The 135,731-nt window shown below is 45.6% G+C and overlaps 2 protein-coding genes across 2 annotated transcripts; one reads left to right on the plus strand and one right to left on the minus strand.

Moving 5' to 3' along the window:
- Positions 1-2,838: 2,838 nt before the first annotated feature.
- Positions 2,839-11,783, minus strand: LOC119393358 (aldo-keto reductase family 1 member B1). The gene is made up of 10 exons (XM_037660334.2): positions 11,459-11,783; positions 9,515-9,682; positions 7,689-7,805; positions 7,498-7,575; positions 6,340-6,456; positions 4,611-4,717; positions 3,788-3,869; positions 3,572-3,655; positions 3,032-3,114; positions 2,839-2,943 (listed from the first exon to the last, which is right to left on the minus strand). The coding sequence occupies exons 1-10, from the start codon at positions 11,528-11,530 to the stop codon at positions 2,901-2,903; spliced, it is 951 nt and encodes a 316-aa protein (XP_037516262.1). The 5' UTR covers positions 11,531-11,783; the 3' UTR covers positions 2,839-2,900.
- A 37,958-nt stretch (positions 11,784-49,741) lies between these two features.
- Positions 49,742-115,980, plus strand: LOC119393360 (hemicentin-2). The gene is made up of 10 exons (XM_049415874.1): positions 49,742-50,259; positions 90,326-90,409; positions 98,150-98,274; positions 101,203-101,476; positions 105,524-105,859; positions 108,757-109,026; positions 112,653-112,928; positions 114,037-114,215; positions 114,970-115,269; positions 115,942-115,980. Exons 2-10 carry the CDS (start codon positions 90,403-90,405, stop codon positions 115,978-115,980), a joined length of 1,806 nt encoding a protein of 601 aa, XP_049271831.1. The 5' UTR covers positions 49,742-50,259; positions 90,326-90,402.
- The last annotated feature ends 19,751 nt before the right edge of the window (positions 115,981-135,731 follow it).

Genomic DNA, 135,731 nt, shown 5'->3' on the forward strand with positions numbered 1-135,731 from the left:
ACGGGAGGGGCATGACGGCGACGGCAAAAACCCGTCGAGACTGTCCATATAATTACTATCGCAATAAAATTAGATAGACAGCACTGCAACGACAATTGACGCTGCACCGACATTACGCCTGCATAGGCTCTTTTTCCAAAGCAGTTTCAAGACGTGGTGCGACTCTGTGGTAGAATACCTGATTGCCACGCAGGATGCTTGGGTTCGATTCCTGTTGGGATCCAGATTTTTATTCTTCGCCTTAGTCAGGTTCACGCTACCAATGTCGTTTTTTCTTAAGGCTCTCGCATTTAAATTATCAATGTCTGTTCTCGCCGTTCCTGGGCAGATATAAGCTGTCAGTCACCTACGGCGCATGCCCGCTTACCGAGGCCCGTGGTATACAGGTTTGTGCAAAACTTGTTTGGAGGAAAACGTTTGAAGACGTACGTGATAGGATTTTCACGTTATTCATGTCATGATCAGACAGACATATTCTTCAAACCCTCTTACCATCCCAGGCCAATTATGGTGTACACGAAGCTAAGAAGGCAATCACGAGAGCACCCAGACGTAGGCGGCTATATATATATATATATATATATATATATATATATATATATATATATATATATATGTGTGTGTGTGTGTGTGTGTGTGTGTGTGTGTGTGTGTATACGCAGATAGAAACGCTCAAACTGCATTATGGGTTCACTAACCATTTCGGCCCTGGCGTCGTCAATTGACGACACCGCACAAAAGTTCCCCTAGCACCTCGGAAATTAAACCAAAACTGCCCATTCTTGGGGAAATACTTCTTCAGTGATCCCCACTGTAATTGACACCAAAGTTGCGACATATTTGCCGAGCTGGAAGCCACAATTAAGAAGAACCGTGACCGAAGTCGTGGGTGACGCCGAGGCGGGTCAGGTGAGGCGGCTAAGCGCCGTTTTCGGTACGTCGTACAGAAGCTGTTTCAAGGAGTATCACAATGAAAAATGAGACGTGGTTCACATTTTGTGTACTCTAGTGAGTAGCAGAAATAAAGAACCCATTTTCCTAATTTCGCAACCATGGAGCCCTGGTGACCTAATTGGATTCCATGCTAATTAATTCATAAATACTTGCACTACTGGCTCAATTTTTCGTTTTTGGCCTTCTGAGGTCCTAACCATTGGGAAAACATGCAAAAAAATTGTCTCGGGCCAAAATAAAAAATCCAGGGCTGAAAGGGCTAAGAAATGCTTCGCATTTAATAGGAAGGACAAGAGAGCGGCGAGAGTGGGTCCCGCAGTAATAAAATCTCCAAGTGGGTGAATATTGCAGTTCGCCTAGCGCATTTCAAACTGAGGCGACCCTCCCGACCGCTGATACGCTTCTAGCGGCGGGATTTGGGAACGTACATCATACGCAACTCACGCTCTTACGTAAAACATCACTATCCCTGGATATATAAAAGATCTCAAGTTTTCAAGAGTACCAATCTCTTCGACATGAAAACGTTGCTAGGTGAATGCGCTTCGGTAGTACTAATAGCAAGCTTGTTACGCAAGTAAAGCTCCAGTACGCCAGCGCGAGCACCGCATTAAAGGGAAATGCAGTCGTCAAAAAATAATAATAAAGCGATGGTGAAAAGTTGGCTGCTGGTTCTAGCACAGAAGGAATCTTGTGTAAAAGATCCCTAAATGCAACACGATTTTTATTCGCTCCCGTTTAGCCTCTCTGCCGTCGCTGTCTTAAACGCGACCCTTCTTTCTTCCGTTTCTTTCCCTCCCTCTCTTCCCCCTCCACCCCGCCTGCCATGCAACACTCAAATGAGGGCAAATGTAGCACCTCGCGATAAATGAATAACGGGTAGCTCGCCGGAGTGAATGGCAATTTGCACGACGCAGCCACGTTCGTATGAGCCAATTACAGCTTAAAAGACTGTCGCGTATGCAGCATGAAAAAAGCTGTAGAAAGTGTGCATACGGTAGAATAGGATACGGTAAGCAGTCTTCACTTGTATTTGTGCATAGTGCGTTACACGTGCGCCACATGCCCCAGCTGTAAGAGCCGATAAACTCGGCACGAATTTCCGCGTGACACGTGCAGGTAGCTTGCCACTACTCGCAGCGCAATATCGATTGCACGCGTGTTTTGTAATAAACGTACGCTAAAAGCGTTGCGTGTCGTGTCGAATCCTCTTACGGCGAACTCGGAATGCGAAAGAAGTAACAATCTAATATTCGGGGCGCGTGCATTTTATGTGCAGATAACTCGATATTGCTGTTACGAAACGCTATACGACGTAATCAGCAATTTTGTTTTATACGCATAAAGGTCCAATGCTCGTGCATTGAGTGAGCTGGCAAGAATGTACTGCCATGACGCACGTTGCCTAGAGGGCCGCAAAAGTTTCCCAATATTCGCTTTGAAGCTTGTATAGAAGGCCTATGCGCTAGAAAACTGAGTTCATTAAAACTGGTGTCATCTGGCTTTTTATCTAGGGAGGCTTTGTGGGAGAAAGGCTAAGTCGACGTACTGAGCAAAAGAAAGCCGTAACCCCTCGTGCTAGGCATAATTATATTACGACACTACGCAAAAATATACACGCACGCACTAGCGAGCGAGCGCTGTACTTCTAATGCTTTGATGTTTGGAGGGGACGCCTCCGACGTGACATCCTTGAACATTCTGGCATTTGCCTTTGGCTGTATAATGTTTGCTGCGGTGTACTTGATATCAGTTGTCATGGAGAAGTTGTATAAAAAGTTACCGCTTCTTGCAGATATGAGCTAAGCATGTGATATCAATACATCATATGTATGTATTGGATAAGTCGGTGCCACGAGTGTAAAATGAAACGTAGTCCAGAAGTTCTGAAAGTTAAAAGCTTCAACCTTTAATATAACAACAACCAAGCCCTGCGACGCCTGGTCCTAGTAGGGGATGTTGAAGGGGTAGTACTTGCTGCTGACATCCCTGTCAGGAAAGGAAGAAATAAAAAAATATGGCTAAAGAACAAAGCACGCCGCACAAAAATGATGGAGAGTCACGTGCCACCACTTACGCGTCTAGCACGCACACCCTGAAGTTCTTGTCAAGGCCGTTCAAAGATTCGACATCAGCGGGGTCAAGTGAAAAGCTTAACACCTGGAAAAAGGAAAAAAAAGGTTCGCTATGCTATTAAAAATCAGTTTTTCATTTGTGCGTGTTTATTCACTTGCCTTGAATAACAAAAATTTAAGCCAGAAAGCACTCAGTATATAATAACTCAGTAATCATATGGCAAAGGCGCTAAATTATGGCAGCAGATACCAACTTACGACAAAGAATTATCACAACATGTATGTTTACTTCAAAAGGAAACACTTCAGATCTCGGGTACAGCGCCTATATCTCAAAGCAAACGTTGTTGTTGGGGCCCTTTCCTGACAATTTGCGATTCACAGCTTCATTTTTCTGTTTTGTTTTGTTTTCCTTGGAGAAAACAATGTAGTAACGACATCATTTTCATCACTCGTGGAGTATACGCTCGTCAGAGAAATATCAAACATGACGAGGCTTCAACGGCGGGATCCAACATATGTGCATATATAAACATACCAACCTTAAAGTTCTCTGCGATTCTTGCCTTGTTTGTACTCTTTGGGATGCTGATGAGACCCCGTTCAATCGGATAGCGGATAAGCACCTGCGAAAGTATTAGAAGTGCATTATGTTGCGAGCAGTCGCGGGATCGAATGACACTGCGCTTTTAAAAACAGGCGAACATCATGCGTTTTACGGTTTTCGTCAGTCCCAGTATTCTACTGTCTAGACAAACCTGAGCCGGTGTGACTCCATGCTTCTTAGCGATCGCCTTGACCGTCTCGTCTTCCATCAATGTCTTCTCTCCCTTTGGTGCCCTGTAAGAAAGCATCTTGTTATTTCGTCGTCAATGAATGCAAAAAGAAAGAATACAAACGCAAATGAAAACCGAAGCTAATTTTTCTCGAAAGAGGTCTGCGGTGTGTGCGAAGCATTAGTTGCTCATGTCACGCGCCAGCGGCACTAGTCAACATTGGCTAACAGTTATCTAACGTTAGCCAGGGCTGGTCAACCTTAACCACTGCTGGCATTACGCGAGTAAATACGGTAGGCTTCAGACAACCTATGCATTTCATCTTCCAAATTTAATTCACGCTCCAGTGTATATTTTGTATTATCATTTTATATGATAAATCCTTGTTCCCATTTACATCACCAGAGATCTTTTTCTCTCGAAGGTATAGCTCAGGAAATTATTTTCTTAATGCTCTGAAAGAACTGCTTCTGAAACTCGAATTTATTTGCAATAATACGCTACATATTTGGCTGGTAACTATATGCAAGAACAATCAACAGCGTGGGCATTGAACGAGTATTCATGCAACGCAGTATACACTAGGCTAGGTGTTTCATGCTTGTTCAACGACTCTGAGTCAGAGAGCCAAGGATAAATATGAACGTATACGAGCAGTGCCAGTTTGATGAGTCTTCAAAAACAGGAGCCTTTTTCTAATAAATGCACACCTTGTTGATGCTGAAAGAACACTAACGGACGCAAAAACAGTGGTTAAAAATGTGGCATCGAGTGAACAGAGGATAAACATTATATTAGCACGTACCACGGCCGGTCAGGTGAACCCAACGGGCTGTACGCAGTAGTTTTGATCTGAAAGTCTTCGCACAGGGCGATGAGTTTTTTCTGACACAGGTAAGGATGGCACTCGATCTGCACAACAAAAAAAAGCACGTGAAAAATTTGTCAAAGTGGTGCGATGGTAAAAACTAAGGAGGCGCTTCTAGGCCAGCACATCTATAGGTAAAGCTCACTGCGAAAATAAAGAGAGAAAATTCACGGCATTTTTTTTTAGTGTCAAGAGCAACAAATGACACTCTTGTTTCTTTTCCACACACTTCCGGTCGAGCACTTACTTCCAGTTTTACAAATATTCAGAAAACTTCTGAGCGCAGCTTCGTGTTTGGCCAACGCTAACTGTGTTTGAAGTTTTGGCTTTCCACAGTCGTAGCAACGTAACATCCGTTACATATTCCTACAGAAACTGCCAGCGCTCGAGTACTACCCGTTCGCTTTCTCTCGTACTCCTTTCTAGAGCTCGTAATAAACTCTCTCGGTGTAACTATTACAAGTACACATGCTAGGTATTCACTACGCTGTAAATCAATTTTTGTGAGGTAGGACAGCACCCACTACGCCGTTATTCGTCTTTCTGCGTATAAGCGAGGTACCCGCTACACATCTGTAAGGTATCATGTGCACTTTGTTGATGCTGCATGTGGTTGATGACGATGAACAATTATGCCTGATCACTTTGTAGTGGGTGAAAAGCATTAAACCACATACTCGTTGCACAATTAGCGTTTTCTGATGACTGGTTGTTATTTTACTCTTCTGCCAGGCTATATTACATAGGTCAACGCGATTCCTTGCCCGGCATGACGCCTGTATAGGGTCTTTTTGCAAATGAGTTTCAAGTATCAGCGTAGTTCTGTGTTAGAATACCCGACTGCCACGCAGAGGGCCCGGGTTTAAATCACATTCCATCATGGGTATTTTTGCTCATTTTATTCTTTCATGTCTATCGAATATGTAGCCGTTTCTATCGGTTACGCCACCGACGGCGACGGCGACGCCGCTCAACGCAGGAACAGGCGCCTAAGCGCTGGGCTCTAAAAATGAGACTGGTAAGGAATTTTTTCTTTGATGGCATTGGTTGAAGTTAAAAGCTATATTGGATACATATGATATCGAAGCACAAGTTTGCTTAAGATAAGGGCCGATTGAGTGTCAGGATAATTCAGAAAATTATTCGAAGGAGTTCCCTGAAAGAGCAGACGGTGTTCTTGTGAGCAGCTGGGATCGTTGCGGCGCCTGGCCGAGCGGATCTCAACCACGTGCATCTTTCTACGTGGCCTCTGAGATCCGCTTCGCCAACGCCCAAAAATTAACGGAAACATAACCCAGGAGATACCCTGCGGCACACAAACGCCGACGTGCGAGTGCCACTACCAGTATTAGGGTCCTCTTCAAATTTTTTTGTCACAGAATTGATACTGTCACTGATTCTGAGAAAGAACAAAACTTTACTAGAAAAGAACAACTAAAGTTATATTGATAACAAGAACGACACAAAATTAAAGGAGGAATATAGAATGTGTACGTCGTTTAGATTCTCCTACAGAACCACAGCTAAAGTTCATGCGGCGTCTTAGACAACGCCGTTCTGTATTGTGCAATTCTCTAACTGGAAGCCCTATTTGCTTCCTCTGTGCGCGGTGTTCTCTTAGTATTGTCGAGCGTTCTAATAGCACAAGAATTTTATGAGAACTTGCCTGGTTCATCACCGGCTTTATCTGGCACGACTTGACGAGTCGAGCGATTTGCTCCGAGTTGAAGTTGGAGACGCCAATGGAGCGCACCAGGCCTTTCCTCTTGCATTCTTCCATGCCCTGGGACAAAATGAGGGTGTTCACATGATGTGGCTCGACCACATTGAAACTCCCTTGAAAATTTTACAAATTCTTAAAAAGGGCCGTGTTTGCGGTCTGTGGCCAATTTCTCGCAAATGATTTGTATACAAAATGATTGGCTTGAAAGAAAGAAAGAAAGAAAGAAAGAAAGAAAGAAAGAAAGGAAGAAAGAACGAAAGAAGAAGAAGAAGAAAGCAACGAAAGAAAGAAAGAAGCAAGAAAGACAGAAAGAAAGAGAAAGAAGAAAGAAAGGACGAAAGAAAGAAAGAAAGAAAGAAAGAAAGAAAGAAAGAAAGAAAGCAAGAAAGAAAGAAAGAAAGAAAGAAGAAGAAAGAAAGAAAGAAAGAAAGAAAGAAAGAAAGAAAGAAAGAAAGAAAGAAAGAAAGAAAGAAAGAAAGAAATACAACTTGACCTTTGCGTATACCTTCTTGTGACGTTCACAACGCTTATAGTATGCGCGCCATCAATGACGCGCGTGCTATTGTGCGTTCAGATAACGTATTCGAACAATTTTATGCTAGTTGTCTTGAAGATTTTTCCGCACCTTAACGTACACGATCTTATAGGATATGTAGGATACCGCATACAAAGACTTTACGTGTTTTGCCGGCAACAAACATACTTCCAGTAAGACAGCCACAGCGCTGCAAGCTTAACGCAATTTTATTTTCTCCACAGGAGTAGCGATTAGTGAATAACGGCACAATATTTTCTAAGTGCAGCGAAAGCTTGAACAAGGAAACAAGGAATACACATCTTCGGATATCCGATGTCGGCCATAGTACTATTTCCTAAAATCATTAATGGCTGACTTAGACAAGCTTGTGCCAATTTTCATGCTGATCTTCACGATATCTTTATAATATATAGTGTACTAAACTATCTCATAAACTACCACTGTTACTCTTTAGCCATTTTCTGAACAATTATTTCCTGATATATACGTTTTCCTTGGAACCGCTAGGTCTAGCAATTGTGCGATGTACCTCGAGACGCAGATCACAAAACAATCAAGCGTACCTCCCAGGTCTCCAGGTAATCAATATCGGCCAGCTGAATGTCACCATTTTCGTCTTTTGGGAAAAGGTCGCCGCCTTCCTGCATAGTGCGAGGCGATATTAATAGACGCGAGATGTAGAAAATTAAAACCCTGCAAGAGATCCTTATGGTGAAGCACTGGCACTCAGGGCCGTATGATGTCGCTCGCTTACCTTGTAGGCCTGAGGCCAGTGAACCAAGTAAAGGTCGATGTAATCAAGTCCCAGCGCTCGTAGACTCCTGTTGCAGCACTCCAGAACTTTTTGTTTACTATGAAACGAGTTCCAGCACTGTAACAAAATATATGAAGCATTTTTTAACGTTGCGCCTTCTCATTGTTCTCACGTGTTAGAAGTGAGGCTGGAAAGTTATGTTAGCTGTTATACTGCAGAAACAAACGCCTTAGGATAACAACCAGCACAGTCAAGACGACCTGTATTCCACATACATTTTGACAGATGCACATCGATTGTACACCGTGTTCACGAGTCTACAGAGTATTATATTGTACAGTGTTGTCCTTTACCTTGTACAGTGCCGTCCTTTATAGTCGGCGACTTCTATATTGATGTTCATTGGAGGGAAACTTGTTGCAACAGCCCAGATAAAGACTTCTACAGTCTGCCATACTCACGACGACAAGAAAGAGCGACGTCAAGCAGCATAGTCAGAGTTGAGGTGCGATACTAACTGCAAGCCATTACCAACGTGGATCATTGAAAGCGATCATGTTGGATAGAATGAAACATTTTCGAACAAAAGTACTTATAAAGCTATATCAATAATGGTATGCATCTAAGATTGCGGATAGGTCGTTTTTAACATTTAGTACTGATCAATGCGCACGGTATCGGTACCACCACGTGAAGACTTTAGAGCGAGGCCCCTTACAGACCATGACATTTTTCTGGAACGTACAATGTAATAAATTTCATTCTGGCCAGTATTAGCAGCAGGTTGTCAGCAGCGATGTACGCGAATGCCTTCAGTAATAAAAGAACTTGAGCATTTCTAAAGAAAGAAGAAGTTAGATTTTACAAGGACTAGTCGCCGAACAGCCCGTATGAAATTTCATTCACTGCTTGTGTCATAGAACAGAAAGAGAATGCTCTTTAGGTGTAGCTGACTACTAGAGATTCTGTGGCATTTAGATATGTTGTAGGTACTATAGTCGCTTCGTGCGAAGAACCAGTACATGCAACCTTATCGGGGTGTCGCAAGCATTGATTCTGAACGAACAGCTGCCACCGTCATCAAGACCGAGCGATCGTGGGCGAGACGCTCTTGGTTGCAGCCGAGAAATAGAAAGAAAATAGCTGACGGAGAGAAAGGTCCAAGAAGTGGAAGGATAGCGCAGCTGTGCGTTATGTGGCGGCAGCTTTAGTGACGTGCTTAAAATGACGTTCGCAAGGAAAGAAGCTCGGAGTTTACATCAGTCCGCTAGTTGCTTGTTGCTCACATAAGCTGATGCCTGCGCCTCCTACTTACGTTATTTTGATGACATTTTCATGTGAAATACGTTTTCATTTCGATTTGGAGCAAGTTTTAGGGCGATTAGCGACAGCCGTGTGATCTGAGCGTCAGCTCTACTAAAGTAAAAACCCTTCCCTCGCTGCTTATTGCTTACATACCCAAGGATGGGACAGTCTCCCGACAACAAAGCGCGTTTTAGAACCCTTGAATACAACTGCGTCTGATAACGATCAACTTTGGAAAGACCGATCTGCCTTTATGTAAGGATAATTCGCTATTGCACAGAAGCACAGCGAATAAATCTGGAATATTAGCTCTCTGGTTCAACGCATAACGGCGATGAAACTACGAACAAATAAGTACATGGCTTCGATGTTTTTCCAGTAGCAAACCTACCGCAAAGACTTTACCGAAAGTGTCTACAGAGTTTCCAAATAACTATTTATCGGAAAAAATATATCTAGCATTATTCTGAAGTGTTCCTATAGCAAATGATAAGGCATGAAAATACGTCCAATGCAGCCACCTTGCTGGTGATGAAGAGTTCTTCTCTGGTAATAAGGCCTTCCTTGATGGCGTGCGCAATGGCCCGTCCCACTTCTGGCTCATTGAGGTAGACGAGCGCGCAGTCAATGTGCCGGTAGCCTACACGGATAGCTTCCTTCACGGCCTCATAGACTTGCGATGGAGCTGACTGCAAGAGATGAGGTAGGTGCAACAGGGTATGAAGAGCTCAGCTCCAAGACGCAATTATAACGTGCACACTATAGTTAAAGTAATAGTAATACGCAACCAAAAGACAGCAAACACTGGCATCGTTCCTTTTCCAAGACAATAGAAATATTCATTACACGGATTTGTTACGTGCTATTTATGATTTGTTGAACTTGAAGAAGCATTCTATTGGACAGATGTAGGCCCTATAACTCAGTGTGTTACATTGCCCGGTTTCCAAAAAAAAAAAAGAATAAAACAACGTAATTGAAGCCAATGGAACAAGCGTGCGTCCTCTCCACTGTGACAGCAAACTACGCTTCGGTCGATACTTCACTACCAAAGCAACACCAATTCATGTTAATTTACTAGCTCTATGATGCATTCCGCACCGAAACAATCACGATCATATTAGCTCGGTCAATCAGTTCTACTGAGCCAGCTGGGAGTATTACGAAGGCTATGCGACAGATTTTTTTCCCTGCACCTTCAACATTTACCGCAGTTTTTCGAATTGCTAGCTACATTTTCACGAAAATCTACTTTTATAGAGAGGACCTCAAATCTGGTAGCATTGATGCCATGGTAATCAAGGCTGCATTGGTGAACACTCAGAGTATTTGCACTCGCGGATTTATCAGATAGCAGCATGAATGATGCGTCAGTTTTAGACTTTGGTTCCGATATCGGCAAGCTGTGTTTTTTTATATACATAATTTCATTTACTTCGAAATATATTTCTACAATTCAGGCGCTTTTTTATTCTTGGCTTCATTGTCAGTTAGCTAGTTCTGGTTATGTCTAACGTAAAATAAAGCGCACCTTTTCTCCTTATTCGTCCTGTTTCATATTTTGTTCATGTCTAACGGGTGGAAATATTCCACCCCGGCCTTCCAAAGACTAGCCGATATCTTGTGAGTTTTCATTACCGGCGTTCGCCATTAGACGTTAACACGTGTAGGCATAGATGTGGAGTTGACAGTCCACTTTTCACCTGACAACGTTACGATATCAGGCTGAGCTTGTATGTGAATCAGTACGGATCTATTTTAAACAAGCCCTGAAGAGAGAGGCACGAGCAGTTTATAGACAGTGTAGCTAAGTAACGAGCAAATCCAATGTCCTCATACTACGACCTCTGCAATTGCGAGCCCATAGATGTAACTGTTGTAAGACAGCAGCCACAAGAAAACGTGAGTGGGTAGCACAGAAGCAGTAAATATGACACGACGCAATCTCGTTGAGATTTCATGTTCGACTGCCAGCTGCAACAACGTTATCTCGAGTTCAAAGAAAACGCAAAACATAGTTGAATATATTGTGCCCTGTAGTCTAAGCTTAATCACACCGACGTTTACCGCCTACTTCAGTTATTTCGACTATATTTTCGAATGAAATAACTTCTCATTACTACGTGGCGCAAGTGTTCAGAGCGTTCAACGAAGGCAGAGTGATATGAGAGTGATCACCGCTGGATGTAGGTTAGGTGTCTATAAAAGCCCACATTTTGCTTCCCCCGCTCTTAAACGACAAATTGCTGTATCAGCAAACGCCGAACGAGAGTCCCTCAGCGGTAACAAAAAGCGGCTGTACGTACTGGTCATAAATATTAATACCAAGCGTTGCGGCAATCCGCGCCCATGAACAAGAAGAGCACGCAGCGGCAGCGCTGGAGGTTTCCAAAGCGAGCAGGTCCAACGCTAGCAGATGCCGGCGGTCTGGCACTCATTCAAGATTTCCGGGAGTGCGCGCTTACCTTCCAGGTTCCAAGGCCGAGCGCCGGAATCTTATTGCCGTCAGCCAGCGTCACGATGGGGCACTTCGCCATGGCGGGGCTTCCTTCAGCTGTGCTTCTCTCCGCAGGCGTGCTCGCTGGCGATCAAACGAACGCCACGTTCGAAGAAAACGAAGAAGACTGGCAACGCTCCTACTCTCCGTCTGGACCGAAGCACGTTTTATGCCAGGAGAAAAACGAAGATATAAAGAAACGTCGACACAATGGCGTATTTTAGATGTATATTTCGCGGACGCCCGGTAGGGTGATCCCCGGCTCCGAGAGAAGGAGAGGCGACGCCAGACGCCCGGCTCGGGTTCGCGCATGCGCCTGGGCGCTTCGCCGACTGTGGCGCTGCAGATGACGCTGGCTGCTTAGTGTGACGTCAGCATCGAATAGAGAGCGCCATGTGGCCGGGATCTTTGTTGTGTCTCTTAACATTGATCGTTTCGGGCGCGGTATGTTTGAAATCAGCAGCAGCGACGGGAGTCTCTGGGGTTCGCGCTGTGGGCAACTCTGGAGCGTATGTGCTTTTTCGTGAGGAACGATATTCACGAAAATGGAAAATCTTGTTTCATGGTTACGCCCAGCGCTTGCTGAAATGATGTTCCACGAGGGTCGAGTATGGAAGTTTATACACGCAAATTGTACTGTCTAATTGTTAAATGCCGATTGAAACTGCTTCTCTTTTCGTGCATATAAAAGTACGTTTGGTCCGAAGCCAGAATATAATAATAACAACAGAGAAATACACGAAGCTTTCGTATTGCAAGCTCTTGTAACTGCGATCAGCGTTCAACTCTACATGAGTTTGACTGAGCGATAAAGAGAAATCAAAACAAAAACTAGAATGCACTGTACTTGTCTCGTCCATATTCTATGCACCGTCATCGGGTGTTATTGTTATTTGGTCTTATTTTCCCGTTTTTATTGAACACCATAAATTTTACAGCAGCAACTACAGCAAATAGTTTTGGGCAACATATCGAAACAATAAAGGATTCTAGGCCCTTCCAAATACGTAGACAGATAGGAAGCCGCCATAGAATTATTCAACATAAGATCTTTCGGAACAGCCATTCCGTACCTCTACACCTCTTCCAGTTTCTTTCGTCACACGAGCTGGTCGTAAAACAATCACCCGCGTGACTGCGTCAACTGAAACGAGTGTTCGCCGACACCTGCGCTGGTCAGGTGCAAGGCTCCATAAGAAAGCGGCGGGAAGGTTGCTATTGCAAGTGCAGTTCGAATCACGAGGGAGACAAGTGGTGCATTGAACGTCCCTCTAAGAGCAACGCATCAAGGATCTGTGAGGGATCGACAGGGAGCGCTTGTATACCATCGGCGAATATTCTAATGAACTAAATGATTAGTTAGGCTTAAAAGATGAAAAATACCGGATTGACAACGCAACACTACTTTTATCGAATCATAGCAAACAAATTTGAGATAATAATAATAATAATAATAATAATAATAATAATAATAATAATAATAATAATAATAATAATAATAATAATAATAATAATAATAAGAAGAAGAAGAAGAAGAAGAAGAAGAAGAAGAACAAGAATGAATCAATGAATGAATTAATGATATCATACTTAGCACCAATATCACGAAAGGACGCGACGACAGACAGACCCTGTCTGTAGTCCTGATTTTGGCACTGAGTGCAATATTATTATCGAAGATGCACCAACGATCCAAACAGCAAGTGCCACTAGAACTTGTGACGGGAAATAAGCATGCCAATTTTGGGACATGGCTACATTAAACTTTGACTGAAATAACATTGGTCGATTTTAAAGAGAAGAAGCCTCCAAGTGAAATGCTTATTTCTTTGAGAGTGGTCAATGTGTTTCTAATTAATACAGCCCTTTCACCTGAGCAAGACGACAATCGCAGTGACTACACCCGTCCGCGGGCTCAAAATCCAGGGAGCTCACCGAAAGCGGTCTCTTAAATATGAAACCACAGAGTTAAAATAATTAAATTCTAGTGTTTTACATGCCAAAAGCGCGATACGGTTATGAGGCACGCCGTAGGGCAGCACTCCGAATTAATTTTGACCACCTGAAATATATTACTTTAAATTTCGCCCCCTACGAAGTGTTGTCACCGGGAATCGAACCCGCGTCCTCGAGTTCAGCAGCGCCACACCTTGGCCGCGAAGCTAACATGGCAGGCTCACATGAACGCGAGCTGATTTACTGTACCTACAGTGCATCAGTCCTAATCTTCGGAGCGTATGCGAAGAATTATTTATTACATATATGTGTAGTACCAAGTTTGAAGCATGGTGTACAGAAAGCAGCGCGCACCATAAATTACTGCTGTTCTTTGACAAATTAGTGGAATACGTTGCTCTTGACAGGTAGCCAACCCCATCATTACATTTATTGCGCAAGCTACCAACAGGTGCGGCCTTTTTCACGCTTTATAGAGTGAGCATCAGCTCATTGTGACTGACTATTATGCCGGCGAACAAAAGATGAAACCGTAATTGTCGAGATAACAGCAAGAGAAAGGCACCATGTGGCGCCGCTGTCTGTTAAATCATTGTAACGTTACGAGCAAACTTCGCAGCCAATATGCCAAATTGATACAAGATGATTAACAATAGTTCAGGCGTTCTTTATAGTTCTATACCAGTTGTTAGCTCCATATGTAACTCTACTACAATATAGGACGAATTCCCAAAAAGCCTTTTGTACGTAAGCGCCCTACGCTGATATATGCTCGTCAATCACCAGCTTTCGCCTTAAATTTATATTACCAGCAAGTGTAACGGAAATAACTGGAACAGCTGAAATTACTCGGATTACTGAAAGTAAAATTCGTAAGCCCATGCAACGCCTAAACACTCATACACATGTTGTGAATGCGAAAGAAGAGAAATATATATTTACAGCGGAAACTGAAATTGTCAATCTTACGTACGGTCTTAATATAAAATGACAATTTAACTTTCAATCAAAGGACGCGTGGTGGAGCTGTTGCTCGAAAATAATATTAGAACAGCGGCGCCTGGCCGGAACTTCCGCGCAAAGAAATATCACACAAAACCAGAAAAAAATCTGAAAAATATTGAAATTTTAGCGCGGATAGAAAACCTTTGCTCTCATAGAACGTGATATAGTTATTGACAAGATTTATTTTTTTCCTTGACCAAATTTAAGAGTCAAATACATCTTACGGATGTATTTGACTCAGGGTTCAAATAACGTGTATAATGCTCACTTATAATACTCACAATGCTAAGTTGTTCTGCATCTTTGCAATGCAGATTCACCTAGTGTGACCTTGATAACATACAGTGCGACGTAATAATAGTTAACCGACATTGTGACTAGTAAGTGCTTACATTCCAGCACCATATCTTCAGTCACAGATCATTTTTCGAAGGTACTGAGCAAAACGATAGCGAATACTTAAGAAGCCCAGCAAGACAAACGAGAAAACGAGTATGCAACACACGCGGGGCGCTGATTTCCAAATGGGGGCCCGTGTGTATCGTATATTTCTTTTGTACCTCACCTTTCTCGCACTGATAAACATTAATCATCATTTGGAAAAAGCTATGCAACCAACCATGAAAATGAGCCATACCTTCCAATAATTGATCATGTGCGGATTTCTTCGCTCATGTATAAATGCACGTCCTAGTCCGCACGATAGGTTCGAGATTCACAATTTTCTGCGCACCGCCATCTGAACCAAAAGCTGTTCCCGCGCAGATCGTTGAAGATTACAAGATTACTTTTCTTGCGAAAAGCTCTCAGCAAACATAAACAAAGGAGGCAACAAATAATAATAATAATAATGATACTAACGTACACAGAGGCGCCCCGCTTTTCTTTCATTTCAGTCAAAACTAAACTTGCCGTGATGCGCTCCCGGAAACTGTTTCCTATCAACTGTACCAGATTGTTTCACAAAAAAGCATGTGCGCACGCTCCTCGTAATTCAGTTGCCTTGGCGCTATCAATGAAATATTCAACTCGGCGTCAGCGCCACGCAGGGATGCGCAGGAGTGCTTATTTTTTTATATACTCTAGATGCTTCTTTATTTCCAAAATCTTGCCGAGCTTTCTAGCATTCTGTGCGGGCACGGATCGCGTGCTCAGCTTCAGCAGTGCCCAGCTTTGCGCCTCGAAATTCAATAATGCAGAATCCTTTCGATTGTCTTATCGAAAGTTCTAGGAAGCTCTCTCTTGATCGGCTTGGTTAAGGAATACTTGAGAGTGCTCTGATGCACGTCAGGTGGATTGCTTTCGGAAAGTCAGTTGAATAATGTATGGATATATAGAGAGAGAAATCCTTTGAAGTATGTCATGTCGTTTCTTCGTTTTCTATCTGAGATTCGTCGCTGCAGACGCACAGAGTACTTTCGTATTTCGTGCTAAGTGATGCCATTTAAACACTGACAAAGCGAAATTGACAACCACCCGTTTGTATACAGCACCAAGTCACAGGGAAATATTACAGTGAAATATGAGCACTTGTGACATGGTGAACGAGTAGCAAAACGAAGCTTCATCCGTGTATATATAAGCAGTCGCGTGCATATTTACTATAATCGTACGTGAGCGGTCAGCAGCAAATTATTTTTTGACACGAAAGTGTTTTATGCCGGGGTGCACCATGGCTCCACTGACGTATTTCCGTCACGGATATGACTTTGTAAAATATACCCTAACAAGTGGCAAAGCAAAAAAAAAATAGAAGAAAAAGTTCCGTTGCTGGGAATCGAACCTAATACCCCTCGCTCCGCAGCGCTCGGCGCGAAGCCACTCGGCCACCGAGCGTACGTCACTCTACGTGACGTGGAACATTTCATGGCACGGTAATTCATGCTTGTAAAATGACTGACATTTACAGCTTTTCTTTGTCTCTATCAGTTCTTCCATCATATGGGGAACACTTCTTGGTGCAGTAAACAGTACATCTAAAGTGGGTGAAGTTGACGGCTTATATTTATCTCTATATGTAATTCCCTGTAATGCGAAAGGCGCCTTGACATGGTAAGCATGAATGCGAAATGGGTGACATTTATGTCTTTCATTTCTTGATATCGGTGATTCCCTCTGACGTGAAACACTTCATTCGGTCCTGCGGGCACTTCAGTGTAGAAAGGAATAGTCTGCTAGGCAGCCCAAAAAAAACAGGGGATTCCAGAAGGCGTCTTGTGCAGCAGGTAATGTACCCTGAAGGACAACAAAATAAGGCTTCTCGCTTTTCACTTTATTATCCACGTGACACTGAACATATAGACATTTTGTAGAAGGTTCATCAACAGTGAAAGAGACAAACCGGTGCATAAAGTGCCTACTCACATTGCCAGGCAAGCCCCGCTGTTCAAGTCACCTAAACCGACCTAACAACCATCGATCTGTGAGTCTCTATTTGTGAACTTTGTCTGCTTCTCTCTCTCCTGTGATTCTAATGCAATAATGGATAAGTCGAATACGGAAGGTGGGATTGTTCGCAAATCTGGCAAGCACATTACGCCTCAACTGACTCAAGTAGAAACATAGCCAGCTGCCAGACGTCGATGCTCCTGCCGTATTTATTGATATTTCTTTTAATGAGAGTGTTATTCTCGCTGTCACTACGTGATTCCGAGGTTGCCAGATAGTATAATGCATATACGTAGAATTTCAAAGGAAAAAAAGAAAAAAGAAAGAAAAGGATAAATCGGAATTCAATACTTCTTTCGCATGACTGACGCGACACAAGTACGCCACAAGAATGACAGCTCGAAGAAATTGATTCTTTTCACGCAGCGTATCCCTCGGGGAAGTTGCCTTTCTTGCAGCGAGTAGCAATGAGCAATGTGTCGCTTTACATGACACGCTAGCCAATCTACAGCAACGAGAACGAAAAAAAAACATTATCACGAAAATTAAAACCTACGTCCTCTGACAGTCCTATTGCGTAAACCAGCACGAGAAATAAAGAAAGGCAGACGTATGACGGAGGGCGCCCAGCGATGCCTTATCCGCAGCATCGCCCAACCGGACGTGATCTACACGCAAAGTCCTCCTATCGCCACAGATTTCCGTCCCTGTCTTCTTTGTTCTTGTGTTTTTCCCTTCACTATACTTATAGATTTAGCAACGTAACGAACGCAACCTACACAACGGACGAGGAATCCCAATAAAACAACGGCCCGTCTACCCCGAGCGGTCATGAGCGCTTTGGTTCTCCCCCTGTTTCACCTTAGAATCCAAAAAACGTTTCTTTTTTACTTCATTTTCGTCGTCACATTTCTTTTTGCTCTTCCTCTTTCTATCCCCGGGACTACACCCTCTGATATACGTAACCCCCCGCTGTGTGAGAACCGCCGGTCAGCAATTCCTTGACGCGACGTGAGTGCAATAAGGCGCCTAGGACAGAAAGCGTGCTTCCTGTGCCTGAGGTGCAGTCGGCTGGCGACGCCTTCTTGCTTGCCTGACAGGGGGCACTGGTGGGTAACTGCGCCCCTACGGCTTTCGACCCCCTCCCCCTCCCATTTTCTTCTTTCACGACTGCCCCATCACCACAGACTTAGGCTCGAGGGACATGGATGTGGTTATTACGCTGAAGCGAAGCGATATCGTTCCGGGGTTGTTGTTTAGGTTGACAGCTTTGATACGTGCTCCTGATCGGCTGCCCTCACCCTCCTGCGCACTGAATGGGGCCATTATTCTGCAACCTCTACGGGAGCTGCATCATAATAAAACATGTTCTCTCTCTCTCTTTCTTTCTCTCGTAATGATTTCTGGCTCATAAAGAAACCGCGCGGGATGAAACATTTTTACGAAGCCTGGTCTCTGTGGAACGGGAAGAGTGGCTATAAAGGCTTCGTTGAAACTGGTTCTTTTGAGCAGTACGTGCGACACGCTGGGAAGTATGTCATATATTAAAAGGATGGCTGGGACGGAGGTCCAGTTGTTAAAGAGGTGACTGTACGTTTCCGCACTTTTTAGGCGTCGGTGCAGCCGAGGCTGACCATTCTGAGTAAAAGAATACACTTGAGTCTGCTGCAACAACAGCGAAAAAAAAAACACGCTAACATGAAGTGCAATACTGAAGCTACAAAAAATACCACATGATGTAGTAACGCTATAGCAGTTCAGTGGAAACTACATTAATAGCCATACGTATTGTGCATGTGGCCACGCTTACAAAGCTGCCTCTAATAAAATTCTAAAATGTTGCAATTGATTTAGGGCATTCGGAAACCATTTTATCAATCTTCTACAACGGGGGTACGCACATTACCCCCGCTTATAGCTGCGATTCCGTCTTGTGGCGCCGTATAGTAAGAGTTTTCGATAGGTTCGTATTCCTACAGCAGTTAGCACTTAAGGAGCTTAATAAAAACAGTTGTCAGGGGAGCGTCCCTATCAGGCGTCGGGCGGTCGCCTATTGTGAGAACGCCAGATTAGCAGCGCGCTTATAAAGAAGGCGACGAGAGCAGAGACGGGAGTGCGTCCGTCACCTCCGCTGGTCACCCACATTCACAGCAGTAGGCTCACAGCGCGAGGACACAAAGTCAAGAAGGAAGACGAGACACACTACACTTCTTTCTTTTCTTTGTGTCCTCGCGCTGTAAGCCTACTGTTATGGATTTCCAACAAGCCCAAGCCCCCAACCTTGTCACATTCGCAGAGTGGAATGATCTCTTCTGCTTTTTTCTGGTTTCCGCTGTGAGCATCAATTCACCTTTAAATAAATGTACACTGTCACTCCAACATGTCACTCGAGGCACCGGGTGCTTTGCAGGCTAGTTGCGAAAGTCACTGCATGTATCTGCTGTGATTCAGTGGCGTAGGCAGAAATATTTTCGGAGCGGGGGGGGGGGGGGGGGAGGGCACACTTTTGATCTGACGTGGGATCCGGGCAGGTAAGTGTGGTCGAGTGTAATTTCGTGCTCTATAACACAGGGCAGAAAAAAAAAATCGGGGGGGGGGGGGGGGGGAACATGGGCCCGGTGTGCCCCTTCCCCTTCCTGACTACGCTACTGCTGTGGTTGTAGCACAACAGTCGCAGCGCAGCCGTCACAGCATAACGCATGTCTCTTGCCATCTTGCTATCTTGCCTAAATCTTGCGTTGCCTCTGAGTTGTCCACGGACAGTTCCATAGCATTGTGGAATACCATGAGATAATATAAAAACTGACGGCAAAGCGAAGGGTTCCAACACTGTACGACACGAGCACAAGCACAAAGTGAAAGCTGGGAGCCTTCACTTTGTCATCATGCATCAACTGGCCCAGAAAATCACACTGCTAAATAAAACGTTGCACAACGCGTTCGATAAGGCACGTCGTCTTAGTGTAGTACATAGTCGCTAGCAAGTCCCTTTATGGAAAGCATCAAGTCAGGGCGACAAAACGCTGAGCTAGTTGGTTGAGATTTAAGCGTGTGGGAAAAACTAAGGCGTGTAAACACTGACACGAGATAAGGTAACTTAACAACAACAAACGCGGACGTCTCTGTTGTAAAGTAAGACACGTAAACACGGACACGGGAGACGAGAAAGAGGCAACAAAGGCACTGGCGTTTGTGCTGTCTTGTTCCCTGGCCTTGAGCGCGTGTTTGCACGCCTTTGTGCCGCAATGCATCACTTCAATGTTGAAGAACTGCTAGAGTTAACAAAAACTCGGCGATGTGTTCGTAGTACTTTACAGTTTCCCCTTACGCTTAAAAAAAGAGCACGCATATCTTCAAAAAAAGAAAAAAGTACATCCACCGAATCACATGCGTGATTTGTCACCGAACCTGCCAGTGATTTTTCATAAGTTCACGAACATTGCGGAAGCAATCAGGGTAGGACAGGTTCTGAAGGAGGCCGCAAATACTTCTGCAACCTTTATTGACTGATTTATCCCAGTTTATTTGCCAACCTAAAATACAGAGCCGTTCCTTAGAGTGGAAACATTTCCCATGAGTACCTTTTGTACTTCGAGGCAAATTCATCAAGAATCAGAGCACATTCTGCCTATTTAGCTGCACTAATGCACTTTGTATCGTGAGTAAGACATGTTTTTAAACGTCTAAAATAATAATTACTGCATTCAACATAAGTCCCGCCTAAATCAACCTTAATCTCCTGCCCAAAGCGAGTGTTCATAAATGACAGCCTCCGCTTTTTTTCCCAGAGCATATCCACTCAGAAACGAAGCTCCGCTTTTCGTTATGCATAATCTGGCGTCCTTTTAAATTATTGTGAGCGTTTTGCCATGATTACGTGAACAGGCTTGAGTTCTACTAGACGTTGTCACCTCCAATTTCGCAGCTTTCAGTCGCTTCTATTTCAAGCATAATTGAAAATGGCCCTGCACTTCCTAATTCTATATTACGCAATGCAATAAGGCGAGATATAGTTTTTGAGCAACACGAGCACCGAGTGCCACTCTTCTTTCTGTTCCAAGCACTTCCGGTCAAGCACTTGCTTCCGGTTTTCCGAATATTCAGAAAACGTGTCATAGGAAATAAAACTAGTACAAAATCAAAGGTTCCGGCTCATGTGATACATATGATATCGAAGCATAAGTTTATTTCAGATAAGTGCCTATTAACTGCCAAGATAATTAATGAAAATGAATTGATTGAGTTAATTGAAAGAACAGGCGGTTTTTTTGTAAGCCTCTGGGATCGTTGCAGCACCTGGCGGAGCCGTTCTTAACCATGCACTTCGTTCTACGTGGCCTCTGAGATCCGCTTCGATGGCGCCACGAAAAACAAGGTTAAACCGAGTAATACAGCAGGGCCCACGAACGTCATCGCGCGAGGGCCACTACAACACAGCTAAGTCAAGGATTAGGGTCGCCTCCACTTTTTATGTCTTTAACTAAGACTGGCTGTAACGGTTGCTATACGAGGAATGTATTGCACATTTGCGCGTAAGGACGCATATACCGCGAAGGATGGTAGGACATTTACTTCCTGTTTATCTCGTTCGTACTAAGCATTCTAAAGCTTTTTTTAAAGCGAATTCGGCCGGATACCGCCCTTCTGCAGGAAACATAAGCGGTCGCTTTGCAGTTTGCGAGCTCGTGCGCATGTAGATGGTGTTTCCAGCATTTCTCTTGTGATGCGAAACCTCCCCCTCCTCTCCTCCTGGCACCATCTGTAGAAGAAGGCGCATTTCTGACACGCGCGCAAGTGTTGTTGATGCATATAACGCACGCTCGGCGTGCCATCGACACGAAAATGGCTCGAGAGAAGAGATGCCTTAAAATGGCGCCGACGTGTGTCCTCGCATTTGTTTTGTGTCTGTCTTGCCTTTCCTGTCTTCCCCTTCCATTTCGTCCCTGTATTTGTTTTGTTTTCGTTCACAGGAATACTTTGTCAATTTATATATTATTTCATTCTTCTTACGCCTTCCGGAGCAAAGACATTGCCAGAGGTGGTGCTCCGGAAAGAAACGCAAACGCCAGCCACAGTTTTGCCCCTTTTCGAAGCGAGCCGCCCTCTTTTCGCGAAAATTGCAGCCAGGCGTGAGCGCGTTGTTCCGAGAAAAAGGCGACGACGCGTCAATTGCCAAGAGGAGCGCGGGAAAGAGGCACGGGTGCGGGGGTAGGGGGTTGAGAACTGTCAGCACGTGTCGGTGAGCCATGAATGTGTAATTCGGTGAGGCTAAGCGTCCTTACGTGCGGCGTTTAAACGAGAACGTGAGGTGCGTCGCCTCAAGCAGGAGGCAGACGAGGGTGACGAAAGGGAGGCTCCTTTTCCTCTCCAGAGAAAAACGCGGGAAGTCGGATGTGCTGCAATCGGCGAAGTGCCTCGATTCTTCTTTTCGCGCACGTACAGCGGCACGCTTTCTCTATTTCTATTCGATGTTACATTTATTCTTCTGTTCCTGCATCTTAGCTGAGTACAGCTTGTTGCGTCTTACATCGTTTGGCACGTGTGGTAGTTTGGTACGACTTGCCACTCTTTCGCAAGGGCGTGAAACGAAACCGGTTCATGCGTGAGTTACGGCCGGCTGTGTGACGTTTTTAGTGCTTTCTAGAGCATGAAATTTCAAGAGAAATAAAAAGACAGATGAGCTAGTGCGGCTGTAAAAAGAGCTTCCGCAACTGTTGACTCTTGTGTGGTGTGAAACAGAAAAAAGAGCAGAAATGTCGTCGTTCTCGGTTTAAACGTAGAAACGGTAAATTTGACGCGATTATTGTCTTGCTAAGTGGAAGTGAACCGGTGTTGAGTTTTCGGGCACAACATCTGTTCGCGACACTTGTTGTAAATGCTAAAAAGAGATAATGCGAGCGCAAAAAAAAACGTACGTTCGACTGTGTCCAACGTGTTTTGCAGTGGTCTATTCCATTCATAATAATGGATACGTTGCTTACAGTGCATGGAACTTAACCCGAGCACTGTGTTTGGAGCTGACATGCACTTAGTTCATGGAATGAGTGCACGAGGGTATCAGAAATACACGTGTATACATTATCTGTCCCGGGCCATGGATAGATGTCAAACGAGCTCTCTGTAGTGGCACTGCTATCGTTATTACATTCATTGTCAGTTTTTAATGGCTTCTTCTTGTAAAATTTCTTGGTTCTCGCTCTATGACATACTACGTAAATAGAGCAGCTTAAGTGCACTATGTGCCTCAATCTCTCCACAGCAATTCATGCGTAAAGAAATAAAGATAAAAGAATTGACGATAACCAACCTTTACATAATCACCAGCACTCACAGTCGACCGAGACAAGTGCTGCTCCAAATACCAAATCCAATGGAGCAAGCCTCCTAACAGCTCGAGCGTACGAGAACAAGCTGCGTCATTAGCGCGGTCGATGTCAGTCTACTTACGTTAAGTTTGCTTAGAGGGCCGCGTCTCTCTCTACACCATTGCAGTAGGCGCTTGGCAAAATATCGGCGCAGCGCTCTGTTTTTCACGTCTGTTTCCCATTCGCCTTCACGATCTGTTTCCATTACTCGATCGAAGGCAAACATCTCATTGCTTGGGATAATTGCAGCATGTTCAATACATCGAATATCAGCATTACAAATATCTGAGTAACACACTTGTCTATATATACTAAAGCTCGAAAATTTAATCTTTCCTGGTACGCCTTTGCATTCAACATTTAGTTTTACTCACTTTGAGCCCGTCTTGGCGTCTTCTTGTTTATCCGTATTATCCAAAATGTTATTAATAATACCTAAATTACATGGTTCAGTGTTTTGGTGGTTTCAAACTGCGCCGTTGCTTATAGGGTGAAGATTTCTGGATACATTTTCACCACTTACGAATTTTTTAACGTTGACCTACTGCATACGAGAGGAGCGTTTTTTGCATTCGGCCCAACTTTGGATGAGGCCACTGGGACTGGGATTAAAACCGCGACTTAGAGCTCAACAGAGCAAAGGAAAGAGCAGTGAATTACTGTGGCGGGTCATTTGTATAACGTTGTTGCAATAGCAGTGGTTATGCAAGGAAAACATGTCCGGGAATGGCTTCGGGAGTGTTGTACTAAAACGCAGGCTAGAATTGGCTGCATCAGTCTATATAGTACTGATATTGCGCCACCTTCGTAACTGAGACGTACGTACAATTTCCCAGCATATATAGAGCTGGCGAAATGACCCGGGAGGCGTGAGTGGCTGCATCACAGAGGCGGACAGTAGCGAGCTTTTCGTGCTTAATGTGGTTACTCCAATGAAGAGTCTGTTGCAATAGATAACTTCACATGTGAGCGATGATGGCTAGTACATGTTCACGAGCTGTTGTTAACAAACAACTAAATCTGTTCTCCTGAGGCCAAGTATGCTCGGTAAATTGATTACAGTGCAGACACTCTGGAACGCCCAGAAATAAGGCATAAAGCGGCGTGTAGCCATTAGATATATCTCCCTGTGGAGCAGTTCCAGTAACAGATTCTTGGCCAGCTAATATAATACATCTTAGTTGAGGGCAACGCAAACCAGCACATTCGCCTTGTCCGGCGTCATCGCGTTGTAAATGGACGGGGCGCAAGGCTTTATTAGAAACACTGCGGCAGAAGTTGGAGCGCAAAACGGATGCTATTCATGGTAGATAGGCGATGCAACACAGAATGGGTGCCATAATGGAGACCGAGTGACTAACGACTTAAAGCTCTCGTAACGACTGAGAATATGAAGCCAGCAAGATCTCATTATGGTAGCTTCAGTGTTCTGGATACAAGAATGACGTCATATTGGCGAATCGCTTTTTTTTCGTTCTTCTCTTCTCCTTCTCCCCTTGTGTCGTTGGGGGAGGGTGATGAAGGCGTACACACAGACGGTGCTAAGGAAAGCAGTAGCTGCCTTGACAAAGGCAAGTCTGATTGCCGAAACGTAGGTTCCAGCGACACCACCTGCTCAAGGATTTTTCATCTCTTGAAGCTTCCACTTTGTCCTGATTTTCTACCTTATCTGACCTCGCTTATTTCGTCATTTGCACTGCACCATTTCTCTTTTCTGATTCAGCTTCAGCACTCACTTCAGATTCAACTACTCATGCAACTTCAGTTCAGCTGAATTCTCCCAATGATGGCGAATAAACGCGTTAGGCTGTGTGTAGAGGTGTGTCTGCTAGAGGAACGCAAGTTCACCAAGAAGCTCCTCCTGCCCTGAGTCCATAGCCTTCGCAGCTTCTTAGAAGGAACAGTGCCGCTTGCTTTCAACTAACGTTCCTTGAAAATTGTGGATGCGTTGCTCCTTGGTGAACGCCACAACGTTGCACAATTTCACTCTATGCGAAAACGGAAACTGGAATTGGTGATGTTGGTGACAGTCCCCAGCGTGCAAAAATTTTACTGAGAAAAATAAGATGTGGTCAGAGTAATTGTTCTCTTCGTGAACCTGCCTACTGGAAATGTTCGTATATCCATTTTGTGTATAGTAGATGTATTGTTTGGGCTATTGTATTATTGATATACCTCGGTGTAGATACGAGCCAATGCAACACACAAGGCATTACGCCTATATGAAAGGTTAGGCATTGTAAACTATATTCTCGTACTGTTCTTATTTTCGTCGCTTTTCATGTTTTTGCAGATAAAGCAGCGCTCTGACGGTTTAGCAGCCCGATTTTTCTCTAATACGCAATCTTGCGCCGTAGGATTGAACCGCTACCCCAGTTGTACGTCAACTAAAATGCAACAATAAAACAGGTGATACTTACCAGCATTCACCAGCGCGGTTCGAAAGTTACAGGTTTGAACCTTCATTAGACACGTGCTTACGTCTAAATTAGGAGAACGGTATTGCACATTTGGAACGGCTACAACTTGCAAAGTTCCAATTCATATAATCTCTTCGTTCGCTATGGACATGTAAACGATTATTGATAACAGAGTCAATGTAAAGACGACATTATGTACATAAATAAGGTCGGGCTTAAAGTGATCAGGCATAATCTACTTGTAAAACTTCCTGCGTTTCACTTTCTTTCTTTTCGAGTTTCAGTATACTGCACAACACAATGGGGCGTCGTCATTGTCCCAATGTGATTATCGTAGTAACAGGATCACAAGAACTGCAATGAAGCCACCTGTTGAGCAAAAAGGAAGCATGCGACAGAGTGGACGGCACAGAGGACTCGCAAGACTCCGCTACGCGCCTGTGGTGCAACCTAAAAGGCATCTGCGGGAAGCCGGATAACCTCGCAGGATTATATTCGGCTCGAATACCATGGTTTCGTCTAAGCGAAGGCACCGAGACAGCGGTGGACGCGGGGAGCTGAGGCTATCCCACAGTGCCGGCAACACGTCGCCGTCGTAATCGGTCACGGTTCGTAGCATCCCTAAAACTGTTTATAATCGCCGCACAGGGGCAGCAGTGTATAGCAGTGACGGGGTACGTTGTTACGTTGTGCGGAGAAGAGCTAGAACCGGAAGAAAAAAGTCGCAGGGTACCTTATGCATTCGCCTAAGACGACTGGAAGGCGAAAGCCGTCTTGATCTTTTTCTTCTCAGTCGATTGCATTGATCACCCCCCATGAAAGCTTTCTGCACCCAACGTGGTTTTGCACTGCCTTCGAGATCGGGGAGAGGGAGAGAGAGGTAGAAGAAAGGCAGGGGAGTTAACCAGGAAGAACTCTGGTTGGCTACCCTGAACTGGGGAAGGGTAAAGGGAGTGCGAAAGAATGAAAAAAATTACAGCATCTCCCGCTAAATGGGACCATGAGGCGATGCGAAGCCGGAGCACTTGCACGATCGTGTTCCGCTGGCGTTCGTTGGGCATGCTACCGACCTCGCGTCGTGGAACGCGAAGAGGAACGCTATGCGCGTCGTGTCTTCCCTCTAGCCTGGCCGTTCATTCTCATAGGGCGAGCAGGGAACGCGGTCGACAGGCGAGCGAGAGGGGGGCAGCGTAGGAGAGGAGAGAGACGGGGAGGGGACGCGCATGCGCAGGCACTCATCGCGGCGTTGCGCAGGAGAGAATTTCGGCATGTCGAGCCCGCATTTCAGAGGAGAAGGGGAGAGGGGGAGCGAAGAGGGGAGGTGGAGAGGAGTGGAGAGGGTTTGCGCACGCGCTGTAAGGGTGGTCACGCCGCACACCACCACCACCACCACTGGTTTGAACTCCACTATAAGATGCTTCGCATCTAATAGAAGGAGAGAGTCTGTGACTGCACTACAAAGTCACGACAATAGCACTGCCTAAAAGCAACACATGAGCGTAGTCACTGAACTGTCGGAGGAAGTGCAAAACTATGTTACGTGCAGAAATAGTTTGTCTTGTAATACATATAAACAGGCTGATGACTGAGTAGCACAAGGTCTAATTTACTTCTTCGGATACTATTTCAAACAAACACTCAATGCGCTTTCTAAAGAGCAGCACCTAAGGCATCTAAAGGCGTTCTAATAATTATCATGGCCTAACCTGTTTTCTGTAATGAGCGAAGGTGCATCTCGAGGTTATTTCATTTCTTGTAAATATTTACAATTACAGCTCGATTTCACACGCGAAAAGTACCCAACAAAGTAATGCAGAAAGCTCTGAAGTTGTATTAAATATGAATTCAAGGATTTCAGGTAAAAACATTAAATGGCTCACTCCAAGAGATAAACTGCCTGCCTTCGTCTTCAAAGAAATAAGTCCTAAAAGAAAACACTTAGGCAAGCAAGTAGCTAAAACCAACAAAGGAGTTTATTTAACTACGTAAATATTTATACTGTCTCTAGGGCTGTTTTCTTCTCGAGCTCTGGCAACCCATTTTCCTAAAAGGTTAACTGATAAAGTGAAATAAAATTGGAACTAAAAGACTAAAAGGAGCATTATTCCTATCCTCCTTGCAAGATTCCGACCGACTTCATTCCAAAAGTTTCATCGGAAAATATTGCCGAGGGCCACGCTTTAAAAGATTGAGTCTTGCTGCAAAGGACGCTGTTTTTATAAGGACCTCCAAAGAGTTCTTTCAAAAGAGTGACAGACTGCTCTCTTTTCTCTCTTTCATAATGCAAGCATAGAGAAAGAAACGCTAGGATGAAATTAATGAAAAAAATTGCTTTGATTGTATGAGCATTTGCTTTATTTTTCCCGATATAGACATGCTAGCATTCTGTCGTCCTGAATATTTTTCACTGTTTTCTCATATGGCTCCGCGCCTTGGTTATGTCAACAGTCCATCGGTTTTCCATCGGGGAATTTACCTCTTTTTTTAATGCAGAAAGTACCCTTCCACATGGTGCATATGAAACATTGTGTCTTGAAGTTGGGAAATATCTATATATATGAAAGATTCTGACGGCGCGCGATGCATTGAGAAGCCGCTTTCTTTTTCCGGCGCAAGCTTTGAAATTTGCGCATGGGCGAAGGAGATTAGGTGAGTAAATAGTGTGCATTTTCGAAGCCTTTTTCCTTACGAAGTTATCAACCGAACCTGCCCGTAAACACGGTGAATAAATCGCCCTAGATGTAACTGTGGAAACACTTTACGCTGAAAGATTTGCGAATTGCGACAGAAGCACACAAAGAAAATGCTTCGGAGTTAAAGTTATATCTTATAAGCTAGATATGAAAGAAACCAGCTTCAAGTAATTAATCTAGTGAAATTCTGTATCTCATTCCGCTCTCAACACTCCTGCTTCTTTGTGCGGTTTCACATAGCTCTCTTGCTGATGTGGTTGTTGTTGTTGTTGCTGTTGTCGTCGTCGTCGTTGCCGTTGTTGTTGTTGTTGTTGCTGCTGCTGCTGCTGCTGCTGCTGCTGCTGCTGCTGTTGTTGTCGTCATTGTCGTTGTCGTCATTGTCGTTGTTGTTGTTCTCATTGTTGTTGCTGCTTCTGTTGTTGTTGTTGCTGCTGCTGCTGTTGTCGTCGTTGTCGTTGTTCTCATTGTTGTTGTTGCTGATGCTTCTGTTGTTGTTGCTTCTGCTGCTGATGTTGTTGTCGTTGTCGTTGTTGTTGTTCTCATTGTTGCTGCTGCTGTTGTTGTCGTTGTTATCATTGTTGTTGTTGCTACTGCTGTTGTTGCTACTGCTGCTGCTGTTGTCATTGTTGTTGTCGTTGTCGTCGTTGTCGTTGTTGTTGTTCTCATTGATGTTGTCGCTGCTGCTGCTGTTGTTGTCGCTGTTGTCGTAGTTGTCGTTGTCGTTGTTGTTGTTGTTGTTGTTGTTGTTGTTGTTGTTGTTGTTGTTGTTGCTGCTGCTGCTGCTGCTGCTGCTGCTGCTGCTGCTGCTGCTCTCGTTGTTGTCGTTGTCATCGTCGTTGTTGTTGTCATTGTCGTAGTCGTCGTGGTTGTTGTTGTCGCACAACAGTAATTTCACTGAACGCAATCGGCTTATGACTGAAGCAAAAGCCTAGGTATCACATCCTGCTGGACTGAGAAAACAGGACCTGGCATTTCTAGTGCCCTGGCCATGGTTGATCGCTTGCACAAGGTTTGTACGGTAAGTTACATTATAAATCCCCAGAAAACGTTTCCCGTATTGGCTGTTTATTGCGCCAGGCTTGCGAGGAAGTGCTCTGGTGGGCGTCTCCCCTTCTTCTACAACACGCAGTCTTCACTTTGAGGAAAATTGTAGCAGATTATAAAGCCTCCTTTAATTACGCAATAACAGTATGTGCTTGTCTTCCTTCTAGAGAATTAGCTGAAAAGTAACACTATATAGTATGGCAAACCTCCTTTCGGTGCTTCGTTAAATAAATACAAACGGAGACGCAGCATCTGGTGCCCAAATGTAATTGCGCGCCTGACTGTACACTATAAAAGGGCAACTTTATTCTTCGAATAAATCTAGTTGCAAGTTGACGCGCTTTCCTGTCCTTGCAGGCGGTAGTTTAACGCTGGTGAAAAGGACAACGAAAGGAAGAGACGCTAGACACACGGGCTATTCCTGTGCTCCTTCTTTCTTTGCCCTGTGTTGCACTGTCACCATGTTGCACAGTATGAAGCAAATAGCCAAACAACATGTTTTGATTCTTCATTCTACCGGACAGAAAGGTGTGGGGGGTGAGTGCTTCAAGTCGAAGTATTGGTATAGTGAGTGAGGACCGCAAGGTAAATTATTGTCGCGATCCAGTTTATTTCCAGTTTATTTGGGCAAAGTTACTTCAGTATACTGCAGGCATAGATAATATTCAGCCTGTTAATATATTCGACCGAGAGGGCGTAGCCTTGGCTCCTTCTCTCCTCGTAACTGACGCCTCTGCGTGGACTTTTGTCGCAAAACGTGGGTATGCAGGGACATAATCCAGTGCTCATTCAGCAGCAGAACCACTGATGTTTTGCTACACTAACTAATATCTCAACGTTCTAAATTTAGTCACATTCACTTGTATAGAAAGAAGGCGACTTTCAGTGACATGCCCCGCGAGCTTACTCTATGAAGCTACTAGATCTTCATAGAAAAGCTCAACATCAACAAGCTTCCTCATTCAGAAAGTGCGTGTTAAATAAGAATAACGGCTACTACACTAGCAGTTCAAAAATATAGCACATTCACCTGGCCTTTCTCATTAAGCAGAATCGTCATTTGCTTCCCTTCCACAAACTAATAACAGCACTGTAAAGGGCTAATATTTAAGAGGACGGCACACAAAATTAATATCCCATTTATGACAGCACTAACTTTTACCACAGTTTGGTTTAACGAGAGATGACATTTCAAAAATAGCTCTAACCTATTGTTGAGACGACTGCTGCACAGATACACACAGCGCAGAGGAGCACACCTAGCAACTAATCACAGTTAAGAGATGATTCCCTCTCAAAGTAGAAAATGTTTTGCTGCTTTCATTTCTCAGCCTTGATTGTGTGTATCGTCGTCATGGACGCGCCGCGCACTCTGTGTTCACATCCGAGGTATTATTTCTTAATTTAATTCTCACACTTACTCCATTTACTCGAATTAATCGTGAGATGCGTAAGCAAGATACACAATTGAATTATTTTTAATACGTGGGACAGAAGCCAGGCGAAGAAAACAAGGTACAGTTGAAGCACGGAAACCTTATTCAGATTTCCTCGCGTAGTGCTGTGCAAAAAAGTGCAATAAAAAGGTGCGGAAACTAGCAATCGCTCATGCTCAATCATCCTGGGGCCCAGTCACGCCAGTGCAATCTTTTTTTTTTCCGACACCCAGAAGATATAAATGTGAATTTAAAGAGCTTTGCGGGCTGACCCGTGCTCTCTTGCGCCGTCTATTCTTTTTAACTGAGCACTCTTAACGAAAAATGCACCCACCGAGTTCTATTCTATGAAAGACGAGCCGTGCTGTTCCGCATTTTCGGTGACTGAATGCTTCGGTAACTCCACAACTGCATTCAATCTATAAAAGTAATGCAACCTTAACTTTTCAGGAAGACTGAAGTAAACATCTGCACATTGAAGTAATAACAAAAACTTGTTTTCTGAGACATATTTAATGTCTGAAACAAAAAACATACAGAAAAAAAAGGAGAGACAACTTTTTCCATAAGTGTGCGCCTTTCATCCCGCATACTTCGCTAGCAACTCGTCAGGCGTAGCAAACGCTTCGTGTGGTAACATCACAAGTATTCGAGCCTAGAACACGTACTGTGGCAATAAATAAACTTGTTCTGCAATTCCAAGAGACCCGCGAATCCCAGCGTGTTCTGAACATTTGGCGTGATTGATGTCGCCAATTGATGTCTAAATTTGAAGCTTTAAGAACTAATGGCAAACGCGTTCAACCTTAGTAGTTTACAGATACTTCGCGACAGTACACTTGTCGTTCAAAATTTAATGCCTGCACGTAAAACGTTTCTCGTACCTTCCGGCACAAGAAGAAAAAGGCCTAAGATCAGCTGGCTTAGGCAAAATGATGAGATCAGCAGGGTGCTTGACCAAGGATTTCTTGAAATACTAAATGTATTTTGATCTAAAACATTTCCAACAATAAGCGCTATCAAGGTTTCCTGTCCCATTCAGTGGTGAAAGTTGGTAGCAAGGAAACGGTGTATAAAATAAAACATTGCCATAAAGCGTCCGTTCCTGACTACTTGAAAGCAGTTTTCTGGCTTAACTTGAACTGAGGCTTGTCTGAAGCTTGTAAATTGCTCGGCGATTGATACGTGATACTCTGAGCGCATGGCTGCTGGCGGTGAGGGTGACGGTGTGGGCGAGAACGTCCGTGACATTTGGTGACTGCATCCGATTAACATTAGTTCAGCCTGTGGTTCTCGGCTATCAGGCGAAGCGCTGAAATCCTTCGTAATGCTGATAGCGCACAGCCGTGTGAGATCCGCGCGAGTTGCTACCCCTTTGTTATGAATTCAAGCTTGTCTTCTCCGCACGACAAATGTGCTAACGGCAATGCACGCTTTACAGAAACAAGTAATGACGCTGCTGCTTTCCTGTTCTTCCTCATCTTCTTCTCCTTCTTCCGTTTTGCTTTGTTAAGAGGATGGTTATATTTGAGCAATCACACAGACGTGAATTAACAGCAGTGTACGAGCAATTAATCTTACTGTGGCTTCATACATCTCACTTCCCCTTCCGCATATGAACTGTGCGTATGTGCGCATAGCCTTTACGGCTTTCCGAATCATTTCAGACGATCTTAGAAAGAACCATCGCGTTATGAAACGTGCCACAGATGCAAAGTATTGTTTGTACAAACAGTAGCTGTTTTAGAAACAGGTTCTTTATGTGTAACGAGGACAGATACTTATAATGTTGCGAACTCTAATTTTGCGCAGGTAGAGTGTAAAATGCAGTAAAGAAAAGTTTACTGAAGCATTCAGAACTAGTTGTAATAATATCACGCTTGATGGCGAAGCTGCTCAGAAATAACTCTCAGACAGCACATAACTGCGATTTGAGATCAGTAAGCGTTTGTTGTGCAGTCCATTACCGGCTCAAGCCCTGAGGCACCTCTATGTCAATGAGTCTATTTGAGAATATTTAAAATCTATCAAGTAAGAACGATCTCTCTCTTTTTTTTACCTCCGTCTCCCTTTGCACAAGTAGGGTAGCAGTCTAGACAATCTCTATACTAAGGGGTCTCGAACACGCAGCCTGTCAGGGTGCCCCAAGGTTCAGTCCTTGGGCCGCTCTTGTTTATTATCTACATAAATGACGTAGCAGAAATTATCGGTGACACTCAAATTAAACTTAGAATGTATGCAGATGACTGCGTTATCTATAACACCATCTCAAATGTTGAAGATCAGGAAGCGCTTAACAGAGTTTTTTCATTGTTTTGTAACTGGAGTGAAACCTGGCAAATGTCTATTAATTTCAAAAAGACTGTAGCCATGACCTTTTCAAATAAGAAACAGCCTCTTAATTTTATATATACTAATGATGGTGTCAGTCTAGCTCGTGTCACGGAGTTTAAATACCTTGGTGTAACTTTGACAACAAATTTAAAATGGCACACGCATGTCGAGACAATCTGCAACAAGGCTCTTCGAAAACTTTGGTATCTCCGACGTACGTTAAGCAACTCGACAAAAGAATGCAAATTGACAGCGTACAAGACCTTGGTCAGGCCTATACTCGAATATGCGTCGGTTGTTTGGTCACCTCACCACAAACATGACATAGCTATGCTAGAATCTGTTAAAAAAAAAAAAGCAATAAGGTTTATTTTGCGTCGCTATGACCGGCGGTTCTCGCCTAGTGCGCATGCGCATGTTTTATCGCTGTAGCCTCTCGAACATCGCCGCACTTGCGATCGAATCATCCTCCTGCATAAGATAGTTCACACCGGCTTGAGTGTACTAGCACCCATTTCTTTTGTTGCAGCTTCTGCACGCCGTACGCGACGATTCAATTCCCTAAATATTATGCCGTTTAGAGCTAGTCTTGATTGTTTTAAGTTTTCCTTTTTTCCGCGGACCGTGGATCTATGGAATGAGCTTGATGGGTCTCTGCGCAGACTCGATGCTCAGCAATTTGAAAAAGAGTTGCGAAATCATGTATTTTGTTAAATTGTATTTTTTTTCTTCACTGTGTTGAACATCTGTATCCACTCCTGCTATGTCTCAATAACTGAGACAGCAGTATTTGTAAATAAATAAATAAAACATAACCATGAAAGAAAACTATATTTCAGAATCGGCGTCCAGATTTTATTGATTCTGCAGACCGGTAGTGATATGTTTTTCGAATCGTGAGGTGAAATCTCCTTCAGAAAGGACCCATATATGAGATATCGGAAAGGCCGCCTTTCAGACGGCCATCTTGGCTAACATTTTGCACAAACTACAACCCCCCTCCCCCTTTCTTCCACTCCAACCTTCTTCACTGTTCCTACCCTTGCGGGAGTAAATTCCGTGACTGCGGCCTGCTAGCTGAGGTGAGTTTTAGACCCCTGCTTTGTACAATTAAACTACCTGTCTTTCCTTCATTAACCCCCACCTCCTTTTTCTCTCATATCACAGCGAACACACCAGCTTGGAAGTGCCCAGACAGGCCGCCAGAAACCAGTCATGGTTTACTCCCCCCGAATGGGGTGGCATTTAAACATTTGCTCCTTTTGTGACACGCGCATAATAAGCTCACCGGACAAAGGTTATCGAGACAAGGCTTTCATTAAACTTTTTTTCCATCAAACTTTAAACTTTGATCTCCAGCCTCCTTCATTCCTGCAACAAGACTCTAAGGTAGACGACAGACAGAGATGGGAAGGCTGAATCAAGCTGCGTGGGAAGAAAGAAAAGGAGGCTCAGTCGTCAGCGTCTGACCGCTTCCTCACATCCGCTGAGGCTTCTGGACATTTTTTTTTCTCCAACCTCTCATTACGGTCATCTTTTACCGGATACCACTCAAGGGAGAAAGTGCCGCACAAATCATCCGCTCCAAATGGGTCCCAACGGAATCCTTCCCACGAATTCGTTTCGTCCCATCGTTCACCCCAGTCGGCTCCCCAGATGGACCCAAAGGAGTTAGGCACAACGGGCTTCATCCTGAGCTTCTTTCGTATTTCGTAACAGCGTCTCTTCAAGCAGGGAATGATGCCTAAGCCAAAGCGCAGATTTTTGTCTTGCAGACCTATTCCCGCCTCATCGTACGTTTCTTGTCTCGTCTTTTTCCACTTAGCTGGGATAAATTGGCAGCGCCAATTTGGCAGTATTGCCACGTTCAATCGCCGAATGCATTCTCCCCATCCACACTGTACACGCTGTTCGTATTTGCCCACCTCTTTCCTTATTTCTATCGTCATTCTTGTATCGGCAGCTTCTCTCTTTTTTTTATTCATCAGTCTCCCGAGATGATAATCCAGGGCTTTTCCCTAAGCAACGGCTGGGAATGTTGCCCAAAAGCAAGAACAAGCGGTACTGGGTACAGCGACTTCACCTTCCCTGCAGAGGTCTAGGCGTCCTTTACATTGCACAACGAACGATGAGCATCTAGCGGCAAATTTACTGTGACAGGATTAAAATACCATCAGATGAGAGTAAATGAAACTAAGAATAATAGGGATCAATGTTACCGCTACCTGAATAACTTACAATGGTCCGTTATCAGTTATAATGCCAGTTTTTTTAAGAGAATGAATCCTTATTTTTCGTTCGTCGTAATATATATTGTAAATAAAAGAAAATAAGAAAAAAAGCAGGGAGTGCTTGTGGAAGGAACTTGTTGTTTAGTGTAAGACAATAGACAGAAATGGTTCATGGAGACGGCTTACACAACAGTCGTAGTTGATAGTTAATACGGCCAGTAAAGGGAAGCGCGCAATTTCAGTTTATCTCAAAACAGATACCTGGGAAATTTCATACGCATCTTAATCGATTACGTATACTTCCACAAACGACGCACAAAGGTACTCGAAGTATGTGCCCTCCCCCCCCCCCCTCACTCTCCTCTCGCCTCCCGAAGCGTTCAGGACGAGCTTCACGAATGAATGTTTGCACTTCACCAAGTGCAACCATGCGTAGAATACACACGACGTCGCCGCCGTCACCGTGTAATGTAGCCGCACATTACCAATCTAATCGCAAACACGCACGACATATACTGAGGAGCGTACAGCCTACATATTCTGTTGCTCGGGACTGCATTAGGTTACATTTATGTCAGACTGCTGCCAGAACAAATTATGCTGTGATACCAACAGCGCAATGTAATTGGCCATGTGGGCTCTCTGCTATAACTGGACTAGTTATACTAGTTAGACTAGTTAGACTTTGTCTGTTTGCTGGGATTGAGACATCGGCATACAGCAACACAACTACGTAAGTGACCTTACTCATTTATTTTTTCTTGTTTTAGCGATCGCTAACAATACACTAACAACGTTTGCTACGCAGTGCTTTCCCGAAGGTCGAGTTTAACAAGTACGAGAAACACAAGTACGCATAGTTCAAAAAATACGCAATGCTCCTCTATGCGAGAACAATTGCGAGGCTCCTGTTATTTGCATACGGGTGCTTACATGCAAACAAGGAGCTAGCGCATGCATGCACGGCCGCTTGTATATATTTCTAGAAGAGAAGCAGTATGGATCGATGCCATGGCTGTCCTCTGAGAACCGTGTCTCGCACGTGCCTACTTTCTTAACGACTGAAGCTTAAGAGAAAAAGAGAAGACCACTGGCTAGGTTTTTACGTGCGTCTTGGTGCGTCTTTCGGCTCTTCAGCTCGCCCTCGCGTTCTCGTTCTTTTTTTTTTTTACTTCAGTATTCGCACTGCTACGTTTTCTCGTTTCTTTACCATGCCCCAAGTGGTGCACGTGCCGACGAGTTGCTCCATTTGTAGCATCGCCGCAGAAAACGCGACACTGACATAAAAAAGAAGCAGGCGCCCGTGTCCCGGGAAACGACACGCAGCTTGACAGCAAAGGGACAGCAGCCGTGATCCCTTTTTATTGCGGGTTCAGGGTTTCGCAGTACCGCCGGAGACAGCGCCGCGTTGTCTAAGCCCCCACGAGACATCAGTGAACTGTTCTCTTTTCGGCAGCGGTGGCGCGGAGTAGAAAACGAAAGGGGGGCAAAACGAGAATGCAAAGGATACGTGAGGAAGAACAAAAAGCTATACAAGGTTGAAGGTTCGCATCGGTAAGCAAGGAAAATTGGAGGACGAGTTGGCTGCGCGGCTTTGCGTTGGGACGCTGAAAGCCCACGCAGAACAATTGGCGGCCGGACCCATGGTTGCCAGCGTACCCGGTTAAGCAGGCGCTCGTGAACGAGTAGGCGGTGGAAGTAACGGCAGGTCGGAAGGGGGGAGGCCTCTGAATGCATTCCCCCGAGAAATAGGGAGGCTTTGTGCGAAAACGAAAGTTTTCGAGACACGCCGTCCTCGCTCCCGCTGTGTTTCTGCGTCCGTTTCTTTTTCTCATTAGTTTGCGGAGGTCTCGTTTCAAGAAACAACAGGAGATACGCTCAAGACGGACGGACGGATTTCGTCTCCTTCTTCTTCCTCCAGTTATTCCGAGATGTTTTGCAAGCGGAGTAAAAAGAGGAAGAGAGCCGCGTATTTTTCATGCGCCTATAGAAAAGGAATGAGCTCTGTGTCGTATCCACGTTGCGTGCGCTCTGGCCGCCCGAGGAAGATTGCATGCAATCACGTGGATTGCGCTCAACGGCCGCCTTTGTTTGTCTTCTCCCGCTTCATGCCTCAATATGGCTTCCGTCCGCTTGCGGCCGATGAAACTCCCTTCGCGATCTCAGCCGGTCTCTTGCCTTTCTAGTTGCCGTCCGGGTGGGAAGCCCGCTACAGTATCGTTCAATCATACGTCGTCTCTGTGCGACGGCTTCTTTTGTCCTTGAAGTCACCCACCCTTTATACTATGCACGTCTCTTGATTTAGTTGCTTTCTCGTCGGAGCAGTATATCCTGTTTCGAGAGGTCGCCTTCGGGGTATACGCTTTGCTGTCCAACAATGACGAGCTTTTCGTGGACATGAAACCTTCGTGTGCAGTTCGTTTGCAGATGGTTTTTCCTTTTTGGTCTCCTCTTTTGTTACATTCCCAGTATTTTGACTGGAAGAGAGGGGACTGTAGAAATACCCTCAATACAAAAATATTGAAATGGCATATCGTTGTCCCAAAACTTCAATTTCCGTTTCGCTGGCCAATAGTGCAACTGTATCTGCAAATATGGCGGCCGGTCGGAGGTGGCAGCAAGGAACCACGTATCAGGTCGCATTAATGATCGCTCGCGAAAACAATCCACCAAACAGGAATGTTTTAAAAGCAAAGTATTTGTCAGTCGGAGAGTTCAAAAGAAACGTAAATATTTTCTACTAGTAATACGGCTTCGCTGAAGAGTTCTAAGTCCCAGCCAAGAGACACCGAGGCGTGTCACTTAAATTCGAGCAATAAAGTACCGAAGACATTAGCTCCCCTTGCCCTATCAAACCATAACAGGCTCATGTACGTGCTATATCAACCGGTCCACCATTCTATGCATTTGAACACCCTAACAACTTCAAAGAATCAATGTCTCGTGATCATCATTATTGGCAAAGCTCACCCGAGAAAGCAATTATGAACGAAAAATCCATTAGAAGAAAGTTACGAACTTATGGAATGAGAGACCCCTGGGAGCAAAATGTCAGGGCTAATGGTGGATATAGCACCGTATAATGTTAAAAAGAATGTCGCCTTAATATAGGCTATCTTCAAAGGAAACACAATAGTTTCCCTTAGAAATATTCACCGCAATTTTTTAAATATATATTTCACTCTGGCATTGCGGCGGAGCACTATGTATGCTGATGTCTTGCACGTACGCAATACTGAATGTGTCGAGCTTCGTAGCCTACCCACACCGCTCGATCGAAGCCTGTAATGTTAAAGTTCTACATAATTTATTGTATTTCTCGCGCTTGTTACTTTCATGCAACTTGCCGAATCTTTCTTTTTTTTTTTGTTATGGAGATCTAGAAATGTCAGATAGCGGGAATATGAAGAAGGCTTACAAGACAATACAATGCAAATGTCTCGTTTCTATGCAAACTACGTGTCACTCGCGCACAATTCCGTATGCCCACGTTCAGTAAAATACTGGAAATTTTCGTGTTTCGTGCATTGGTGGCATGACAAAAAATGTAAGGAATAGAACGCGCATAAGCAGTACGTTTGAATCGAGTTCCTAGATATTTTTAGCTGTCACTGATGTATTCCGCTCATGGTAAATATATTACACTCTTGTCAGCGTGTTTTTTTTTTTAAATCTGCTCAATAAAATAGCGTAAAGACGGTGTGCACAAAAAAAAGCTGAACTTAAGGCAGGCCTCCCTAAATAATAAAATTTTGTCATTTTAGTTTCTTCAAGGTTGCGGCTGCCAAGAAAATTTTGATAGCCTGTATTACCCAGACCATTTGATCCATGTACCAATGGAATTCACACAATTCGCGAAAGCGTATAAATCCCCTCCACGGAATTAAATTTTAAGCATGAACCCCAATAGTGGTAAGAACTATAGCAAGCCACAAGACCAACAACCACGGAAATAGAATTCCCTTCGTAAAACAGCGCCCAAGGCTTAAGGAAGAGCACAGCACACGAACTGGTCCATACAGAAAAGAGTTCTTTCGTGACATGTTCGCCAGAGCGTCGTCTTTTATTGCACCGAAGTCTATGTATGTGTCCCATAGATCCGTCGATGCTTAAGAGAGAGAGAGAAGAGAGAGAGAAAAGGACTCCTCTTATTTTAAGTTATCGCGCACTTTTTCGTTGCACGAAACTTAAGTCTCCTGGCGAAGGCTTACCCGCTGTTGCAGAAAAGAAAGTCCACTGCTCGAGTATTTGCAGCGTGCACCTCACACAAAAGCTACAGATAAAAAGATAATACTGAAAACCTGCCCGCAGATTCTGCTTCCAAAGAAACTATTTGATTCGGCAATGGGGGGAGAAGGAAATTGGTTAAGCGAGCTTTCGGACCTAGGTGGCCGCTTCTACACTCGTTTTTTTTTTTTTTATGTTCAGCTATAAGGGCTCAGATTCGCTTTTTTTACTTTTATAAAGGACCGCAGCATTGCTACACAGGATGGTCCTTTTGCCCCTTTTCGCTTCAGTCGATTCCTCTCCAAATGGCCGATGTGCCTTCAGCGTAAAAGTCTTGTTCCTATTGAATTTCGATCGGGCACGGTACAACTAGAAATCAGAACAAAACAATACGGAGCACTGTTCGCGTGCACAGAGGATACGAAAAGAATTTAGCGCAGCGGAAATAGCGATAGGAGAAGTTTTGACGTATCTTTTCTTGAACGGACAGTTATTACTTGCGGCGTCAAGGTTCTCCCGTAGTGCTTATGAGAGTGAAACACAGGACAATTTTGAAACCTGCTTTAAAGACGATGTCGAAGAGAATCAGAAGAAAGAAAGCTTGAGGTTCCAAAAAATGAAGTGCAGCAGAATCGATATTTTCTTGGGATACAAGACATCAAGAACACACGCATGATGGCAACCAGAGGACAGAAAAGAAAGAACGAATTGAAGGAAGTCATCTTCAATTGCTTCTATAACAGGCCGGAAATGAAGATGTCAGTCTTAATTTGCACAGAAAACTATCTCGCTCGCGGCTTGCGCGCCGAAAGCATTGACTTGGAGATGGCTTCCGGGAGTGGCGTAACTTTTCTTTGTTCATTTCTCAAGACAATACGTAGAGAGACGACGCCACAGGCCCTTCGTTGTGAATCCAATTTCGCCTCAACTATTGACTCTCGACTGACTTCAAAGGCATGTTTCCACAATGTCTTTGTCGCCTAACCGTTTTTCGTGACTGAGTTACACATCAGTAACCGCAGCAAATGCGTTATGTCTCGCTAACCACAACTCGTTTGTTTGAGCTCTGATCATAATGAATTCGAGCAAATGTACGCGAATTTGAATGCGCCAGTCACGGAGCAGCTGCCGACTCAGCGAAAAGCTCCCTAACGGTCAGCCTCCACTTGGTTGTAAAAAAAACTGAATTTATCAATTTTGTTAAGCACAAAGGGTGTGGGATAGGATTTGGTTTGGATCAATATTAATGTGACTGCCTGAGCTCGGGTAAGCTTCTGATGAGGTGGTATCCCACACCCTTTGTGCTTAACAAAGTTGATGAGGATTTTTCAGCCGAATGTAAACGTTGTGGACACACTCCGTGTCTATTTGATCATATGTTCTGGCTGTGCCCTAACCAAAGGGTATCGGATCTCAACAGTGAGGAGGACTGGAGTCGGCGCATAAACAGTGAAGTCCTCCAAGATCAACTCCTGGCCGTCCGGAGAGCTCACGCCATCGGGAAAGCATTTGGCCTACCGGTGCCTACGTGGGCGGTGCCGCCGACTTAGCCTGGGGGCTTTGCCCTCGGGCCGTTGTTTCTCTGGACAGTAATAAAGTTCTTGCCATGCCATGCCATGCCATCTGGCATAACATTATGAAGAGGTGCGGAAATACTGTTCCACTGCATGTTTAGTGCACTTTATGTTTTATTTCCCTCGCGCAACTATCAACTTGGATTTCGCTGCGCATAAGTTATTATGGCAACAGGGAGGATGTGGTGACAGCACTGTCTATTCCTACTTAGAGTAAGAGAATAAGATTCACTGGTTCAGCTTTCGTAATGATCATTCTAAGAATCCTTACAGAAGCGGCAATTCCGAGTAAATTACAGCGTTCTACAGAAGCAACTACAGCAGATGTTCTAAACCATTAAAACGTGAAATATCTAGAAAGACTAGTACGGGAACGTATCAAACTAAAACGTGTCAAGAGCTTATCAAACTAAAGCGTATCAAACCAACATACCTATAACTCATTCTTCAGAGACACTTAGCGCACGCCTTACGAGTACAAACTTTTGTAAGCCACCAGCTCTAATTTAGTATCGACGAATAGAAAATCGCTGAGGAAAAAAAAGTGACACAGTTCTCACAACTACACAAGGAATGAGCTATTACAAATACTATTTCGCGTAATTTTCTGCACGCCGAGGCTACTATACGACTCAAGGACTACGGGCAAATGTGAAGCAAAATTAAGTCATCCATTTCCCAGACAGCGGTGAAGTAAATGGGTAGCGGCGTCGGTGTTCCGACGGACGCCTACGTCAAAGGAGTGCCCCTGGGAGTCGACCGAGTAGGGGTGGGCTTTTAAGACGATTCAATGATTAGAGAGAGCCCGCCGACCAAGAACCGCAGGCTGACAGGGGTTCGCACGAGGCCGACGGGAGGGAACGGAGCCCGATCCCTCAACCCACGTTCCCGGAGGCATGTTCTCGTGGGAACGTGCCGCCCTTCCCACCGCTCATGATCGCTTTTGTTTCCATCGCAGTCTCTCGAACCATCCCCATATTCCCTCCCAACCTTTCAAGCACACCCTCCCCCACCCCCAGAGATGTTTTCTCTTTATTCTTTAACTTTGCCCTTCTCCTATAGTAACGCTCCTTTTGCGGTTGTCTTCCCATTCTTGATGTCCTTCGAACACGGGCGTTCTCAATTTTGGCCGTCGCTTATTGATTTTGGTACGTCTCCGGCGTTTCCAGTTTTATTTTACAACTCGTCCTACTCCTCGTCCTACTCAGACGCGAAATACACGGCCGTTGGTGGCGTTTTGCTCAGGCCAAATCACAGTGCACAAAATAGTGCATACATCAACACCACCGGAGTGGCTTGACGTCCAAGAATGTGACCTTCGAGGTTCGCATCATCATCCGTTAAATGAAAATTGTCGGAACTCCTAGAGACAGTCACCTATATTTGTGAGAACAGCCTCTGGTCGTTCCGATTGCTAACTTATAGATACAAGTGGCCGAACACTATTCACAAGAGATGTGAGGTATGTGTGTACAGGCTGTTTTACACTTAAGGAAAAACTCGGGGCGCCTACGCGTTGCAGTGCGTTCCGAGTTTTGTGTGAAACAGCCTGTATTTCCTATCCAGCTGCAGCCAACCCTGGCGTCTCCATGGCTAGTCGTTCTTCGTGCACTGCATCTCACGCCACCATAGGGACCGGCTGGCTCGGCCGCTCATCTTATGCTGTTGCTTCGTGTATTCTCGTGCCTTCGGCCCGTCCGTCGACGTCCATTTGCACTACGAAGGGAACTCAGCACGGCCCAGCGCCACAGGGGCCGCAGCGGCAGCACGGCGACATTGATGGATGCCGCCTCGTCCTCTCTGTTTTTTTATCTGCTTCCAACCTTCTGCGGTTCCTGCCTTTGCAAATGGGGTCCGCTCTGCAGTCAGGGGCCGTGTCCCGGGTCTGACCTTACTTTGCGATGTGTCTTTTCTAGCCGCCTCTGGCGGCATATTAAGCGTCCTGTGATGCAGCACACTCACGTATACCCCGGAGCTGAGTTCAGAGCGGCGGGCCAACTTGTAGCGCCGCGGAGGTAAAGTGAAAGACGCATAAGCAGAGAGCCTGTCTCATTATCCAGCTACACCGCGAGTCACAAGTGCGCGATTATCACAGTGTCCGGAACGTCAGCGGAAGTGATTGCCCCAGTGCAGCCGGGGAGCGTTTCACATGCTCTGCTCAAGGTCTATCCCATTTTGCACGTGTGCTTGTCGCGTTCGATGTGTGTCACTGTGTTTTTTCCTTGTCTCTGTTTTACGGGCAACAATATACGTACAAAATGGACAACCAACAAGCTCAGGTCGGAACCCTACTGACGGCCTATCCCAGCCTGAATCTCATTCCTTCATTCCTTTTATTCCATTTCATGCTTTCTTTATGCTAGTGAAGAATTCATCTGGTTAAGCTTTTGGCCGAGCAACGTCGTAATCGATCTCTCAGCTAATAGCGAAAACAACTTTCGATTTATGAACGTGCGGACTGACTCGTTTAATAACATGAAAATCGACGGGGTTTACTTCAAGCGCTATTTCGGAGGACATCCCAACGCGTTAGCGTCGTTTATGTATACAGACGTTGTGTTAAAGAGACGGTCACTGTAAATCCTTAAATATCGCAAAGAATTAAGCTTCAAGCTTTGATTGAGTTGAACTTGCAGATACGCTACAAAGTTTCACACCGAACACAAGCGCTTCCGTTGTCATCAGCTCACTCTGTCATGGAATGTGTGAGCTTGACAGTGTTCTGCTACACTATTAGTCGTCGTTGCTGTTGTTGTGGCTAGGTGGCGGGTGTGTGTCCGCCCCCGTCATCGCAGTTACGCCAAGTCATAGATACTTTCACACAGCCTTCGTGGTCGCATCGGTCATATACTGCGGGAACATGCTCGAGTATTTCCCCGCGTAACAAAATAATCTGCAACTGATACGCGGCGTGGTTGACGTCGGGCCGTTCCGTTGGGACGCGGTGTTTGTGCTTCTGCATAGAGTCGGACGGGAGCACTAGGCTAGGGTTAGGCTTCCCCGCAAGCACAATGCGATCACAATACGCCCACTTAGACACGGAGAGAAGCCGATGTCGGGAGGGAAGAGTCTTTTGTGTGAGTCATACGGAAGTGTACTCGGCATTCAGAATGCCTGCGACACCGTCCCATTTACGCATTCACTTTGCTGGGCTCAAAGCTATTCGTCTTCCACCCTGATCGCTCTCGCTGCATCATATTCAGATGTCACTCAACGAAGGGAGCCATATCTGAAGCAACGCAGCACTTATTTATTGCCTCTATAACTGAATTTCAGCTCGAGAAAGCAACCTTGACAGGCATGGCGACGCGTTGAAAGCTGAGTCGTGGATATTCATTATACTGACATCCAGGCACCGGATGTCGCAGAGTTATTTCGGCGCCTCCCAATCAAACAATGACAATGCTATTTTCATTTTACCATTCGTGGTTTTAGAGTAAAACGTAGATTTTACTTTACGTCTCTTCGTTGTCTTTGACTCTCCGGTTTTTCATTTATCGTCGATTTCCTTTCAAGTGCAGCTTGCCAGGCCTGTTGTCAAGCAGACCCCTCCCCTCCCCCCCCCCCCACTTTCACATTTAAAGAATTCTCTCTTTACTTTTCTCTGCGTCCCTGTGCACTATTACAAAGCAACTGTCAATCGATTCTATACCTATTAAAAAATATCATACTCAAATGACAGCGCTATAACGTTAATTCCCGTGTCTCAGACGTCCCAACGGCGAGAATATGACGCTGTCGAGAAGTCAAATGTTGGTAAAATAATTGATTGCATAAGTTCATGAGTGACTGAAACAAACAGAGAGCTTAAAGCCTGAGAAGTGACACCTATACTGTATAGTTATAAGGCGTGCCAGTTCAAATGCGATCATACGCATGCCGACTTGAGACATCTAATTAGCGCAATAAAGAACGAAGGACAAGGCGAAAGAAACATACAGGATGTTGACATACGTACGCGTGTGTGTTTTTGCGTACAGTACTCACGGATTGAAACGCGATGATTTAGGGCTAAGTAATGCTGGTACTTTTGTTTCCAGCGTCTACAGTTCGCGCATACCGGCGTAATTTGGACTTGCCAACTATTGCATGAGAGCCAAGATTACTTTTAGTTGCCAGATTTCCAGTGACCTGACGCGGTTATCACGAGCAATTGTAACAGTCGTTATACTAAAAAAAAATGATGTCGCGTTTCAATCCCTGGGTACTGTACATGAGATATTGGAACAGTCAGAGCTCTAAGCGATATGTTGGTCACGCTTCAAGCCTTATCTATATGCATGCTCTCTCGAACATACAGTCGTTCCACTATGGCGGAGAAGGCAGCATAAGAAAAGAAAAAAAAATATCGACAAGGTGTGGTACAATCTTGACAAGATAAGAAACAGTGTCAGCAGTCTTTACCACAGCGCGCGATGAGAGTCAACAAGACTTCTTCCAACACACCGAAAGTGATGTCAAGCTGCGTTAAATGAGGCCTCAGGCTCGAGAAGTCTCTACATTACGTAAAGCTTCCGACTTATTTACTCTTATCGCGCAGGAAGCTTTTCTAGTTCCTGGAGGTGTCTTGGATAATCAAATCTCGTGCATTCTTAATGGTCCTGCCTCGAATAATTAGATTCTGACGGCTGCCGTCTCTTTTCGTAACGCAAATCCAACTTAAGCTATACACGCTCAGCTTCGTGCCAATTTAAAGTTGAAGCTGGAAGTCAAGAAAGAAAAAAAAAGAGAACTTGGCACTTCTCAAAAGTAACACTGTGCTTTAGTTTTGTTTAGTGTCCGCTAGCATTGCAGAGAACTGTTTTGATTGCAATTACTGCAACAGTTTCAGTGAACCTCCATATTCGCCTGCGCACTTTTTCAGTGTTAAATTTCGGTTTTAAAATGCGCACATTTTCATTTAAAGAATAAGAGGGGGGCTTGGTTATCCCTTGGCTTATACCAAATTCGAAATCTCCTTAGAGTCGCAGCGAGGGTTTAAGCTTCTGAAATGTTTTTTCTAATGGCTTCTGATGGAAACTTGTGGTATGCTTCCACATGTAACAAAGCTATTAATAACACACCCAACGCGAAAACACGAGAAACGCAGTCTTTAGGTAATGTTTTCTAAGTAAATAAAGCTGCCGCTCTGAATATTCTAGCTAGCCCGACAATTACTGCGCAAGCGCATGCACGAGCCTGTTCCCACTTTTCGTTGTGCTAGTTTGTGAGCTTTGCACTTTGGTTTCTATTTTTTCATATTCAAGTTTCAAGAACAGCATGAAGAGTACCACAATGTGGTCCTCTGCAAAACAAGCGCTATTTCTTAAGTTTACTTCAGATTGAGGAACCATGGAAGTGTCACCAGCGTAAGATGTTTGCGTTCGCGCATTCTATCTGTTGAATAATGCATTCTACTGCAGCAGATTTGTAAGCGTCAAAATGATCGCAACAACGAGTCAGGCGTTTCGCAAGAACACAAACATGACGTATCCGGCGCGATAGTGAAGAAGAAGAAGTATTCGCATAAGAATTCAAGAAAGCGCCGTCCATGAATAAAAGCCAGAAAAGCTTAGTTCAAGCACGGATGCGAGCGCATATTACAAACAAGGCTTTGTCGGTGCTACAACCATTCTTTGAAAAGTCAACACCCCTGTATTTCGCAGGTGCAGACAACTCCATACCGTGATTTTTCTTTTGTCACTTCTGCTTCGCCCTTCATTCTGGACGTCCACGTGCATTCGCGCTGGCCGAGCTTGGCGAAGGGACAGTTTAACATAAGCGAACCATCCTAGAGACGGCCAAACTCTTTTGTTATTCAAATTCTCAACCGCCGGCGATGCAAATCTTTAGCGCCTTTCATTTGGTGAGTGACCGGTGCGCATGACAATAGGGAAAAATAAGGATACAACAAAGGCCAAGCCGACTAGCAAGAGAAAGAAAACCGTAAATTCATCTTTCGTTTCTCTTCTGCTGGCGTGATTTGTGCCGGAGCATTAACCTTCCGCTATTTTTATTCAATTATATGGACAGTCTCGGCTGGTTTTTGCCGTCCCCGTCACCGCAGTCATGCACCGTATATGTATAAGTATGTACATATATATATATATATATATATATATATATATATATATATATATATATATAAAGGTCCCAAAGAAAAATAACTCAGAAATATGCTTCCGAAGCGCGGAATCGAACCAGCAACCTCTCGCTCCGCAGCGCGTGGCGCTAGCCATTACGCCACAAAGAGCAGATCCTTCAGGTAGCTAACGGCGAGCGTTATATACACACCCGTTGCCGCTGGCAGGACTCAGAGACGGCTGGCACTTATAAGCATTTCTTCGTTACCAGCGAGATGGTGCGAGGAGCGCGACGGGCGTAGGGAGCCTTCCTGTGCGCGCCTCCGTGCCTGCACATGAAGGCTCCCTAAACGGGCGCACTTAAAAGTCGTCGGCCAGCTCGCTCGCTTCTTCTAATATTTGCGCAGGGAGAACCTTGCCCTTCCGCTGTCGGTTCGCGCGGTATACTCACGGACAACTTTTCTTGGCAGTGAAGGGAAAGCTACGGGGCGGAGCGTCTGCACATGTACTGCTACGCGAAGTAGTCCGGTTTGGCGCGCGTCTCGTAACGCCGTGGAAAGTGATGGCTAGCATTGCATTTCGACGCAAACGCTACTTAGCGTCTAAGGTACGGCAAAAGGCGCGACTTTTGCCGTACCTTAGAAAAACACAAAGTGACAACCTATAAAGTAAAAGAAATACATATATCTCGCTTGTGAGCGCTGCTTTTCGTCGCAAGAAGCTACATGTGGAAAATGAAGGAGTATTTTATATGTCTCACGCAGAAAATACGGACGCAATTGTGGGACTACATTCATTAGCGGTAGGATACGTGCATTGTGGCTCTGTAGCCTTCGCTTCATTGCCAAGAAAAGTTGTCCGCGAGTATAGTTGCTGCCGGGGGGCAGATGTTTAGGCAGCGTAGCAGCGCGTCCATCACGGGCCGCTCTTCTTGCTATCGCATTCATTGCTTCACCCTTGCGGCGAAACTGCGACTTTTCTTCTGTTGTATTTTGACCTTATATGCTTCTCGAGCTCCAACTCGAGGTCTCTCCTAGTTCAGCCATGTTACTCTGAACCGCTCCGGGCACACGATGACGCCCTGTCTACATGTCAGTGCATTCGCAGTGACGCACTACTAAGCTACCATTCTGAGGTTGTGTGTGGACGAGAACACTTTCCTACGGGAAAATAACGCCACCCTGGGGACGTCATAGTCAGAAGTACCGGGGGGAAAAAGAAGACAGCAGATGTACCAATCGTCACAGGAGTACAGACTGAGCCAGCGATTCTCGATAGCCCTCGAGGGAATGGCAATGCATTTCCTTGTTCTACGACCCTGTTGAACAACGATCATTTTCGCGGGGACCGCTGAATCACTTTTTTTTTGCTTGTTCGAAAGGTTCGTGATCGCTAAAATAAAATTTCGTCCACAGCACTCTGAGCGGTGACACGCAGGACAGTACAGAGAAGCGTTTGGGTGGTTGTGACGGGAGCTGACTCCAACTTCAATTATGTTCGGAAGTATACGACATGTAGGTAATGGCGCGGTCTCTGCCTTAGGGCCAGTGAAGGTGTTTCGTTCAGGCTATAAGATTACGATGACGGCAAGAAAGAGAACATTGATGGCTGCAGTGTTTTACAACGCAGTCATACATGTTCAATCTCAAATCCTGCAACTTCGATAAAGGAAGAGCCACCTTTGACATGTCTTCCATATACCATAGAAGTCGCGCACGATTTGTTAGTTCACAACGAAAGAACTGTCGGTTGAGCCTAGCGCCCCTATGCGCGCAGTCACCTCCGCAAGTCCCTCGGAGCTCATTCTAAGTATTCGTTCAACTCCGCCTACTGTGCCCAGCGCTTCTTTAATATAGGCAACAAAGCGAGTTAAAATGATATTCTGGAGATTCTCCTTCGACGTGGGGTCAGTAAAGCGGTGTGGACACAACGCTCGGAGCAGAACCGAACCCGCTGCTGCTTCAGACCATGCGCCACGCCAAAACGCACGAGTTTTCTCTTTCTAGAGAGACGACAGGGGGCGAGAGAAAAGGCGAGGGAATGAGAGAGGGAGGAAAGGAGAGAGAAAGACAGGGAGGGAGAGAAGCGAGTGTCCAGACGCTTTCTTCATGGTTTAGACACGTGAGCGCTGACTGGTCGCTTGCGCCGCCTCAGAGGCAAAGAGGAAGGAAGCAATGGGAAGGGGGAGTAGCGGAGAGGAACCGGATGTGACGTCACTCATCGGAAAAGGAAAGGAGAAAGCTCCCTCGCATCTCCCAGCTAGAGAAGAAAAACGAGGGCGTGAGACAGAAAGAAGCGTCAAATAGAAATAGTGAGGGACGTGTCGGTGGTGGGACAAGCGCGTAGGAAGAGAAGACAGGAGAAATAGAGAATACATCGAACTGCCGTCAAAATAAGAAAATACAGTCCCGAAGCAGGGAATAGGATCAGACTGAGGGGCCCCGCCGTTGGTGCTGGTGGGGAGAGAGTAAGGCTCGGAAGAAGGGCCTCCACGGCTCGGACTCCGGCTTTCCGCGCGCCCGGGGCATTGGCACACGCGCTGGCGCTCCGCGCAGACGCGCGCACCACACCGACGACGCGCTCCAGCGCCCGTGTTGCCGACGTGTGGAGGAAAAGCGCTGCTACTGTTCCTGCTGCTTGTCTGCAATGACGAAGTAAAAGTGCGCTGTGTGCCGAGGCAAGGAGGGCGCTAATCTCTTTGACCGGTCCCCGAGGCAACGTTCTGCCCATCGAACACCGTTCGCTCCGCTTGTTTGATCGGTGAATTAGCGAGCTGCTCGCTACACTCGGCTGCGTTTTGTCTGCGTTGCTCGGAAGTCGCTGACGTCGACGCACTTCGACATGGGTTAGGCTGCCCTGAAAGGATAGGAGCTTCCCTCGATCCCAAGAATTCTTGAACTGACCGCCACCGAAGTTTGATAAACTGTTGATCCCTCTTGTCTTTGTCGTCCTTCTGCTGAGCGCCGTCGCTTCTGCCAAGTTCGAATGACTCGAAACAAGTGGTTCCGCGTCACCCAGCCCTTTTCGATCTGCGGTAAGCGCCTGCACAATTTTGTTCGCGCTTTCTGGCCTTTATAAAACGCTCACGTATAAATCGTTGTAACGAGAAAGGTAACAATATAAAATTACTAAACTTTGTTTTACTTAGTGCACGTATAGGGTGTTACGGTAAACTTTGAAAAGCGCGTTTCTTTCGTGAGGCCAAAATATGTATATTTAGTTGACTTACCTAACCTCAGTGGACAAGCTATTGCACAGTCAGATATCAAATTTTCTACATGCCACAAAATTATATTAGCTCGGAAATGACTGCACTGCTCGACCAACAGTATTAGGTTTGAATGAATAATGATCACCAGAAATGTACTGACATATGCGATAAAGTTCACGGGAGAATGACCGCCGCCGTAGCTCAGTTGGTAGAGCATCGGAGGCGTTATTCGAAGGTTGCAGGTTCGGTGCCTGCCGGCGGCAAGTTGTCCTTTCGACCACTTTATTTTCTTTACATTTGGATCATAAATACTACAAATAACGTCCCATATACTTCCCATGGGTTGATTTTCTGTTAGTTCTCATTAAGACTTGCGTCTAACAAAGAAAAAACGAGCCCTTAAATTCCGCTTCTTGCTAAACGTATAGTGCTTCACGAGTACAGGTGAAAACTTGAACCATTACTTTGCAATATGTCTTCTAAAGAGTACTTGTACGTTCCGCGTAGAAAAAAAAGTGAACCTTGCGATTTCGTATTGTGTGACTCATTTTCTTGCGCTAAAACTTCGCGCTGTTATTTCTTTCAAAGTAACATGTACCAACTACAGCCCTTCAACAAAGACTACTGATACCGTGATTACACGGGTTTTTTTCTTCTTTGCCTTCTTGATAGGCGAGTCTCTTACAGCAAAGGAGTCCTTATCAAGAACGTTGACGCCTCTTAAGGGATCAACGACCCGTGCTTTTCGTGGGCGCTGAATATTTTAAGCTATGCAAGCAGCGATATCCGCGGCCATTAGCGGTCATAATTTATAAGTACCTCATAGTCGTGTTCCCGCCCTTCGAGATTCAATAACGCGCTGGATGCGTTCAAAGGCTTACGTCTCTTTTATTGATAATAGGTTCTCAATCCCAGGTGATCCTAAATAGTGAAAATAAAACGGAAGAATACTTCTCTGAGGGCTTTATACTGTCGCACGCTGCTTCTCTACATACTCTATTGGGATAGAATACTTTAGGATGCAAAGGTGACCTGCAATTAACAATGAAACGAGCACAAAGGTTATATCAGCGTAGCTTCTTTATTTTTTTTTTTATTTTTTTTTTTGAGAGCAGCCCCATTTCAAAAGTTCATTCGTATATATGGCGAAGCCTGCAATTCCACCAAATACTCAAAATAATTTTGCTGTGGTGTGGTAAAGGAAAAAATATTTTACGGTGAATAAGTTATTCATCAGTACAAAAGGCGATGAGATTAAGAAGTCTGCGAGGGTAAAGTGGCAGCAGCAAGCACAGAACCGGGTTAACTGGAGAAGCATAGACGAGGCATGTGCCTTGCAGTGGACGTAGACAGACGGATGATGATGATGACGATGATAAAAAGCGAAAGCTCTCTAGGAACAGAGTTCGTTCTGGGAAAGAGAGAGACGATGAAAATGAAAGGTTGACCAGACGCGTCACACGCATTTGGTCAACCAGACGCGCGTGCCATTTGCTACCCTACGCTGGGAATGTGGGCATAAATAGAAGAAAGAGAACAGGAAAATTGGCGCTTCATCCATGAGTGCGTATTGACGTTATGGTTAGTCGAGGAGGACTGCAGATGCCGGTTTCTGTGCTTGAGATATGTATAACCCAGAGGCGTAGGTAAAGCGGGGAGGGGGGGGGGGGTTCAAAACCCCCCCGAACATTTTCAATCATATACACGCACACATAGAAACGGACGCACGAACATACACAAAGTATAATTGAACCCCCCCCCCCCCCGCCCCCGGAAAAAAATTTCTGGATACGCCCCTGCTATAACCCCTTCAAGAGCGAATTATTATCGACTGTCTGCTGCAAATTTGTCAAATTCGCGCAACATAATTATAAGGAACTCGATATTACATTCCAACAAAGAAAATGAAGTAATATGTTGTTTTGTGCGAGTTTTAGTAATTGCCTATGATTAGCGTCTAATTAAACATTTAATTAGCTTGCGGTCAGAATTATGTTCCATTTTCACCTCAACATAATGAAATCGTAGGCCCGAAATGCGTGCGCAATTTATTTTGATTGTATTCATTTAGAGCAAAGACAAATAATGCTTTTGACGTCGGTCTTGGAACGCGGCACGTCGAAAATCGCAGTGCCTTCACCAAAGCAGTCGGCTGCAGTCATAGGCAGGACATTAAGGGTCAGAAAAGACGCGGGGATTATGCGTAAGGTTCAATTCATCCTGTGGGCAATTTACTGGCCAGTAGTCCAAAGAACTGCTTCCACATATGTGGACATTTTGCCTGGAGGAGTTAAGTTTGTAAGACGTGGCATAGCTTTCTGAACAACGGGGGTAGACAAAGAAAGCTTACTTAAAACAAAAAAATTCTGAACGATAAGTTCATTACTCTGTAGTACAAGATCCACGCTTAAATAAAGTTGGTCTTCCCTCGCGGTCAATACGGAGAAATGACAAAAAAATGAATTCATTAAGCTTTCTGCGAACGACCTGCACATGTCTAAAAGCGGACGGTCGGCAATCGATCTCGTCGGGCATCATTAGGAGGCCGAGCAGACGCCCATGCATAACGAGGTTACGTGAAGATCAATAAACAGTTGGAGAGATAGAGCAGGAAACGTACGGTGTTATTCGTTTTCAAACCGGCAAGTCGATAACTTAATTGTTGTTTCGCGTTGTTCCGCACGCTACGTGGTTGAAGCCGCGTCGGGACAAGTACATATTATTTTATTTTTTTTTCATTTTATATAAAGAAGCGCAGAAAGGTGTCTTTCATATCGAGAAAGATCCATCACTGTTCCGAGTTCAGGTAACCCGATTATAGGCAAAGAAGTTAACCAGGAAAGCATCTGTTTGGCTACCAAACGCTTCGGGAGGGGAGGGGGGGGGGGCAATAAAAAAATTGGTGCCCAGAATAAGTGCATTCAGTGCTTTTGTTTTGTGTAGAGCAAAACGCAATGAATAATAGCCGTTCGAATGCTCAAAGTTTCCAAATGTGGCCGCTTTGTGATGCTGAGCAGGTTCCTCTAGAAGGTAATCTTACTCGAAATAAGGTTCAATGATTTCTTGCTTTCATAAAATCTTGTTTAAAGTTCATATGGGAATTGCAAAGCTTTGATGTTGCTCTCTTCAGCCACGAGGCTAGACTCCTGTTCGTGATACCCGAGCTCTGCACGTTATTGTGTTGTGGTGCGCTTTTCTCCACTGCTCTTTTTCTTTTCCTTTGTTTTATTCCCTTCTTTTTCTTTTTACATTTTCTTCTCGCTTTTTGATGCGGGAGGACGTAGTAAGTATTTTACGAAGCAATAGCTAGAACCTTTCTCTTTTTCTTTTTGCGGTGTTTAAGTCTCCAGAATAACTTACACTACATGCTAATACCGGGAACGAAAGAAACATCTGTCAGGAAGCATGGAGTTTCATACGAAGATTTATTACTACCACTCATCAGCTGGTTGGGAATTCTGTGCTCTCAGCCATGGCGCGGTTGGTATCGCAGATGTTCCTGAAGGTCATATGTCTGTGAGTCGTAGGCCGCACAATGCTATCGCGTTTCATTTTTTAAACACGAAACTTAAGCGTCCTCCAAGTATATTTCACAATGGCATACGATAACAGCGTTGCTACATCAGAATGTCGCATCGACAACTTCTTCAATAGAGTCATGACATGACATAATCAGCAGAGTGGCGATTTCCATTTGCACTCCATTCGACGAGCACTCTACCCATTTCTCTTCACAAAAACTGATGGCAGTGAAGGGACGTTAGTATCACCACCAGAGGATCATGATGAGTTTGTGCCGATAACCAACTTGAAAAAATGATGAGCGCATTACAACCTGTACTGCTCTAAGATTATATTCGTGTGGTTTCACCGGAACAGCAACATGAGACATTGAGCTGCGTTGAAACAGACAAAGCATCGCGAAAGATGGCTACCGCTTCACAAATTAACGAAATGTTCGCAATTTACTGCACCAATTGCCATCGCATATACAATTCGACGTAGCAGTATGTTGCACGTATTGTGCATATTCGCCTACATCATCCCCTTCCCCTCTTTTTTCTGTTCTTAAGGACGAGTACATACGTCAAAGCTCGGCACTAAAAGAGATATGCAATCTCTAATGAGTTCGGAGCTTTGCTCCCTCCAGACTAGTGTTGAGGGCGAGAAAATCCACTTAACGGGGTGAGCAGCAGATTGCGCCGTTAGGCACTGCAGCATATAGGTGGAGTCTGCATGGGGAATAACGGGTTAGCAGAGAAGCAGCAGCGTTGGCTGGCCCTGCCATCAGCGCTCCCCGCCACCGGAGCGCAAGCGTTCGTGTGCACGCTTGCCTGGCTCATCGACCTGGCTTGCCCGGCTTAATGAGCACTTCGCACACAGGATTGCAGATCAGGAAAAGTGGCTGTGACGCGCGCCGTCGCGTCCACTTGCACGCTGCAACCGCCGCCAGCTCGCGCGCTCCCGCGCTCTCGGTTTGCATTGAACTCCAGTTAAGGATGACGAGTGAACCAGGGAAAAACCGCGGAGCAGATAGTTCAGACACAGACAAACTCATTAGCCGCCTTTTTTACAATTAAAGAGAGGGAAAGAGGTGAAGAGGAAAGGCAAGGTGGCCAACCTGGTAGTAGTAAGCGGTTTGCTACCTCGCACAGGGGTGGAGAAATAGGGGCCGGAACTAGGACAACTGGAAGTTTGCGTACGCCTCAATGGCTTACAAAAGTGTGGTTCGTTGGGCTAGTTGGTTGTACATTTGTAATTGGGAAAAACAGCGCAAAATGAGACGATGCGCAGGGGAAGAAACACACAGGACAACGCTCGTCCTGTGCGTTCCTTCGCTTGTGCTTCGTCTCATTTTGCGCTGTTTTTCTCAGTGGTTGTCGTAAAGCTTTGCTCAACGCTCACATATGCACGACTAGAGACAGTGCATGCATGCGTGCATAAATGTTTTTCAGCTGAGGAGATAACGAAAACCGTGGTAATGCGAACACGTTGTCTTCCTCTATCACAGCGTTTTCTGCAGCTAGATCCGGCACGTGCCACGTTCCCCTTGGAGCGCGAGGCGGCCAGTGCTCGCCTTCGGGCTTGTAGTACGGCCCCCGCCTCCGTAGGGCAAGCGGGCACGCAAGAGTCTCCATCCCTATCCCCTCCCCTGTTTTGCCGGATCGAACCAATAAAGTTGTTCTCTCTCTCTCTCTGCAGCTTTAGAATCGCTTATTTTCTCCGAAACAGATGCGTCATAGTTTTTTTTTTTAATTCCTGCAATTCACGATGTCAATGTATATTGCCTCTCGCTTTGTTAATTGTTGTTTTCAATGCGCAGAATGCAAGTGCACATGCCTGTGTTTAATTTTGTCTTTTAGTGTAATGCCTGTGTTCGCTGTATGTCTCTATTTTGTAACGTATTTCATGACCATTTCTTCTTATTTTTTTTTTCTTCGCTTGAATTTCAGCATTTATGTGTATGCTATTTCATTGTATGTGTTTTCCACTCCTGTAAAAACCCCAGCTTGGGGTTGACAGTATTAATAAACAAACAAACAAACAAACAAACAAACAAACAAACAAACAAACAAACAAACAAACAAACAAACAAACAAGCGTTTAGATGTGCTGCCTTTGCCTGCAAGATAGGGTACGCGGGTTCTTCAAGTTGCACTCGCACTTCAATTTATTGCACACTGAGCTAACGTTGTTGGTTAGCAAATGCTCGTCATCAAGGGGAGTGAGCAGATTGCCGTTAACTGTTTCGAGACGTTCACGTAATCGCACCAGTCACGGCGAGTTTTTTCTTCATTCTTAACTGCAACGACGTAATCTTCAACGTTTATGATTTTGTTCCCTTGCAGAAGGTATTCTCAGGAGAAGTTTAAGAATCTATCAACCTCTCTCGAAGCGCGTTAAGCTTAACGGGCTAGTCAAAAGGAAAGCGAAGGAATGTTCGACGTGCGCTCATGATAAATAACTTCCCAAAAGTGGGTGTCATGCACTTTGGACTGCGCATGCTTTTCTCGCAGTCCTCGCAAAACAAAGTATCTTACGATGCGCGAGGGGAAAGACTCTTTTAACCCCATTCGAACAACTGCCCTGCAATCAATAATTAAGCAGTTATATAACGAGTTTTTGTCAATTATTAATTTTAATGTCCCTTTAGCTGAGGCAAAGTATTTCCGCCTCGGCGTAGACTTAGCGTGCGAAGACGTCAGGAGCCTGACTGTCATAGCGTTTTTATTTAAAAACCTGTACAGCTTTAAACAAAAACACCCTCTGTATAGCTGTTTTCCAACACAACTCTTTTCATACGGGTGTACTGGAAATAATGGGTAGCGGGGATCTGGCTTGGAAGGAGAAGACGACGACGAGATTATTCATAAAAGCTACGTTTCTATATTGTCCCGATTGTCATCTCTCGCTGCTCGGCTCTACCATCTGAGGGCTTGGTCACCCAGAACGCCTCGTGACATTTGGTGGAGGTGCGGGGTACTTCCAGACCTGGAACTCCGAAACCGGACGATCCCTCCCGTGCCAACCATGCCTGACGATGCTGGGCAGAGCACTATTCCCCAGGCGTCACCTGCAGTCGTCTGTTCAGGTACGCCACGCCAACGAGACCCTCCCATCTTCAGTGGAGCTGAAGATCAAGACGTGGACTATTGGTTGTCATTGTACGACAAAGTCAGCGTCTCTAATAAATGGAATGACGCGGATAAACTCAGCTTCGTCAGCTTCTACCTCTCCGGAGTCGCCAACGTTTGGTTCCACAACCACGAATCAGAGTTTCCCACCTGGACAGCATTCACAGCTAGACTTCAAGAAGTATTCGGTCGCCCCGCCGTCCGCAAGCTTCGGGCTGAGCAACAGCTGCGCAGTCGTGCTCAACAAAAAGGTGAAAACTTCACCAGCTACATAGAAGATGTAGTTGACATTTGCCGGCGCATTAACCCGTCCATGACCGAAGACGAGAAGATAAGGAATATCCTGAAAGGCATAGAGGACGACGCCTTCCAAATGCTCTTGGCGAAAAACCCACAGACGGTCAACGAAGTGATTACACTATGCCAGAGCTACGAAGAACTGCGCAAACAACGGCTTTCCACACGACGAGCTCTAATACCAGACGGCACGCTTTCGGCTTTAACAAACAGTTCATGTGCTGTTGCTTCCGACTCGTCGTTCCTCGACCAGGTCAAGCAATTTGTTCGGGAAGAAGTCGCGCGCCAGCTGTCTCTTCTGCCAGCCGCCCAAGCGTCTGAATCGCTCCTGACTCCCGAGATCCGTCAGGTCATACACGAACAAGTCGCAGGCATCGTACCACTTGCTCATCAGCCGGCTCCAGTGACAGCTCCGCTTACGTACGCTGCAGCCGCCGCCAAGCCGAGGCCGCCGTCTGCGGCTGTGCAATACGCACCTACGCCCACCTTCTCTTCACCTTTACCCGCGACCGCAAACTATACGCCGACAAGAAACTACGGTCCACCACCGCAGCCCCTTCACCCGGCTCGGCAATACCTCGCTGAATCTGCGGCCCCTGTTTTCAATCCGTGGCGCACCCAAGACAACCGGCCCATCTGTTTCTCATGCGGATGTGCTGGCCATGTACCACGATTCTGCCGCCGCCGTGCTTGGTATTCCGACTCTGCACGACCACAAAGCAATGGTCCGGACTACACTTACCGTTCGGCTCCTGCCGGTCCACACTTCGACGCCGCGCCTTCTTCCCGAGGCTACAGTACTCGTCGGTCTCCATCTCCTCGTCGACGTTCTCTGTCTCCCCTCATCCGCCGACCTGAAGCTGTCCACGAGGAAAACTGAATGACGCAGTTCCGGAGGCAAGAACTGCGATATCAGCGAACTGCGCAAGTCCTCATTTATTCCCGACCAATGTAATTGTCGTTTTTGCCGAAGGTATTGCCGTTCATGCGCTTGTCGATACGGAAGCAGCGGTGTCAGTTATTTCTGACCAGCTTCGTCTTAAGCTCAGAAAAGTCACGACGCCGTTTTCTGCGATTTCGCTACGTACAGCAAGCGCCGAGCCGATTGACCCATTGGGAGCGTGCACCGTCCGGGTTTCTATAGACGATGCCCTGTACCACATCGAGTTTGTCGTTCTGCCTCGCTGCTCTCATGCCATGATTTTAGGCTGGAACTTCCTGTCATCTCATGATGCCGTTATCGATTGCGCCCGTGCTGAACTTTCGCTGTCTCCATTCGGCGGCAACATTTTCGAAGATTCCTCCGGCGCCTCTTCTCGAGTGTTAGTCGCCAGCGACACCGACGTTCCTCCTTTCTCTTCCACCCTTGTACCCGTATCCTGCGCTGCATTTTCGGACTCCACAGTTCTTTTCACACCGTCGCAGCTTGCTACTCACCGTCATCCTTTCTTGCTCCCTTTTGCCCTTCTTACCGTTCGACAGGGTGTCAGCGCTCTTTATGTTGTGAACATGTTTTCTTGTCCTGCTACCTTGCACCACGCTGAGTGTCTCGGTCATGCTGACGAACTTGACCAAAGCTTTGTTTATACTGTGCCTGACAACCCGGCTTCTGTTGAGGTTGACGCCGTCGGCGTTGACGCTACTCCTGCGGAGCCGTCTCGTGAAGTCACGTTTTCTCGGTGCATTGACCCCAACCTCACTACGAGTCAGCACGCCCAGATTGTGGCCCTCCTTAACCGCTTTCGGACATCATTCGACCTACAACAAGCTCGTTTAGGCCGCACTTCCACAGTTGTCCACCACATCGACACCGGAGACCATGCGCCATTGCGCCAACGGCCGTATCGTGTGTCAGCAACGGAGCGCCGCGTCATCGACGAGCACGTAGGCGACATGCTCAAACGCGGCGTCATACAACCTTCGAACAGTCCCTGGGCCTCTCCTGTAGTGCTGGTCAGGAAGAAGGATGGCACCATTCGGTTTTGTGTAGACTACCGTCGACTCAACAAGATAACCCGTAAGGATGTTTATCCTCTACCACGTATTGACGACGCGCTAGACTGCCTCCAAGGCTCCGAATTCTTCTCGTCCATCGACTTACGGTCCGGATACTGGCAGGTCCCGGTGGCTGAGACAGACCGCCCGAAGACTGCGTTCGTCACCCCTGACGGTTTATATGAGTTTACCGTCATGCCCTTCGGTCTGTGCAATGCGCCTGCAACGTTTGAAAGAATGATGGATAACATTCTACGTGGACTTAAGTGGCAGGTCTGCCTTTGTTATCTCGACGACATTGTCATATTTTCACCGGACTTTCAATCCCATCTACTTCGACTTGAACGCGCCCTGACATGCATCGCCAACGCGGGCCTCCAGCTCAATTTGAAGAAGTGTCGCTTTGCAGCTCGGCAGCTAGTCATTCTCGGCCATGTCGTGTCAAAAGATGGGGTGCTCCCTGATCCGTCCAAACTTCAAGCTGTCGCTGAGTTCCCGCGGCCAAAGACCTTGAAAGAACTTCGCAGCTTCATCGGGTTAAGCTCGTACTTTCGCCGCTTCATCCGCAATTTCGCGACCATCATAGACCCTTTGACAAAGCTTCTTCGTGCGGACCACAACCTTTCAACCTGGTCACCAAGTTGCGAGGCCGCGTTTAATACGCTGCGTCATCTCCTGACCTCTCCTCCGATCCTACGGCATTTCGACCCCAGCGCTCCGACAGAAGTTCACACGGACGCCAGCGGTGTCGGCCTTGGCGCCGTTCTTGCCCAACGAAAGGCTGGCTTCGATGAGTATGTCGTTGCTTTCGCCAGTCGCGCACTCACGAAGGCTGAATCCAACTATTCTGTAACAGAAAAAGAATGCTTGGCTATAATTTGGGCCATAACTAAATTCCGACCTTATTTCTACGGCCGCCCTTTTGACGTGATAACCGACCACCATTCCCTGTGCTGGCTTTCTTCTTTAAAGGAACCTTCCGGTCGTCTAGCTCGATGGGCGCTTCGACTCCAAGAGTACAACATTCGAGTACTCTACCGTTCCGGCCGAAAACACTCCGACGCAGATGCCTTGTCTCGCTCTCCTCTACATAGCGAGACTAATTCACCTAACGTGCCGTTATCGGCGTCGTCCATATCTGCAACGAACATGCCTTTGGAGCAGAAGAAGGACCCATGGATTGTTTCTCTGCTAAACTTCCTGCAACACCAATCGGCACCCCCCGTCAGCCGTGCATTACGTCGCCAAGCACACCACTTTTCCGTTCGCGATGGGCTGTTATACCGCCGTAACTACCTCCAGGACGGTCGCAAATGGTTACTTGTGGTCCCTCGGCATCTCCGTTCGGATCTCTGTGCGGCGTTTCACGATGATCCACAGTGCGCGCATGCAGGGGTACTCAAAACTTACACACGCCTCCGCCTTCGTTATTATTGGCGTGGGATGTACAGATTCGTCCGTCATTATGTACTCTCATGCCTCGCGTGCCAACGCCGCAAAGATCCTCCTCGTCGTTCAGCTGCCCCGCTGCAACCTCTGCCTTGCCCAGGACGTGCATTTGATCGCGTAGGCGTCGATCTCTATGGCCCTCTACCAAGCACTTCAGACGGCAACCGCTGGGTTATCGTGGCCATCAACCATCTTACGCGTTATGCGGAAACTTCACCTTTGCCCAGCGCCTCTGCGCGTGATGTTGCCTCGTTTCTTCTGCGCCACATCATACTTCGCCATGGAGCCACAAGAGAATTACTCAGTGATAGAGGGCGTGTATTTCTATCCGACGTCATAGAAGCTCTTCTCAAAGAATGCCGTATCATTCACCGTACAACAACTGCGTATTACCCGCAGACTAATGGGATGGCTGAGCGCTTCAATCGCACTCTTGGTGACATGATGGCCATGTACGTCGCATCTGACCATAGCAATTGGGACCATGTTCTCCCATTTGTCACATATGCTTATAATACCGCCACGCAGGCCACCACAGGATTTTCCCCCTTCTTCCTGCTTTATGGGCACGAACCATCCTCCACCATGGATACAATTCTTCCGTATCGCCCTGATGCCTCGGAATCTACCACCCTGTCCCAGGCTGCTGCACACGCAGAAGAGTGTCGAAAGCTCTCCCGTATATTGACGTCAGAGGACCAGCAGCGCCAGAAGCACCACCGTGATGCCGCGGTCGCGCCTGCATCCTATTCTCCTGGCTCGCTTGTGTGGCTTTGGGTGCCTGCCTCGACCCCTGGGTTGTCCCCGAAACTCATGTCAAACTACCAGGGTCCCTACCGTGTAGTGAACCAAACATCTCCCGTGAACTATATCGTGGAGCCTCTTGAACCACCTTCGGATAAGCGTCGTCGCAACCGCGAAATTGTGCATGTAGAACGTTTAAAGCGTTACTATGATCCCCCTGTGCTATCGTACCCCTAGGTAGCCGGGACGGCTTCTTTTCCCCGGGGGAGATAACTGTACTGGAAATAATGGGTAGCGGGGATCTGGCTTGGAAGGAGAAGACGACGACGAGATTATTCATAAAAGCTACGTTTCGGTATTGTCCCGATTGTCATCTCTCGCTGCTCGGCTCTACCATCTGAGGGCTTGGTCACCCAGAACGCCTCGTGACACGGGGATCACATTCGCCTGCAAGGTTTTGTTAGTTAACTAGTATAAGCAATACGCACACTGATGCATGTACACTCAGAGGCAACACCTGTTCCCTCGCGTTCATCACCAAAAAATTTATTTCTTGGTTACATGCTTTGCACACCACGATATTTTCACGACTGCCGTAAAATATATGCAGATTAAAGTAACACTCTGGGCCCGAAAATCATTCAGCAACGTCTGCGGAATTGTCGCCGACCCAGAAATCCCGGCTGGCGACGTTAATTTAATACATTCCCGGCTACGCTGCGTCAGCGAAAGCCGTAGCCCCTCGGGTATTCGGGGCGCTTGTATATGCAGCTGAGGCACAGAGAGAGACTCACCGCAGTAGTGCTCGCCGATGTTGCGATACGTGTACGGATACCATGTGCAGCACCGGTAGAGCTAAAAAAACACATGCACTGGCATTCACTTCGGAGCCGCCCACGAGTACATAATCAAAAGACTCCTATTATAGGTTTGTGCACGTGCAGATGATTTCAGCTGTAATTCTCTCTCTCTGTGTGACTGCGTCCACGCGTCCGTGCGTGTGTGTGCGTGTGCGTGTGTTGTATGTGCGTGTGCGCGTGCGTGTGTTGTATGTGTGCGTGCGCGTGCGTGTGTTGTATGTGTGCGTGTGCGTGCGTGTGTTGTATGTGTGTGTGCGTGTGCGTGTGCGCGTGCATGTGTTGTATGTGTGCGTGTGCGTGCGTGTGTTGTATGTGTGTGTGCATGTGCGTGTGCGTGTGTGTGCGTGTGCGTGTGCGTGTGCGTGTGTGCGTGTGTGCGTGTGTGCGTGTGTGTGTGTGTGTGTGCGTGTGTGTGCGTGTGTGCGTGTGCGTGTGTGCGTGTGTGCGTGTGTGTGTGTGTGTGTGTGTGTGTGTCCTGGCTAGACACAACAACTCAAAACATTTGTTTACTTCCTATGAAGAGCTCGGAGCTTAGGAAGAGGCTCACAATGAAGTGTTGTTTCGCATGTCATTACAGCGCCCCAATAGAATTCGGATTTGGCATTACGATGAATGTTGGCGCTGAACAATAATTGGAGTGAATATTCTGCGGATACTTCAGTACTAAGTAGACAATTATGGTGAGAAACAAGGCGTACGACGTAGAACTGTAAAAAGCTTTGCTTTTTTGACCCACATAATAAAGCTCGTCACGAAAGGACTGACGAAAGAGAAATGGAAGAATGCAGTGGTCGTAGAGCAACAAAGCTGTATAAAAACCGAATATCAAAAAATGAGATTCAGAAAGATGTTCACGGTACTTGTACTCGGGCGACGACCAATTAATTTTTTTTTCACGCACTGAAACCACGCGTTCAAATACGAAGCACCCCACTGGTCGATGTGCCAGAAAGGTACAGCACGTTTTCTGTGCGAGTGGTCCGGACAGCGTGGCTTGCGCGGTAGCGCATAATACCGCGACGGGCTTCTCTTATGCACAATTGACGACCGCTGGGGGTAGTGTGCATCCCGGTCTGCCTTTCACAATAAGAGATGGGCGTGCGTAACCGGCTATTTTTCATGTCGTGACAGCTGACTCTTCGAAAGCTGAAATACCGACGTGGAAAGCGAGAGGGGGATGAAATGAACGTAAGAAGCAAAATGCGGTGCATCGATTGAGAGGAGACCGGCTTTGTTAGCGCGGGAAATGAATAGGCGCTGCCGGCAGGGACACGGAGGCCGGTTCATGACTGCTCCCGAGCGTCGATTTACAGCTCCCCTGGGCGCACTCGATGCTACAACGCACCGTTCGCACGCGCACCGCGGATCCGCTCGCGGGGCTGCTGACGCGCTATCCGGCTGAGCGATGGCGCGTGTCGAGGGCCTACGGGGCCGCAGGCGACGGGGATTCACCGCACTTTCAGTGACGGAAACGAAGCGGCCACCCACTTTGGGAAACGGCAGATCGACCCGCCCACAATACGTGTTCATTTTCAGAGTCGATTATCGAACTCCGGTACCATGCTAGAGAGGGTTAGGGAATTATCGCTGACGCTGTCTTTGAAGATTACTTGTTTTTAGACGAGGACATGTTCAATTTGGGATTCGATTATCGAACTCAGGTAGACCCCTCGCATGAGTTAGAAAGTGATAGTTGACTGTGTCTTTAATGATAATAGTGTGCGAATATTCGAGTTTCGAATTTGAATCGAATAGTTCCTAATCGAATAATTCGATTCGATTTTCGAATAGCTAGTATTTGAAGTTTCGAATAATTCGACAGGACGAATATCTAAAACGCGACAAAGGCCAATGGCGCAACTTGGTTAGGATGGGGATGGCTAAAACTAACGCTATCGTCGCCTTTCGTTAAACTTTCAGCGACATCCTGGTTCAAAAGCGAGCGCATGTTGATCTTAAAGGAGATTACGCCATTTCCGCACGTAGAAAAACACATGAGAAAACTGTCAAGTCATTCACAACATCGCTCCCGAAACGAAGACAGGGTCTTCTTGCGTAGTTCGGTCGCATATGCCGCACGCGCCGTAAGACGACCTGACTTTGGCCTGCGAAACCCTCGGCGATTGACTTTGCATGTAAAAATTTGTTCACGCTGGGCACTCGCCACTGCCGCACCGCAACGCTAGTTCAGAAACTTCCATCCTTCCGGCGCGCAGTTAAAAAGCTGCTGTGAACGGGCGACCGAGGACTTGGGCCCGGAGCACCCATGGCGATAAAGCACAACATTACCGTTGTCAGATGAGCCGTATTGCGCGACCATAGGGAAAGAAAACTAGCTACCGTACCCCCTCTGTTAGGAGGTTTGGAGTGGCGCTGCTGACTGGAATGGCGGCTGTTCTATCAACATACTGGCGCGCCCTTAAAAACTGAAATAAAAGCCATTCTCGAACAAGTGTGTAATAAAACTGTCGGCACACCGTAGCGTCCCTGATTTTTCCTTTGTCTTGTCGTAACTGGCGGTACACATTTCGTGTAAATATACTATTCGATATTCGATTCGATATTCGATCTTTTTGGCCACTATTCGGCACTATTCGATTCGAATTCGATTCGAGGTGAAATTTCACTATTCGCACACCCCTAGATAATATATTTTTAGGAGTGTGTAATCGGCTAGCGATAATACGCTTGCGGGACTAGCGGTAACACGCTAGCAGCAACACACTCGCAAATCTGAACCCTGAACAAACAACTCCGTGCAAGAACACAGAACCATCCGTGATGCCAAGTTTAAATTATTCATGACGTCGTATCGAGCAATCAAGTGTGTAAGTTCAAGCTCTATGCAACGGCGCTTCCTTTTGCTATTTCTTCACTTTGCTGAAACACAAAGCCCCCCCTCTCTCTCTCTTTCTCTTACTTTCTCTACTCTGCCCCAAACTGCCCCATTCAAACTGCCCCATTCCTTTCTCCAGTGTAGGTAGCATACCAGTTATTTTAAAGTGGTTGATATCCCTGCCTTTATCTCTCTCTACTGTTTTCATTCCTTCCTTATACTTTGCCCTCCCACTGCGCACGATTTTACGCATGCAAATTAATCTTCGGTTTGGCAGCCGCAGCCCAAACACAGCCCACGCCCTGCGCGACTCGGTGAGGTTCCTGGATTAAGCTACGCTCGTTAGTGACTATCTGCTGCCGTTATGGATATAAGCGTGAAGCTTACATTCCCCCGGAAACTAATTCACTGAATTTAATCGCTCGCTCTTTGCCTCACTGACATACTATACCGCGTCAATCGCCTCTTAGTTGGTGCTTTTACATTCGTTTGCAAACCTATATATGCTTAAATACCCACACGCAGAGGATTTTATTTAGGAAGTCGCACAGAAGATTTTCGCGACTTCAATTGATTATGAGCTTAATTAGGGGACTAGTCTCTCATCCAACAAAAAGACTTGTGGAAGCGCAGCCATTTCAATGCTCTGCTGCCGTATACGTAACCTTTCTTCCGTAACCTGCATTCTCGTCGCAAGGTATATTAATGGGTGACGCATGGAATGAAAGGGTTCTTGGCAAGAAAGGAAGAAAGAGACAGAGATACTACAGGCTTATAAAAGGCAGGCGTTTTAACGAAGAATAGAAAAGCTCGTTTGCTACCACTCGTCGCTTTGCAGCACGCGATGACATTCAGCACTTGTACGTGCTGAATCCAGAAAAAAAAGGGAACTTGAAATGTAAACTTTCATAAAAACGTGATTGCCATCGTACGTCCACAGTGTGGCTATAGTAGCGTCTTCCCCGACTTCCGTGTGTCGCCTAATCTTTCGATGTAAAACCATGAATAAAATTTTTTGGGCGTTTCGGGTCCTATAGTTTCGCGTTGGTGAACGAATAATGTTAGCGAGAGACACTTTGCGATTGATGGCGCTTTGCTTTTTCGTTTACAAGAATGTGCCCGAGCTGAAGTGATTCATTGCGTATGCAAAACGGTAACGCGGAACCACAGTACAGCAAAGATGATTGCAAGGAGTGAAGTGGCGAGTGAAAGAACACGGCTCATGGAAGCGTGTTCAGATCTTTGGTCACACGCTGTTCTGAGGCATGCGGACTAAAGCCAGCCTTACTTTGATTCTTCAAGTTATGTTTAGTTTCGGCATCAGACAAATGGAAAACGAAAATATCCGAGGGAAAGAAAGCCGGGTACGTCGCGTCCTTGGGACCACGTCACGTCCTGCCGGAGAAAAGAAAATAGGACACTATAAGTCTGAAGCGTGTATTCGAAGGACGGCGCAAGGTCGGAATAGAAAGAAAGAAAGAAAGAAAGAAAGAAAGAAAGAAAGAAAGAAAGAAAGAAAGAAAGAAAGAAAGAAAGAAAGAAAGAAAGAAAGAAAGAAAGAAAGAAAGAAAGGAAGGAAGGAAGAAAGAAAGAAAGAAAGAAAGAAGAGAAAGAGTAAAGGAAGACTTACGGGAAGGAAGAAAGAAAGAAAGAAAGAAAGAAAGAAGAGAAAGAGTAAAGGAAGACTTACGGGAAGGAAGCTAGGAGAAAGGAATAGAAGAAAATATCCTAAGCGACGAGAACAAATGGGGGAGCGCATTTCGCATGTCGCTGGGAAGTTGGAACTAGGGCGAAGAAATATGGAACAGTAAGATAAAAAAAAAAAGAGTCGGGACGAATTGGGAAGGAAGCTAACAAGAACTAGAACGAAGGACGAAGAACAGTGCACAAATAAAGAGCAACCTAGCACAACAAGAAGGGAAGAGGAGGGCGCTTCGCGCGGTCTTATCTCTACCGCCGCGGACGACTATATTTCATTGCTCGCCCAGCAAGGATATTCGCGGGCTCGCGCACCCGTACAGGAGCATTCGCGCTGTGAAGACGCTTCTTTCGATTCCTTCCGTGCCTTATATGAGGCACGCATTTGTGTTCTTTTTACTCCCCTTTCACTCCCTTTTTTTTTTTTGTAGTGTTCTGGTCATGCATGGTCGCATATTTCCTCTTTATTCTGCTTTTGAAAGCTCCCGCAGTCGCAAGAATACAGTGCATTCAAAAAGGCCCTGTGGTCTGTCATTTATAGCAGCTCGGTGGGGTGTTTTTCGCGCCGAAATCGTGCCGACCCCCTTGTGTGCAAACAGCTATACTTCGCATTTTTTCAACGGTGCTCGCATATTTGTCTACGCCTCAATCTTCTATCCAATTTTGCCCCTTTGTTTCGTTTTATTATTTTATGAAGGTGTCTTTCCGATTCCGCGTCGTCGAGGCAGCTCAGTAAACGGCGTTGCATAAAGGCCTCAGGCACGATGACTCATCGTTTTCGGCAGTACGAGATCAGTACACTTTGGCTATAACTCACCGTGCCCCAATCTTCCTCTGTTTAACGGCCTTGACTAAGGAATTCCATCTCTCTTTTCTTGCCGCATACGTAATCTGAATCTTCGACTTTCTTTACCCTATCTGTATTCAGCATCTGCAGTGCCAAAAAAAGCGCGCCCTTACCGGTTTGCAACATGCAGTCGTGACGTGACCAACTGAAATACAAAGAAGTTAGGGCCAACTAAAGCAAGTTGCTTAGTTTCTTCTAACAGCGAAGCTGTTTAAGGCGGCCGCTAGTTCGTGAGCTGCGAACAGAAATGACCATCATCATGAACCGGCACGCGCTCTCTTCGTCCTCTTCTTCACAGTCGTGGTCTTCTTCATCTCCTGCTTCGCTCCCATAACGCGTGCGCCGATTTCTCCTGCGCGGGATGCAATAACTCGGATGGGCAAGAGAACGAGTACGGAGAGAGATAAAGAAAGAGAGAAAAAGAATGGAAGTAAAGATAGAGGAAAAGAGAAATGCTAGGGGGAAAAGTTTCTTCGCGAGGCGAGATTCGAACCCGCATACCCAAGGCCCGAAGGCGAGAGCCTTAACCACTCGGCTATCCAGGCACGCTAGCGGAGCATAGCAGAGCAAAACATAGTCTTGTACAGTATAGCATAGCAAGGGGGAGGGAAAGGGAAATGAGGGTGAGAAGGAGGGAAAGGAGGAAGGGAGAGAGTCAGGCGTAGCATAGAATGAAATAAAGAAATAGACAGAACGAAAGGCAGAATGACAAAGAAGGAGAGACGAGAGAAAATCAAAGAAAGCGAGAAAAAGAGATAGAAAGAAGGAGGAAGCGAGAAATACAGAGAGAGCGAAAGAAAGGAAAGAAAGAAAGATTAATGGAAAAACCGTGAACAAGAAAGAAATAGATAGAGAGAGAGAGAGGGAGAAGAAAAATAAATAGAAATAAAAAGAGACAAAGAAGGCATACACAAAAAAAAGAGAGAGGAAAGAAAAAAAATTAGCGTAGCGAGGCGCAGTGTCAGAGAGACAGTTTAGCTGAAGGGTACCTAGGTAGTCCTGGATGTTGCTGTTTTGCTTTTTTCTCTTCTCTCTGTTTTTGTGTATGTCTTGTTTGTCTATGTTTATATCCATTTCTTTCTTTCTCTGTCTCTCTATTTCTTTCTCTTTCTTGGTCTTTCTGTCTTTCTTTCTCTTCCTTGCCTTTCTCTCTCTCTCTGTATTTCTCATTTCGCCTTCCTTTCAATCCCTTTCTCTCACTCTCTATTTCTTTCTTTCCCTTTCTTTGATTCTCTCTCATTCCCTCCTCCTTTCTCTTTCCGCCTTTCGTTCTCTCTATTTCTTTCTTTGTCTTTTTTTTCTATGCTATACTTTACTCTCTCCCCTCCTCCTTTCTTTTCCCCTCACCCTCACATCTGTCTTCCTCACCCTCAGTTCCCTTTCCCAACCCCATGCTATACTACACAAGTCTGTGCTATGTATGCTCTGCTAGCGTGCCTGGATAGCCGAGTGGTTAAGACGCTCGCCTTCAGAACGTGGTTACGCGGGTACGAATCTCGCCTCGCGAAGAAATTTTTTCCTTTAGAATTTCTTTCTTTCTATATCTTCATTTCTCTCTCTTTCTTTCTTTCTTTCTCTCTCTCTCTTTCATTATTTCTCTCTCTCTGTACTCGTTGTCTCGTCTATCAGAGATATCGCATGCCGCGCCGGAAGAAATTGTCGCACGCGTTCTGGGAGCGAAGCCAAGATGACGAAGAGAGCGCGTGCCGGTTCATAATGATGATCATTTTCTGTTCGCGGCTCACGGACCAACGACTCTGTGTGGAAGTCTAAAATATATGCTGCTCGCATTCGGTGCTTCGCATGTACTTACCTACTTTTTTGCCGCTCCAACATCATCGGCGTCACAGTAGCTTCAGTCTCCTTAAATGCGCTTTACCATTCCGTGGATAAATAAGGCGTAATAGCGAACATTATTGGTAGCACCAAAACGTGCAATACTGCACTATTTTGGTTAAGTTCACGGCGGCCATCCGAAGGTTGGTACCGACGGAAAGGCAACCAGCTCTACGGCAGTACTCGTTGCGGCTGATGCAGCTGCGGGATACCTTTACAATAAAGGGTTCGACATCGATGACACACGGCCAGATAGCAGCAATTCACGAGACACCTGATTTTATCAGCTAGAAAGCTGCTCACTAACAGAAGCCCAACTGCCATGACTGCGATGCATTTCTTCTGATGCTGATATCAGCGATATTCATTGGACACCACGTACCGTATAAGTATAGGCCGAAGTTCTTGCGAGCCTAGAAAAGGCTTAAAACAAAACCATGTCTATGTTAAGTTTTTATCAAGTCATAGTGCAATTAAAGATAGAGAGAGAGAGAGAGAGAGAGAGAGGAGAGAAGGGAGCTAGACAAGACAAACACGTTATTCGAGAGAGCTTCTGGCTTATTACCTTCGACTGAGTAAATGAGACGCTCAGCAACAGTGAGAAAAATAGACAGGACGTGTATTTTTTCCGTTCGCTGTGCATCCAGTCTACTTAGTGTATCATGTACCAACTGGCCCAGCAACAAGTTTTACTTGCTACCTTACATTAGTGGAACACCATGAAGGATGGGGAAGGGAGAAGGTGGAAAGAACGCTCGAGAAAATACCATAAAGTGATAAGGAATTTTGGCGAGAATCAGTCTTACCGCGAAGCTACGGCTATTTTATATGACCACGTACGATATACCGCGGTTTTATCAGCGTACTAGCATTACCAGTGTACAAGCGGCGAGAAGCGTTTTACACTTGTCCGTAAAATTACATCTGGTCAATGATATTATACACTGACTTCGTAAACGAATGCTCTTCTTATCTGTACTATCCTCACCGCTTCGTACTCCTTTCGCCATTATGCGGCATCACTTGCCCTCCTCGTAAAGCGATTGCTAAAGGTTTAATTTAAGAAGGCGTGCTCCTTGCTTATCGGAATGGCCTGTAGCATTTTATAAGAGCGTTTTGAAGCAGAGAAACAGTTGCGTGTATTTTATACGACCATTTTAGTTTCGCAGCGCTAAGAACAGCGTTATCTGCAGCGCTTGCGATATTATAGGCAGCCTTCTTGGAAGTAAAACAAAACTCTCTGACCGTGGCCCCAACCAATATCTGCCCGAGTGGCCTTAAATGTTGTTCCGTATTTTTGCTGCAACTGCGTTTTACTCCTTCTTCTACAGTCTAGCTTTTGTCTTTCTTGCTGTAAAAGATACAAACCGCACATTTATTTCGGTTAAACAACTTCGTTCGCCCTCTCTCTATACGCTCGGATGGGGAGATTTATTTAAAGCTAGGTATTTTTACGCTTTGTGAAAATCCGTGATAAAATGTGCTGGCAAGCAACGAGCGTCGCTTTTATTACACTCCCGAGGGTTCTGAAGAAAGCGACCCGTGGTGTGCCTCCAACAAATGCTTAGCTCAGGCTGTTGGTTCACAGGAACAAAAACTCAGACGCAGCAGTGCGTGCCGGCCAAGACGCCTCCACGCAGCGTCAGGGATTTTTCGGCCTGTGGTGCACATGCGTTTATGTTTGAGGTTTTCTTTGTTTTGGCCCGTGGCAAGTGTTTTGCCCATGAACGCCCGGGATCTCTGGCGCCTTAGGGGAAGCCTGGGCGCAACTTTCGATAAGCCCAAGCTAGCGAGTTTCTGCCTATGGGAGGTTTAAATGTATACTTCTTTCTCTCCCCCCCCCCCCCACCTCTACAGGAAAGAAGCGTGAAGTACGCAGAGTACGCAGAATACAAATAATAAAGTTCAGGATTCTGCGTCAAGTTCGCTGTTTTTATTTTTTTCAGTGTAAGTTCCAGCTTTGCTTAAGAACTCTGCCTTCAATAATTAAAGGCTTACGTTGTGATTTTCAAGCGTTATAAAGCCTTTACGATTACAACGCATAAAAATGCAGTTGTATCCTTCCCATTTCTACAAAATATATTGGGATAATGTCGTCACATTATGCTCTCTATTAACAAAATTGATGCAGAGGGAGCAAATTTCAAAATTTCTCTTTTGCCTAAGTCAGTGTGTAATAAAGGGTACAACCTGGAAGAAATGGTCCCTTTGCACCACGGTAATTCTCGCGGCTATTTTTTTATTTATTTTTATTTTTTTGTCATATGCATTTGCCCAATGCCAGATGACAGTGTCTTCACACGTTGTTAAGTGTGAGTGCTGCTTCCTTTGCTTTCACATGCCCATTACTGTCCCAAACAACTTAGGGGCACTCAGAAGAACAAAGATAAGACAAACAAGGGGCAACAAGATCTTTCCTTCGTTTTACAGTTCACAAAATCCTACCCTAACGGTCCGGGTCGATTCAAGCCAGTGTTCTACGAAGCAGGACCGGTAAACTTACAAAGCGCCAAAAAAAAAGACAAGAGCGCCGGTGGAGGTTCAAAGTCTGAATCATGGCCTCCCATATACTAATGCCGGCGCAAACTCTATGCATTATCAATGAGCTTTCTTCTTTACGCCATCGTTAGGGGCGACGGGCGTCTTAGCTGGCGCGACATGCGCCGAGGTGCCACCGCCTTCTTATGGCGTTACGGCTCACTCCTTTCAGCAGGTTGTGTTCTCTTCAGTACAGGACATTCCCCCTCGATCGCGTGAGTCAGTGTGTTCTTTTCCCCTTGCCAAAGTTATCGCAAAAGCGAAGGAAAAACGCACGCTATCCTGTTATTTTTCCCACCACTGCACTTTCTCTCTTTCTCTGTCTTGCTGTTGACACCACCAAGCCTCGTTGAAAGCGGGCTCTTACAGCACGCGAGGTCCGATTCCGCTGGCAAAGAGGGCAGCGCGTCTCACGTGCAACCATAGACGTGCTTCGTTAGCCCCGGTCTTGGAAGCTCGCGTCTGGGCAGCAGCCCGACCCCGTGGTCGTATATACGTATGTACGTACTACGTGCTCCAGCAAATGTGCGCCCCGGGACACGGCCATCAGCGCGCGTTCTCTTACCCATTGATAAAACATGCGGCCCTGCACAAACACGGAGGGTGGGCAAAAGAACACGCGAGTGAAGAAGCGGAAAGCGGAGAACTATCGGCTCTGCTTTCTTAAGCTCCTCGTCCTGTCCTCCTCTCGTCCGTTACTGCCCACTGTGGCTGGCCAGCCAAAAGAGGACACGCCGTGTGAGAGAGAGAGAGAGCTGTCCTTAGAAGGAGAGAGAGAAAGTTGAGTAAGGTAGAGTTGCTCGTAAAGGATGCGGAAAGAAAGGAGTGGAGCGAAAGATGGAGGATAGACAGAAGACGTTAGAGAAACGCCTTGTACTTCGATGAGCAAATCTTTAGCAACACGGAAAGAAAAGGAGTGGGCTGAATGGGATAAATGAAACAAGTGCGAAGGAGTGATCCGAAGGCGGCGAAGCGTGGGACCGTGTACGGGGAGAGTATATACAGATGCCGCCAGTCGTTGAGAGAAAGGAGGAAGAAAAGAGGAGGGGAGGTACAGGTTCTTTCAGGCGTACAAAAGGAAAATACCATAAAGTCAGTTGTACAAGCGAAAAAAAAAAGATTAATGAAAGCGGGCGGGGTCTGCCGGCTCGCTCACTAGGCTCGGCCATTTGCCACGAGATAATGCCGCCGACGACCAGACACGACTGACGTGCCTAAAGAAGATAAAGGGAGCTGGCCGGGTCACTCGCTTCAATTTTTGCATCTCGGTGCTTCGTTGCATCTTGTTTTCTTCTACGCCCACCGTGGCTACCTCTTTTCATTTGTTCGTCTTGCGAACTTATGGGTGCAGTGATGAATATTTTCTTTTCCTCCTCCGCTTGCGTGTAGTTGAGCAAAAAATTAGCTTTTCTCTTTTCTTTGCGCCTGTATTTACGCAAAAGAAATTTAGTTTTTTGCTCACACGTTTGCATGTGTTGGTTTGTTAGCTGTGCGCACAGGAGCATGAACACGATTGTTTGATGGCTGTCCTGCCGCTACGTGCGAGAACATCTGTTCGCTGTCCGCTCCGCTTACCTATTAGCTTGCTTTTTCTGCACTGGCTGTGCTGTCGCCTGCAGAGAAAAAGAGAAAAAACAGGAAGGTAGAGGAGGTTGGTCGAGCGGTCACTTTTATATTTAAGGGCGATGCAGAACGGGAATTGAACTAACCATTGCAACGTTCACTCGACGATATGAAACTTACCCATTACAAAAGCATCGGCACATAAATTAAAAGTACGATAAATATTCTTGTGAAAGTTTTGCTAGAAAACATTGAAGCAAGATCTCCGGCACGGCTGCATATGAAGCGACAGGCGAAAACTATTGCAATATTGTAGCAATAGGAACCCTTAAGCTTGCTTTAGGCCTCTGCGAAAAAAAAAATTATATTCAAAAGATAACATTGTAACCTATGCGACCTCTCATTCCTTTTTATTATTAATTCACTTTTTTCCCTAACGTTTCCACGCCACGTTGACATTCAGGAGCGTGAGTCCCATTACGGCTGTTTTCGACAAAGTACAGGCGTCGGTCCAAAATACAGTTCCCTGCGTTTGGAAATAAGAGAAATACTGCTGAAAATCAATTCACGTTAGATAGAAAGTTGTGCTAACTCCTCGTAACTACCGCATTATTCAAGCACTTAAATCATGAAAGAACTTCACTTATACTTACCAATGCTGGATCATTGAAAGACAGATCAGATTTAATACGCAAGCTAACCTCCCTGCCATCAGCATATCTATCTATCTATCTATCTATCTATCTATCTATCTATCTATCTATCTATCTATCTATCTATCTATCTATCTATCTATCTATCTATCTATCTATCTATCTATCTATCTATCTATCTATCTATCTGTCTGTCTGTCTGTCTGTCTGTCTGTCTGTCTGTCTGTCTGTCTGTCTGTCTGTCTGTCTGTCTGTCTGTCTGTCTGTCTGTCTGTCTGTCTGTCTGTCTGTCTATCTATCTATCTATCTATCTATCTATCTATCTATCTATCTATCTATCTATCTATCTATCTATCTATCTATCTATCTATCTATCTATCTATCTATCTATCATCCACTCTGTCGTCGTAGAACTCGTCCCACCCCGACAGTACAGATAGCAGTCATTGTGTTCTATAAAAGCGACACAGTCGGAAGCACATAAATCAACCCAGTCATTTTATCTAGCGATAACATCTTCCCCCGAGGTCCCACAATGCACCAATCGCTCGCCATCGGTGGCAAATAAGACTCAGCTCCCCGTAGTAATCAGCCACGCCGATTCAGAATATTACATTGGTTACTGCCTCTCCGGTTCCTGCGCTACGACCTCCCATCTTACCATACTCTTTTCACTCTCACTGTCCCTTTAATCCCCAGTCCCCCGTGAGTGTATCGGTTGAGGTGTCCTCACTTGAGAGACAGTTATCGTGCACTCCACACCCAATTTCCATTTTCATTTCCTTCTTCCTTTTAAGAATCACCCCCCCCCCCCACATAGTCTGTTCGAAGTCTATAAAGGATAGAATATATGTTACTGCTAACCTTTAATGGAACACATGGGAGAAATTCTGCGGCAAGTATAAAGTGACGGAGGCCGGCTGTATGCACCTGAAAGTTATCGCGTACAGTGGCGGCCTTTGCAGTTCGCATATATTCCGGTGCGCACGAATAAAAGCAATGTTATGTTACCGTACTATCGCTCAGGCATTACGTGGTGGCTCAGGTAATTTTTTTTTATAGAGTCGTCTCATTTTACATACAACTTTAATCACTACGGGTCCCACTTAAAAAAATCAATTTTCGCCTGGTGCAAGTTGTCAATGAACGATAAAAAAAAAAAAAGACGAACTGGTGTCTAACATAAATGGCTACAGTTTCGTAAGACTAACGGCGTTGTGCAAGTTTAAGCAACTACATTTCACCTAGAAATAAAAAACAGCACTGCTTCCGTGGAACATTTTTTTTAGTTATATCGGTCCATTTCGAAGCTCTCAATGGCAATCACAAATTACCCCATTTTCCTATTTTCTTGTTTAGAAAAGCTTATTCGGGTGCTCAAAGCAGTAAAATGGTCCCACGTGCACTGCCTGGCTATCAATGAAAACGAGGCCGTTCTCCTGTAGTTGCCCCCATTCCATTTGACTTCGCCTTTCTTTTAACTTTCCGCATACTTTCCGGAAAACTTATTAATTATACAACTGACTTTACTGCTCAGAAAGAATATACGACTGACTTTACTATTTAGAAAGAATAAAAATTGGCCGCGTATCTGCGTACTTCGCTGCAAATATCGTGTAAAGACGATAGAAGAGGCGCTGTGTGAGATATGGACGCCATCTGGCAATACGTCGGGAAACATGAGTGCTGTGTTGCGTGCTGGTAGTCCCGGCGCAGCAGCAGGCGAAGACCGGCGGTGACCAACGCGACCGGTGGGGACGCCAGCCAGCCCGAAAACGCGGTTTGGCGCGAAGCGCTGAAGCAGAGAAACGTCCGCACTCAACGAGTACTCTCCACACACTCTTTTATTTACACGTCGCCTGGGTAAAACAAGAACGCCAGAGTGGCGCCCACAACCGGCAGCCTGAAGGCCGCCCACAACGCTGCTTTTTCATTTTTTAAATATTTTTTTCACCTTCTTGGCCTTCTCAAAACTAAAGTTTTTCAACACCAACCCATGGTATTCGTACAGTGCAGTACAGAACCGAAACCGAAACACAACAATGAGCTCGTGCGAAGGGCACGGAGGAAGGCAAATTTCAGCGCAGTCGCATTTTCAGCTTTGTTGAAACAGCGCTCACTAGACGACGACGAAGTAAAAGAAGGCACAGGACAGGCAGCGCCTGTCCTGTGCCTTCTTTTACTTCGTCGTCGTCTAGTGAGCGCTGTTTCAACAAAGATGAACGCATACCAACTCGCTCAAGCTTCCATTCTTATGCATTTTAAGCGCAGCTTAAGAAACTAGGGTCCTTAAAATTACGTATGTATGCATTTTCTATTAAAGGAACACGCCACCTAATACTTACCTAGTGATGTTGCACCTCAGATATGCATGATATTTACTTTTTGATCGACAACGTTCACAAGTATGAACAGCCGTACCAGTTCAAGACGGCTGGCCCTTGGGCAAGTGGTTCAACTTTGGCCGAGTGGCTGAATCGAGGGACGTGCCGACAAACAGAAAGACAGACAGACAGACAGAAAGACAGACCAAAATTTCTGCGTTTACGTTCCCCAAGAAAGACTATCGTCTTTAATAGAGGCAGTACGTATAAAGAAAGTAAAGATGGCGCGTGGTCTGTGGATGTCAGTACGTGAATGAACATCCACGTTGCATCAAACGTGGAAAATTTGTTCGTGTTATCCCACGTGCGGAATACACCATGGCTGATTGCTTAGCCCTGCTGAAAGTAAAACGAGTTCAGTTCGCTCTGTTTCACTTCGGTTGCAGCGATCAATCTTCCAGTGTCACCCGAAGGACGAAAAAAAAAAGATAGCTTGCCCGTTGTTTGCTCTTTTGTTTTGTGCGATACGCTGGACTTTATGATGCACGCACAGGCTGCGAAGCAAAAGTGACTACGGAGTTCTCCGGACTGTAACGAAGCTAGGTCGTCCGAAATATAACGTTCTGCGCGTATTGCAGAGAAGCGTGCAGCATACTGGACGTTCAAGCGGATCGAGCAATGGCAAGAACGACGTGGTGGCAATGCCATTATTTACGCTGACGCTGACGTCCACGTCAGCTCTCCTTCCATTTGTCACGGCCCGGATTTTACTATGCGTCGGATTGCGTTCGCAGATGGCAACCAAACATGATGAATGCAGGAAGGCGGGTTATTGCTTCCGATCCTCTGAATGCACTAGCATTCAACGCTTTTTCTTCGCCCTCCTTTTTTTTTTTCATAGCCCGGAGGATATCTCGGCTAAGTAACGGTACGTAATTCCGTTGCCCGTGCATGTTTTAAAGTGCCAGTAAAAGAAGAATATTAATCAACGGTGGCGACGCCGAAACGTTATAGATTTAGGAACCCCTGTAGTTTCAGCTGCGAAAGTGATTAATGATTTCGATTATTGAAATAGTGACAGCTGTACGACGTAACGTGGGAGCAAACTTCGAAGTGATGACGATGCGAGCAGTCTGGCATTAAGCACACATGATATAAGAGCACACAGCCCGCGATGCCTGTATTTCATGCTGTGAAATGCGATGTTGTCAAAATGCAAATTGCGGAAGATGCGGGCTCTTGTCATTGAGAAAGCAGGCAGTTTCGAGGCGTTGTTCTGGAGATGACTCAAGGAATAGAGGGGGGGGGGGGGGGGAGGCAGGGCGCGGTCAAGAAAACTTTCGTCTTAAAATGTAAACGTATAAATCGATATTAGTTTTACACAGAATTTAAGCGACCACTGCATTAAAGTATGCTGCACTAGATCAGAATGCGCATTAGATCTGCGTAACCTTCCTCATGTTTATTTCTTTAGACATTAAAAGAGGGGGAGAGAGATGGAGGAAAAGTGAAGGACAAGAATGTTAACAAGGAAAAGCTGTCCGCCACGATGGTACAGTGGTTACGGTGCTCGGCTGCTGATCCAAAGGTCGCGGGTTCGACACCGGCCGCGGAAGTCGCACTTTCTATAGAGGCAAAGTGCTAGAGGCTCGTCTACTGTGAAATTTTAGTGCACGTTAAGGAACACCAGATAGCCCAAATTTTTATAACCCCTCACTACGGCGTGCCTCATAATGATATTGTGGTTCTGGCGCGTAATGCTTCATGAATTATTAAGAAGAAAGAGTTCACTACGCTACCCTACGCTGCAGAACGGGGTAGGTCTTGCTCATAGAACACCATTGGAAGGATTGAATAGGTCACCTTTGAATGCACCATGGAAAATTCTTGCCTAGGGGGGTCTTTAATCAGAATTAGAGGAAGCGATTTAGTGCAGTATACGCGCATGATTTCATCTAGGCACATAGACTTTAACAACCCGGTGTTTGAGTGACCTCATGTGATTCGCTGTCGTTGGGAACGTATCGAACTCGCTCAAAAGACGGAAATTCGATATATTATATAATTCGATATGAGACTTTTAAAGAATTTTCCGTATTTTGTATACAAGTTTTGGTGCGCAAGGTCGCTTCGCGGTAATGCTTCACGAAAATGGAAGGAAGGCGGCTGAAGGTAACACACAGAGATATCTTCAGTTATTATTTTTACGCGGTTTGATGCTGGCGGTGGGGTTCATATTCAGGGGCCGGTTGTAGGCGAGAAAATGCGATATTGATACGGCCCTTGTAATCACATCGCTAAGTTTCTCAAATGCATGCGGGAAAGTCCCCTTCCGTGAGTAAAAGCGAACTACTTCTGAGGGGAAGCCAACTTCTTGGGCGTTTCGCACTGGCCGATGTTCGATATATTAAGTGCTCCGGGTATTTTACAACAGAGCTGTTATAGTCGAAGGTTTGCCATGTGTCATGGATAGAAAATTATCGTCATCATGAACCGGGACGCACCCAATGACCGCCCACGTGTTCTGTACAGATGGCTAACCAGAGAAGCTGAAACGCATTATGAAACAGCATTATGTTTTGCTTGTTATAGAAAATTCACAACGCCTGAGAAAGCTTTCACTCTAAGAAAGAAGATTCTCGCATAGCTGCTGGTATAAGTAAGTTTCATCTTATCAATAAACAATAACAATTTTTCAAAAAGCTACCTTATATTCGTATTATTGTGCGGCATTACGAGAGAAACGCTTGGAAACAAACTCTCGAATGTAATGATTAATGAAGCAGTGCACTATTTCCCATGGTTTCTTCTCGGCGCGCCGTACCGAGACTTGAATAATGTAGCACGCGTGGCTTGATCAAGGCTTCAGAGAGAAACGAGGCCTCGAACAATCTTAAACACTTGGTTCCTTAGTGGTTTATTGATATCTATTCGTGGTTAAGCATAGTGCGTCTTCAGACGTGAAGAAAAAAAAAAGACGAACACATCTCTCTCTCCCTTTCGCGTGTTTCACGGGCTCCACTTCGCTGAGCAGAGTTTTCGTTTGACACTCGCACCGGCTGTACTCGGTAGTGGGGCTTGCCCAATTGCTGTGGCGCATACCGACCTGTGGAGATTTGCACGATGGAGCACAAGTTACCGATAGCTTAAATAGCTTCGCTGTTAAAATGGTGCTGGTTTCTCACATGTGCTACCGAAGTAAGAAGTGGTGGTGCAGTAGTGCACCTAACTAGGCTGGTTGGCACATCATTCTGGCGGGAACAAACAGTGCTAGACACGGGGACTCCCTGTCTGTCGTCCTATCACCTTCCCGTGTCTAGCGCTGTTTGTTCCCGTCTGAAATAGTGGTTAGTCACAAGGAGCTTGCGAGTTTGAAACTCGTTTAGTGGGACTTATCTTTTTATATATTTTTCGTGTGCTCCATACCACGTCGAGTGTGGCTAGTGCCACAGTAAGCATTTCTGCCTTGACTTCAAGAGAAGTGCCTTGGCGTCACAAGCCGAAGGCATTTTACAGGCTCAGAAATGAATAGGCGTCCCTGTTGTTCTCTTATGTCTCACGCTGAAACTTGGTAATGGCTTTCGATCTTTCCGGTCATTGGGAGGGGTGGAAGACGGCGTATCTCGTTAACACCTCCCCGTACTCCGACATTCTCTCCATTCCACAGTCGGTACAGCTGGTGGTGAAAGCGCGAAGGGCCGAGTGGGGTGTAGTGACCATAGTGCACGGTCGAGGAACGCCGGATAATAAAACCATTAGCTTTGGATATTTCTCTCTCCAACCTCCACCGCTCTCAGACCGTCCACAGTACGCAACTGGAGAAGCCTCCCAACTCTCCCCGTACTCGCCGGCGACGGGAGCGCCCGTTTAAGTGGTTACTCGGGCAACGACTTCCCTAACATCCCCTCCCTATTCACCGTTCGGCTATGGAACACGTGTCTCTTTGGTTACGGTAGAGCAATGTCCGAGGCAGTGGCCTCTTCTCGCCGAGGGGATACTGGGCCGCATCTGCGCCAGGCGGACCGTCGTGAGGAGATCTCGCGATATTTGCATATCCTTTCTTCGTCATGGATCGCACAAGCCGTTTTCGGCGCGCACATCCATAGCCAGACGTGCATTGATTACCCTTTCTTTTTTGTTCTTGTGTTCAATTTCGGAATCTTCCTCTTCCCATGCACGTTGTTCTCGCCCTGATCGGTACAACATCCGCGCATAAAGCGTCTCACTCAGCGAGAACACAACAAAGTGCATGCCACGATGAAGCCATGCGGCGGCAGAGGCGCGCACGCGATATATTTGCGATGCTGATCAGCCGCTATGGACATCGGGGCTCGCGTCGTTCGTGCCGCTGTGCATTTTCCTTTAGTGTTGCGAGAGCCATCTCCGAAGCAATGAGGGCACAGGCGCGTTCCGGCACGGCGGAAAAATATTCTGTCAAGCTTTTATTTTCTGCTGCTAATATGGCTGTCGCTTTCACTCACAGTGCTGTCGTAGGTGCGCTTAACTATATCAGCTAAAGACAGCTGACTCCTCCAAGTTTATTCGCGCATATGGTATGCCGTAACATCCTATCTTCGCCTAAATGGCAGCACAAACAAATTATTTGGTGCTGCCTTCAAGGTTTTAGAGAAAAAAAAATGAAGTAAACTTTTCTGCCACCTTAATGGGCCCGCAGCAAGCAGTTTCACTATGCTTTCATTTTTTTGCGTGTGTTTTGTTTGTCTCCCCGTTGGTTTATTATGCAACGTACACACATACTCTCCGGAAATATTTATATTTGAAATCATAACATGAAGTGACTTTATTTGGCGTTTTTATCTCATTAAATGTATGTGTAAGAGAGTTAGACATTCGTTATAACAATACGATAAGAGACAGGATCAGGGGGGGGGGGGGGTGATAAGTAGCAGCGTGGCATGGTTCTTGCTCCTATATTTGACATTAAAACATAAAGAAATACTAAGCGTAATTTATACCTTGCGTACGTACATGTCACCTGCTTATCATACATGTCACTTCATGTGAATATACCTAACTGAGCTAATTACATACTATAAATTATAAAGATACCATGTTCTATATTAATTACAAATACACACTTTGATGCTGTGCTCATCGTTACAGATATACACAAACTAAACAGACAGAGATATATAGATATGCAGATAAAAAGTGGGCCTTGAGCATTGCGCGCCATGAATGCCAGAGGAGCATTCGCCGATGCAGTACAACGCCGTAAACAAAGCCCTGTTGTCGAGAAAATTGTACGAGTATGCTTTCACCGCAGTGATTGATATCTGGCGCGAAGTGCAGCTTCCACATGCACCAACGGGATTTCTCCGCCGCCGACTGCTTCGATTGCGAGAGCACCGACTAACAAGCCAAACTACTGCAATACGTGTTGCAGAAAGGACACGACTTCGACGTGCGAATGTCGTGCCTTGGCGGAGCGAGACAGAGGCCAGCGGGACGCACGCGTTCGTGGCTCAAGCTACGAACCTCTGCCTCGCGTGTTGCTGAAGCGCAGTGTGGTAGTGTATGCACGAGCACAGGCGTCGATTACCCATTACTAGAAAGCGCACACCGTGCCAATTCTCTCCTTGATTGACGACGTCTTGAAGAAGTGCATATCGTGTACCAGGGTTGATTATGAGCTTGTTGATGTCATCTTTACGCGGGATTCACGATTCGATGTGTCCAAATATATGTTCACAGCTTCAGCTACCCCAACCGTTTAATCATGATCATGGGCGTTAGTCGTCGCAATGGAGACATGCCACTAGGCGTCAACATGGGTGCATCCACGTCAAACGGTGCTATAGCTGCCAAACACGAATAGACATTGTACAAGCTCTCATATACCACTACACAATCAGCACTACTTCTGTGAAGACACGTTTCACTTTCGCGTTATACCGATTTCTATGACGGAGGGATCAGCCGTGTTTTTTTTTCTTTTATCTCTTTTTCTCGACTAAATATAACAATTTTGGTAGGTAACAGCACGTATAGGGGCTTTCGGGAAATTTAACATAGCTACCGCTCTTTTTACAGCAAATACGAAGAAAACAGCTCGACAGGCAAGTTTTTTTTTTTTCTGCCAACAGGTATCGTTACCTGTCGCCATTGTTGATATAAAACATGTACATGATCTCGTGGTCATAATACCGTAACTTCCACCACTGCACTCGGTACGCCCTGCACCTCAGCATCAGCATTTAGGGGCACTCCATCGTATAATAGGTGAACTTTCCTGCAGCGTTCTTGCTAGTCCAATAAGCGCCACCTTCCGCCTAATAGAATCGCTTTAGTCCGTAATTTTTCTGCACAACGGGGACCGATGTAGTCCTTCTTGCTTTTCTCCGAAGTAACGCTCACACTATAGCTTTTAACTAATTTGACTCACTCCGCCCTCTCCGCGAATGTTGAACAAAAGCTCGGCGTACCATAACGTCAAAAAAAGTAAAGAACCGTCACCCAACCGAGGCGTATTCGCTCTCTAATTTGAGTTTGATAGGCAGTGAACTTGATTCCGGCACCGTGCTTTATTCCCCGGAGAGGTGACTGCATACGCTCGTACAAGCATCATACACCGTGCCTAACCTTCTCTTCCGAACCCCGACAGCACACTACACTCTGGGGACGCGAACTTCCCTAACACATATAGCTCTCTTGGAAGCGGCACAGACAAGCGGGAAAGAGCGAAAAGAAAGGGGGAACGCGAAATGCACTCACTTCGAGCCAATTTGTTAATGCGCGCTCTGCTTAGCGACACGGCAAAGGGCTCACTGGCTTTCGCCCTCCACGGCGCAACTCCACGTTGGCGGCCACGTCCGCGGCACGGCACCGCAGAGCGTCACACACACATGCCGACGCGGCTGCAAATCCTCGAGCGTATTACAGCCATCGCCTGCATAATTTCCTATAAGCCTGCCTCTACTACCGCGTGTTCGTTAGTGTCCCCTGTAATGTATTATGCAGAGCACGAGATTCAACGCGCGCGACCCGCACTAGTCCGCTGCGGCGCCGGCAGCTGTCGCCCGTCGGCTTCCCAAACGGTGCGTGTAGCTGCCACGAGCGCTGGCCTTTGTGTCTATTAAATTGCTGCCTGCCGCACCCCTCATGCCCTTATAAGCTATAGCGCCGCCCCGTCTTTCCAGTGATAGCAGCTTCCTTCTCGCTCCACCTCTCTCTCGTTCCGTGGTCAGGCGTCGTGCGTCGGCTATCTCGCAGTAAACGTATTGCGACGAGCTAGAAAAGAAAAGTTGGTGATGCTAAACAACAAGTATCTTCCTGTGTCAAGTTGAGTGCATAAACAATTGATAAACTCCTCTTTCAGCTCAGCGAGACTAAGCTGTTGCCGTCTCTTGTCTAAACAGTTTTGCGTTCGGTGCTATTGAGGCTGGAGTAGCAACAAGCTCAAACCCTCACGTTGTAATGTTTCAGGTTGTCTCAAAGCAAACACCACTTTTGATATCGTAAAGACTGCAATGAGGTAAAAAGAGAGGAAATTCAGATACTCTACGATAGAGCTCGTCGTGTATTTGTAGTATCCTATAGGGAGCCTACATGAACGTGTCGTTTATGTAGGCTCCCTAGCAGTATTCCAGAAAAAGAACAACGACAATCAAAACTAATAATGACGGGGGGTCACTGCTGTGCCTTGCGGGAGTAGGTATATACTACTGTATTGGTGGATGACGATTTATTTTCAGATGATCACGATAGATAACGCGCTGAGATAGCGTCCCTCGCTATGTTGCGAGATATGAAAAGTATCGATCATGTTTCTTTATTCGGTCTACCTGGGGCTTAAGGAATAAGCTCATGTAGCGTCGATCAGTATCGCAAGTTTTGCGCACTTTTCCCGAATTCTTTATTGACCCTGACTGAGGTAGATTTTGTAAAAAGAATGATTTTTTTTTTACTCTTGATTAAAAAAACGCATACACACAGCACTCCGACCTGCTGGGTAAATCCTGAAACTAGGATAGCAATACCTCGACAATCTACCTTTACGGAGTACCCGCCGGAAGAAACCTTTGATGTATGCTGAAAAAGACGAGATATATGCAAGAGCAAAAATAGTTTTCCGACCGCGCTCGCAAATGGGCGGATGGATATGGCATCGGAAAGTAATCACGAGCTCGTTAGTGCGGCCTCGTTGCGTGTCTTCTGATGGTTTCGATTAAGCGATGAATATTGCTGAAGCTTTATTTACTCGCCGAACTTTGGGAGTGGGTTAGAGACCAGTCCCCACGCAAGCACGGATGCATGCGGCCACCCCTCCTTCACACACGCACACGCTTTTACGACTGTGTTCATCATACGCAAAATCAACGTGATCAGAGCGCGCCCGCATTGTATTATCGAAGTGTACATGTAAAGGGAAACACACACACATTTGCAATGCGCGCACTCGACGGATTGCTTTACGTTTCGGCACTGCTGTCTGTTTCTTTTGCTTGCCTGCATATGCTTGCCTGTTTGTTGAGAAATTAAGAAAGTGTGTGTGTTGTGCCCATAAGTGTTCCTTTGTTCTTTTATTCTCTTTTTTTTTCATAGTTTACATTAACTATACGACTGCAACTGTAATTGTAAGACTCAGTCCATTCATCGCCTAGGACAGCTATTACAAGACCTGCATTTTATTCCTTTTTTTACATGCCTTTCTGCCCACATTCTCTTAAGGTCTTTATCTACCTCCTCCCTTCTCCCTGCAGAATATCAAGTAGGCGAATGTACGCTGGTTGAACATTCTGCTTTCAATAAATAGCTTTCTCTCTCTCTCTCCCTCTCTCGCGCGCGCACGCATTTTAGGTATCGCTTATCCGTTTTGTATCATTTTCTATTTCGCTATGCGCACCAAAAATGTTTAAACCATCCACTACAGGCCATTACAATTATTACGAAGAAATCACACGTCATATTTTTGTCATGTGAAAAATATCCCAAAATTGAACAATGAAACATTAAAGGAGTCATGTAAAACACAACCAAATACAGAAATTACAAAAAGTAACGAAATTTGCGTGCATTATGAACAAGCGAGAGAAGCATAAACTTCAGCGAGGATAAAATATACTGTCTGTGGCGTATAAAATCGATAGGTATCAGATGACGAAGGCTTCACTTACGACCAATACTTGCATCTCTTTCGAACCATGTACTCTGCATAGTATCACGTCTCTTACAGCAGAGCACTCTGTTCAGTGCACCTGATGAGGCGAGGTTCCTAGTTTCACTGTTTTCCTGCTTCATAACGCGCTAGCGGCAACGCTTTAAAAAATTGCGAATAACTAACAAAGCAAAAGCAACGACACAGCCCAGAGCGTTGCAGGAGTGGTCGACTCTGAACGGTGCAACGAACCCCATACATTGTTGCCAGCACTTTAGTCATGCAGTGATTTTTGTATTGTTGTCATTATTATTCTACGCGATAAGCTTGACACGCGTGTAGTTGTGCGAAAGTCCGCCGTCTCGACGTCTCTTTCCGCACGACGCCTGACGCTGACGTCTCGTTCCTCGCCCGTCTCGACTTCGCTATGCTGTTTGAAGTGCGTTGTGGGTTTGCCTTTATTCCCGCGTGTCGTGCCCCATTTTGGACCCAAGTCTCCAGAGTATGAGAGGAAGTGAGACGACAAAGGAAACGCGGTACCTTGTTGTGCGGGGGAAATTGACTCTCGCGGCGGTGAATGCACCGTCTGCGGAAGCCCTCCTGTTCAGCCGGAGCAGCAACATGTTTGCGTCTCCCTAATACTGCAGGCGTCGAGCCCTAACCCGGGTTTGGAATTTGCTGCGCTCGCTTTTGACCTTCATGCGTCCGAACGCGGTTCTGTTGTGACAGGCATCGCGGAAGGAAAGCCGGAATCAGCAGAAAGCAACTGCATCTGCGTTCGCTTCTGGCAAGAGAAAGCAAAAAAACATAACGTCCACTGATAAAAACGATCAAATCGGATAAGCTTTTGTTCAGTGTACAAGTAGTAGAAGAGAAAAACATTACTTGTTGTGCTTCGTGCTCCAACAAAACTTCGTCACGACATGGGCAGTTGAACAAAGGCGTAGCCAGAATTCTTTTTTTTTTAGGGAGAAGGGGTTCGATTATCATTTATGTATGTTCATGTGTCTCTTTGTAGGTGTGCGTGCATGCATACACATGCAAGATTGAAAAATTTTGGGGGAAAGGGTGAACATACTCCCTTCTCCCTTGCTGGCTACGCCAATGCCAATGAAGTTGAGAGATTTAACCGGACAAAACGTGCAGTTGCGGAGACATTTGTCTCAAACACATATCTGATGAATTATCAGTGTTTTTTTACATAAAGTAAACTTAGCACGCAAGTTAGTCAACAGTTACGCTCAGAAACACACCCTGAATAGCCTACTGTTTCACGGACTTGAGTCCTTGTGAGGTATCGATGTGATGTTGGCCCTTCACGTATACACCTGGGTCTTCAATTTCAGCATGCCCGGCTTCAGCTTTGGCCTGCTTTTTTTTTTTCATTTTCTTCGTTTTTTACAAAATATTCTAGCATAAGACGTTTTTGTCAATACGGACCCCGGTAATGTTCCTTATTCTGTGGAAAGTGAGTAAAGAAAGAACACTGAATGAAACAGGCTGCCGAGCTTGTTAGGGTATACACGCTGGTTTAACGAGCGCACAAGTCAAGAAAAGAAAAAAATCACCGCATCTCCACTAATGTGAATCATGACAAGTGGCGAAGCACCGGGTATCGTACCAGTATGTCACTGTGCGTCACTAGCGCGTTGCCACTGCGAATGTAATTTGGGTGACATAAAGTGTATATATGTACAAATGTATTTACTTGGTTCCTCTTTAATGCTCTTCTGTTTTAATCCTCTTGTTATAATTGATATATCGTCTTGAGTTCTGGATTCCGTTTGCCCTTCATTATTACTGCTTTGTGGTCTGGCAAATGGAGAGCCAATGGCTCTTCGAGTGGATCTAATCTAAAGCAAGGTGTGTGACCGGGCTAGTTGGTATTCCATAGGGACGTGAACAGCGCGTGAAGCACACAAGGACGAATAACCGACGAGGACTAGCGCTGACTTCCAACTGAAATTAATTAACACAAACATGGAAAAAACGAGAACAAGATGGCACACGTGATCACCGCTTTTGTGGTTTTTGCTTATTAATTATTTGTGTATCTCGGTTCCCTTTCCATGTCTGCCGTCATGCGCATTTCAAATTAGCTGTGATCACGTGTGCCATCTTGTTCTCGTTTTTTTCCATGTTTGTGTTAATAAATTTCAGTTGGAAGTCAGCGCTAGTCCTCGTCGGTTATTCGTCCTCGTGTGCTTCACGCGCTGTTCATGTCACTATCTAATCTAAAGTTGGCAATGACAAGGTCTATGCATGTTCCTCGGGTGGTTGTTGGTTGTTTCCAGTCATATAAAATGCATCGTAGAGCGTATCGAGACATCATATACTGCATAATCCAGTCGCTGTCCATAATTTCCTCGTCGAAGTCACCGACTAGTATAAAAGGTTTGTGCTTGTACTTTGTTTCGTAATCGTAATCGCAACATACACACATATGTTTCGCCTTTGAGGAGGCAATGCCGCGAGACTTCTAATGTTGTCTCCAACTCAAGGGGGCTCTTACGAAAGCATTTCTTCAGGGTTTCTCGTTGAAGACAAACTGTCAGGCACGACAACTTCCACATCCCACTGTGCACATCCTTCAGAATTGTGAAAGCCAGATGTGTTGATTTCAGGAACATGGTGCCTTTAAATTATTATTCTGTTTCATTTTTATTAAATTTCCGTAGTGTTTTGAGTGCTCCATATGACTTTTATCTGAGACTTTATAATCGTAATCGTAATCGCAACATACACACATACGTTTTGACTATAGCAACGGTTTTCTATAGTAACGGTTGACGACAAATCTAGGTCGTAAGGTGCTTTGCCCCTAAAAAGTGAAGAAGTTTGCACTGCAGCACAAAGCTAGAGCAACAGCTAAGCTGCTCGATCTGAGATCCGAGAACCGGCCTAGCAAAACCTAGCAGCAGCTAAGTTTAGAGCTAGCAAAACCTAGCAAAATCTATTATTCCTCTTCCTCCTCATACGGGCGTCTCCATAGCAACCGGACATTGTTCTCCCTTCGCGCGCCACCTCTCTCCGTCTGTGGGACAGAAGCCGCGAGCTGGTGGGCGCGCGCGCCTGAGAAAGCCACTTTCGTCATGTGAGCCGCGTCCTCGGTCATGGAGAGCATTCCTCCTCTCCTTCTCTTCCCTCTTCTCATCTTTCTCCCTTTCCCCTTTCCCCTACAGGCGCTGAGCCGTGCTCCCAATTAGAGTTGCAGAAGTTGCGCCTTTTCCTTTCCTCAACCTCTCCTCCTCCTCCTCCTCCTCCTCCCCGCGCCGGCAATGTGGACAGCCCACAGCTGGTTGTTGAGCAGAGGCGCCGATGGGCGGGACGCCGTTGCGGTATGCTTTCTGCCAGTGTGCACGTACACAGCTGTGGCGGTTGCTATGGCGACGGCTCGGCGGTGGCTGCTCCTCGGCGCGGCGGCGGCTTTGTTAACGGACGACTTACTGCCAGCTTTAACAGCTCTGCTGTCAAAAAAAAAAAAAAAACACTCCAGGCCTGCACGGAACACGCAGCACAGGCTCAGCGAAAGCTTTAAGAGCGGTCATTCTAGATCTCTTTTAAACTCTCTTGGAACAACTAATACAAGCACTTGAACTGGTATAGCGCATTACGGGGAAGAAGAAACGGCCGAGCAGACCGACACAATAGGACAGAGCGGACAGAGCGTTTTGCTAGCGCTCTGTCCTCTTGTGTCGGTCTGCTCGGCCGTTTCTTCTTCCCCGTAATGCGCTATACCAGTTCAAGTACGACAAACCAACTCGCCCAATCTTCAACACTTGTAATACAAGCACACTTGCAAGGTACCCACTACACCATAAATCATTATAATTTTTGGTAAGTAGGAAAGCACCCACTATGCCATTATTCGTCATTCTGCGGAGGAGCGTGGTACCCACTATACATCTGTAAGGCAATATGTGTACTTCGTTGATGTTGTGGCTGATGGCGGTTAAGAATTATGGTTGAGCCCTTTGTAATGGGTTGGAAGCATTAAAGGACACACTCGTTGCGCACTTCGCATTGTGCGACGACTGGTTGTTATTTTACTCTTCTACCACGATATATTACATATGTTAATATGATTCCTTGCCCAACATGACGTCTGTATATGGTCCTTTTGCGGAGTTTCAAGCACCGGCGTGGCGTTGTAGTAGAATACTCGAATGCCACGCAAAGGGCTCGGGTTTAAATCCCATCCAATCTTGGGAATTTTTTTTCTTGTTTTTTTATTTCGCGCAATAGCGGTTACGGACACCGGCGGCGGCGGACAACTACGCCATTAAAACTGGCTGTTGTTGTGAAGTCATAACAGCTTTCGCTGTAAAAACACAGAAGGGAAGTACACATAGGACAAGAGTTGTTCCATTTAACTTGTGCTAAACCTGCAAGACACCCTGAACTAATAAGTGTTCAAATTAGTCTGTTCCTTTTTCTAATCAAGAAGGAATAAAATAGTTTTTTCTGCGTTTCTAATTTTTCTTTTTCTTTTTTAGGAAATGCCTGAAGCCACCTGCTCGGCTGCTACGACGGTGGTAATAACTTGAACACCAACAAATTTGATTCGGAGGACATGACAAGTGAGTTCGAATATAGTAGATTTCTTTGCTATTACAGTACTTATTAGTATCATATATTTTTATTTGTATTGAATAATCTAGAGAGAGAGAGAGAGAGAGAGAGAAACTTCGTGGCGTGAGCATTAGGAGCCGCTTGCAATTACCTATGGGATCATTAGCTTACCACCTTCGTTATATGTCTCAACGCGAGTATCTGGCTACAGCGCAACCATATATCCGTTAGCTACGCAAAGTAATTAATATGGTCTATAATACAAGTACTGCGAGAAATGAGGCAAAGTTTTGTTTTACTTAATACGTGAGTCATTTATGTGCCTACTTAGGTTGTTAATCGGCAGTTTCGATCTTAACGTAACCTTCGGTTAGCAATGTACTCCGAGCAGCAGATTGTATCCCAAGTGCTTTTGCATTTCCATTAGGGCGGTGTTAATATTAGGGTGTCCTTTTCTTATTGAAATGACAAGTTTCTTATTGTATCAAAATTAAAATTCAGGATATCCGTTAGTTATATAAACTAATATATAATTTAATATAAAGAATAGTAAAGCGACAACTAGATGAAAGTTTTTTTTTTCTCTTTATCTATTGCCTGTTTAAATCTTCAGTATACTAGTTCTGTAGGTAGAACTATGTACGTTGTCCATCGGCAATACCGTTTATGAATTAAACTCCGCTTAGCAAGATACTCTAAGCAGCAAAAACCGTTCAAACTCCCCGAACGTGTTTGGCTTTTGCCTGTTTGCTCAAAAACAAAAGCAGGTCATCCTTAACACGACGTTATTCATGCTGTCTGTTGCGCTAGACAATTGTCGCGTTTAGTTTTTATTATACATGTAAGTCGAATTCATAACGTATAATCTCCTCACCCTTCCCCCTTCTTTCTCTCTTTACAAACAATTCTTACATGCAGTGGCAATCAAGATAACCTGCACGTGCCCTTTTGCTATATTCGATTAGCTTGTAGCTTTGTTATACCATATTATACCGCTGTTGTACTGAGCGTATCCGTACACACACTTGAGTTCACCCTTCGTGAAAGTGTTCGCGTTTCCTTCTATTCTAGGCGACATATACGAATGGAAGATCGAAATAAGCCACCAGATATGCTTCTCATCAATCATGTTTCGGTTTTTCTTAACGCGCTTACGTCGTAGTGCAATCGCGGAACGACAGATGTTTATTTCAGCTACAGTGCAAGAAAAAGCCTTCCGTAGCAGCTACCCTGACCACAGCAGCTGTTAAGTTATACAGTTGAACCCTTTTATAAGAGACATGCACCGGGGAGCATTTCTTGTCTCTTATATGAGGTGTATATCTTATAAGCAGGGTACCACGCATGCATTTTCTTATCAACTCCTATTTCAATGTAGGCACACTAGTGCCTCTTATACCCATTTGTCTTTTACATCAGTGTATCTTATAAAGGGTTTCGACTGTACTTCTAAATCTAACATATCGTAGCTTCGGTGCTGCAATGTTTCAATAAAAGGAAACTGCTGGGCAGGAAGCTCCTTCTCTTTCCTGACGGATAACGCTCTCACGGAAGGGAGTGTCCCGGCGTGCGCATCACTGCCTGTGAGAAATGGTGTCAGTGCCAAATGCAGGAGGATACTAGCCACTATAGCAGCAGTACATTCCGACAGCGCTGCCCCCCATTGTCCGAGAGGGCCTCAAGGCAGAAGTTTCTTCTGTCACGCGGCTCTCTCGTTCAAGCACAATATAGCGACGTTACGCCACAACGGGAGAGTGGCAAAAGACACTATAGTTTCACTCTCTAGCTCAAGAGCTCAGCTCAGCTTCTCTGCCTTTCGTTTCGGCCGCGTACAAGACAGAGAGGCCTCTAATTGACACCTGTTACCGCACTCAATCTAGCGCACCTGTCAGGAGTACCACAAAGGCAGGGCTGGACAGCAGTCTCATACTTTACGTCCTCTTTGTGCTCAACACCTCGGCTGTCGTCTGAGTTTCCCACCTCATTTGTGCGATAGGAGTCTGGCAGGACACGTGCTCTTGTAGACTTTGTCAGAAGTTGTCGCTGTCTTTGTGATCCCTGTACACTGTTCTGAGTACTTGACTCCGCTGCGTTGCGTGCCGTGCAAACAGTGCCGCTGGCGTTCCACTCACAATTTGCTTATAATTTAATGAGCCGTTGAAATTTTGTCATCTATAAACAGAAGAGTTTAGGTGTATAATGAGAGCTTCGCCACCGCTTATCAACAATTAGTGAAGAAATTAAGCTTTGTCGTTAGTAAACAGAACACACCTCGTTCACCTCCAAGCTGTTAGAACACCTATTGGCAAAGGTTTGATTAATTTTGCCTGTCACCCTTCTTCCACATTTCCCTTCTGATTCTTTTAAAGCACAGTCACTCGCAACATCGATCAAAAAGTCCCCAAGGACTCAAAAGCTTAAAAATGTTGATGAGGTTATTGTAGATCCAGGCCGCACTAAATGTAATAGTAACTCTCGTTAACGCACTTAATATGTGCGTGTGAAGTTATCCTCTCGCTTACACCTCAGTCACTGTAGCTGTTCAATATTTCTGTTAAAATTCACTTCAGGGGTCGCGAATATTTTTTATAATAATTTTTTTGCTGACTTTAGGAGCGGACGTCCGCAGCTCGTCTGTTCCAGCTAATTAATGTAAACTGTCGACGTTAGAGCTGTACAGTAAACGTTAAATTTGCTTTTAGAGACAACTGTAATAAGCATAAATTCGAAGGCTATTCGCTCAGATTCTGCGACAAGAGGCGCATGCTTCATTATTTTCATCTTCTTATTAAATGCATACTATAAAATGTACTTTTGTTATTTTTTTCTTATGCACCAGTATCCCTTCGTCCAAGACATGTGACAAAAGTTAACACTGATTCCGTCGTATGCGAGTAGACAATAAAAGTAGATAAAGTAAAGAACAAGACTGCCGCACTTTTGATTTCGAGCTTTCCCATAAAAGTTATGCCCTTACCGTGAAGAATCAGAGCTTATTACCACAAGTTGAAAAAAAAAAACAAAAAAAAAACGGAAGGCCCCTTTTACCAACACAAAAGGGAGCACAGATGGCAATCCTGGAACATTCGGTGGGAACAGGCACCCAGTATATATCCTTGGCGCCTCATCCTTTCGACCCTAATTGAGGCCGTAATGCCATGCTATGCAGTAAAAGCCACCAGGACAACAACAACAACAACAACAAAATGCAATTTCCGAGGCACTCTCAACAAGCAGGAATGGTGTTTTGCCTCGATCAGAGATCGCAGGGGGAAAACCCTAATTTCGGCGTGCTAACCGCGGCGGCGTGATGCAGTAGTGCTTGTTTTGCTCCGACTACTGTATAGCTGCGGGCGTTGGTTTGCCTCAACATAAGCTCCAGAACTCATTATGCCGTTAGCTTGTGCAGCGTGTCTCGGGGCAGCACTTTCCGCGATGCGAACACGGGTAATCTTCAGCAACAGTGTGAGCTTCGCAGATCCGACTACATTGCGGTGATTACAGCACCGAAACATTTAGTTTGTTCATACTGCGTGCTTTGCGATTAGAAACGTGGTAGCGGCGGTGGCTGACTTTGCGTTTCACTGTATTCCCTTTACAATCTCGCTCTTGGTATGCGACGATTTTGCGGAATCCTCCTTTAACAAGACACGAAGTCGTGGTAGTTACGCGATGTTAGTATGTGGGCGCACCAGCGGTACTTGCAGGTGCTCAGCAATACCAGTGTCCGCAATCGGCCTTAGTTTATCAGGAGGGATACTGTTGCGTTTGCTGCCACAAACCTCGTTAATAATTAATGCGTAGTGATTAGGCTGTAAGATAAGCAAACGGGAAAGCTCATTCCTTAGTGGAGAGGTTTTGGTCGGGCATTTTTGCATTATGTGCATTAGAGGTTGGTGCCTATGTTTGGCGCCGGCTCCTCCTCTTCTCTTGAACAACAGCTGACGTCACAAAGTATAGTAGACAATCACGAAACTATATCAACTAGCCACATGGACGAATGCTCGCGCACTCCGTCTCAATATTACAATACAAGCTCATGTTCACTCAGCAAAAGAGTTCACAAAACATATATTCACACCATGGACATCATCGCGACGGGCGAGAAACTGTACATAGCTCCCGAAAGTATGCCCAGAAATCCGGCACTCTCGCCTTGTTTACGGGCTGTCTTCATTTTCGTGGAAAACATGACATTCTCGCGGGAAACTGGCCTTTTCTTGTCTTTTTCTTTTTTCGCACTTGCAAAGGGGCTGACGGCTTATCACTTGCGAACAGCCCAAGCTCCCACCATCCCTACAAGACTCTCTAAAATGTTGAAGCGCAATTAACAATGCGGTGGCTTTAATATATACAGTAGAAAGCTCGATTCCGCTGTAATTGTTTTGGTCTCTCTAAGAAGCACAGGAAAATCTTCTCGAGCATCTAGAGAGCTTTTCGAAAACGTTGGCAAACGGTCGGTTTCTTGTAACAGGAATCTTGCCACCTGTGTTATAGTCTACAGGTGCTCAGAACCAAATGGCATCTTTTATTTAAGCTCCAACGACTCCATAACGTGAGCCGCCGATTCAAGATGGTGCGCTTGTCTTTTCAGCTTTTCTTTGTCGGACATTAAAAGCTACTTTAATGGAGTATCCTGCCTTTCCCTCGTCGCGAGTCACAAGTCAGACAAAGCATTCTGCAGAATAAGCAAGGATAGGCCGATGCAGGTGACCGACCGGCCTCTTGTCGGGAGAGATGTTTTATACAACCTAATAATATTAGAAATGCTCCTGATGGTCTTGTTTAAGCAAAATGTGATTGTCTGTGGGCGTGGTACGTACACGCACACGTACGTAACACGTACAGTGCTCGTCAAATGAAACCCGAACAGCGGCAAGCCTTCGCAGTGGTATAGTGCGCGCCGTCCAGTTATCACCATGGACAGGCGCGCATATACGCAGTGCGGTCAAACCGGCTGCGCGCGCCTGTCAATGGTGATAACTGCATGGCGCGGACTATACCACTGCGAAGGCTTGCCGCTGTTCGGGCTTAATTTGACGAGCACTGTACATAACGTGTTCACGCACAGTCGCCCAAATCTTTCTTTAACTATAGCGTGCGCAGCGGCGACTTTTCCGAGTGTCAGCGCCATAGGATGAAACGGAGTCGACGGAGTCGCCAAAAGATGTTTTGTGGGCGTGTGCTCTATGGGTATGTACTTGCTCTCCCACATTTTGGAGCTTAATTCAGACACATGGCGAAGACACATAGAAAAAAAATACAGCCCCCGCACGCTAGTTAAAGATTTGGGTGACTGACGTGTGTCCATGTACGCACACGCATTTCATGTGCGCGTGCGCGGACGCTACTCCCGTCTATGAGCGCGAAATAAAAATCATAACATTAAAAGCCAAAGCATGAGTGCAATACCAGAAAAGCACGTTGGTAACGCTACTCGACAGAAGAATGCTAATTCTCTGATCTATAAACATTGTTGTTCGTCAACAGCAAAAAAAAAAAAAAAACAAAAAAAGAAAGAAAGAATAAGAAGATTCGCTTTATACTTCCACTCGTATTCGAAAAGTGTTCCTAAAAACAAACGCGTGCACAGGAAGCGTTGTATCTTCAGTCACGCAGGTGTGCGACAACGAAAATATCATTACCTGCGTTCCACCGCCAAAGCTTATTTTCTGACCAAAAGAGGCACAGATAAGGAGAAACGCAGGAGCTCCGCGTCAATATCGGCCGGCACGACGCGTGGCAGAGATATGCAAATCCAGTCGTTAGAGTCCTATCACAAGCCATCTTGAGCGCTCCACCCCACCCTTGCTATTTCTCCTTCCTTTATTTGCGCTGGACTGGGCAGTAGCGAGCCTGACTTCCGATCGCGTGCGTGCTCGCGCGCTCGCTTCTCCGATGCGACACGCTTATCCGGCCAGCCCACGTGACATCGCATGCTGGTGCCTTCGTGCGAGATGGCGAGTCCAGCCATGGCGCGCAAACAGGCAGGCCGGCTATTGATTCGCTTCGCCATTGCAGCTGTATATCAGGCGTGTACCTGGTGCGGCCGCAGACGAAGAAAAACCGATAAGCGGTTATACATAATGACTGCACGTTCGACATGTGTGGGCGTAGAATGTGTTTTTCCGGAGTATGCGATCATCGTGTGGACCTCGTTATCGTGCAATGTACACATCCAAAGTATGCGTAGCAACAAATACTGAATGCTCGTTTTTTGACCGTCTTCGTCGATTTGTCGTAAGCGCTTAGCGGTTATCGCACTGGTCTGCGGAGAAAATTGTTACAAAGCCCCGTGAATATCGGCGGCATCAGAGCGCACCGCTGAACCCAAAACACTCGAGAATCTAAACAATTGGGCTGAATTCATGAAGGTTTCAGTTGCCAAGTGCTTTTTTCCATTGGTCAGCCGTCGTCCTTAATGATGTGCACAGCATCGGAATTGGATAAAACTTTCTCGTACAAATATTTCTCGTGTAAAACAATTTTCACTTTTGTGACTAAGGGCCCGGATGTATCGATGCTCCTTCACGTGCCTCAAGAAAGCGTTACTGTTTAGAGTGTAAGGGCGCTGTCTAGACGCGAAGGGCGCGCCGGAGAAATTTTGAAAAGCATGCATGACATGCGTGGTCTGTTTTCTGTAAGAACACATTAAAGAGGAAAGTTTCTAAGAGAGGTACTTTCACTTTGCTCGCTTACTTTCTAAGCTGCTTTTTTTGTTTTTCTTTTTAGCTTTGCTTTTGAAACACTAGAGAGATCTCTCCCTTCCGCAAGCCTTGGTTCCTTGACATCTGGCTCATATTTTGTCCAGTCTGCAAAAAGTACTATAGAGTGTTTCCCATATTGAGCGCTAAAATTTTTTGGTGTGCTGCGAAAGCTGAGGTACGGCAATGTGGCACATCTGCTTCTGTTGCCTCCGTTCTATAAAAATATACGGGGAAGTAGAAAAGAGACGTCTTTTCTTTCCCGGTGGTTTGTAGGACTGGACTGTTATAAAGAACGTGTCATACGGTTGGATGTTAAGTAATCTACTCAGCAAAAGGCAACGTTTTGACAATCGCACATGCTTCTTGATTGTGTTCCGTGGGCGCAATTCGCACGTAGGATATGAATGACCAAAATGCTGTAAGAAAGCTTTATCATTATCAAGAAAGCGTTATCGTTACCATCACCTCGCCAGCGTGCCAATACCGCTTGTTAGTAACGCAATGAGCTTACATACGCGCGCTTACTAAGTAAAAATTACAGCCATTATCAACTTGTGTAGCAGCAATTTAGCGTAGCACCACATCTAGTTTCTTATAACGCTCACGCAGCAAGGGTGTCTAACGTGGTTTCACCAATCGCATTTCACTTATGTGAGTCTGGACTTTCAAATCATCAGGAGTGATCCAAATATCAGCTCATCACACTTTCTCTTTCTTTTTTTTTTTTTGGACGCTTGGGTTTCACCGCAAAACTTCTTCACGCAAGCATATCATGCACTTTTGTCTGATGACTTTGTTTCGTGCTCTAGTGTTAGGTAACATCAGGTACTTCGTTTAAGAGATACACCTTCCGGAGACCTGATTCCGAAGCTCTGGTTTTGTTATTGACTGATAAAACGCGTGTAGTGATTTGAGCGCAAGATAAAGTTCATTTTAGTCCTGACTGTGATTTTCGCTTGTGTCAACACTGGTTGTTTTTCATGTTAAAAATAGCTCAGCTCTGGTTGTTTTTGTTTGCTTGTTTTTCATGTTTGGTTTCAGCATCAGCACAAGGAGCTACAGAAGCCCTGCTGACCGCTGTGATCTGTACCGTCCTCTCGGTATCGACAACAGCCGCGCCCGGCTCAGGGGCTTTGGCTGCAAACAGCGTCGAGCCACCAGAGAAGGTATGACAAGAAAAATTCTACAGGCAGGTATTTGCAATCTGCACAGATGAGGGAGTGAGAGATAGAGAGAGAGAGGCTGAGGTGAAAGAAACAGAGAGCGGTTAAACGGGATAAAAATCATTCTTGGTGCCCTACACTCGAAAGTGGGTGACGATAAAACTAGAACGATTAGAAGGAAATAGAGAGAAAACACAACATGCGCACAATCACTGCTGTTCACAACAAAGGATAACACCTTCCAGAGCTATAATCGCTCGTACATGCCCGCAAGAACAATAGCAACGCCTTCGCAGCCCTCTGTGGCGATGGCTGTGTTTTATCGTTGTGAATGTGCGCACAGCGCATGTGCTACTTGAAAAGGCCTTCAAAGCGTCGACCGGAACTTTTAGACTTCAGGTCGCAAACACCTACAAAATGATGTGTAAAATAATAATTAGAGCTAGTGCGAGATTTGTATATGGCTTAGATGAAACAAACTGCATAATTTACTTTCGGCCAAGCCCTATATTTTTCTGCTTTGGGTCAGACAACGGCGACTCTGCTTCTGTGCCAGTTACTTGCGGAGGCTGAATGATATTTGCGATGTGCTACTTTTCTGGGATGCAGTCACAATGTTATCAAGTTGCCGACTCACTGAAGGCTCGGCCATTCAAGTGCAATAGGTGTTGAACTGGTTGCAATGCTCATGGTTCCGCTTCTATGGAAAACGATAAGCGCCATAAGATGCGCAAACGTAGAGGCATTTCACTTTTCCTCAAATGTTTGCAGAGCACCTTTGCTACTTTAATAGCGCACAGTGATACCAGAGTTACGCATTGAAAATAACCTTTTATTACATTTTCGGTATCCGTGCTGCCGGGGCCGCTGCACAACAAGCGTGCCAGTATGTGGCGTCAAACTGTGGCACCACTGCTTCTGGCACGCGCGCTAGACCACGCATATAGTTCAAGCAGAAAATGAGCTACTTCAGTTGTAGTAGTATGTACCATGATAGCAGCTACGCCGCTTGTCATGCACACCCTGCTGTCAGAAAATACCGACATTTTTTCTGCGATGTTCTGTTACCCGGCACTTCAAAGAGAACAGCTACAGAATTTGAGGACAAGTGCAGCTTTATGTACAGAATAAACGCGAAATCAGAACAGAACGGATACAAAAGATAAGGCGAGGTTCCTTTCTTATAATCCTACACTGCGCAAGAAAGCACGCGCCAGACTGCTCCTACGAGTGTAAAAAAAAATGCAGGTTGTATGAAAGATGGCAAAGCGGGTGGTGAACTGGAGGGAAGTCGACCGTGACGAGAGAGATATTCTAAAACTGCAGCATGAGAGCACTTACCAAAACGAACCTCGAAACATGTGCTCGAGACGTTTACGCAGAGGGAAGACGAGATTTGCAGAGCGTATACACTACACGTGCATGCATTCTATCTAAACCGCGACTTATGTGTTATAACGTTGCTAAAACTACTGCTTGCACAGTTCGTATAACTTCTAACCACACCTAAAGCGTTTTCCAACTTATCTTAATAGATATCCGCGTCTTTCAAATTATGCCAACACATCCAATTTTCAGTGCGATGAGCGCATGATCTATCAGACGATCACTGTTACATCAATGGGGAAATGGCGCGGTACAGAAAAAGAGCGTTTTAAAAGATATATATATATATATATATATATATATATATATATATATATATATATATATATACACGTACGAGGCTTATTCAAAAAATAAGGGCCGTGTGCTAATATTTAAATATTCACACGTCAGAACGAAGATTTATTTGTGCAGCGCCATCTGCTAATTCTTCGCGAAGGTACTGACGTTATTGTTCTGACTCAGCAGTCGTCTGCTTGTAAGGGAATGCAAACGACAATGCCTGCGAAAATAGTTGCTCGCGCCTCTTGTGAAGTGCGAGCTGTAATTCGATTTTTGCTTGCAAAAGGATCATCACCTTCTCAAATTTATGTGGAGTTGTGCCTAGTTTATGGGCATGAAGTGGTGAGCGAAGAAAAGGTCATGAAATGGTGTCAAGACTTCACAAATGGACGCACAAATGTGCACGACGAAGAGCGGAGTGGAAGGGCCAGAATCCAGACCAATGAAACTGTTCAAGAAGTGGACCGGGAATTGCGATTAGACCGATGACTGACAGTCGTCTGTTGGATGAATTTCCTCGTGTCAGCCGCACTACAATTCGCACGATTGTAACTAAATAGCTTAGATATCACAGTGTGTGTGCAAGGTGGGTACTAAAAATGCCTACCGACCAACTCAAACAGCAAAGAATTCCCAGGCGGCGAACTTCTGTGCAGAGGGACTAAAGAAACTCGTGCAGCGGTACGAAAAGTGCTTAGAATTTAACGGCGATTATGTAGAAAAGTGAAGTACTTTTCTGCTAAACTAAACCAGCCAGTAAATACTTTTACTAGCGGATATTTTTTTTTTTTGGGGACCAAACGGCCCTGACTTTTTGAATCACCCTCGTATTTTTTTTTCTGTGATCCGCACACTCTGCTTCGTATTCCTAGTCATATACGCTGTTATATCTTTGTCTATGCATCACTTATTTTGTTTCTTCTGTTAACTTTTGCCCGAATTCAATTCTTCTTGTGTGTGTTAGCAAATTATGACCCTCCCCTCCCCACACACACACATAAAAAATACACTGTCAAGGCAGTGACGTCACCCTCGATACGTCCGCATCGCGTCGCTAGCGCCGCCATACTGGATTCCGGAAGTGTTTTTTTCTTTGTCATGATTGGCCTCTCTGCCTTTCCTTTGTCTTCTTTCTCCCTCTCTCTTCTAACCATGACATTTTCCCTATGCCGAAGCGAAGCAGATAGCTACATTCACGCGCCGATACTGAAACACCTTGATTCTTGATGAGGACTTTCCTTCTATACCTCACGGCGTCCGTAGGTCGTGAACCCCGGCGAAAGCCTCAGTATCCCATGTTTCCTGGAAACACCCGGCGGCAGCGTGCAGTGGATGCGTAATGGGCACCCCGTGGTTCTCGACCTGGGCTCGGGAGGCGCAGGTAGCCGTCGCCAGTGGAACATCTCACGCGACGGCACTGCCGCGCTCACCATCACTCAGGTGACGCGAGCCGACGACGGCTTGTGGGAGTGTCGAGAGTTTGCCGACGACGACTCCGTCAGGAGGGTGACCAAAGTGCTCAAGCTCGTCGTAACTGGTAAGCAGGGGCGGAGCCAGAAACTGGGGTGGGAAGGGGGGGGGGGGGGAGGGGGTTGGGGGGTCGACTATACTGTATGTTCGCGCGTGCATTTTTATGTGCGCGTATATATATATATATATATATATATATATATATATATATATATATATATATATATATATATATATATATATATATATATATATACGTGCCAAACTGAGAAATCCCGGGGATAGGGGGGAGGGAGGGGGAATGTGTGCTCGTTCTATGAAGGAGAAACTCCCCTCCCCCCTTGGCAACGCCAATGCGGGTAAGAGAGTGAGAGAGAGAAATGCTTTAATGAAAAGCTGGAAATGTTAGCCTGGCTATTCACCCGACATGCTACTCCATGTGCTGGGTGATGATTACGATATATACACCGAAGGCATACCTAACCATATGAAGTATGTGGGCATTGGCTAGATTAAGATACTATTTCCTCTCCGTAGGTGCCCTGATGGCAACATGTGAGAACTGGCAACATGCGCGACAATACTGCATGTATGTTCGCGCGTGCGTTTTTATGTGTGCGTGTATATACATAAACACATGCCAGAATAAAAAATTCGAGCTGGAGGAGAGGGGGGGGTTGCTCCTTGCATAAAGGAGACCCCCACCTCTGGCAACACCAGTGCGGGTAAGGGATACCTAACTATATGAAGTATGTGGGCACTGCCTACATTAAGATACTATTTCCTCTCCGTAGGTGCCCTGATGGCAACACGTAACTAATTTTTTCACGCGATGCCGTCGAGTGGTTGAGAACGCACAGCATGAGTGACGTCAGCAATAACTTGCTTTTTGTGCGTAAGTCGTTAAGCCATTAAACCTTAGATAGAAAGAGAGAGATAGAGGAACGAAAGGAAGGTTAACCAGAGTAAGTCTCCGGTTTGCTACCCTGTGGTTGGGAAAGGGAATGTAAAATAATGAAAGAGAAGAAGCGTCTGTGCGGACACTAGGCGACAAAACAAACAAAACATTATACAAGCTGCCATAACTTTCGGCAATCTAAAACTAGAGAGATCATGCGAAAGCCACTTATTGGTGCCATTTACTGGCCTTTGAGTGAGGCTTTTACGATATTACGTCAAGAATGTCCTTGCGAAATGGCTTTCATGTGCTTCGCCTTTTCATAAAATTACAAAGATTTAGCCCTCAAGCGTCATAACGGCAAACATATGTACGAAACTAGCAAACGTAGTACACATTTCACTGACGTGCAAGCAAAGACCCTTCCTTCACAGTTTACAGAAACGCAGCGAGGAAATCGTTTTTTGCAAGATATATAGCGGCGATAGTCATGCAGAAACAGCGAAATTATACTAAATCAGGCTTGCCGTGATTGCGTGATTCGATCAAGCACTTTTGATCAGTGCGTGGTTTTCATTTAGGATCAGGAATAAAACTAGGATAGGCAAGTGGAACGATACACACTACCAGCGTTGATTTCACAATAGACGGATGGCTTACGTATACGAAAGAAACCGCTGCCAACACTCCTAGTTGCAGTTTACTTCAAGGTGGGCGTACAGGCGTCCTAATTCTCAAAGACAATCTCGATAATTCTTAAGCAAACTTGCATATAGTGCACGACGGGAAAACTAGCGGGAGTCATTACGCGAGTCACTGACATTTGCCATTCGTTGCATACTGCGAGAAAGTCTTCACTTCTCTAGAAATGCATATACTCAGAGTGGGTACTTTGACTTCCCGTGACATCCTATGCCTTCCGTACTTATTAGTACTTCGCATTTCGTTTACTCTTCGACGTCCTGCAAATACAAACTTCATGTTAAGCGAAGGCTTTTACGTCATTTCCTAGAAAGTCAGGCAGAGCAGAGGAGGAAGTGTCACATCGGCTTAATTGGATAGAGATAATGAAAAGTATATATGCCATAGCTGGCAGTGAGAAAGGCGGGAGTATGTTTACCCTGTCGGTAATTGAATGGCGCCAATTCACTGAGCGGCTCAGATTGCGGCTTCGCTGACAGCTTTATCCCTGGTTATCTCTATGTTTTGTTTTTCCTCACCCGACGCTTCTCCACAGATATCGATCTGCGAAAGATGTGCTTGTTCGCTAAAGAAAAAAAACACGAAAGGGGAAGCGACGTCTGTCTGCTGTTCTTACTTGGAGGAAACCGAAAAAAAAAGAACAAAGAAAAAGGAAGCCCCATCCATTGACCGAGAAGGACATTCTTTTCCGAAGGGAATCCTTGGAAGTGCGTGGCATTTACATGAAAAGCGAAATCGAGGAACGCACTTCACCCGGTATTTTGCCAGATTAGCTATGACACTTGCTTCCCAGAATCAAAGCTACAACTGCCCTGTGGCGCCATGCTGTTATGCCTGTAAGCACTGAGAATTTGAAGCAGACGCCTGTACAATGTATTCGGTGCTGGTTCTATAGTTATAGGATACATTTATGAGGTAGCAAGTGCTATCACTATGATACATTCCGTAGTTCCGTAGGCTAGACAGAAATGATTGCACCGCTTGCTGCAGGCCTACAGTCCGGTGCATTCAGGAGTGGGTTGAATTTAACCAGTCAAGAATGAATTTAAACATTTTTAGGGGCGAAGCTCCTTAAGGCGGCACCAGTTCGTCCCTCGTAGTCGTAGTCGTAGTGCGTAACCAGTCTTACGCTTTGACCTCCAAGGTGGTGCCGGTGGGAGATTTTTCCTGTGCGTTGTTGAACAATAAAAAATTCGCAGCGTTAGCTAAAAGCCGAATTCTTCTGTTTCTCATTCCCATTAGCAGCCATTCTTTACCTCCAAGGTAGTGCCTGGTGAGATTTCTCCTGTGCGTGATTAAACAATAAAAATTTTGTTCAAAACGCCGTTGATTGATGAAATAAACCAACGAGAGACGCCAGATGTTTTGTAAAAGCAAAACGAAAGAACGCCAGATGTTTCTAAAGCAAAACGAAAAGACGCCAGCTGCTTAACGAAAGACGCCAGATGTTTTCTAAAGCAATGGTTTTCTAAACAATGAAAATTCACAGCGTACATGTAAAATTAAAGTCAGCTGCAAGTCGTCATAACTCATCGAACCTTTAGTATAAACGCGCCCGATCTCACGTCGGTGATGATGTACTGGGCAGAATTCACGGAAGATTCACGGTTTACCGATGAACCTCCGCAGCTTCGCCCACTCATCATCATTCACTCCGTGGATATGCTGTGATTTTTTTATCTTTTTCTGAAACGCTTCTCAAGTATTTCAGATCGTTCACTTTCCCATAGAGACACACGTTTGTGTCGCTGGTTTTAGGTCGGAAGCTTGAACGTCCTGGTAAATTTCATCAGGGATTCTGACATCGATGCTGAGTCAAACGTAACGTTTTGTATAGTAAAGACGAACCTTTAACTCTTAATATGCGTTGTACTTAACTTAGCCGAGAAAAAGCACTTACTGTTTTTGCGGAAACGAGCTAGCACGACTGCGTTACACAGGTGAACAGGCGTGTCGCATTTCTGTGGGCGGCGCTTGCATTTTGTCTTAGGTTGTATCCAAGAAGGATTTTAAGAAATGGTGGAGTGGAAGCTATCGCAACGCATTACCAGCAAAGGTGAAGCCACGGTTTGCCCCTGGATTGTCGCGGAAACATGCTCCTTTCGGGTGGTGCCCGCTTAGAGATCAAGTGGTTTTGCTGTGTTAATGTAAACGCTAGGCTAATTATAACACAAGAGATCATTGATTCTGGCGAAAGTAACCTATTGAAAATAGTATTGATAAGTTGATGTCCAATAAAATTTGCCTAGATGCTGATGCTTCTTAGGGAAACGTGTAACACACTTTTAATCGAGCGCTGTCTGTCCAAACAAATTGCCCATACTAAACTAACAGGGCGTGTGAGGAAAACGCTGTTATCTCGCCACTGTTAAGATGGCGGATTCTTGGCTTCACTTTCGAGGCATATCTCCCAGTAATTGAGTATAGTCACAACTGGCATAAATAAATAGCGTACACAGATGCGCATACGGTGTCCGTAATAAAATCATTGAATCACTTAATCACGTTGCGCAGGCGCTCCTGAAGAGCCGTTTCTGACGGTGAGTGGTGAGCGGCTGCAAGATGGCTCCCGAGTCACTGTCCAAGAGCGTGAGGAGGTGGAGGTGGGCTGCGTGGCGCGCCGTGCCGTGCCCGCCGTTCGAAACATGCACTGGATGCTGGGAGAGACAAACATGACTGGGGCCAGTCAGCTGTACGTGGAGTTCTCTCCTCAGGAAGACTCGTACACCACGCGCAGTGTGCTCAGCCTTAACGCGTCGCGGGATCTGCACGGACTCCAGCTGTCCTGCCACGTGTACCACGTGTCATGGCCAACCTCCACGGCCGTGGCCGCCTCGCTTGACGTTATGTGTGAGTGGCCGCCATTGGTGTCTCTTTTTTTATTTATGTATGCAAAGCATGGGAAGGTAGACTACGTTAAAGCTGGCTATTTCATCATCATGATATTATTATTGAAAAAACATACAAAAAGGCAAGAAGAGCAAGAAAGAAAAAGAAAATAAGAAAAATAATCAGAATTTCTATATGCACATACGATCTCTGGCGTATAAAAAATATCTCCAACAGCAGAGTCCTGTACACACAAGGTGATCACACATGACCAAGTTACCGTGGGTAGAATCAGTACAGATCGTTTTTTTTTTTCACTTAAATATAACATAACTATGAGATATACTCATTAACAACACAGCACTATGAAATGGAGCTATAACGACAGTTATAACAGCTCATTAAACTTGTGTCCATTAAAAAATCGCGAAGTGCGCTCGCTGCGCGTCTTTAATTGTTATCAGTGTGCCTCATTACTTTACGGAGGATATAAACAGCTATTAGTGAAATACGAATTAACAGGAGATAAGGAGAGCCACTGGTTATCCCACGTCGACAAACACCGTTTTTGCTCACTTCCTCTAAGTCGGCAAGGTCACTAATAACAATAACATTCCAAGGTTCCCCTTTAGATGCAGCTTGTTTATTTTTCGAGGTTAAACAAAAAAGACATTAGTAGTCGTCTTGGTTTTGGTTAAAGTACTGCTTCTTATTCGCGTTTCCGAAAGTTTTTTTGTAAAGGGTAGCGACTCCCGGGGTTTTACTTGAAAACTGAGACATGACTATGAGGCACACTGTATTGGAGTGCTCCGTGTTGATTTTCGCCACCTCGTACCCTTAGTGCATAAATGATTGAACGTGAGCATGATTTTCCATTGCTTCCCTTAATTTGAACCTAAATCTATTTTAGTGCCATCGTCTTCCCAAAAAGATTGCACTATTTGTTTCCGTGCGGTCTCAAAACGCTCGCGTCAAGTATGAACAACAACATAAATAAGTGAAATGGCAGAAAGCGTACGCTATCAGCCTGTCAAAGTTAACCTTGAGCTAAAACTCCTCTCAAAGATCTCGAACGTAAGCCATGTCAACTCTGTCAGTAGCGCTTCAAATGATACGTGAAAAATCAGTCTCGATAAAGGGAACGCTTGAAACAATTCTGGATGCAGGGATAGCAGGGCAAGGATAAAATGCCAAGGTCATGGACGAAATAGATCAAGGAAGAAATGCCAAAAAAAAATTGGCCGCGTATCTGCGTGCTTCGCTGCAAATGTCGTCTAAAGACGATAGAAGAGGCGCTGCGTGAGATATGGACGCGTTCTGGCAATACGTCGGGAAACATGAGTGCTGTGTTGCGGGCTGGTAGTCCCGGCGCAGCGGCAGGCGAAGACCGGCGGTGACCAACGCGACCGGTGGGGACGCCGGCCAGCCCGAACACGCTGTTTGGCGCGATGCGCCGAAGGAGAAGAAACGTCCGCACTCAACGAGTACTCTCCACAAACTCTCTTACTTACACGTCGCCTGGGTAAAACAGGAATGCCAGAGCGGCGCCCCCTGTCATTCGTACAATGCAATACTGAACCGAAACCGAAACACAACATGAGCTTGTGCAGAGGGCACGGAGGAAGACAAGTTTCAGCGCAGTCGCATTTTCAGCGCACCTTAAAAAACTAGGGTTGTAACATTGTAGGGCGAGTAGGGCCAGAAGGACCGTCACGACGAAAACCTGCCTCCTCAGTCGTATTCGCCTGGAACGTTGGTGTGGCTTCGCGTTCCCTCCTCCGCTCCTGGCCTTTGCACAAAGCTACTGCCGAAATACGAAGGCCCCTACCGCGTCCTACGTCAAGCATCCCCAGTTAACTATATGATTGAGCCTGTTCAATCATCTACGGACCGCCGTCGTCGCGGCTGCGAGACTGTTCACGTCGATCGACTGAAGCCGCATTATGCCCCACCAGTTGTACCTGTTCCTTAGGTCGCCAGGATGGCTCCTTTTCCGCGGGGGAGTGATTTGTAACATGATTGGGAGCAGACAAGAACGCATGCGAAAGAAGAAGACAAAGACGGTTGTTGTTGGCGCTCGCGCTTGCTCGGCTTGGACCGCTGATCGCTTCAGCTGTGGCAATCTTTTAATAAACGCGTTACTCTCTCAACGTTAAACGCATACCATCAAGGTATTTAAAACTGCGTATCTATTTATTTTCTATTAAAGGAACACACCACCTAATACTTACCTAATGATGTTACGCCTCAGATATGAGTAATATTTACTTTTTGATCGACAACGTTCACAAGTATGAACAGCCGTACCAGTTCAAGATGGGTGGGCGGTAAGCAAGTGGTTCAACTTTGGCCGGTTGGCTGAATCGGGTGACGTGCCGACAAACAGAAAGACAGATAGACAGACCAAAATTTCTGCGTTTAAGTTCCCCAAGAAAGACTGTCGTCTTTAAAAAACGCGCGCTGTTGAAGGCCCACAAAGTGTCCTTAATTCATACGCCAAATGCGTTCGTGTTTGTTGTACCGGCATGTACTCTGAGCATTCCCTCCTCTACTCCTGTCGGCTACTAAGAATGTATTTCTGGTATATTAAAGCGGGAAACTTGATTGTTACATACGTGTCTATAGATTGAAAGAAATAGATGCCAGCGCCAATCGGATGACCAAACAACTGCTTAATAAAACATGGCCAAACATGAATCGGCTGGAAAAAAAAGCTAGGCAGCCATAGGCACCGGAACAAAGCCCTAGACCGGGCTCTTTAACGTGGGCTTGCATGCTCGAAAATTCTTTGTAAGGAAACAGAATGTACCGTGGGCTAACTTTAGCCACGAATCGTAGTTGTGGCAGGCTTACTTATGCTGCAAACGACAAATCTGGACAGCTCAGTGAGCAGCACGTATCTCGCTTTCTTTCGAAAGATGTGCCGTCCTTCTCGATCTCCCGGGAGCCCGGCTTCGGTTTCCCCATCCTGGAGAAGATGCCTGTGTCGCTGCATTGCGCCGTGGACGCCAATCCACCGTGCGCTCCGCGATGGCTGAAGGACGACGGGCCGCCTCCCGTACCTCAGAGTCCTGACGGATACCTCAACTTCTCGGCCATCGAGCGGCAGCATGCCGGTTGGTACCGCTGCGCCGCCGTCCATCACTTGGGAACGTTCGCCTCATTCGGATACTACCTCAACGTGCGATGTGAGTATGTGGACCGAAGGCATGTTTGCAGTCGAGCCCCCCTTGACTGCGCGGGGGAGGTGTGTCCATCTGAAAGACGTTGGAGGAGCAGTTTGAGGAACAAACAGCAAAAATGTGTGTTGCGTTTCCTTGACAGCATCTTTTGCGACACGCATTATTATATATCAACTGTCTATGACTGCGTAAATTTCACATAATTTGATGCCGAGGTTCTGGATACTAAATTTAAAGCAAGTAGAAATGTTAGAGTATGTTTGAGAAATGTTAAGCGCTTGTGTCTTTCGTGTCCTCGCTCGTCTTTCGTTTCTTGTAAAAGTTGTGCGCTTCCTACCAAGATGGATCCATACCAACTTGCCCGATATAATTGTGTATCATGTTAGAGTAAGTTATAGTGCATTTTACAGCAATTAATTGTAATTACAACATAATTACTTATCTAAATATTGCGCAATCAGTCACGCTATATATCATCATAAAACAAATTCAGCGACAGACTCAAATTATATGGGACAGCTATCTACTGGCAGCGAGCAGTTTTAAAAAAGTAAAAAAATATTTTGAAATTCCCGCCGAAACGCCCAATGTCCACCGTCTCATTAAGCCCGGTACTGCCTTCAAAAAAGCGATCGTGTGTAGCAAAATATTTCAACCACAAGTGATATCAAGAAACTTTAGGCAACGAGGACGCTTAATTTACCATTAGCTCGGTATCTTGGTCTCTTCCTTGCCAAGAGTGCACAGAAATGGCAAAGGTAAGTCGCGTCTCCAATTGAGGACGCCGTGTCCTAAAGGAAACAGGTGATTATAAATGGGCAGAGAGTCTGGTTCTCCCTCTCCTACTTGAATCTATTGGCAAAATGTTTTACTGCGGAGAAACGCGATGATCCTTCGGCTCAAGATTCTTAACCGTCATATCAAATGGCCAACGTAACAGAGAAAATTTCCATCCACTATTGTGTCTCAGACAATAGTTAACACGGCCACCAACATTTCAGAAGGGTGCACACATGAAATGTTGCAGGGAAGAAACTCGCAAAATACCCGGCTGAGTGGTGCGGAAGGGTTGCGTCTCTTGTCTCAGAGAATCTTGAGTCAAGTGTTTCCGGCTTTCGAGTTTTGATGCTTGTTCTTTCTTTGTTTTACCCTTCATTGAGCCGTGTTTTCCTGGAAGTTTATTTTTTTCATTAAGTTCGGCCACTTGCCCCACAGAAGCTGTCGTCTGTAGACACGAACAATAAATGCCGCTCAGCGTGGAGACCCCGACACTTCTTTCATTCACTTCAGATATTCAAGAAAATGAAGCGAAAACAAATTAGCAGTCTCCCTAGGAACAAAGCTTTTCAGAATCGTGTCAGCGTATCTTGGCGAGCTGCTCACTCTTTGATCGACGAAGTTTTTGAGAAAAAAGAAAACAAGTTGGCAAGCTGCGACTAACTTTTAATAAGCCAGTCAACCGCTGTCGCGCCTGCTTGTGGCTCTTTTCCCCGGCTAAAAACAGCTCGCTAAGCGGAGACGTTATTACAATGGCCACTTGCCCTAAGAAATGTGTCTTGAGAAGCAGAAAAGGAGCTAACGGCTTATTGCTCACATAAAGCGACGAAACGCTGTCCCCGTCACTCCTTCGTACGTATAGCCCATTTTAACAATTCAAGAAAGTTGGGCGGATAACGGGGCGTCGCTTCCGCTCTTAACTGTGTTCTTTGTTGTCGTCAAGAGGGCGGCGTGTCTTTTGTGGGACGTGGAGCAGATGTTGCCCTGTCGCTTAGAATACTCGACGGCGACAGTGCATGCACCGTTCTCTCGATGTGTATGCACCTCCTTTTCCCTCTTCTTTTCGAGCTACATTGTTTTGACTCTGGCCAGATGTTACAAGGGCGTCTGGCCAACAGTAAACAAGGAAAAGGCGAAGTAACGTATTAAAATGGAATCTCAAGAAAGTATACTGGAAAAGCGTTGACTGCCATGCGCCTTCTTCTTGACGTCAGCGTGACAGAGAGAAAAGGCGCTCGTTTTGTCAGTGTCTTCTTGTGCGTCTGTTATGATTCGTGCTTTTTAACGTCTTGATACGTACCAACTAGCCCACACTTCTACGCTTCTGGAAGAAATCGAGTTTTGGGCCGCATAGTTTAAAAAGTAATTTATTATTATCATATATTATTATTATTATCATATATTATTATTATTATTATTATTATTATTATTATTATTATTATTATTATTATTATTATTATTATTATTATTATTATTATTATTATTATTATTATTATTATTATTACGAAATCACCGTGACAACAAACATTTTATTCGCACTGCAACCGGGACGCTTTGCCCTGCAGAATGGAGCGTCAACTAGGAGGACGTGCTATAGAGGACACAATCATAGCGGACAGTCTTAGTGCTACGTGCTGTTGTGCGTAGTACCGGCATAACAGACAAATAAACTTCGGGGTGAGAAAATTTATACGAAGCCCGTGTTAATCGTCGCAATAAGAGTTGGCCTAACGTGCCGTCGCCGACACCTGAGCAAGTAGTAAGTAGGAGTTGGAGAGAAAAGCGGGTGAAGTGCGCACGGTGGCTGTATCTCGATTGAGGACAATTTAGGGCAGGGGCAGCAGAAGAAGCGCGACGAAGGCATGTCGTTGCCGTTACTTACAGCCGTTGGGTTGCAATATATCGGCATGTGTGGAGCAGGGGAGAGCATGCTCACGGTAACAGTTTACCGGGCCACTTCTGGCGGAGGAGGGATACGCGTGCACAACACAAATGTTGTTGTTTCTTTATGACACCATATTTTGTACAAGGCAAATGATACCGAGTGCTGTGTACTGAAGCATCCATATGGGTGATAGTCGTGGGAACGATATATGAACTTCCAGATAGATGGAGCTCACAATCCAGAGTTTCCAGACGCCGCCGAGCTAATAAGCAAATAAGCATACGAAAACGAAGTCCCAAAAGAGCGGGGTGAGTTTTGCGAAGAGCAGAGGAAGCGGATTTTCAATAAACTTTCTCATTCCTGAAAATATTTTTTCTAATAAAACAGTAGCTCATATGTGAATGGAAGGTGAGAAATAACTATCATGTACAGCGACAATATGCATAACTATGAACGAAAGCACATATTGGATTTTTAACGTAGTCTTCGTGGTAGTCTCCTCTGTTCATTGCACGTTCGCCAGGGCACGAATATCTGCTCGTTGACTCCCCCAATGAACACCTTTAATCAGGTCCCGCTTAAAGTGCTAAATATAGCCAGGAAACCAGACATTCTTCGTCTGATTTTATGGATATAGCCAGCATTTAACCAGGACCTGATTAAGAGCGTATGATTGATTACAACGTTCAACTACACAGTCATCAACAAAAGCGCTGTTAGAGTACGCGACGAGCAGTAAAATAACCATATTTTCAGGAAAAACGTGAATAAGCCCAAGAAACCCGAGAAGTGACTGGAATATTACACAAGCGGCTCGGTGAGAATAGAAGCCCAAATCCATTTGTTATAAGCGAAACGAGCAATTCTGTCACAATAACTCCTTGCAGCGTTCTATGTGTGTGCTACCGGGTAGCCTGCCGGCAGACGTGTGCTCGTCGTCTTAGCATGATCTGGGCCATTTCTAACGCAGACGGTCCCGAGATCGTCGAGCAGCCGCCGTCGCAGGTGTCGGCCGACTTCGGCGAGCCCGTGCAGCTGGACTGCAAGGCCGACGGCAAGCCGCCACCGTCCTACTGCTGGACGCGGGTGCGATCGGGTCGGCTCGAGAGCATGGCCTCCGAGAGCTCTCTCCTGCTAGACCCGGTGCTGTACTCGGATGCCGGCAGCTACCAGTGCACGGCGACAAACCACCTCGGATGGAAAGAAGAGCGTGCGCGCACCAGAAACATCCTGCTCACGATATCAGGTTGGTTTATGAAGGCGAAAGCCTTACATGCCTCACCGTCGGCGTCAAGTGATGCAAAAAAAAAAAACACCATCGTGAGGTGGGCATATCCTGGAGTCACTGCAAAACCACGTGATCTTCCGATAGCATCGAATGCCTCAGATCCCGGAAGGCAGTGCAAAACCACGATGGGTGCAGAAAGCTTTCAGGCGAGGCGGGTTGGGGGGGGGGGGGGGGGTGTTATTGCCATCGCCTGAGAAGAAAAAAAAAACGAAGAACGAGAAAGATGGCTTTAGCATTCGAGTCGTGTTAGAAAAATGCATAATTAACCGTGTGGCTTTTACAGCGCTCGATTAATGTGTGCCTTTGGCAAATAGGTTTTGACGACGCTTCCAATGCGGAGAAAGATTTATGAAACGGAGTATCGTCATCAGCTCAAGTGTATCGCTGGGTCGCAAAGGTCACCCAACGCGGACTTCTAAAAAATTTTGGCAGTTTAAGAAAAAAGTTTACCTGATTCGGCAATGAAATTTGGGACCAACTCTTTCCCGAACTAAAATATTGGGTTTTTTTGTGTATCCTACTGACCGAAGGAAGACAGTTCTTCCTTTAATAATATGGGGCTAATCCGCGCGTAACGGGGACGCAGCCATGCATACAGAGTCTTAGCTACATCTCTTAATGAACAACATTATGTTGCTTATACGCACAACTCTAAAAGGAGTTGCAAAGTGTTCGACCTTTATTAGTTGAATAACGAAAGTATATAATGGGATGACCGGCAGTCACCATACCTTAAAATGTGAATCTGCTTTCATTTTCGCCGCACGTGTGCTTTTTCAACGCCATTCACTGAGGAGGCCTCAACGTGTTCGAAGTAAAACCTGCTGAGAGAAAGCAACCGTAATAGCAGCCAGTGTTTCATAACAATGTTGACGGAAACATTTTGTGGCGCCACTGAAGTCACTACGCCATCACTTTGAGCATAGCGCAAACGTGTATCTCGCACATATAAGTGAAGCCAGAACAGCTGCGATCACTTGAACCTATTTCGACGAATGTAAGTGCGTTTAATTGTACCAGTAATTAACCGTACTTGCTTAACTACATGCCATCTCTTTCTATTCAGGCCGACCCGACGTCCGAGCGGTGAATAAAACCCTGATGGCAATTGTGGGGAAGCCTGTGAGGATCACAGTGCTGGTCTGTGCCAACCCTCCACCGACACGAGCTTACTGGATCGTAAGGCGCGTACTCCTGAGCCCTGGGGACGCGTCGCACGCCCATTACGTCGCCAAGAACTACAGTGTGAGTACTTCAGCGAGATATTAGAGGCAGAAGCTGCGCAACACACGAGCGCAACTGCCAATGTGCAGCCTTTTCGAAAATCTTGAAGCCTGATCAGTATGCGAAAAAAGATCGTTATATTTGTGTTAGCTTTTCGTTTTGTTTCCATCGTTCGAGTGGTATGCTGGCTTACAAAGTTTCGACGCGCTGTAGAAATTGTCAGCATTAACGGCCTAATAGCAGAGTTACCACAAATCATCGTAGTCAGCATTGGTTATGTTTGTTTAGCCTCTCAATTCCTGAGTATGCACGTGCGTAATCGAGAAACATGCGGTAAAAGGACACAACTTGTCAACTATTAAGCTACTTTAATTGTTAACGAGTGACGCATATAGCGCGTAAGTCTGAGTAATCTATTATTAAGTCCTATCCAACCAATCATCAAAATACTTGTCTTCGAACTCCCGAGGAGCTTAAAGCCTGGAAAAAAGAACAAGTGGCCTTGTCTTCTTTAAGGCTCTTGCTGCCTTGAAGAAGACAGGTCGAAGAAGACTTGTCGTAACGTTGGCGCCAATGACATCCCCTAGTCAAGGATTTTTCATCTCTTGAAGATTCCACCTTCTCCTGAGCTTCTGCTTCGTTTAGCGTACCAGCTACCACATGTGCCATCCTTACATCTACAGCCGCTGCGATAACTCTGACATTCATGTTGTTGTTTTGCCATTGCAAGCATGCTGTAACTTTCATTCTTCCTTTACCAACTTTATTTTTTCAGAGTGCCGATACGCCGTTTTGTCGAACCACGTCTCTCGAGATTAGATCAGTTCGCCCCGACGATGGCGGAGAAATACTGTTTGTTGCGAGAAATCCGAAGGGCATCGACGATGCAGCCATACTCCTCAACGTCACACATCAAGCGAGCCTGTCGTTCACCGAGGAGAGCTCCTTTGCAGGCAAGAAGTCCTTTACCGTGCCTTCGGCTATATATGTCAAGGAAATCAATTCAGCTGTAAATGCTAATGAATCAGCGCGTTATCACAGCAGTGCAAGAAAAATATTGTACTCGAATTCTTACGTGAGTTGCAGCACTGTGTCATTTTTCCTTTTGGGTGGTATCTTTTTACATTTTAATGATTTATTTAATTTCAGTTATTGTTTTGTTTTGTTTTTTTTTGTCGTTTTTAAGTTTCATATTATTTTCGTATTACTGTTTGCTTTCTCCTTTTTAAATCTCATATTACTTTTCATGACATTCCTATTCTTTTTCGCATGAAACCGATTCCCACAACGCGTGGGATCTGGCGAATTTTTTAGTGATGGTTGTTCTTACTGCTGTTTTCGAACGCATGTTAGTTCTGAACTGCACGAGCTCCGGAGTAGGTCGTTGGGTTTTTTTTTTTGTTTTTTTTTTGTGGCAGAGCCATATAATTCCTACGCATCAAAAAGTGCGATCATTCAGACGCCTGCATTAAGCTAATGTATTTCACTCTCTGGGAGCGACTGTCCTTGAAATGCTCTATTGCTAAAATAGTTCATGAATAACGGATGCAATGTCGGCAAATAATGCTACGCATTGAAGCCGGAAGCTCCCTCACACCAATTTCGCACTTCGCTAAGGGTCATACGAGTTAGCTCATTGTCGAAAAGCCTGAATTTTTCTAGTAGAAATAATCTAGACACTGAATGCAGATAATCGATTTTTGTTTTTGTAACGTCATGAACGTATGTCTTTGCTCTGTCATTTCAGAAAGGCGAGGACTTAACTGGCTGCTACCAACATGCATGAGCTTATCTCTAGTGCTTTTCGACACACTGAGAAGCGGCGGGAGCTGACACGCATTTTAAGGCAAGTTCTCTCACTGCATGCTTGTTGCTGTGGTGTTTTTCTAGCTGCAGAAGCGTTACCCGCGACATAAAGCTTTTCTGTGCTAATAGAATGCCTGCACCGAGATACCTGTCTGCAGAGTTTAAGTGCACAGTTAAATAATAATTGTTGGGGTTTTACGTCTCACAACCGCGATATGATTATGAGAGACGCTGTGGAGGGCTCCGGAAATTTCGACCACCTGGGTTTCTTTAACGCGCACCCATCTAAGCACATGGGCTTCTATCATTTCGCCTCCATTTAAATGCAGCCGCCGCGTTCTGGATTCGATACCGAAACCTACGGATCAGCACTCAAGCGTAGTTAAACGTGCATCTTCAGTTTAGTATGGTAATTTTTGGCTGTGCTTCGATTCTCCGGGGCTGTGTGTGAAGCGTTAGGCATAAGGGCTTCGAAAAAGCCCTCGCTTTAGGCTGCCGATGATTTCGTAATTTTGCGTCGTTATTTTGTCTATGGGCCTTCCTCGTATATCCTCATGTTATTTTCTATACTTTAATGTTCCGTAGAGGTCATAGCAACTCTTAAGCAAGAACAAGTTGTGCCACCTCAAAGGGGGACCGCTTGGAAAACGGAGGCCAATGAAACGTCATTCTAAAGGTAAGCAATGCCTTTGTACTAAGATATTATATGTCTGTCTAGAGCCAGAAACTCGCCAGACTTGTGAGCTGTGCTTTGAGACTCATCGTTGCGAAAGCTCAACAGCCTCGGACAGATGACAAATTGAACTTATAGATTCATATTGCCTCAACTAGAAGGCTCCTGCGACGTCTGCAGGAGAAACTGAGAGATGTCCAAAGAGTACTATAGATAAATCTGAGAGCCGGTGTGCACTGTCTGCATGTATGATTAAATCGGGTTGATTTCCTGAATTCCTCAAAATTTTGTTGTTCTGTTGTTCTTATGTTCTTCGGGTTTCATTGCGTGTCCTTATAGAGCTACTTCGAAGATACCTCAAACGCTTAAGGTATTAATAGCTATTTCTCCACTTATCAAGGAATGCAGATTAACACACGACGCATTTTCTATCCCGTTTTCTGTAGAATCTTTCGTACTGTTGGTACAATTCTTTGTACAGCTTCAAATTAAGCCAGAATGTGAACGTCTCAAATGAACACCCGGTCTATGAAAGAACTCGTACAGGTGAAATTTACTTTCATTAACATTAACGTCGCTTGTCGTACAGAGCATTTGCCGCGGAGCGCCGTCCTTGCCGTTTATTTTTAAATGTATACTGCTATTTTGCAGACACTGTGTTACATACAGTGCTATTAATTGCGGTGTATTTAATAAGGTGCGACAACGTTTAGCTAAATGTTCTTTGCTGTGAAAGTCGTGTGAGTGACTTATTTCCTCTCTCTCTCTTTCTTTTTGATTACAGCCTGTTTTAATTCTCCAAATTTCACGTGAGGAAATATTGACCGACTACTATCTGCAAGACTGAATCAACACATGACTTTTGTCCCGAAGATCTCCCAGCGTTTGGTGTCTGAGCTGAATCGACACGGCTGACAAAGCATGAAAGCTACCAAAGCTGCTGCAGTGTTTTCGTCCGGCAGCCTGTAAAGAAAAAAATGAATACATGGTATTTTGCAAAGGTTACCGTGCGTGTGTCAACTTCGCGTTTATTTCGCTTTCTGTAAAACATATGCTTGAGCACATCTTTGTTTCCAAGTGGAGACAGTGCTAGGCATTGTATCCAAGGAAGCATGAAAAATCTGTACTATCATTGATGAGCAAGGTGTAGACTAAGGTTCCGTGGTAAGCATTACACGCTAGGATGCGCATACAATATGTATATACTACTGAGCTGTGTGTCCTGAAGCAGAATAGATTGTTACGAGAGAGACTATATCAGGGGACGGTGTATTATTTCTACAACTGGCTCTGCGATGTGCTGGTTACCCGCTCCATGGTGCACAGGCACTGGAACAGAAAATTCGAAACGCTCTTCGAAGCAGAAACAGACGAAACGTTTCTTATCACACAGAAAGACACCACCTGGTTCGCATGCCCAAACATTTTAATGCTGCTTTCAAGTTCCAATCGAGTGCCTACGACGTAACCCACAGCTGTTACATCAGAGCATGTCAGCTTGTGCAATACCTGGAAAGATGCTTGGCCCCGATCGCTGGCCTGAAGACACGTGGAGAGAATGCGATCTTACGTCTTCAGTGATAAACATCGCAAAACGAACGCGACAAAAAACACCTTTCTATACGCTTGTTTTGTTTCCAAAATGTTTTTTCTTTTTCAGTCCACCTTAAAGCACAGGACATTTCTGTTCCAGTAGTACGCATCTTCTTCGTAGCCGGGCAAGACGCCCATGTGTTTCACGCTAGCGTACAACAGACGCAGGATGCACAGAAGGCGAGTCAATGTCCTATAGACAAGGACACGTAGCTTGACAGGAAAATGGCAGATGCCGCGTTCCCTATTTATTCCGGTCTCAACCCACGAATAAAGTTTCTTTTTTTTTATCGGTAGCCCCAGCGTAGCACAGAAACGAAACAACATAAATAGGAATCAAGGTGAAATGGAAACTTACGTAAGTTTGTAAAAAATAAATGTTTTCCTGTGTATATGTCAGGTGACTTGAAATGTGCAATAGAAACGGCTCTAGAGCGATACCCCACCTAAAGGAGAATATTAGGAAATCGGAGAGCGGACAGGCACACTCCAGCTTTGTTTCTGAATGCAGTCACTGGAAATGGATATGCATACAACATCTTGTGAAACAAGATCTTGTTGCCGAGACGCCGTCTGCATTTCATGTAGTTGCGCAACAAACTGACTGCGTGCTAGAGCATCGTGTTTAGTCTCTGCATAGCGTATAAATATGGTATCACCTTTCGCGGTAGTAAAGCACTTTTTCAGCTGCAGGTCATCTTGTCTGATTGGGGGGGAGGGGGGAGGGGGGGATCGGAGATCTCTGTTCGTTCCGAGTTCGTTCTGGCGGTGTTGCGTCACAAAAGTGGGCAGTCCGCAGCTCTCTTCCGCCGAGAGAAAGAGGACAGCCAATCGTCAAGCGGTGAGCGGCGAGCTTTCCGGAAGTAGACGCGCATCGTTTCTCCTAAGCAAGGGGAACGTATATTTCAAAACGAAGTGTTTCTCGCCTTCTAATATATACAGTTGTTATACGAAAAGTTATTGTTTTTATTCTCAAGCTCAAACAGTTTCTGAAACAGCAATAGGTTTCAGTGCGGATATTTATTGGTGTTAATTTTTCTAACCTGCTCGCTACGTGAAGTCGTGCACGCGAAAAAAAAAAAAAACGAAAAGTAGCGATTGGCGCAGTTTTTCAAAATGTCGTCCCACCGGAATGCCTGGCTTGGCTCCCGGGTGTCGGATCGTCAAAGGGAGCTTCTGCTGGCTTTTATGAAAGAGCACCCACAGATCGCTACGCCGTCGTGCCCGCTGGGGCCGTCGTTCACGAGTGAGGACCGGGAAGACACGTGGCAGTAGCTGGTAGCGCTTTTGAACTAAGAAGTCCCTGCGCGTAAGACGACAGCCCAGTGGCAGGCCCGTTCATTTCGTTCGCACTGTTTGTTTCGAGAACCGAAAGCGACGCCACACTCGCTCATGTCTTCAGACGCATCTCGCAAAGCTCCAACCGCAAGAGAAGCACACGTCGCAAGCGCCATTTTCTCAAAATCAGCTCTTGCGGCAGCCGCAACCGCTGCATCATGCCGTGCGAAGCCCTTGTTCGCTCGAGAGAACGCGTGCGAACGGTCTCGCGCTCCGTTCGTTTGTAGCAGACGACATGCTCGTTATGACGCGGTATGACGTCATCAAGAAATAAAAGATCAAGCAAAAAGAAAAATGGCTACACCCCTCAGAGACGTGGTTTTTTCCGGCTTCGGCCAATCGCGTGCACCGCCAGAATGGGCGCAGAACGAACGGCGCAGAACAGAGATCTCCGATCACCCCACTTGTTATGACGCGGCATGATGTCACCAAAAAAGAAAACCTCAAACAAAAAAAAAGAAATGGCGACACCCCCCGGCCTTGAGTGGCATCTCCCGCTTCAGCCAATCAGCGCGCTTGTTCTTCCCCAGGAGAATGAACAAGCGGAACGAACAGGTCTCCGATCGCCCCCTGGCTAAGAAGCATGATTGTGCTCTTTAATCATTTGCCGCAGCTCGCTTAGTCCCATACATGTAAATCGAAAGGCTACACAATCAGCAACTGCGAGATTGATACGAAGACAAAATAAGCATAAAAATAACCTTGAGAAATACCTATTGGTATCAATCCATCTTTTCTCGCTTGCTAGTGTACGTCGCTGTTTTCTACGCGCTGAAGCGTGTTTTTACATGCATTTACTACCTTTATGAACCCTTCAGTCTTTTCCACGAGTGAGAGCAGAGGCGAGCGTGTAACTTACCACTCCACAAGTTGGAACCAAGTTAATCCTTCTCGGCCCTTCTTGCATTTAGCCGACTGAGCAAGGACGTTAATGAAATAGTTTATTACATTGCGACGTTAAAAGAATCCAACAACGATACGAGAAGGTAGACCAGACGAAATGAAAATATTATTGTACTTCATTAAAACGGAGTATTTATTGCTTCATTCATTAAAAAAATAAGTCGTTGACGATGGTGGTTCACAATTTAAACCAAAAAAAAGTCGCATCTCCGGGAACAAAGCCCCCCCCCCCTTTTTTTTTATTCAAATGATGAATAGAAGGGGTTGTTGCCATTATGATGGCTCCGGCTGCTCCTTCTCGCTTAGGAGGCAAAATGTGTAGTAAAAAGAAAATAATAATGAGGGCACAAAGTGCTATACAGTCGAAAACAAAATGTGCAGATGCAGTACAATCTAACACCACATGAAAGTTCAAATAGGAAAAATAAGTTCATATGTACATAAGTAGTGGAGCAGAAATTCAAATAGGTAAAATGAGTTCACATGTAGACGTCCAAACTCAGATATTCCGTATGGCTTAACATACACACGAAAACATGCCAAGCCAAATAATTACATATATAGCATCAAACACACGATCACGACATTATACATTCACTTTCAGTAGGACGAGGAAGCCAACATTGTGTCCGTTAATATTTCCATAAAATATTTGATTCTTCAAGAAACTTCTTGAAGGCGACAAGCGCTCTTTTCTGAAGACCCGCAGTTGGCCATGCACCTAGTATTTTCTTTACAGTGAATGGTCTTCTATCTAAAAGCAACAAACTTGCTCGTAATGCCTTTCGTGCTGAATCATAGTTTTGGCACTCGAGGAGTAGATGGTGTACATCTTCGTCAGGGTGGCCGTCCTGCTCCTCCGCATTCTTTGTCTTGCCCTAATAGCTTCACAAACGTATATTTCCAAGTTGAAACACGGCCCATCTGGAAGCTTATCTGAAGCCGTCACAAAGGGTCAAATGTACATGACTTGTCGTTACAATGTTTCTCCTGCGAAAATACCGTGTGTTTGATCAGAGCCCAAAGAAATGAAACAGAGAACGCAACCACTACCTCCTTCAATTTTGCGCCTCGCTAGACATCAAAGGCTGCAAAGGTGAAAAGAACGAAAGGGAAGCAATCAGTCGAGTCGAACAAAGCGTGCCTCTGTATGTCGGGCGTACACAGAAACATTGCCACGGACCAGCGCAGCGTAGTAGAAAGCACGTCGTCTGAACGACCGAACTACTTCCGCCAAGCTTTCTTTGCACCGTACTCGGCTGCTATGCCGCGAAGAGTTAAGTGCAGGAGCCTCTCACCCCGCTCTCCCGAGCATCATCGGTGAAGCGTGCGAAAGGGATACCGAAGCGGAGACGGCCGCGTGAAGCCTTGGGAACAAACAAAAAACATGAAAAGGGCACGCTCACAGTATTGGCCAGGGCCAAGTGACGGGAAAATAGGTCCGCCAATGAGGATCGCGCTTGCTTTCGAGCCGGAGTTGTACGGGCAACAAGAGGATTTTTTACCGAGTAGTATAGCCATGACGTACGGTCATTTTCTGTTTGGTCCTTGTTCTTTCGCGGCAGCCATAACGCGAGAGCACCGTGTCATTGTGCGCCAATACGCACGGTTCGTTCTCTCGTATATGCACGGCTGCCCACGTAAGAAGCCACTCCGCCGAAGCTGTCCTGAAGACACAAGTCTTCTAAAATTAATAGTAATGTTTCATTGGTTACTTCGGCCAACGTACTCATGCGTATCACAGTGCTTGACTATTCTTGTTCACTCTAATACCCGTAGCTAGAAAATCTGTAGAGTGGCCTCAAATGAGATTCGTTCGTGTGAGATATTCCTGGTACTGTTGTATGGACGGTCTCAGGGACAAGCTAGGGACCTCCTCGGCAGCTTGGAAGTTTCTCACTCAAGCACTCCTGTATCACACAGTAGACACATTTATTTGCCGGAAACAAGTAGCCTGCAAGCACAAATCAATTATCTGTTTATGTAAGACAGTGGTTTCTAAATTACTATTCATTAGAAAGTGGTAAATAATTTAAATGCCTGTAAGTCGGTCAAGAAGTCAGCCATTTCTCGCAGTCTCATGGCAAATGGAAGCTCTGTCTTATAAATCAAGACATGACCACTCCCATTTACGAGATATTCGGTGCTGGGGCAAAATAAAAATCCATGGGTGCTCGAGAAAAAAAATTGTAATCCCTTCATTTAGGTATAAGAAAAAAACTTGAAAAATTGGCTTCCTTTTAAAGCTTGCCAACACAATAAAGACTCGACAGAGTTTCGAGCGCTAAGTAAATTGGTGAATAGGTCTTCCAGGCCACGGCTTGCCTTTTAAACAATTTTTTTTTCAACCTCCACGTTATTCATTATTTTTACTGCAAGCTCTGGATTATTCTTTGTATTTTTAAGTAATCGCTGCTTCTGCTGTGATTTAATTCGACTAAAACTCAGTGTGAATGCATTAAAGGCAAGTTTTTCTCACCACTGCATTGTAGTTCTTCAGGAGAAGAAGCTAAAGGAAGTAAAACGACAGAAACTCTCAAAACTTGCAGAGGATATGGAAAAAAAAAAAGATCCCCAAAACAGATCTTTTGTTCTTTTTACCAGAGCTAACCGCCGTTCAATATTTTGCTGCGTCAGAATTTCACCACTGTGCGTACTGGTGCAAATAAGGCGTCAGTCGTTCCCGGCTATTTCGAAAAAAAAAAATTATTCGAGAAAATTTCATCTACCGACGGCGGCTCCGGGAACAGGAAATTAGGCGCATTCAATTAAGCTAGTAGAAGAAAAAATAAATAAATATGAAGTTATGCACGCAAAACGCATTTCTGATCCTGAAAAAGCGAGCATAGCGTTTATTCTTGGTAAGACGGGAAATGAAGGTGTAAATCTTAGTCAGTCCAGGAAAAAAAGCTTGCTTTCAGCTTTACAGCTGAGCACTTCAACAGCGACTTTAACTTCGTATATTTCACTGAGCTCCAGCGCTCTTCACAGATGTATACTTGCAACTTCAGCTAGTTCCAACGTCAGCTAGTTCAGCGTCACCCAGCACCTGGAGTAGCATGTCAGGCGAACAGCCAGGCAAACATCTCCAGCTTCATTAAAATGTTTATCTCTCTCTCTCTCTTTTCAACGTATACTGTATGTCATAGCACTAGACATCGAGAACACAAGGAAGATTACTCTACAGCACAGCGCTGACTTATCTAAATTGTGCGCTGCGAGGCACTTCATAATGAATACAAACCAACTACCTCACCTCGCCTTATTCCTTTACTGTACATTGTTTTCAGTGGCAGGAGGCTGTTTCACAGTGCTCACGGAATGAGTGATTAGCATAGGCGCATATGCTCAGCAATGGCGCATTTGAGTTATAGTTTAACATCGCACTTCATTCCGTGAGCATTTTACAGCAAAATATTTGTCTTGTGCAGGTAGAAGCCTCATGAGCAGAGAGACGGAACACGACACAGGGGTGCGTTGGATACGTTCGTTACTTATAACTGAACTTCCAAAGCATTTAACACCTAGAATTTGCTCGGAATCGTAATCACAAAAACTTGCGCTGTCGCTTGTAAAGTTAAGAACTAGATGCATCTCAAATGACGTCAGAAACAAATCTGATCCTCTTTCTTGACAATGGTGCAAGGCAACTATTAGCGACACATTCGTTTATTTAATTAAAAGTTGCTTAAATCTTAAATTACTGTGAATATTAATTACTAACCATGTAAGCGCGAGCTTACTAGCACACCATTACGCACCTTTTTTGCCATTCTATTCATTACTTCAATGCGTAACTTCTATGAATAAGTTTCACCACTTTGTATATGCACAAGAACTGCGTCGCGTTCACAGCTACAAAAACAAAAGTCATGCTAATCCAGCGCACTGCGGAAATCAACGTACGTACATGAGCCAGCTAAACGAAATGAACTACTACTACAAAGGACGTGCTGCAGATTACAATGACGACTGCGTCTTTCAGCCACCGTTGTACATCTTGGAGAAGTCGAAGTTTAGTTTTTTCAGAGAAAGGACGCGTTGGAGCGCTGGAACTGATTGTGGACTACCGAGTTATTGAACTACTGGGTGCTGGAAGGATGAAGTTCGATCTCTCCAATAGATGCGGACTTCTTTCTTCTTTTTTTTTCTTTTTTTTTAGTACAAGCTATGCGCCTTGGCAGAAGCATCCCGCTGTGTGGTCGGGAAAGTCCAGGAGGATTCGCGAACAAAGCTTCCATTTATACAACATTGCGGACCACGACAGAAGCTACGAGAAAACACAAAAAGCACAGCTTCATTCTCGTAGCGCATATAAAATATCATAACTAAAACAGAAAGATACAACGAAAAGGCGAAAAGGGTACATAGAAGAGCGTCTATAGCTCCCTACAGTGTTGATTTATGCACCCTCTCCATAACATTGCATACGCAACCTCACCCGTTTATCGGTGGTGTCGCGTTCTGTTCTCTCTTCTACTCTTTTATTGTGCTTCCGTTCAACAAAGCGTAATGAAGTGCCCCATCTCTTCGAAAATAAGATGGACGTCCGACAATACAGCACGTTTTATGGTAGCCACGATTGTATTACGTATACAGCCTCTTGCTTTGGTGACCGCATGAGAGTGAATAGATATGGAATATACAGGAGACGTAGTGAAGAGAAAAAAAATATGCACATTTACAAAACAATACAATATATTCGCTGTTCCTGCTTCCTTTTTTACTTCTAGCGGCGAGAGGGGGGGGGGGGGTCTGCATTCAGAGGAGGGTTGGGGGCTCTACTGAGGACTTTTCGGGGGCGGTTTAGGATTTAGCTTAAGCGTGCAAGCGGGAATCACGTTGATATTACGCGTAATAGTGGAAGCAAGAACCAAAGAACGTGGTGTAGTTAAGCCTAACTTGTTCGTATTTAAGTTCTCCATGTCTGTACAAGGTCCCTCAAATATCGCAGCAGGGCTTTCGTGGGCTTGCGCAACGCAGACGCACGAGTCCGCGTTCTCATGATCTGGCTCTCCCGTAAACGGGCTATCACTTATGCACCGTATGATGATGATGATGCAAACTTTATTGGGGTCCAGAGAAGACGCAGGGGAGACCCCGCGCCACCCGGCTAGTCCCACCCGGCTAGTCCCACGTAGGGACCGCCAAGCCGAGCCAAGCCAAGCCAAGCACCGTATAGTTAACTAAAGAACTGTTAATCATCCGAAGCTTGTACTCGTTGAACTCCTTGGCTGCGAAAATAAAAGTTATTTGCGCGGCTCTAGAGAGAACCTGAAAGGTTTACAGCGCAAGAGCCACAAAGAAAGAAAGAAAGAACGGGTGAGCACTCGTCCGCGCCTTTGTTTGTTCCTATTGTTACTACTGCGCTACCTTTGAAGATGCCTCCCAAACTTGTCCGAACAGCCACTTTGTCCAGAGGAAAAGGAGTGTACATCCCACGACACACATTTAATTAGATTGAAATTTGATCCGCGTCCGCTATCGTGACAACACTCGAGCTCGGGGTGTTGTTCACTCTGCAATTTCGCTGGCTGCTCTCCTCGTCGAGATTCAATAAGGTGGCCAGCCTCGACATTTAAGCTATATATAAGATCGGATTGCCGACGGAGCTCCAGGGAGCAAATAAAGGACAACATCGATACAGACAGCGTCGCAAAGAGCGACCAGAGGAGCGGCGTCAAGCAGCAGCAACGAGCAACGAGACACCTCGAGTTTGCCATCGGAGGAATAGCTCGGCTTGCTGCAGCATTAGCCTTTGGCTTGGGTTGGTGCTTTGGGGGCCATACATGGGCTCTCTGCAGCCATGGCTTAATGCTGACTCCGGCGAGGACGTTTCCTTTATGGCCGGTGCAATAAAAGACATTGCCACAAGCCTGAGCTTACTCATCTTTTTATTTTTTTTTATTTTTTAGTATTCCGCTGTGGGATAGTATGTGTACCTAGCATTGACTTGCTACTTGAAGCAACCAGAATAGAATAAGTATCCGCACCTATGCTCGTCTTTTACCTCGTGTCATTTTTTTGAAGCCTGCCGGCTAATTAAAACCTTTGCGAGCCTTTGTGGCTTCAAGTGCTGTGTCCCTCTAATTTGTTTTTATCCCGGTGCGTCCAAGACAAGAAGTTTTGTTTTTTCCGGTGCCTTCAAAACACGAAGCCTTATTAATATTTTCATGAGGTCGTAAGCCAAATTTCATGTTTTTTTTAACTATTATTACTATTATAAATCTAAGGTTGTCATACCGGATCAGATTCAGAGGAACATTAGATAACAAGGAGTTTAACGCCGTTTCACCGTTTCTACATGTTCTGCGGCGCAAAAAAAAGAAACGTAATTCGTGAATGACCAAATGAATAGAGAAGAGGCGAAGCAAACCATATGTTCCTCAACAAAAAAAAATGTTCAAAGTAGCCAACATTAGTGAAAATGAGCGACATTGTCACCGCCATAAAAGCATATTTCGTTCAATGTTACCTCGGACGCATTCGTATGCTCCTCAGAATGAACGAAACTCATATCTGTCGTCTCAATTATTTACCAATTAACGTATGTTAAATGCGTGGTATTGGTAATCCACAAAAGGCAGGAGTCAAGGGAATATGGAACCTTTAAGAGATGAAAAATTCGTAAACAGGAGGTGTGCTCCAGCACACTCCCTGTTTAAGAATTTTTCATCTCTTCATGCGTATTTTAGAACTTGTTGCTGGGCGAGTTGGTGCATCATAACTAAAAAGGATAACTGCGCTACCTGACACACACGTACAAACCAGACACCTGTGTGTGTGTGTGTGTGTGTGTGTGTGTGTGTGTGTGTGTGTGTGTGTGTGTGTGTGTGTGTGTGTGTGTGTGTGTGTGTGTGTGTGCGTGCGTGCGTGTGTGTGCGTGTGTGTGTGTGTGTGTGTGTGTTTCTGGTTTGTGCGTGTGTGTGTGTGTGTGTGTGTGTGTGTGTCTGGTTTGTGCGTGTGTGTCAGGTAGCGCAGTTATCCCTTTTGTCTTCATGCATAGCATTGGGCCAGACAGAATGGCACATCACTCGAGACAGAATGGCACATCACATGTGACCGTGACCTTCAACGCAAAGAACGTTTGCTTCAACCTTGAAAATTCAACGTACGTCCATTTACCTGGAGTGGCAATCAAAAGAACATCAGCTTACAAAAAAAAAGGGAAAAGGAGTTAAGTGATTCCACTGCCACAGTCACGCACTGACGTAACGATGTCTCAGAATAAAACCGCACAACAGAAATTTGTGCATCGAACTGAGTCCTTCAAGAGCCCTCACCATTAGGTTGGAGCTTTCTTCTTGATGAGCCCTTAACTGCAGAGTAGGCACGGCGGTCTATGATTACGGACCCGAGTTCTGTACGTAACTTAGTGCATCTTATAGATTAGAAACATCGGCCTCCGCATACAGGACTGCGTTTGATAGAATAAAATGGTCACTTCGCGTGTTCGTACACACAGCGTAGAACGCGGGCATTGCAGGTAAATAAGAAAGAAATACATTTGTCTAGAACTTCAAGAAGAAGTGGCGCGAATAAAAAAGAAAAGTGAGCTTCGTGCGCGTTCAATGAACGCAGCCCGTTCTTTGGAGCATGCTATTCGTGGATTCGATTACGCATACTGTCTAACGTATGCTTATTGCACGATAAGCACACACGAGCCACGATGTGAGCGATGTACCGAAATAAGATAGGGTAGCGTTAAGGTCCGCGAAGATCAGTGTGTCGAATAGGCGACATTTGTTTTTGTCTAATTCCGGAGGCGTACGTCCAAAAAAACGCCAGGCCTGCGCTGAAACCGCAGCACAGTCACAGCGAAAGCTGGAAGAGCGGCGTTTCTAGAGCCCGGTTGTAAGCTCTCTTGGGGCTACAATACAAGTAGACTAGAAAGGTACCCACTACGCTATAAATCACAATTTTTGTGAAGTTGGGAAGCACCTACTAAGCCATTATTCGTCATTCTGCGGAGAAGTGAGGCACCAGCTACACGTCTGTAAGGCATTATGTGCACTTTGTTGACGCGACGACTGATGACGATGAAGAATTATGGCTCAGCCGTTTGTAATGGGTTGGAAGCTTTAAATGGCCCACCAGTTATGTAATTTGCATTGGGTGACGCCCGCTCGCCCGCTCGCCCGCTCGCGGGGGGGGGGGGGGGGGGGGGCAGAACTTTACTGAGACCCCGAGGAAATGGATCATGCGCTCATGGGCTTCCTTGGCAACCAATCCAAGTGCACTTGCGAGGAACCCACTACGCTATAAAGAATTGTAATTTTACTGAGACCCCGAGGAAATGGATCTGCGCTTATAGGCTTCCTTGGCAACCAATACAAGTGCACTTGCGAGGAACCCACTACGCTCTAAATCTTTCTAATTTTTTAGAAGTAGGGCAGCAGGCACTCTGCCATTTTTCGTCATTTTACGGAGATCCGTGGTACCTGCTAAACGCATGTAAGGCATTATGCGCACTTTGTTGATGCTGTGCCTGATGACGACGAAGAATTATGGTAGAGATCTTTGTAATGGGTTGGAAGCATTTCACAACCTACTCGTTGCGCAATTCGCATTGTGTGACGCCTGGTTGCAGAATTCGCGTTGTGCGACGCTTGGTGCTTATTTTACTCTTCTACCACGCTATATTGCATATGCTAATGTGGTTCCTTCCCGACATGAAGCCTGTATAGGACCTTTTTGCCAAGCAGTTTCAGGCACCGGAATGCCGTGTTATGAAACCGGTAATAAAAAAAAAAAACTCTGAGGTTGAATACTGGGCTCCCACGCAGAGGGCCCAGGTTCGAACCTCGTTCCATCCTGGAATTTTTTTCTTATTTCGTTTTTTTTTTCTTATTTCGATCGATACTGGTTACGGACACCGGCGGCGGCGGCGGCAGCGGCGCCAGCGGCGGCGGCGGCGGCGGCGGCGGCGGCGGCGGCGGCAGCGGCGGCGGCGGCGGCGGCGGCAGCGGCGGCGGCGGCGGCGGCGGCGGCGGACAACTACGGCGCCAAAAACGGCCGGTGAAATGATCTCATAACAGCTTTCGCTGTAAAACTGCGACATGATTATAAGGCACATCGTAGTAGGTGCACAGAACGTGCATAGAAATCAGAGTACAATGCCATTTTTTCATTTAGCCCCCCATCTGAATGCGGCTGCCGAGGTGAGGAATTCGCGTCCTCAAGATTAGCAGCACATCACCCTATCCGCTAAGCTAACACAGAGTATATGAGGGGGAACGCGGTTAGTCGATATTTTAGTTGACATTTAAAGGAAGGGTTGGATTTCGCAGGTCACGTAATGCCCATGCCCGTTATAGGGTTTCAGAATGAATGCTGAGGAAAGGAATGTTCTGACGATGATCGCAAAAAACAGGCTGGTGCCTCAATTACACCGGCGTTGCTACGTCAAGCGCAAAGATTCATGTTTATCCCGGCGATGCCGGTTGGATTCGATGATAGCACCGCGCGGCACGCGCTCCCGTGTTCCCACTAAACGTGGTCACGACTGACGAGCAAGCGTTCTGGTATCTTACGCCATGCTCAGCAGCAGACAGGGCAGCAGTCAAGCTCGGGTGCTGGAAAATCGTGGGATGGAATGAGACGAGCGCTCCCAGTGCACTGAGCCTAAGAAAGGAATGTCCAACGTCAGGAAGACTCGATTTGTTCAACTACTGCCCGAACATTTCGAGATCAAGGGCGCGAATGGTGTTCTATCACACCCTTCGCACAGCGACGAGAAAAATCTCGACGTCCCCGTTGACAGATGAGAGGAAGGGTGACGGCCGATTGCGTTCTCCATCCGGGGAATTTGCAGACAGCTCGGACTGGCCTTTGGCGACAAGCTATGGCTTCTCGTGTGCACGCCGATCGTTCATCACAGCCGCTGTCACCTTGGAAGTCAAGATCAAGTTTGGACACGGAGTTGTCCCCGGGGTTTACTCGGTGGGGCACTTTATCAAACATTGCGAGGCTGCCTACTTGCCTTCACGTGACCCTTTAATTAGTGCTCTTCGCCTACCAATATATTTTTGCTGATTATGTGTCTTTTTAATGTTACATTGTTGACGGCCTTAAGAACGGCATCGCATGGTGAACCTGTGTTACAAGCAAGTACTGTGCAAGCGAATTCAGTGCAGTACAGTGAGAAGGCACGCAATGTAGCGTAGGCGAATGTGAATGCTACAAACAAAGATAGTGTGAATACGCATATAGTGTAGAGGAATCGTACAGAACAATGATGAATTTTAATCGAAGGATAGCTTCCTGAACAGGAATAAACCAAGATACGAGTAGCGTTATGTTCGTTTCTGATCCTGCTGAAGCTGTTTTTCAGATGCGCTGTGCGAAGAATGACGTTTGCGTATGCCGTTATATTCCACGTGTATGGGCACTCCCGTAGTCTTAGAGCTACATCCCTCGAAATGATGGATTTACGAATGCGGTGATGTGTACGCATGTACACATTTCTTGCATGTAGTAGGCAAATATATTTTCTTAACAAAGTCCATCGAAAGCTATGGAAGCACGGTATAAAATCTGCAAGATGTTAATATGTATTTGAACGGGGCACAATATAATATATTCGCGACATTTTCTTTTACTATAAGTGACGTACATGCAGGCTAAGTGAATGAAAAATCTTAATAAGCCTGCAGTATTGTTGCACTGGTGAATGCGCAACCGCAGTTGTGGCTTAGCAGCTATCGCGTAATACTGTGGAGTACAGTTTAGTGCCCGGTCTTTGAAACAGCATTTTGACAAGCAAGCATGAATTCAACACGGCTTGTGTACAAACTAGAGTGTACTAGAACAGCAGAGTGCTCGGAACGAGCTTCGAAAAGTGAAGCCCAGTCAGGGTCAAAAAGTAACGCTTCAAAAAGTAACGCTTCAAAACGTGACGCCAAATGTGAAGTAAAATTGAAGAAATTTGACACTGAGCGTAGTTATTTGCAGCGCCACCGCCCGGGGTTCAACAAAAACGTAAAGTATGGCCTCCGAGATGTTTACGAATACAAGACTTGAAACGAGATTTCACATTTTACGTTACTTTTTGTAGCAATACGTAGCAACAGAAGCTAGTTTTAAGAAACAAAGTAAAACCAATACAGCTATGAAAGGTGACACTAAGAATAAAAACCCACCATCTACAGCTGCGATTCGAACCCCGGGCCTTTTGAGTGGGAAGTGGGCATTCTACCCCTGCGCCACTTTGGCGGAGCCGTGCTCAACTCTTAAACGACGACGCATTGCAGATTACCGATCGCAGCACCACAAGCAGATTGACTGTGTTTGGGCTTCACTTTCTGTAGTACATTGGTGCTGCGGCTGTTCCGAGCACTCCCCTGTTGTAGTACACTCAAGCACAAACTTGTGTACATGGTCGAAATCCTAGTGATTGTAAGAATCTAAGTCGTTTTCGACTGCGGCATCGCTCATGCGCAAGACACCAGGTCGCGACGAAAAGATAAGCTGGTCATTACTGTCAGCGCCTAGCCTGTTCATCCAGCATTAAGAAGTTATCGGCGGATTTATCGATAGAACTTAGGACTGAGAAAGAGTTAGCACCTGTTTCTACAGCTGTCTCTTAATGCGTGAAGCAAAGCATGATATGGCCAAAAATTAGACAATATAGCAAAGCTGATAAAGCTGTTAAAATACCTGACAGATGCCAGACAGGGTGTTTACGAAAGAAGTGTGGAACCGATGACGAAGTACGTGCGTCTTCAATAAACCCAGATACCTCCCACACGCCGCAGCCTCAAATTACAGTTAAAAAAAGAAGCGAAAACCTATATTTCGAAAGTATGACGACACATCATCCCGTACAGACGATAAACGAACAAAAAATCGAGTAACGTATGAAATATGCCTTCCGTCGTTAAATTCAACTGGCCATAAAAACCCCTCAGCGGGGCTAACAATGAGCCCTGTTTTAGCCGTCGGTGGCTTATAGCGGACAATATAGCCTGCTCAGCGTCTGGGCTAACAGCATCGCTAATTCGGACCATTAGGCTAAGTTGATTTTTGGATTCACTTATGGCGTTGTGCGGCTCCCGTGGCGCGGAGTTACGCAACTCCCTTCATGCTCGCCCCCATCTCGGCTTTCAGCTTCCAGCGGGGCTCATAAAAGACAACGTATAATTTCTCGCTAATCTTTACGGTGCACCTAAGAGCCATAATGGCAGCAGAGGCGAAAGGAAAATGACTCGCAATGCAGAAAGTGCTCTATGCGCGATGGTCTGCCACAACTGAGTCGTAAATGGAGCCACATACAAAGAGGGAAAAAAACGAGTAATGGAGGTGGAAGGTTTTATAACCTTCATAGATGACTGCTGAAGCCCATCTATTCGAGTATATATCATGCTTTAAAGAACGCAGAGTGCCGTAACGAGTAGTGCGCGTTTTTTGGACAGTGCTTCCGGAGACAAAATTAGGCGGATGACCGCGGTATTCCTATACGCATGCAAATCTGAGAAGGCAAACGATCGAGGGCGCTTTGTAATCTGAGAAATTTTCCTTTGTCTTTGTTTTTGGTTTGATGTAGCAGTAAACCAACACTGAACTACTCACTTGGATGAAGTGAAACTTGGGCGAATTTTAAGGATTCATGAATTAAATTGAAGGGCAAAGAAGACGAAGACACAAGAAAGCAGAACGATTATTTGCCTTCGTCTAAATTGTAAATTTCCCCACTTATATTAACCGCCGGTTTCATGGTCAGTCCCCCGTAGTGGGTAAGAGCCAAGAATCAAGGGTCAAGCAAGTAAGCTTTCTTGCTTTCTGGCGTCTTCGTCTTCTTTGCGCTTCAAGTACACTCATGAACTACTCGTCCGCTCCTAATGGTGCGCAAAATATTGGCATCTATTGTGGAATTGTAATACTGGCGATTTCGATCTCCAGCCCCATAACAGCCTGTGCCCGATATGTGCGTGGGCTATAAGTGGACGTATAGCTTTTCGATGTAACCACGAAATAGAATAAATGAAAATAAATGGCTGCATAGGTGAACAACCCTCCTCTCCCATTGTTAGAGAAGGAGGAGTAAAAGAGCAAAAGAGGTAGGCTAGCCTTGTACGTACTGTGAAAAAAAGGTAAAAAGTAAACAGAGATCAAAGGAAGCTATGAAAACGGACAACGGAATTGACACACTAATGCGATCTAATGCGCTACAATTAACTTTGATAGTATATCATTACAACGTCACAGGTGACAAACGTAGCTATCCCCCTTTCCTGATTTCTAGGTCTCAGGTTCAATTATAGCACGATTTAAGAGAGCACCTCAACGGCCTACAGGACATTATGCTCCGTTTGCACTCCACTATTCTCTGTTTTTTAGCGTCCAAATTTTTTTTTTACTTCTTTCCTCTGTCCAACACTTTTCGGAAGAAACGTTAGAAGTGCAAGCGTGAAGAACTTTCCGGGAGCATGATTTTCTTAAAATGCAGAGTCAATGTTACGAGAAACCCGCCACGGTCGTCTTGTGGTTATGGTGCTCGCCAGCTGACCCGAAGATCGCGGGATCGAATCCCAGCCGCGGCGGCCGCATTTCAGCGGAGGTGAAATGCTATATGTCTTTGTATTGAGATTTCGGTGCACATTAAAGAACTCCAAGTGGTCGAAACTGCCGGAGCTCTCCACTGCAGTGTCTTTCATAATCATAACGCGGTTTTGGGGTGCAAAACCTTTACACAGAGAAAGAGAAAGAAATAACAATCATTTGCACTCGTCGAGAATAAAGGAGGGGAAAGGCTTTGGCCTCAGCCCCCATTCATCCCCCTAATTGTCGGCCGGCATCCCTTGGGACTCGGCAGCGGTAAGGGCGAGACCGATGACATTGTGTCGTTCTTCAGCTTCGTGGCTGAATAACAAGGCCTCCCAGGATGCTACATGTCTACTCGGATCGTTGTAGGAAGAGCAGGTCCAGACCATGTGAACTAGACCTGCAATGCCATTACAGTGCGCACACCTTGGATTAAACCCTTCCGGATGCCATTTACTGTACAGTTGAGGCAGGCCCGTAGACAGGAATTTTTTCCGGGGGGGGGGGGGGGGCACTTGCTGAAAGGCTTGGCTATTTGAGAAAAACGCCTATTGCATTATTTATTTTCGATAAAACACAATGTGTCATCAAAATTTTTTTTTTGGGGGGGGGACACCCAGCACCCCCCCCCCCCCCCACCTGACTACGGGCCTGAGTTGAGGGTTTGGAAACACCTCGGTTTGCAATTTTAGCCATATAATTTCCTCCGTTATTATTATTATTATTATTACAATGTGACAAGAAACGCAGAGTGCGTTTCGTTCACACTTCACTCCCGACACAACTGTGGTGCGTTCGCTTCCGCAAAAACGCACCTTGTTGCAGTGTGCGCTCTGCGTAGCACACAGTGAACGTCGTATATCTCTCGTTTCGGCCCGGCGATTTCTTGGGAAAATATGCAATATCACTCTTCTCTGCAAAGCATGGCTCCAGTACTTACTCCTTGCGGCGTTGTCGAAGACCGTGCAACGGGGTGTCAAATCTTTTCGCCAGTTTCGCAGCCGTCGCCGTGCCCAGCTTCATTCAAGAATGAACGTCCGAGAGGAGGCGTCCACAGGAGCATTCCGGTATGATTGCACGAAAGCGGCAGTCAGAAATAGCGAACGCAACACAGTTTGAAATCGCGCTATATATCGGTATTACTAGGAGCTTCGCACACGCAAACTATAATACACTACGTGGAATGGCGGCGCCAAACAGGAGCTAGACTGCTAGATTTTAAAAAGCTGTGCACTGCTCACTGAGAAGACGAATACAGCACCTCTGTGGCTTCCGAATGCTCGCGAGCTTCTTTTTCGCCAGCTGATAAACGCGGCGCGCTCTCGCCAGTACTGGAACCCCGAAGATGAACGTAGTCGCCTGCCCTTCTGCCGACAGTCGGCTGTCGAATTCTTCGTAAGCACTGAACTGCTACGACACCGCAATTTATGTCTATCCAGCCACGTTATCAACCGCGGCCTCCTAAACATTACGTGACGCAGCATTATCGCTGTTCTTGCACTGAAAATGGAAGCGCAACTGCGACATGGCACTCAAGCTTCTGTTGCATCATATAGTTTCTTGGCTTTCTTGCTTACTTCGAGCGGGTTTGACGACGTCCGCTCTAAGCGATCGCGCCACATTGTTTCTAAAAGCCTGGGGGTTGACTGTGAACCATTTCGCCAGTTCGCTCATGGCGCCCA

This window comes from Rhipicephalus sanguineus, chromosome 5, assembly GCF_013339695.2.
Source record: "Rhipicephalus sanguineus isolate Rsan-2018 chromosome 5, BIME_Rsan_1.4, whole genome shotgun sequence".
Lineage (NCBI taxonomy): Eukaryota > Metazoa > Arthropoda > Arachnida > Ixodida > Ixodidae > Rhipicephalus > Rhipicephalus sanguineus.

Bases quoted from the DNA above. Each gene is read 5' to 3' on its own strand.
- LOC119393358 (XM_037660334.2), bottom strand. From the start codon at position 11,530: ATGGCGAAGTGCCCCATCGTGACGCTGGCTGACGGCAATAAGATTCCG. The intron at 9,683-11,458 runs GTAAGCGCGCAC...CATCTCTTGCAG, and splicing joins TCGGCCTTGGAACCTGGAAG to TCAGCTCCATCGCAAGTCTA. The intron at 3,115-3,571 runs GTTGGTATGTTT...TCCTTTTTCCAG, and splicing joins GAATCGCAGAGAACTTTAAG to GTGTTAAGCTTTTCACTTGA.
- LOC119393360 (XM_049415874.1), top strand. The intron at 101,477-105,523 runs GTAAGCAGGGGC...CACGTTGCGCAG, and splicing joins GCTCAAGCTCGTCGTAACTG to GCGCTCCTGAAGAGCCGTTT. The intron at 112,929-114,036 runs GTTGGTTTATGA...CTTTCTATTCAG, and splicing joins CATCCTGCTCACGATATCAG to GCCGACCCGACGTCCGAGCG.